Below are 121,896 nucleotides of genomic sequence, written 5' to 3'. Positions count from 1 at the left end.
TCAGGTGCAGAACATGAGAGGCCACCTAGTAGCATGACTATCTGACACAAACCATGATCCATATCCAATCACAGCCCACCAATTGGACATTTGCCGAGTCCCTCATTACATCCTTGCCATGTCACATATTCTTGAGCTGAGCCCTACCATGCTCTATCGTAACCATGCCAAGGAATACATGCCACCCACTCTCTTGTCCATGAGAAGAGCTGACATTTACAACATATTTAATAGGCTGCTTTTAGGCCCTATTGGCAAAAGCTACAAACTGCTTGGGCTGGCGGAGCAGATGGAGCACACAGCAGCCTCTCAGTGAGACATTCTGAGTTCTTCTCATCCCGAGTACTCAGTGATGTAACGCTGCTTTCTTTATAGAAGGAACATCAAAGTTGCAAAGAGAGAGAGCCACCTCGGCACAATCTCATCTGGCGTCTCGGGTCCTTTCATCTCTCCCACAGCATCTGATGCTTTCAGGGAATTAGCTGCCATGCCAGGAGGGACATCCATTTCTTAGAGAAGCGCAGATGGAAAATATCTCTTTAAACTCGTGCCAAAACTTTATAGCAAACAAGCAAAGAGTAAATGCACCGGGGGGTGGTGGGGTATCTGCCTGATCTGACTCGAACCACAATAACATAACATGCTGATAAATAAAAGGCTTCCTAGGCTCAGCATTTTGGGCTGAAATTCACCCCATATGCACTGGGATTGCTACATGCCATGGATGTCACTGCTTACAGATGAAGGGTGGCATTATGCAGTAGTGATGTTTTTATATTAGTGGAGAGAAAGCAAATTATAACATTATTAGCCTTATACAATATAGAGTGGAACCCAGATTTTGTTTCCCGGGGGATGGTGTCAAAATTAGGGATGCACCAAATCCACTATTTTCAGATTTGGGCAAACCACGAATCCATCATAAAGGATTTGGCCGAATACCGAACCGATTTAAGTATGTACATTATGTATGTTCAACTTCTGTGTTTATGTAACAAAAAGTCAAGTGATTTTCAGGATTCTGATTCGGTTTGAGCAGGAGCAGAGATTTGGCCGAATCCTGCTGAAAAAGGTCAAATCCCGTAAATGCCAAGAAAATGTAATAATCTGTTAGGTACTGTACCACTTGCCTGTATGGCATCAATTCTAAAAAATGGAAAATCCAGGTACATATAATCAGGGTTCTACTGTATTCTGCAATTGTTTCCCCCCAAGGGACCCCTCTGATACTGGGAGGCTGTAGGGCCAATACCCCCTCTCCCCCGCTAATAGGATCTAGGCCAGAGAAATGGCGCACAGGACACAAATGCAGCTGCTTGAAGAAAGGAAGAGATGTTATTGGTTATTTCTTAAAGGGGGAGCTGCATATAAAGTTGGTTATCCCTTTGATCCAATGACTAAACTGGCACCAAAAAAGGATAAAAATCTAGTGAAGGCCATTCTAACTAGCTGGGCGTAGAGATGCGTATGGGCCCTGGTGTAAACTGGGCCCCCCTCTGTAGCGGTTGGCAGGCAGCAAAGCTCTAATTTGTTAGAAAAGGCAGTATTGGAAGATCCCATTGAAGAGCATCCCTCACACAGTGGCACCCCCAGTGCCCGATATTTACGCCAAGGAGGGTCAGTTATGAATGCATGTGGAAGGGTAAGTTATGGATGCACAGGACACATGGTAATTATAGGGTTCCCTGTGTGTGGCTACACTGCGCATTGTTTTAAAGCTACCGACTAGCACTACATGGGAATCTGCTTGTAAGCAAGTCTTGTTCCCCCTGCTTTCTCCCACTATGAAAGCCCTGCTTTCAACGATATTGCACTGGTTTACTGAATGTGGTTATGAAAATGTGGGTGCAAGTGGCTTGGTTGAACCAAGAAATCATATATATTTAACACCTATTTTGGAGCGGACCAAGTCAAACCACAAGAGTGATCACAGGGCAGAGCAGGCAGTAGCCAAGGAGGGAGCCGGATGGGCTCCTGTTTCTAAAGCTCACAGAGCCAAGTGTCACATGTACTGGGACAAGCAACACAACACTAGACTGCACCCTGAGATTTCCTGAAATTGAGTGGCTGCTTGTTTCAGTCGCCTTTATCTGAATGCATGTAGCGACATCTTGTGGGCATTTAGGGGTTTGCAGCAAAACGCTGGTCGCCACACAATTGTACGTGCGTATCTGTAAACGGGATGTTCACCTTCAAACAAATGTCTGAAAGTAAACAGCTGACATTTTTCTAACTGATGTTGGGGTTTTTTTTTGTTTTTAAATGAATCATAGCCAAGACATTTAGCTCTATAGCTCCTCTTGGCCGGCCCTGAAGTAATCTCTGATTCCCACCCAGCTGAGGGGGTCACTGACCCCCTGCTTGCACCAGTGGATCCTTCCAGCAGGACGAAGTAGTAGGGGCTATGTCACAAGGGCAGCTTCCTGTTACAGCCAATAAGGACACGGGAAAGCAAAGGTTTGGAAATCTTCCAACTGCATCTCATTGCCGCGGCTTTACTAACTGGGAATAATGGGGAGGGAAAGGAAAAAAAACACCCACAGAAATTACATTTAAATTAGATTTATTAAAAAATAACATTCTGTGACATTGCATTTAGGGGCCGATTTATCAAAACTAGAAAATTCTTCTTTTTTTCTTAGCAAATTTTATGGGTGAGATCATGTTTTTTTTTTAGGTATGTACAGGTAACGCCCACCCCCATTCCCAAATATTTCGTTTAACAGCCTGCAATTAAAATGGATTTCACTGGGATTTTGTAACATACATAAAGGAGAAGTAACACAGCAAATGTAGGGGGTAAAATAGTTATAAAATATATAAACCATAAATAAATAAACCATTTGTTGGTTGCAAATACTCGGTAGAACCGCCTGTAGCTGGGGGGGGGTATATACCAGCACTGTACGCTTGTCTCCATGGTATCTGGGTTGGTCACATGACACTTGTTCACCTCAATGTTCAAAGGAGGCCACAGATTCTCAGATGGATGGAGACCAGGGTTGTGCCTGAGAGTGGAACACTCAATGCCAGTTGCTTGGGTATTGTTGCCAGTGTGTGAGTCCGAGTGTGCGCTGGCGCAAGCATTGATACAAGACTGGGTCGTTAAAGGATAATTGATGAGAGTGCTATTCTAAGCACTTATGCAATTTTCATTCATTAAATTAAATTCATTTTTTTTTATTATTACGAGATATTAAGGGTTAAAAGTACTGTTAATATGAAAGCATTTTGTTACAACAGCGCCACCTGCTGGTCACTTTCCGAACATGAAGCAGTTGATGGAATTTGCCGAAGAAACAATGAGGGCGGGGCTGATGTTCTTTTAGTTAGGAAAGACATAAGAAAAGTTATCTGAGGTTTCTAATGTCTTCCCTAACCAGATGAACATCAGCCCCGCCCTCTTTCTTCTCCAGTTCAGCAACATCTTTAATTACTTCATGTTGGGAAAGTGACCAGCAGGTGGCGCTGTTATAACACAATGTATTCATATTAACAGCACTTTTAACCCTTATTATTTTGGAATTCAAGAAAAATAAATGATTGTAAATTACAAAAGTGTTTAGAACGGCACTCTCATCAATTTTTACAACTTATTTAAAAAAAACCACCAGTCATCTGAATCAGTGGCGAGTGTTTTTTAGGTGTTTCTCTAATGGCAGATTTGCACTGTGCTTAAAAGACAACAAAAGCCTGAATATGGCTAGAAATGCTGTATTTTATATACTGAACTTACTGTACAAGCCCAGAGGTTTAGGAACCCTACAGCAGTAATAATCTAGGCCTTCAAGTTGTCCCCCAGCTCCCCATCTTAAAAGAGAAGGAAAGGTAAAAACTAAGTAAGCTTTATCAGAAAGGTCTATGTAAATACAGCCATAAGCACTCACAGTAACGCTGCACTGAGTCCTCTGTCAAAAGAAATACAGGATTCTTCTTCTCTTTTAGGGCTCCTTCAGGTTTGGGGCATCAGTCTGCTCAGTTCTCTCCTATCCCTCCCTTCTTCTGCTCCCCCCTCCCATAAGAATACATAAGAACTCACTCCCCCCTCCCTTAGGAATGTGTGATCTGAGCTTCCAACAACTATAACTGCAGCACGAAGCTACCAAGACCAAGCTAAAACGGTATATTCTGGCAATTGCCCTGGTTTAAGCCATATATTGTAGCATTACAATATAACACATTTATATTCTGTATATACAGTATAGTGTGACATTTATATTCTATATATACAGTATAGTGTGCCATTTATATTCTATATATACAGTATATAGTGCCATTTATATTCTATATATACAGTATAGTGTGCCATTTATATTCTATATATACAGTATATTGTGCCATTTATATTCTATATATACAGTATATTCTGCCATTTATATTCTATATATACAGTATAGTGTGCCATTTATATTCTATATATACAGTATAGTGTGCCATTTATATTCTATATATACAGTATATAGTGCCATTTATATTCTATATATACAGTATAGTGTGCCATTTATATTCTATATATACAGTATAGTGTGCCATTTATATTCTATATATACAGTATAGTGTGCCATTTATATTCTATATATACAGTATATAGTGCCATTTATATTCTGTATATACAGTATAGTGTGCCATTTATATTCTGTATATACAGTATATTGTGCCATTTATATTCTGTATATACAGTATAGTGTGCCATTTATATTCTATATATACAGTATAGTGTGCCATTTATATTCTATATATACAGTATAGTGTGCCATTTATATTCTATATATACAGTATAGTGTGCCATTTATATTCTGTATATACAGTATAGTGTGCCATTTATATTCTGTATATACAGTATAGTGTGCCATTTATATTCTGTATATACAGTATAGTGTGCCATTTATATTCTGTATATACAGTATAGTGTGCCATTTATATTGTATATATACAGGATAGTGTGCCATTTATATTCTATATATACAGTATAGTGTGCTATTTATATTCTATATATACAGTATAGAGTGAGTTAGTGGCTACTGGGGGCATCTTTGGGGGCACAGATCTTCCAAGGGCTGTGGGGGCCTTGGGCATTTCTATCCTACTTCTTTGTTAAGCTTTAGTTTTCCTTTAAGTATGTTGTTAAATAAAAAAGTTAAAAATCCCAATTAAGTCCATTTTACTTCCAGGCTGTAACACAACAATATGTGGAAGCATCAAAGGTGGGGGGAATATTAATGCATTTGCCTTGAGGGTGAAGGAGGCAGCATTTTTTTTCTGTAAATTGCACAGTGTTCCCATAGACTGACGGAAAGATTTCCCAGTCAAACACACACCGCAAAACCGAGCAAATTCATTGGTGTAAAGAATCAAGAAAAATTGATAGCTATCTACAAAAAATATTAATCTGAAGATCAATTTTTTATGATAAGTTTGCCCTTTAGTTTAAATTTCACACTTCATATGCAGCTTAGGGAGCAGCACAGAGCACAATTTAATGGCAGAAGAGAACCAGTCGTTGCATTGAGCATGCCCATTAATGGAAAACTATACCCTAAAACAATGTAGGTCTCTATACAAATATACTGAATAAACAAGCTCATATGCAAAGCCCTGAATTATCTAAATAAACCATTTTCATATAAATATACTTTTTTAGTAGTATGTGCGCCCCCTTGGATTCACAGTGCACACAAACAAGCCAAGGCACACATACATGCTAGGCCCCATCAGCCAATGAATGGGCAGAGTTCTGCCTTTTACTTCCACACTACTTCCTGTTACAGTTAGAGCTGCATTACTTCCTGTCAGCTGATCTCTGAGGGAACACACAGTCCATCACTAAATGGCGGCTCAAGGGAAAGGATGTAAAAGGGCAATATTTACTGATATATATATTCCAGTTTGGCGAGATTCTTTAATAGGCCACTTAACATAATATAAACTGTCTGTTGGTAAAGTATTCATTCTGGGGGTATAGTTTAAAAACTTGCACAGCTGACTTGAGCCACCTTTTAAGCCCCTACTGCCCCTCCTGGCAAGCAGTTCCATGCAACTATAACCCTTTAAGAAAAGTAGTGCTTCCTTCTCTTCTGAGGACTGCCTTCCTGTCCCTAATTCAGAATACATATTACTAACTGGGGCTGCAGAACACGTCCCTTCTCTGGGCACTGCAATACAGCAATCTCTCAGCCAGAAAACTCTGCGCTGCCTGCCCTTCCTTGGCCGCCGCTCTGTTCTGCACTACAGTTGCTTATATCCCCTTTTGGCTTCTGTTTCCCACTTAGATCAGTAGGTGACAGTAAATATATCTTGGCTGCTGTTTGGCTGGAAATCACTCCGCAATGTTGGCTCTTGGCTTTTCCAGCAGTTAGCCACTAGATGGCAGCACCAGCACTCAGTGCAATTCATCATGCGAGGATGAGTTTGGCGGCTGGCTGCTGATATCTCAGATGCCGGATTGTGCCTCCCATAAAAAAGCATCATCTCTTAATAGCTGAGACAGTCTCTGGTTGTAGGGACGGTAAAAATTCCTAAGAAGCTGTTTGGTTTGAGGGTACATGGGCCCGAGGCTGCAGTCTTCAGGGCGACGGCTGTTGGACGCTGGACTTTGTGTTATTGTGGCCTCCTGCTCTTCCCTCAAGGGCTCTGAAACATAATTGTATTCCAGAGTTAGTGCAGGTCAGTGCCCAATGCAGACTGATAGGCCTTGTCTGGACCAACAGGCCTTGGCATTTTAAGCCCCTGCACAGACCAAAGCATCAGTCTATGGCAGCCAACAGCAGTCCCTATGGAATTTGGCAGAGTTTGCAGAATGTCTGTCTAGGTCTGCAGTTGGCTCCAGCTGTAGCTGAACTACGCTCAAAGGGGCGGATCATGGTCAAACGCAGGTCAGGAAATTTCCAAACAGCTAGATACCAACAGCTTATAGTGAATAGGGCGGTCAGTCATAGCACAGCAGGGTTCAAATGGCCCTTTGTACTATTCAACTAAATGTTAGCAAATAGGGACAGCAAAGGCTACAGAGTGCTCTCATAGGTCGCCTTATGGTATTAAAGGGTTAATTTGTGCCTGTGCTCAGTGCACACACCCTACTGGCTAGATAAAACAGACTGCATGGTTTCCAGAGTAACTGTGCAAGAAGGGGGATATTTAGCCAGATTCTCCCTCCCAGTGTAACAAATTTCTCATAAATTATTTAGCTTAGAGCTTGGAGGGGAGGGAAGGTTTCATTATACATTGCACATAACTCACCTACAGCCACTCACTTGGGGGATCATTCCCTACGCAGAGGCGTGGCCTATATCATTGTGACTTGGCTGATAAACCCATGCATTAACTGATGGGGACAATCAAAGGAAATAGCTTTCTGATTTGACTATAACCCTGATTATCTTGCCTGTATAAAGCATTAGTGTATATCATTTTAATTGGGCTAAACCACAGTCCAGCTCATTTACTAACACCGGGCAAATGTGCATTTGCTCTTTGTTAGAAAATAAACCACATTGTCACTGTTGCCCTGGAAGTTGGAAGTTACAGTTGGCCACAGTTCCGCTACTCTCTGTTCCTTTATCAATGGGAGGCAGTTAGTATTCACTATTTGATAAATACTCCTTGGAAAACCACATAGAATGAGCAGAGAGTGGCGGAATTATATTCTGCAGAAAGCTCTAATTGCACTTTTTGATAAATATGAAGGGCGCTTTTAGACACCAGTAGCTAATAAATAGCATCAATACGGATAAGTCCACTTTAGTGGGACTGCATTTGTAGTTGGGAAAGTAAAAGAAACTTCTTTTGCATTTCATGCAGGTTTTTCACTGGTTTTGGCGCAGCAGCTGTGCCGGCAGCCCAGGGGTGGCGATACCCATCTTCTCCAATAAGAAAAGTCAGAAAAAAGGCGGATGTGGATTCTTCCCACAGCTGTAAGTACAGCCACAAAGTGACCGGGGGAAGAGTGCTGAGAATGTACAGCGGCTTCCAACTTATCATTAACCCCCTGCCTGCTGGCAATGTCACCCCAGTGAATAAGCTGCACAAAAAATAAAATAGCTTTAAAAGGGTTAAATGCAACCCCAGCGGCAGAGCACAAGCTCATGTGTTTTAAAACCACTACAGAAAAAATAAAGTATCCTGCAAAATGGCTTATGTAAAATTGATGAGAGTGCTATTCTAAGCACTTTTGTATTTTACATTTATTATTATTTTTTGAATTCTAAGTTATTAAGCGTTAAAAGTAGTCGAGGAAGTAGTCAGGAGAAAGGAAGAGGGTGGGGCTGATGTTCTTCTGGTTAGGAAAGATGTGAGAAAAGTTATATGAGGTTTCTAATGTCTTTCCTAACCAGAAGAACATCAGCCCCGCCCTCTTTCTTTCTCCTGACTACTTCCTCGACCACTTCATGTTGGGAAAGTGACCAGCAGGTGGCGCAGTTGTAACAAAATACATTCATATTAACAGTACTTTTAACCCTTAATATCATGGAATTAAAAAAACATAATGAATGTAAATTGTAAACGTACTTAGAATAGCACTCTCATCAATTTTACTTATTTTAAAGGTTTACTTATGATATAATAACTGACACGCCTGCGCCCCCAAATAGACACATAGCCCAATCTGCACATACCCAGTTCCAGGAAGCTGAAGACCCGCCTCATGCTGTGCAAGACCCTAAGGGAGTAATCTTCCAGTCTAAGAACGAGGAACTGTTCCATGTTGTAGAGTGAGAGCCAGTCCCACAAGAACACCACGTAGAGCCCCACTTGTAGCCTCACCTGCACAGAATACAGCACAGCAAACACATCAGTTACTGATTGGCCGGACCTATACATTGCATTTCCCTGTAGCAACAATACCCCTTTGCCTTTTCATTCATCACAGCCTATCTGTCTGATTAAGGGCCACGTGGGGCCGAGTCCATGCTTCGAACAGCCCTTCCACGTGCATGCATCAGGAGCCACGGTGCTGAAATGCATACTCACTCGTTTTGGTGCAAAAAATACAGTGGCTCTGGCTGCAGGCACACCAGAAAGCTGATTGGAGCGTAGGGGCTTAAGGTGGCCATACACCAAGTGAGTGGACCATCTCTCTATATGCCCACCTATGGGGCTATTGGGCTAATTCGATTGTTTGGCCCTAGGGCCAATGAAAAGGCAGAGGGGTATTGTTGCTGCAGGGAAATGCAGTTTCTACTTTCACTTGATGTGACTGCACTTTTCAGTAATAGGGTTTCTACCTCCCTCTGTGTACAGTAACAGTACCCTTATGATGCTTGCTAATGGCAAATCCCCTCCAAAGATACTCTAGTAATAGTCTCTCAGTACTTTTGTAGGGCTCCTTAGGTAATGCACTGTTAGCCCCCTGGATGAGCCCCAATGAGTGCAATCCCATAAGGAAGGGCTGTACTTCTTCCTGCGTTCCCCTGCGACTGAAACCATGAAGGATCAACCACAGGGGGAAGCAGAAGAAGCACCTTTGTAAGACCCTTAAGCCTTCATACTGCATATTTGCTTTAATGGTATTAATGAATGCCTTCACTTATTATTGTAATGCTCTCTAATGGTGATCTTACAGGGGTTGTTCACATTTAAATTCAATTTTAGTATGATGCCGACATTGATATTCTATAGCGTTTTAAAAGTAAACCATCCCTTTAATATTTCCTTTACCACTTTCACTTTCATATAAACTCGTGCTTCCCAGCCTGCCCCCCCCCCCCCCCCCAGCACAGAATGCATTTCTGCCCCTCCAGTAAGGTCCTCCTCTCACTTTTCTTAGCATAAGAAGCACTTTATCTAAGCCATGCCAGCTGGATTTTTTAGACATGTCCCTGAATTTTCAAGTGATTTGGTCACCCTATTCTGAGAAGTGCAGAAGGTTTGTATGCCAGTTACCAGTCTCTGTTTTGTACGTACGGGCAGGAGGTTGTTTAACGTGGTGTTGTAGGCGCAAGAACGCAGAGTAGACATCTGCAGGCAGCTCTCGAACATCTGTAGGGACTCATTCACCTTGTCGTGGAACTCCTCTACTGACTTGTTGGCAATGGCAAAGTACAAGTAGTCAGAGTAGAGCCTGGGGGAAATGAGTGATACAATGTGAGTAAGGCCAAGGATAAGAACACACATAGATGCTCACTGGTTCCCTCAGGGACTGTGCACTACTCTTTGGTTCAGGGTCACACAAAATTAACTGGGGATTATAATATGACTGTAGTATCATGGTTATTTTAGAACTTTACATGAAAATCACAGAGGGACAAGGAGTTGGAAAGGAGATTTAAAAGCCCTAAAATGTCTCCAGTATTACCCTGCTGGGCCTGCCTATCTCAACAGGGAAAAACTCACGGGGAAATGCAGCAGGGGGTATCTCTGGAGTCACACTTGCTACTTGCTCTGGGAATGCTGCCCAACCTGGACATCAACCAGACAGGTGACACCCAACAGAATGATCCTGGGTGGTACAAGCAATATCAGAGAGCCTTCTTGCTCGGCTGGGTGCTGGGACATTATACTAACTAGTGCTCTCCGTGGCACCTCCATTTCACCAAGTCACATTCTATGTTTATCATGTTGAGTGTGTCGTCTACGAAAACCTTGTCTGCCTGTATCTAAGGTTGGCACCTATAGAGAACCTCCCCTACCTCCTGTTTCTCTTGCCAGCCATTAGCTTGGCAACCTGGCAAGGGAAGCAAGAGGTAGAGTATGTTCTCTGTATGAGCCAATGGGAGACATGGGCAGCCATCCTCAAACGGCCGATATTATAGAGAAAGGTTTGTTGGAGGAATAACATCCCATAAATAAAAATGGCTTCCAGAAAATGCCAACTTGTATCTATTCACGATAACCTCAAATGTCTCTTGTTGCCGAAAGGCCCCGCCCATTACCCCTTACCTTTCCACCGGGTCCCGGAGCATGACAATAAATTTGGCATTAGGCTGAAAGGCATGGATGAAGTCCTGGGTCAGGTGTGGGGGCTCTGTGTTGGTCGTGTTATCATAGACGTACATCCAAGAGTTGTTGTCCCACATGGTGGATGCACTGGCTTCTCCTAGCACAAACCGGCAAAAGACTTTACTTTGTGGAAGCCCAGCAGTGGACATTATTCCATATAAATGCACCTTTACATACCCGATAACAGATATTATGAATGGAGTCGGTATATTGAATATTAGGGAATAAAAGCAGATGCATTCCCTAATTGGAGCAAGGTTGGATTTAATGGGCAACTCCACCCAAACACAACTTAAGCTTTTTGAAAAGTAAACATAATTTTAAGGAACTTTGCAATATACATCAATTAAAAATTATGCAGCCATTTCATGATGTTTAATGTAATAATATTGTTTGGAACAGTTCCCTAAGCCCCGCCCCCTGTTCCCCTGCTGATCTGGCTGGCTACTTTGAGACTCTAATAAAATGTATCAGTAGTCAACTGTCCTCAGCCTGCCTTCAGCCTGCATCCTCCCAATCCCACAATTCCCTGCACAGGTGATATCAATAAGGAAAGGACATCACAGTGCAATGCATTGTGGGTTATGTTGTTCCTGCATGCTGCCTGTAAGCTGTGGAGAAGTTGTTACAATATGTAATGTTTTAGTCCCTCCTCCCCTGCCAGGATTTCAAATGATGCAGAAAGAGAATTGTTTTGCAGCTGGATTTCAGCATATACAAATTATATTTATTTATACTTTGTGAAGGAACAGATTACAGTGATAGGGATATTAGGGGTTTCTGTGTTGTGTGGGGGCTCTTTAACAAATTTTTGGTTTGGAAGTCCCCCTTTGGGTTGGGAGTTCCCCTTTAAATAATTCAGTTGATTGCGGATCCCCACTGCTGGGCTAATTACCTATAATTAGAGGGACGGTAACGGCATCTTCTCTGTCTTTGGCTTCATTGTGCAGAGCCTGGATCTCTTGTGCAGCCAAGTCAAATAAATCCAGGTAATCGTCCACTGGGAAGGGGCTCTGCAGCGCCTCTTTCAGCCTTATGATTCCTTTATAAGATAAGAGCATAAATATGGGATTTTAGCACAATCAGTGCTTCGTTCTTTTTTGGTAAATACTAAGAGACGGGTTCTGATACCCCCAGCTGAGCACCAATGCCATAATAACATCGTGAATATTGACTGTTTGTTGGCAAGGCAGATTCATTGCTTTATCCCTGTCCCAAAGGAACGACATTTCATACACTGAAAGATATTTATCCCTATATTCCAACCTCCAGACAACATTCCACTGTTTGTTGGATAGAGGAAGAAAGAGGCAGAGCTTGGCCATTCACCCTGGCAGTGGCCAAGGCACTTGTTAGTGGCTCTATATTTATAGGAGAGAATGTTCCATTGATTCCTATGGAATGTTTTCCCAAAATAATAATGCAGCATTCACTCCATCCCTGAACTGCTCCAATTATGTCTGGATAAACATGGGCCAGTGCAATGCGGGAATATAAAAGGGCAATTCTGCACCCGCAGCGTGGGAGACTGGAAACACTGCTACTCAACATTCCACAGTTAATGGGGAGATTAACCCCCCACACTGAATGGTCACAACCAAGTTCAGAGAGCCGGGTACCCACAGCTCCTAAATGGACTGGGTTATATATAAAAGACTCCACCCCTTTGGCTCCTATAAATAAATGTCTGGCTCCTAAAAATATATGTCTGGATCTCAGGTTTTTCATACATTATGCTGCCCCTGGTCATAATAATATGGGATATTTATAGGATAAATAGGGGACATGGGCCCAGTTACTGAGCTAGCATTTCAGCCAACTCACTAGCTAGCATTTCATTGACTCACTACAAAGCATGGAGTTTAATGGCACATCGATAGTGATATCAAGCTAGATGTGAAACTTCAGTGTATTTGTGCCAAATGGCTGCTGTACAACAGCCCCTTTGATAATAATGCTGTAGCCCCTCTGATCTACACGTCTTCAACACATTATATCAGGAGCAACTGCACTGCTGCACCACCACAGTAAAATGTAGGTACAGGTACGGGACCCCTTATCCAGAAACCTGTTATCCAGAAAGTTCCGAATTACGGAAAGGCCATCTCCCATAGACTCCATTATAAGCAAATAATTCTACTTTTTAAAACTGATTCCCTTTTTCTCTGTAATAATAAAACAGTACCTTGTACTTGATCCCAACTAAGATATAATTACCCCTTATTGGGGCAGAACAGTCCTATTGGGTTTATTTCATGGTTAAATGATTCCCTTTTCTCTGTAATAATAAAACAGTACCTGTACTTGATCCCAACTAAGATATAATTACCCCTTATTGGGGGCAGAACAGTCCTATTGGGTTTATTTCATGGTTAAATGATTCCCTTTTCTCTGTAATAATAAAACAGTACCTGTACTTGATCCCAACTAAGATATAATTACCCCTTATTGGGGGCAGAACAGCCCTATTGGGTTTATTTAATGGTTAAATGATTCCCTTTTTCTCTGTAATAATAAAACAGTACCTTGTACTTGATCCCAACTAAGATATAATTACCCCTTATTGGGGGCAGAACAGTCCTATTGGGTTTATTTAATGGTTAAATGATTCCCTTTTCTCTGTAATAATAAAACAGTACCTGTACTTGATCCCAACTAAGATATAATTACCCCTTATTGGGGGCAGAACAGTCCTATTGGGTTTATTTAATGGTTAAATGATTCCCTTTTCTCTGTAATAATAAAACAGTACCTGTACTTGATCCCAACTAAGATATAATTACCCCTTATTGGGGGCAGAACAGTCCTATTGGGTTTATTTAATGGTTAAATGATTCCCTTTTCTCTGTAATAATAAAACAGTACCTGTACTTGATCCCAACTAAGATATAATTACCCCTTATTGGGGGCAGAACAGTCCTATTGGGTTTATTTAATGGTTAAATGATTCCCTTTTCTCTGTAATAATAAAACAGTACCTGTACTTGATCCCAACTAAGATACAATTAATCCTTATTGGAGGCCTATAGGGTTTATTCAATATTTTAATGATTTTTAGCATACCTGTACAGGTTTGAGGGGCTAAGTTGTTACTATGCTATTGCTGCTGATGCAGTCTGCCTTGCTGTTCTCCATCTCTGCACAAACTGCAAACCACTAGCATCAGCCAAATATATATATATATACAAGTTACAGTTACACCAACAGCCAATCCTGATCTTACCAGCCCCTGTATTACAGTCACCAGTGGGCTGGGGTACACACAAAACAAACAAAAACAAAAAAAACAAAAGTCCAAATATTCTTACTAGATTCACCAATCTGCCTCTAGGTGGCGAGTGGAGTGGAAATGATCAGGATAAAAAACACTCCAACATTCTCAGAAAACGGCACTGCTGAAAAGGCAATGAAACCCTAACAGGAATTTAGCCTCTGCAGCCTCTTTAGGGTAGAATCTATTTTCTGGGCAAAACCAGTAATAAAACGACTGCTTTGTATTCAGAATATTTTTTTTTTTTTTTCAACGATAGTTGACAGTATTTACAATAAGGTAAATAATTAATTCCAACTGAATGGCTGGGTAAAAAAACTGGCCCCCAGATTTTATGTGAGCCTTTAAAAAAAAGGATCAAGTAAACTGCTTTAAAGTCAAACTACACCTCGCAACAGTGCTATCAATCAAGGAACAGTAACACCAAAAATGTATATAGCTTTTAAGCAACTAAAATATAATGTCCTGTTGCCCTGCACTGGTAAAGGTTGTGTGTTTGCTACCGAAAGAGACTGCTATAGTTTATATAAATTACCCTGCTGTGTAGCCATGGGGGCAGCCATTTAAGTTGGAAAAAAGTACAGGTTCCATAGCAGATAAGCTCTGTAGAATACAATGGTGTTTTATCTGCTATGTGCCTGTGCCTTTCTCTTTTGAATGGTTGTTCCCTGGATACACAGCAGCTTATTTATATAAACTGTAATAGTCTTTCTGAGGCAAACACACCAGTTGTACCAGTGTAGGGCAACAGTGCATTACACTGTAATTCATTTTATACACTTTTGTTTTTTGGTGTTACTGTTCCTTTAAATGAGAGTTGTTGGGAAAATACAACGCAAAGGATTCCATCCCTGTAGTCTGACAGCAAGGTGGATTCTGGGAATTGTTGGCCAGTGCCATATTGAGTGATTTAGGCTGCCCACGCCTAAACAACACATACATGTTGATATAGATTAGGTTTATTTATGAAAATGTATAGAAAATGCTCTGCTGTGCGTATGAGCTGTAATTTCACAAATTCAATCCATGTGTATTCTGAATATGCTTCTCTGGAACCCCTATAAAATCCCTTCCCATGCTGCTTTCTGCTCCAGCCAATAAAAGCCCCATATGAGTGTGTCCCAGAGCAAATCTCACAGCTTTATAGGAGCAGTAAAGCCTTTAGTAAGAGTCTGAGGGATGCTTTTGGCTGTTGCCGAGAGGTCCACCACCTGTGTTTGTGGCCCTTTACTTAGCCAAAGAGGGAGCCTCTGTATAACCCGACAGGGCTTTCTAAATGCATTCTGTGTTGTACTCTTCATGAGAATGTGACACAACAGGATTAACACACAATCCCCTTTCCTCCGTCTCATTACCTGCTTCTCTGGGGGAAATTCACAAAACAAATGTTATTTTAGTGTGACACCATCCAATCGCACTAATGAAAGCACAATTATGATTAGTTGTTGCAGTTGAAAGGGTTATTATATTATTTTTTTTACAACCCCGCCACCCAACAAGAGGCTGCTCGGAGGTGCTGGGAATTGTAGCTGTACTCTGGAGAAGCGCAGGTTAAGCATTCCTGGCCTATAAGGTAGTGTGGTGTAAATTAGACCCAGAGCAGTAAGCCCGAGTGAGCAATCAGCAATTTAAACAAGCATGTTATAGTAACGAACGCTGATCTTTAATTGGTTGCTATGGGTTACATTAGAACTGTCCAACTGGAGGCCAGATGCTCGTCTCCATCATGCTTAAGCTCTCCATAGAACTCTTTGTATAATAATAATAATAACAACACAGTAAATTGGGCCACCATGGTGGGCCCCATACAAGGGCCTATACATTCTACAACATTACTACATAAGCCCTAAGGATATCTCTTATTATTAGTAAAGACATGACTGGGCACATACCAAATCTTTTCCTCGTCCACCACTGCGGTTCTTTGTTGGCCGAGAATCGAACACTGGGATGGAGGCGCATACGGTTGTACAAATCAGTGGTGCCGCATTTGGGCTGCCCAATGATGTAGAAATAGGGGAGGCAGCGCAACCGGTAGCGAGAGTCTCCTCTAACCTGTAGCCTCTTCCAGAAGCTCTGGCGCATCTCTTCGAAGACAGCGCGGAAGCGTTTGGCATACAGGACATATGCATTGCCGCTGTACGGGTCTTTCTTTCCCTCATATTTCTGATGCCAGCAGGGGCTTTGGCTGATGGAGAGGAACTTTTGTGGAATCACAGCAAATAGCTAGGGACAGTGAAAAAATACATTACTATAAAGATATATATACAGGTATGGGATCCCAGAAACCCGTTATCCAGAAAGCTCCGAATTACGGAAAGCCTGTCTCCCATAGACTCCTTTATAATCAAATTATTCATCATTTTAAAACTGATTTCCTTTTTCTCTGTAATAATAAAACAGTACCTGTACTTGATCCCAACTAAGATATAATTACCCCTTATTGGGGCAGAACAGCCCTATTGGGTTTATTTAATGGTTAAATGATTCCCTTTTCTCTGTAATAATAAAACAGTACCTGTACTTGATCCCAACTAAGATATAATTACCCCTTATTGGGGCAGAACAGCCCTATTGGGTTTATTTCATGGTTAAATGATTCCCTTTTCTCTGTAATAATAAAACAGTACCTGTACTTGATCCCAACTAAGATATAATTACCCCTTATTGGGGCAGAACAGCCCTATTGGGTTTATTTAATGGTTAAATGATTCCCTTTTCTCTGTAATAATAAAACAGTACCTGTACTTGATCCCAACTAAGATATAATTACCCCTTATTGGGGCAGAACAGCCCTATTGGGTTTATTTAATGGTTAAATGATTCCCTTTTCTCTGTAATAATAAAACAGTACCTGTACTTGATCCCAACTAAGATATAATTACCCCTTATTGGGGGCAGAACAGCCCTATTGGGTTTATTTCATGGTTAAATGATTCCCTTTTCTCTGTAATAATAAAACAGTACCTGTACTTGATCCCAACTAAGATATAATTACCCCTTATTGGGGGCAGAACAGCCCTATTGGGTTTATTTCATGGTTAAATGATTCCCTTTTCTCTGTAATAATAAAACAGTACCTGTACTTGATCCCAACTAAGATATAATTACCCCTTATTGGGGGCAGAACAGCCCTATTGGGTTTATTTAATGGTTAAATGATTCCCTTTTCTCTGTAATAATAAAACAGTACCTGTACTTGATCCCAACTAAGATATAATTAATCCTTATTAGATGCAAAAAAATCCTATTGGGTTTAATTAAGGTTTTATTGATTTTTTAGTTGACTTAAGGTATGGAGATCCAAATTATGGAAAGACCCCTTATCTGGAATACCCTTGGTCCCGAGCATTCTGGATAATGGGTCCTATACCTGGTGTACCAGCCGAAACGTCAGTCTCTTTTATTTTGCTTTAATAAATATTTTTGTTTGCTATAAGTCCTGTGTGGAGTGGCCCGTGTTTTCTACTATTATCTATACATAAGTTAACCTACCTGTTGGGACTCAGGTCCAGAGCATTCTGGGTAACAGGTCCCATATATGTATACATGTTACATGTAAAATATGTAAGACTGTTAAAAGTCACTCTGTGACCATATATAAAAAGATTGGTGCAGAACCAGCGCTGTACCTCATTTGTATTGTTACTGCAGCATGAAATATCCCAAGATTAAAGGGGATTGTGGTGACTAGTGATGGGCGACTAAGTCCCGTTTTGAAAAAGTCATGAAATATATTGACGTCAAAAAAAAGAATGTAAATTGAGAAAGTACTTAGCATAGCACTCTCATCAATGTTACATTCATATAAAAGGTTTACTTATCCTTTAAAGGTTTATTTATCCTTTTACTTACATTTCACACTTCTGGGTTGCACTGAAGACTATGGGAAGTTGTGAATCTCCCCAAAACTGGACCATGAAAAAAGTTAAAGCGACATTACCTTTTGGATTTTAAAAACTATAATAAGTATGTCCACTGGAGGGCACAATTTCCAGAAGTCTTTGATTTTGGTGCCCATGTCAGATCACATGGTGCCTAGAGGGTACCAATTAGGAACTCCTTGCTTTATAATATGGATATTATGTTAAAATAATATCCAATTGCTGCTACATATTAGGGATCTGTTATTTAGCGCACCACATAATTATCCAATTGGCAAATTCACTTCATTATTGTGGCACACCGTTGGAGTTACTCACGTGTGGTTCGTACTGCTTCAGCTCCTCAATCTCAGGGATCCTGCGATCAGTTAATTGAACCACTGAATTTTCTGAAAGTGCAATGTGCTTCTGTCTCCTGTCTTCTGACTGGTTGTAATTGGAGGCATAGTCTTTTGAATGAGAAGGGAATGGCTGGAAGAGATGGTCTTGCTTGCCTCCAGAGAGCACGTATGATGCCACCACCAAGGCTGTGATCACCAAAGCAAACACTAAGCTGCATAGTATTCTCCTGCCAAGGCCTTTGCGGAAACCTAGGCTGGAGCCCAGTAATATTGTCATTCCTAAGAAAGGCACAGGTTGCCCTCTGACCAAATTGGGGTAGGATGGTCCCCCTTCAACATCAGGCTTAAGATGGCTGTAGATCTACTCTGGAATCCAAGTCAAAACAAATACCATCTTACAGATTCCAAAAGCCCATATATTGGTGCCGACATAAACGAACATTAAGTTAAGTTGAATTAACGAATGGATCACGTGAGGCAATCATCTGTTCCTAGGCATTCTGTGTCGACCAATTACAAACAGTCTCCACATTTTCGTGCCACTTTAACAGGCTGGTGTGTGTTGCTAGATGGGGGATGCTAATGTGTAAGGCCAGATATATTGTTACAGGATTTCTTAGAGCTGATAAGGTGCCATTTCTACTTATAAAGAAAGGGAGGTTAATAATTAAATGCATTATACTGTATAAGCCTTGGGGGGGGGGGGGGGCGGATCTCATTTTCAGGTCCTGACCCCTGAGGTCCATGACTTTTCAAGGCGCACAATTGCTTTAAATTGGCTGCAATCAGACCTTCTGGCAACATGACATCTAGCCCACAACATGCAACTAGTCTGTCAGTCAGGCACAAGCGGATTGGCCCAGGCAGCCCCTGCCCACAACACTCCTCCTGATTGCATCATAAAGGTCAGCCGGTGACGAGGATGTGAAATCTGTGTTACTGAATTACGTGAGAATTTCAGCTGTTAAAGAACCATGTACTGAGCGCAAACACCACTTAATGTCCTGGTGTGAACGGGTTCAGTTGCACTATGTTGCACACTGCAGCACTACCCAACTGGGATGTGAATTAAAGGGGAACTACGACCAAACACAAATTAAGCTTTTTGAAAAGTAAACAAATTTCAAGCAACTTTGCGATACACATTACTTAAAAAATATGCTGCCTTTTCATGATTTTAATGTAATATGGTTTGGAACAGTTCCCTAAGCCCCGCCCCCTGTTCCCCTGCTGATCTGGCTGGCTACTTTGAGACTCAGATAAAATGTAACACTAGTCACCTGTCCCCAGCCTGCCTTCAGCCTGCATCCTCCCAATCCCACAATTCCCTGCACATGTAATGTCAGTAAGGAAAGGGACATCACAGTGCAATGCATTGTGGGTTATGTAGTTCCTGCATGCTGTCTGTAAGCTGTGGGGAAGTTGTTACAATTTGTAACATCAGTGTTTTAGTCCCTCCTTCCCTTGATAGGATTTCAAATGATGCAGAAAGAGAAGAACTGTTTTGCAGCTGGATTTCAGCATATAAAATGGTATTTATTTATACTTTGTGAAGGAACAGATTACAGTGATAGGTATAATAGGGGTTTCTGTGTTGTGTGGGGCTCTTTAACGAATTTTATATTGTAAGAAGCAATGTCACTGTATTAAAAGGGATAACGAAGACCCGCCCCAAAGAGCTATAGGCATTATATTAAGCACAAACTAATAATACATAAATGTATTTTAGTAAAACACCTACCTGTCCCAGTCCCTCAGTAATGGCAGCCCCTCATTTAAATCAGCTGAAATATTTCAAAATAAGTGATATTTTCTAGGTAAGTGGTAAAACAGCCCCGATAATGGAGTTGCTTCAGTTCTGCAGCTTTTAATGTTTCTGTGAATAAAATGACAGTTAAGAGAAGCAACTGGATTTCCATTCCTTTCACTAGCAGATATTTAACTTGCAAAATTCTCCCGTGAGAATAAGCATAGAATCATCTGAATACATTTTGGAAGGCAGAATGTTTATATAAATATCCAGATATCCCCATACAGAGTTATGCTGACAACTGGGCTGCTAAAAAGCTGACACAGGAAAACTCCAAACTGAGGCAATATGTTGTGGCCACTGACCCCAAGAGTTTCTATATGGGATATGGTCAGGCATGTTATTATCTCAGTTCCCAGAATAAACAGACTGACAGTAAGCCTCAGCAGTGAACTCCAAATATCAGAGCATATTGTTATGTTTATACCAACAACTGTCTTTTCCAGAATTCCAGCATGTTTGCCTTAGGGCCGTGAGGGCTCTGGTACACGGGGAGATTAGTCGCCCGCGGCAAAACTCCCTGCTCGCGGGCGACTAATCTCCCCGAGTTGCCTTCCCTCTGCCATCCCACCGGCGAACATGTAAGTCGCCGGCGGGATGGCAGACGCGGCGGCGCGATTTCGGGAAATCGCCGAAAAAGACTCGCGAGTCTTTTTCGGCGATTTGCGCGAAATCGCGCCGCCGCGTCTGCCATCCCGCCGGCGACTTACATGTTCGCCGGTGGGATGGCAGAGGGAAGGCAACTCGGGGAGATTAGTCGCCCGCGAGCAGGGAGTTTTGCCGCGGGCGACTAATCTCCCCGTGTACCAGAGCCCTGACACACGGAGAGATTAGTTGAGCCGCAACAAATCTCCGTTATCGCGGGCGACTAATCTCCCCGAAATGCCATCCCAATGGCTAGAATGTAAATCGCCGGTGGGATGGCATACACAGTGCCGCGATTTGCTGAAGTCCCCTTGGGAGGAAACTTTGGTGACTTCAGCAAATCGAGGCGCCGCGTATGCCATCCTACCGGCGATTTACATTCTAGCCAGTGGGGTGGCACTGCGGGGAGATTAGTCGCCCGCGATAACCGAGATTTGTTGCAGCGCAACTAATCTCCCTGTCTGTCATGGCCCTTAAAGGGGAAGGAAAGGCTAAGTCACTTGGGGGTGCCAAAATGTTAGGCACCCCCAAGTGACTTAGATCGCTTACCTTGTACCCCAGGCTGGTGCCCCTGTTAGGAGAAAAAAGCACCAGCCCAGGGTACTTGTAGTGAGCGCTTCCTCCTTCCTTTTTCTTCTGCCGGCAAAATCCGTCGGCCGGCGCATGCGCAGTAGAGTGAAAAGCCGACTTTGTTGTTTAAGTTCGGCTTTTCACTCTACTGTGCATACGCGCGCAAGCGAAAAGGAAGGAGGAAGCGATCACTGCTACCCCGGGCTGGTGCTGTTCTCTCCGTACAGGGGCACCAGCCCGGGGTAAAAGGTAAGCGATCTAAGTCACTTGGGGATGCCTAACATTTTGGCACCCCCAAGTGACTTAGCCTTTCCTTCCCCTTTAAGTTACTTATACATTTGCGATATTGTCAAAGGATGGGATCATAATTGACGCTATGCAAGCCACTGGATTGAAGGCCACATAAATGCGCAGATCCGGTCCTTGATCCAACAGAATAATCAAACCTTGCCAATAGACATCTGGGCAATTTTCGGCTATATATCGAGTAGGCCAGACAGGGGCCAATAAGCTGCCAAATTTTTTTGCTACATACTTCAGATAATATAAAAATGGGCCAATTTAGGTCACACCTCTGGTCAGCCACTCCCACTTATACATTCAAAAGCCACCCCACTTACTGGTAAACTACTACCCATTTTGGGGACCACAACTACATACTGTCTTGTCTTAATGGGGACTGCAGGGACTAGAAAAACCAACAATACTGTGGGTTCTGGCAAATGCCAGAGGGGCTGCTGTAAGATGCCATAGACAGTCACTATTTATTGGGCCTGTGGGGGGCTGTTTGGGCCTCTATGTATTTGACATGCCAGGGACTATTTTGAATCTTGGTCTGGACCTGATACCAGCCCAATAATTGCCCACTGAATCCTGGGAGCATGGGTTTATGGTAAGCAGAGAAAAGAAATACCTTCCTACACTCCATCTCATCTTTACATCCTCCTACTACCGTAGTTAAAAGTATTGCACACATATTTGTGAGTTTTACAAGTATCTCTTTCAAATAAATCAGTTTAGCTATAGTTACCCTTTAAAGCAGTTGTCTGAATGGATGGGAAAATGTCAGATTGATGAAAAAAACCACGAAGAAAGTCAATTGAGGGCTTGTTCCTGCAGGGCTGGGATATAAAAATAACCAGACATAGCTCCAACCAGGTGAAGGAAAATAATCCTAGTGCCCTAACAAGAAATGCCTTTGATAGCCAAAGAGCCAGGGCGCTATGGAATTTGTTCATATAGGAAAGAGTTATGACAAATTCACTAATGGAATTTTACTTGCTTGGAAACCGGGGCCAAAATAAATAGACTGTACAGAAATCCTCCGACACCACCCATTGCAATGTGTTCTGGTCATTTCTTTAATGGCTGCAGATTTTAGTGTTTGTGTCATGTTGTGAGTCATTAATAAATGTACTTGGTTACATAACAAGAAGAACTGAATGGTGACCAAAGAAAAACACCTCGAGTCTGGCCATGAGGAAGACAATCAACACCTCAAAGCAAAACCAAATTGTCTATTGGCAAGTATTGAGTTCACATGCAAACAAAAACCCATACCTTCCCTACAGGTGGATATTCAGACCTCTGCTACTTCTACTACTTCTTTAAAACTGCCCATACACATACATCCACTCTTTCGACAATGTCTCATAACGAGCAGATATGTGCCCAATAAAGCCACCCATATGGTGATTCAAACCACGCTGATCTGTCAGGAGAGAACTGCATCAATATCTTTTGGCCAGATATCCGTCAGGCAAGCTATCAGAGGGGGGACCTATAAAATATTCCAATAAGATGACTACTTGGTCTGGAAGGAAGAGTCTTGTCGAGTGCAGGATACTTTCACATTTATGGTACAACTTCTTGTGAGATATATATGATACTCTTGCCATTCTATTTTTTCTCTAATTTTCATTTTGGTTATGCTACTACACTGCTTGGGCTGGCAAAGTCAAACTGGGTGCCTTGGGCCATTAATATTAAATGAGAACAAAAGGTATGACTAAAAACCTAACTTCCCTGAAGAGGTATTGTTGCAAGAGGAAGGGGGTGGTGTCACAGTTGTGGTGATATTGCAGGGGCTTGTGACATTGGGGCAGGGCTTTGACATGGTGATCAGCTGATTGCCACATCAATCAAGTAGAGTCCTGTCTGGATCTCTCTATTTGGAAAAATGGGAAGACAGTTTTGACCCAGAGAGCCCCTCCAAAAACCAGACTGTCCGGGTCAAAATCAGACAAGTGGAAATCCTATGAAGAGGGTCAGACCAGCAAACACTGCTTTAGAAAGTCACAACCTATCAATGGTCAAAGTACTGCTATTCCATTTCCAGCTGTCTGATGATTGTGTAAAGTCAGAAGTAGGTGGGTTTGGCGCTGGTATATAAATAGTCGCAGCTTGCCTGACAGGGATGGGTTTAGGTTAGGTAAAGGGATTTAGGTTGGGTGCGGAATGTCGACCCACACATCACTATTAAAGATGCTTACCTCCTCCATCACAAGCCAACATGCACAGTCGAAGCCAAGACCGAATCAGCTGCATCTGCTCATGCTTAGTGTTGATGATCTCTTACAAGAGGGGTAAAATAGTACAAATGGTAAAATGGCCAACCCCACTGCACTACTTTGCTTCTTTTCTGCTCATAATAAAAATAGGGCAGTAATGAGGGGTAAAATGGTGCAGTTGAGGAGGGGGGGTGGAGGCTTCTCCAGGGCTAGTAACTTTTATTTATGCCTTTCATTCTTCTTGAAACCATTAGGTTGAGTCCTACGTACATTTCAGAAATATAGTGACTAGCCGATATAGCAGAAGCCTTTGAAGCTTTGAAAACACATACCAGACGACATCTTGCTTCAATTTTATGTTGATCAATAAAAAGGTAATAAAAAGATACCACCTTTCTGTGACCTACCCGCTATATGTGTATGATGAAATGCCTGAGTGGATGTCTGTCTAACCCACTTCTATCATTTCTATTATAAGCCCTTTGTCTATCCATTAGTTGGGAAGAATTTCATGGCTGGATAGAGTCCCTACAAAACTGCAGGGGACCTGTCACCCTAAGAAATAATTCCAAATCCTTTTCTATCTTGTGAGTTGAGCAAAATAAACTTTACTTACGCTATTTAAACTATTTAATTTTTCCCCCTTCAGTCATTTTGTGTACACTATTATTAAGGCAAGCTTTGTATCAGCCCAAAATCTTATACATTTGTCATCTACGTGATATCTAAAAAGTGCTAAATGGAAAGTTAAAAGTAATTGTAATTAAAAATCTGAGCTGTCAATCCGCAGGCATAGAGGTGGGGCAGGCAATATATGATTGACAGCTCAGATTTTTAAAAATATTTATAACAGGTATGGATGATTTAATTAAAAAATAATTTGGTTTTCATGTTTAATTATTAAAGGACTTTTATTATATGTGTCGGTGACAGGCCCCCTTTGTCTTCTACAACATTTCTAACAGAAACTGGAGCTGACCTACACTGCCAGCAAGAAACTTACCAGAATGAATGTTGACATTAGCTATTAAGCTTGCTTATTACGCTTATAACAACTTAGGCGCATCACATGAGCACTACGTTATTTTTGGCAGTAACAGATTTGAAGTGTTAATGGGTGGTGAATTATAGGCCATTTAGCTAATGTCACATTTGTGGACATTCCAACATCAGAGAAAACGCCCAAATCATCTTGATTCCACCAGTGCCTGCAGTCAGTGATATGAATGGCATAGCAGCCCCATGCTACCTAACTGCCCAGCCTCATCAGCTCCCCTCTTACCTTAATGAAGGGTCTGGACAATCTAGAAACTGGACTAGGGAGGTCAGGAGAAGCATTCCTATGGGGGCAGAAAAGAGAGTCCATAGTGCTCCTGAGTATGGTTCCTGAGGACATATTGAGAAGCTGTCTGGCACCCCTGATGCGATGTGCCAGACAGCTTATCTCTCCTCAAGCCAAAAGCTTGTATCACTGATGGTTCTTTCCAAGCTCCTTTGCCTCCTGTTATCTCTATTGTCCAACCTTGGTTACTGCAGAATGTCTTAAGTGGCAGCACCGTGGTGGTTCACTGGTGGTCCCTAAGATCACCAATGCAATGAAAACATTACATACACCAAAGCAATTTTCATAAATATACTTGAAAAGTACTGTGCATTTCATGTCCCTGCCTCTGTTTGCTTTGTTCATCTTCTTATTCAGACCTTTGCACCTCCAGACAAGGCACAGCTGCCCAACAGTAACCTGATAATCCACTGTCTGCTTTTCAGACAACCTTCATGCTAGGTAGCAATGAGGTGCAACAGGAAGAACTCACTCTGTATCTGACCCTAAATTGCAAAACCTTAACCCGCACCTGACCCTAACCCACAAAATGTTGCCATTGTTGGACTCACACCCAACCCATACTACGCTACTGTTGTGTGAACCTTACGTTCAAAGACATGGAAACTTCGGGAGCAGAGGAAGACCCACAATGGTCACCCAGATTTCAACGCTAACCCACTTGACCTAAAGATAAATCTGCGAGAATGGTGGGTTGCAAATCAACCCACACATTACTACTAGCCAGTCTTGCTGGGGACAATTCCATTTCTTCATAAGGGTAAGTGATGACTGGCAGCTCCGCACCATTTTGTCACCAATCATTTTCTGCAGACAAGCTAAAATTCTGACAAAGTTCTCGGCAAAACATTGCGCTATGCCATGACAGGAATGTGCTCCTTTCACAAAAGGAAATAGACGCAACCACATGAAAACTTGGAAACTTAATTCCCCATACAAGCACAAGTCACAGTAAGATTCTCAATGTTAAAGAGCCAGCAAACTGAAAAGCAAAGTCTGAAGTATTCCTAGGTAAGGCAAGCCTATTCCGATGCAGGTATAGATACAGGTCAGCAGGCTGGGTTGTGGGTCTTATCCATATTTCTTAACGTATATTATTTTACCTATATTGTCTATATTTTACTCCTTGAAACATATTTAAACCCTTGCCTGCTTCTGATGATGTCACTTCCAGTTTGCAGCAACAGCACTTCCTGTTTAATTGTGTTCAGTGGGTTGTGGATGGGGTTGTGGATGAAGCCGTTGCAGGTCAGGTTGGGTAGAGGGTCAAAGAAAGTGAAAATGCGGGTTGTGGGTCTGGGTCAAGGGTTGCAGGCCGTGGGTCCAGGTCTCAAAAATTGGTTCCACACAGGACTCTAGCTGGAGGACTTTAGGCCAATGGAATATGAGGTTTTTGTATTGCTTCCCATTATTATCTATAAGAAGTGCTCGGCTTACATGCAGGATGGCTGCTGGCTTCTACACAAAGTTGAATTGTGGTTTTTGGTTTACATTGATCTACTACAGTTGCACTTTATAACCACTGCCTGAAACTGCCAGACTTCCCCTTGGGTTATGAGATCAACTACTGAAAATGTACATGGGTCTGAGTCACGTGAGACATACGCTGAATATTTTCCACTGGTTGCAATAAGAAAATGATCTTCTTCTCAGTACGAGGCACATTACAAGGCTCACACACCCACCCTTTAATTTGCTTCACTCAAGGGAAAACTTGAGTCACAAATTATTAAAGGGAGCCCCGATCAATAACTCTATTTCTGATTTGTACTGCTACAGTGCCTCCTTTATTACTGCACCTAATGGAAAACCTATCGACTTCCCTTTCCTCCACCTCCAACAGAACAGATGGACTCACTGACAATCATCTGGCACCAAGGTGTCGGCCAACTGGGCTCCCAAAGCCAATGCAACTAATGTAGGCCAGGTATTATAAACTGAAGGAGATACAACTATTCTGTGTTGGCTGTGCGCATCTTTAGAAAAAAAACTGGTAGGTGGGTCCAAAAACAGTAATAAATGTGTTTTCGCTGCGCTCTACGGGTTCTTGAACATTTTTTGTCCAGGGACCTAAACTGATTTGTGTAATCGTCTCTGTGACCCAATAATTGATGTAGAATTGAGCACTGCATTTATATATAAAGCTATGTGACCTGTTATCCAGAATACTTGGGACCGGGGGTTTTCTGGCTAAGGGATCTTTCCATAATTTGGATCTTCATACCTTTAGTCTGCTAAAAAAATCATTTAAACATTAAAGGGGTTGTTTAAAGTGCTATTCTGAGACAATTTACAATTGGTCTTATATTTTTATTATTTGCGGTTTTTGAATTATTTAGCTTTTTGTTGAGCAGCTCTCCAGTTTGGAATTTGGACAGCTATCTTGTTGCTAGAGTCCAATATAAACTAGCAACCAGGCAATGGTTTAAACGAGAGACAGAAATATGAATAGAGGAGGGCCTGAATAAAAAGAAAAATAATAAAAAGTAACAATAACAATAAAATTGTAAGTTCACAGAGCAATGCTTTTTTTGGCTGCCGGGGTCTGTGACCCCCATTTGAAAGCTGCAAAGAGGCAAATAATTCAGAATCTATACAAAATAAAAAATGAAGACCAACTGCAAAGTTGCTAAGAATAGGACACTTTTATAACATACTAAATAAAAAGGAATTTCAAAGAACTGTGAGTGTATAGTAACCCGGTTCTACAAACAAGAGAAACATAAGGATTAGCATTATCTGCTAGTGACTTTAGGAGGCTAAAATTGGCCAATACTCTCCAATATGCGGCCGGTGGGACGTATGGACAGATACCGTACTAGCAGCAATAAGCATTGTTCCAATCTGATCGGCGATTACATTTTCATACACGTGTAGGGACCCATAGGGTTAACATGCCCCTATGGCTTTAAACCCTACCACTTCCTAGTTTATGCTGTTACTGGGCAAAGACCCATGAATCTAGTTTGTCCTTTGCACTTATGCCTTATTGGTTATTTGGCTGACCACACCCTTTGCAGTCTCATATAGTGTTTAGCAAAGGGGTGTGTCTTCCTCTTTGGCTGCATCTGTTGTCTCAGGTGGAAGTTCCTCTGAACCTGGGATCACAGGGCCTCAGTAAAGCCAGCCTACCCTAGGGAAACCATCTTATCTCTATAGAAGTCGGGGAACAGGGACCCAGTGAATGAGGGATAGCAAGCCTAGAAGAACACCTTAATAGCACTTTCTAGGAAAGTGACATAGGTAGCTATAGATAGTAAGAGCAGTTTCTGGCTCCAACCAGGAGGTTAGCTGGAAGTACCCTTCCATACAGGCACTGTTGCCTTAGCATAGAACCAAGGTTAAGACGCAGGATACAGGCTAGTACTTAAACCCTGATCCATAGTCGGCTGTAGGGATCCTTAAAGCTAAAGGTATTCAACCTGAGGTATCTACCCAGACTGCCCTCCAGAGTGGTGCCGTGCTGACAGGTTTCTTACCCTGCCCAGACAAGATGTGGGATAAACCGGTGGACATCCCCTCTTTCTATCCTCAGAGTGTTACTGCTATTTCCTCTGTGTGAGTATTGATTTCCCTGCACTACTACTAATTGTCTTGGACAATACAGTTGGTTTTCAAGAGCTCCTGGCATCCATTCTATCATTTACTTAAGCTTTGCACTACACAGTGGCAGTGGGAGGTGTAGTTCTACAACACCCTCCATACGCACCTTCCAATTAGCAAAGGCCCATCCTGTGACACCGAGTCGCACGTACCCCATGCTCTATTCACTAGCTGGACACATTTGACTTATACAGCCAAACAGGGGTTACACACGTTTGATCATCTCTAATCTGACAAACTTGCAGGATAATCGCCTGAAATGGCCCCCAGACCTGTCGAATGTATCCGGATGGCCGGGCAGTATCGAGGGCATGTATGGCTAGCTTTAGCCCAACAGGAGAAACTTCCATACTGGGCAGTTCATTTATGTATGTATGGTATCCCAGTCATTCCTTTGGTCAGTGTATAGGCACATTCTGGCATCAGATACAATGCGGTAGGGCACAGTAGCATTCTGCCTTTCTATACAATCCTGTGTTGCTGTGAGTGAGAGTGAAATTGGCGCTGGCGCTGTGCCTACAGCTGCCATGTAACATCAATATATAGATACACATGAATGGCACAGGCACACCATACTACATAATAGAAACTTCTGGTATACTGATAGGGCACAAGATCAGCCCCTGTACATTCTTATACTCACCCACCAACTTGCACACACAGCAAACAGCTGCATTAAGCTCCTTTTATTGTCCCTGGGAATACTGATCAGCTGGGCAACTAAAGTCCCGGTCTCCCCTCCTCCGAGCAGCTGTGAAGTTGCCCACCCTGATCCCAGCAGCATCCCGCTCACACTGTGCAGCCCCCCTGTGCAGCCCCCCATGTACAACTCACAGCCTGACTTACCTGAAAATAGAGGGGTTCCCCTCATCCCGAATCATGCATGAGCCTGCACCTCCAAAGCCTGCGTTCCAACAAATAAATGAGCGGCTCCCCCGCTGCGCCAGCATCAATGGGATGTGCCAGCATCTGCCCGGCTACACTGGGGATGCTTATACCAGAGCCTGGGATGAGCAGGCCCCGCCCCAACGCGCGTCACTGCTGCCACTCACCCTGAGGCCGTAATGTGTAGAGTAGCGGCGACCTCCCCTATACATTTCACTAATGCTTGCGCGCCCAATGTAGGCGCAAGGAAAATGTGTTGTTTTGTGAAGAAAGCGTTTCTGTCACATATACTTTCTTCAGTAAAAAATACTTCTGTTTTCAAACCCTACTAGGCATAAAGAGACAACAGTCATTGCATCTATTGCTGTCATGGTACCCTCTGCATGTAGTTTGTATGTTTTCCCTATTCATGTGGGGACTTCAGTTACCTCACACATAATCACAAAACCTTCAGGCAGGCTAACTATTAAGCACTAAGCCAAACTTAGGGGATAATTGCATATTATGCAACACAAACCCTAGTGCGTGTGAATGTGACAGGGACCTTAGATTGTAAGCAGTGGCATTCCTACACCATGTGGGGCCCCATTTTAAGAAATCTTTGTAGGGGCCCAATGCACGACGGGAGCACCACCAGCCCATCCTGTTGTGCAATTGACCGCTGCTTATGTACCTCTTCCCTGCCCATTCCTCACATCCCAACTCCCTGCTCGCTAGCTCTTAGGTAGGAGAGTGGGTGGGAGAGGGGTTCACTAGAGTGACCCCCCCTCTAAGCTCCGCTGGGACAGATGGGAATGAGGTGAAATCTCCATATAGCTCTGTACCTATAGTCTAAAATATATACTCCATTCAATTTATAGAGGATTATCCAGTGGCTCTTAACCATTTCTGACCAAGGCCTCACATAGGTAACATAGTCAGCACTCAGAACTCGCCCACTGGAAGCATCAGAACGAAAATGGCAAATAAAGTGACATTTCTTGACAAACATTACATTTTCTTCTCAGGACAAGTAGCTAAAATAACCACAATGCAATGTTTTATGGTAGGAAAATGGAAAAAAAATCGTTTAACCCTTTACAAATTCAGGCTCTATGGCTTGGGCTGAGGAGATTTTATATTTCTGGTTTCGACTGTGTGTATGGCAGTAAATATGTGGCACAAATAGATCAGAAGGTCTTGGACCGGGTGAGGGTGGTTAAATCAGGGTTACTCGCGAATAATCTACGTGAGCTGATGTCTGCATAACTCAGAGACCCGGAGCCAAAAGGATCAGCAAATGATCCACTCGGCCGACATTGTGTTGAATGGGCACCTGTTTGTCATGACTGTTGCTCCCAAACTATGCCACTTTGTATGGAACGCACTAACATATAATAGTGGTAGTTGTAAGCAACAAAGGGCGCACTAAAGCCAGATTTTGGTTTGAGATTTGAGGGATTGTTTACTTGTGTCCGAGGCATTGCTGCTGTCTGTATCCAGTGTCGGACTGGGACCCCAGGGGCCCCCCAGAAAACCATAGACCCTAGGCCCACTCTCCAAACTATATTTCCTCCTTTCCTCACTCAACCTCTTTATTCTCCTAGTCTCTATTATTTACATGCTAGCATCTATCCTTCCATCTAGTTATCCTTTTTCTTCCCATTCAGAAATAGCAAATGACCTTGAAGTAGGCCAAATGGTCAGGAGCAAAAGGGCCCACTGACCCCTGGGCCCACCGGGAGTTTTCCTGGTATCCTGGTGGTCCAGCCCGACACTGTCTGTATCTGGACTTGGAGCACAATCAGACATTGTGTAGACACTGTAGATTCTGGCAAATGCCTGAGGGGCTGCTGTAAGATAGCATAGACAGTCACTATTTATTGGGCCTATAGGGGTCTGTTTGGGCCTAAGTGTACTTGTAATGCCAGGGCCTATTTTGAATTGCAGGTCAGGCTTGGTCAGGCACAATGCAGGAGGTCAGAATGATGTGCAAGTTAGAAGGTGGGTGAGGGAACTCCTACAACCAACCCATATTGGCCCCTCATATATACAGTGCTGCAGGGTGAAAAGCAAGGTGCAAGGTAGAAAAGTTCAAAATAGTCTCATTTCAGGTACTCAGAGGCACAAACAACCCCATACAGGTCCAACAAATAGCGACTGTCTATAGCATCTTACAGCATTTGCCGGAATGTATAGATTGCCACCCTGTGCTGCCCTTTGTAAATGAGTTTTTGAATAACTTATTGCATAATTTGGGTATTTCTTAATACTTTGTATGTATCCAAACCAAACACTGATGTCAGCCTTCTAAAGTATATTTCTGAAAGATTTTTAGTTTTGCCAAATTACCTCACGGCTGTGTCCCAATCAAGATCTGAACACAGCATGTATGTACTGAGAATGGAGAATGGAGAACATTTGAGAGCCTTTCCAGCAATTTACAATGGTGGTGATTCATTTTAAGGCAGAAGAAACTATAAGGGAGTGGCAGACTGGCTAAAAGCAATAGGAGTATAAAACATTGGACAAATAATGGGAACAATATATCCCATTTCTGCCTTGAGGCAAAATCAGTACTGAATGTGTCCCCATGAGAGAGAACTGGTGCACGGGATCTGCTGCACCCAGAAGTAACCCGAGAACACTTTTTGTTCACATATAATGTAAATTATCAACAACTGGATTTTGTTTGGTACTGAGCCAAAGTGCGTCTTTCAGCATTTAGCTGTACTTAGTCTAAAAGTGGCTAAACTAATAACTAAAGGGACAAATTGGTCAATTGGGTTCCTGCATGTGGGCAAAGTTTCACTATCTTTAAATCCCCCAGCTTGCTTAGGCAGGAATATTTCGCCTTGATATTGCCAACCTTTTTGCCACTGATTTATCAAGCGACGAGGTGCCTTGCCTTGAACAACATTCGGAATAATTAAATGTCCCCCTTGAGTCGTTTTTACAGAGCAAGGAACTGATTACCAGTGTAGAGATAGATAGCGTCATTATAAAATGGGATCTTTTCCCATATTAGAGTGTGTGGGGGTTGTAGTATTCCCTGCTGTGTATAATAAGGCTATTACTATACACTCCAGAGAACTGTGTGTACAGCAACATGAGGCTGCAGTCCATTTGTAACCAAATATAACTCTGGCAAAGCCTGTAATAAAGGAAGACTAAAACTGATAAGTGTTTGCCACTACTGAATTGAATTTCCAGGGTCAATACTAAAGAAAAGAGGGGCCACTAGAGCTGCAGGGCGGTTGGGTCCTGATCTGAAAATGAAAGTACATAAATCACGGGTCTGCACCGTTTTAGTTGTTAAATTGCAGAGTATACAAACTTAAATATGTCCTTTTTATGTATCTTCCTTTCTTTAAAGGCCTCATGTAATGCTGGTGATACCTTGTCTTCCCCAACATAGCTTTCCCCTAATACCTTTTACAAATTACATATATACATTACATAGTCACAATATATACTTTTTATTCTTACCCTTATGCTTTTCACTCTGAGGGGCACCTCAAATGCTACAAGCCCAGGGCAAATATAATTTCTGTCTTACACTGAATTTGGTATAATACATCTCCAATAAACTTTGTTTATTTTGTTTGACGGTGACCCCCCCATTCCCAAGTCCACAGATATGTTTAATATTCATCATCATCAAAATGCCTGACCTGAGAGTAATTGTTTATGAATGATTTAAGAAAAAATAAATCATTTGTAGTCTTGTATGGTCAGACCCTTGTATTTATATTAAAAGCGGATCAGAGGCTGGTAATCTGCTTAGAGAAGCTGTGTGCAACATTCACTTACATGTGATCTCATCATCTGGGTTGCTTATATTATGTCACATTGGCTAAAGAAACACATAAATAAATACAGCTTCTGGGAAGGAATTGTTATTGTTGGATAGCAGTTATAGGATAATTGTAATTATATTTTATCCATTTCATATATAGATTATACATCAATGCCATCTATGATCCCTTCCACAGAGACACCAACACTAGGGCCAGTTTTATCAGAAGCCAGATTACCGCCTGTGTATTTATGGGCTGTGGGAAGAAACCAAAGTAACCTGAGGAAATCTACCCAGGCAGATGGACACTATATAAACTGTGCAGAATATTGGTAAAAAATTAAACCAAGGACCCAAGTTGTGCAGTGTAGTTTAGTGCCATGCTTTTATGGTAACTGTGGAGACTGTGGCTGTGGGATAGCAGGTATAGTAGGGAGAGATGGTGCCTATAGTAGCAGTGGGGGGGATAATAGCGTCTGGGAAGGAACTGTGCTGTGGGATAGCAGGTATAGTAGTGAGAGATGGTGCCTATAGTAGCAGTGGGGATAATAGCCTCTGGGAAGGGACTGTGGGATAGCAGGTATAGCAGGGAGAGATGGTGCCTATAGTAGCAGTGGGGATAATAGCCTCTGGGAAGGGACCGTGGGATAGCAGGTTTAGTAGGGAGAGATGTTGCCTATAGTAGCAGTGGGATAATAGCCTCTGGGAAGAGACTGTGGCTGTGGGATAGCAAGTATAGTAGGGAGAGATGGTGCCTATAGTAGCAGCGGGTTAATAGCCTCTGGGAAGGGACTGTGGCTGTGGGATAGCAGGTATAGCAGGGAGAGATGTTGCCTATAGTAGCAGTGGGATAATAGCCTCTGGGAAGAGACTGTGGCTGTGGGATAGCAAGTATAGTAGGGAGAGATGGTGCCTATAGTAGCAGCGGGTTAATAGCCTCTGGGAAGGGACTGTGGCTGTGGGATAGCAAGTATAGTAGGGAGAGATGGTGCCTATAGTAGCAGTGGGTTAATAGCCTCTGGGAAGGGACTGTGGCATAGCAGGTATAGTAGAGAGAGATGGTGCCTATAGTAGCAGTGGGGGCATAATAGCCTCTGGGTAGGGACTGGGGCTGTGGGGTAGCAGGTATAGCAGGGAGAGATAGTGCCTGTAGTAGCAGTGGGATAATAGCCTCTGGGAAAGGAATGTGGCTGTGGGATAGCAGGTATAGTAGGGAGAGATGGTGCCTATAGTAGCAGTGGGGGGATAATAGCCTCTGGGTAGGGACTGGGGCTGTGGGATAGCAGGTATAGTAGGGAGAGATGGTGCCTATAGTAGCAGTGGGGGATAATAGCCTCTGGGAAGGGACTGGGGCTGTGGGATAGCAGGTATAGTAGGGAGAGGTGGTGCCTATAGTAGCAGTGGGGACATAATAGCCTCTGGGAAGGGACTGTGGCTGTGAGATATAATAATTTAGTTTTGTGATCTAGAAAAGTTTACAAAGCCCTTGGCCAGGTGAAGGCCAATTAAAACCTCTTCAAGCCTGCAAGCCTTCAGCCGTACATCTCTGATATAGAAAAAAATGATCTCTGATATATTTAGTGGCTAAGAAAGAGTCTGTTACAACTAGATGGAACATAAATGATAATATAAAACCATTCTTCTTCTGCTGGCCTTTTTTCCCTCTGAAGAAATGAATTCTCACAAAAGCCTTAGTACATAAATTGCTTTACTGCATCATTGCCTTTCCTTTATAATGGAAGGTCAGGATAGCCTCACCCCCAAACTGTGGAACACTCTCAGCTGTTAAAGAACATATTAACCAGCAGGAAGACCATTTCTTACCCCATGTGTTTAGTTAACAATGCTAAGTGTATAGCATGGGCTATTAACCATATGGCTCACATCCCAGCCCAAACTGGTGTCAATCTCCAATTCCAATTGGCTTTAAAATATTTCAAGAGCAACTACATTTTCAAGGTCCCCTCATTTGGTGAGGTTGCCAAACAAGCAGATCTTTCACTGATATGCCCACTTTGAGATGGATGATATTAAATCGATCCAGAAGTGGAACTATAGAGGAAGCAGACTCTTCCTCTATAGGTATAAGAAGTTACCCCCTGTCCAGCCGCTCTCTTACCTACTCAGCAGGAGCGGTCAGGGTGTGGGGTGTTAGGTGCGTCCAGGGCCCTCTGAAGATTTTCCTGTAGGGGGCAGTGTTACACTACTGGATTCATCTGATCGTTTATCCCAAGACACAAATGATCGAATCACATTGACATCAGAAAGAGTATTACATCAATACATTGCATTCCTCGTCCCAATGAGATTTTTAAACTTGCCTGATCGACATCTGCCTGATTTTTGGCCCGTCACATAGGCCCATATGAGCAGATAAACTGCCAACTCGGACCCTCGTCAGCTTTTACCGGCCTGTGTATGGCCACTTTTACATGTCATGGGAAGCAACAAATTTGCGTCACTTTCAGATAATATATTCCCCACCCAAGAACAAAAACTCATTCTCCTATTCTGAGGAACTCAATGGAACCGTACATTCAAGCACAAAAACATTTTTTTCATGTAAATGAACATTAATAAGATTCCAGCCACAGAATGAAAACAAACGATGTGTCCTGCATATCACCCAGAATCACCAGGCACTGCTCATTGAATCTCTTTGCAGGGACTTGCCCCGTGTGACGGGAAACTGACACTGGCATTTAAATCCCTTAAGAAGCTGTCATTTCCCTTACTGACAGATTCTCTCATTCACTCTCACATGTAAAGAGACTGTGGAATTTGGAAGGAGACAGAACCTCCCCCTTAGTGATTATACTCATTCACCTCCCACCCTTGCAGATGCTCTTCTCTTCTGTAAAAAAGACACTGGCCCCAGGTACTTCCATGCAGAGTGCCCCACTGCTATCTTTTCTGTACTCCCAGGTATCCCGTTCACTACCCTGGGTGGGTAAGTTCTGATGCATCCAGCCATACTGGGGCCTGGGCATCAATATATGTTATCTCCAGGAAATTAAATTGCCTTTTATGCCTATACCAAGGCCTATGCATATATAAAGGAACACTGTCATGGGAAAACATGTTGTTTTCAAAACCCATCAGTTAATAGAGGTTCCCCAGCAGAATCCTGCATTGTAATCTGTTTTTTAAAAACACTAAAAGATTTTTTTATATTTAATTTTGAAATTTCACATGGGGCTAGCCATATTCATCATTTCCCAGGGTGCCACGGTCATGTGCTATTGTGATACTAATATCTACAGTTAGTATTATTGGTTGTATATATATATAGTTTATGTATGTGAGTGTATAGATTGGTTAGTATAGGTTGTGTGCTGGGTTTACTCGGATGGGTTGAACTTGATGGACAATGGTCTTTTTTCAACCCTATGTAACTATGTAACTATGTGACCTGTGCTCTGATAAACTTCAGTCACACTTTACTGCTGAGCTGCAAGTTGGAGTGATACCCCCCCCCCCTCTCCCAGTAGCCGATCAGCAGAACAATGGGAAGGGAGCAAAATAGCAGCTCCCAGTAGGTATCAGAATAGCACTCAATAGTAAGAAATCCAAGTCTGGCTTGGGACTCCTCCAGTTACATGGGAGTAGGAGAAACAATAGGTTAGCTGAAAGCAGTTCTAATGTGTAGCGCTGGCTCCTTTTGAAAGCTCAGACTCAGGCACAATGCACTGAGATGGCGCCTACACACCAATATTACAGCTAAAAATACATTTGTTGGTTCAAGAATAACATTTTAAATGTTAGAGTGAATTATGTGCTATGTAAAAAGGTATTTAAAAATAAAAAGTACAATAATTAAACACATTATTCAGTGAGAAACACAACCATTTATTGGCTCAGAATTTAAATACAAAATTCAAAAAACAAAAAACAAAACATACTATACAAAATGGTAGGTACATCCCATGCTACCTGGCACCCTCTCTCCTTCCAAACGCGTTTCGCACACTAAGTGCTTCATCAGAGGAAGTGAAATATAAAAAATAAAAAGTACCCCATAAAAATCATGACAGTATCCCTTTTAAGCATAAGGGAAAGGGGAGCGATATGGCTATAAGGTAACTTGTATGTAAAGTAAAAAAGAATGTGAGTGAAGAAAAGAAAGAAAATATAGTGTAGGGACCCATAGGGTTAATGTGCCCCTATGGTGTTAAACACTACCTTTCCTTTTCTTCCTTGTCACTAGGCAGGATGAATGTATCTAGTTGGTATTTACATATACCTGATTATTGGCCCAAGGCTAGACCACACGTTAATATAGTGATAGGAAAGGGGTGGATCTTCCTTCTTGGGTTACAGCAACTGTTCTGTGTGGGTGTTCCTTGAAGCCTGGGATCCACACCGGCCCAGAAGTGTTAAGGGGACAAGTACCCTTAGTGAAGTCGGGGACAGGGACCCCGTGAACGAGTTAAAGCTAGAACAGGTTTAATAACATCATAGCACTTTCTAGGAAAGTGAGTCAGACAGCTTCTATCTAGAAAGAGCAACTTCCTTGCTCCATCCAGGAGAAGAGAGTAAAGGAGTAGTCTCCTAACAGGCTTACTTGCCTTAGATTGGGGACACAGAAGTGCCAGGGACATTGGCCTGCAATTATCCCTGCCCAACGTCTTGAAGAGAAGGGATAAACCGGTGAGCTTGCCCCTGTACGTGCTCAGTTTGTAAGACTATGAGGAAGCTTCCTGCTGATTGGCTCAGGTTACAGATTCCCAAGAGGGGAGTGAGTTCTTAGCATTCTTGAGGTAAGGGGGAGCAGGAGAGGAGAGAGCTGCATGCCTCTAGCAAAGAAAACAAAGAGACAACAAATACTGTTTCTTTTGACAGAGAACTCAGTGCAGCGTTTCTGGCTGTATTTACATAGACCTTTCTGATAAAGCTTACTTAGTTTTTACCTTTCCTTCTCCTTTAACACCAATTTTACTGCTGAATCCTGTTATACCTCATCTGAGAGTGAGCATTGATTTCCCTGCATTGCCATCATTTGTCTTGGACAAATAAACAGTTTTCTTTTTTTGCAAGAGCTCCTGGCGTGCCCCTATTATTGCACTTTTCACTACACAGTGGCAGTGGGAGGTATAGTTCTGCAACATCCTCCATAAGCACCTTCTATATAGTGAAGGCCCATCCTGCTGACTCAGAGTCGCATGTACCCCATGCTCTATTCACTAGCTGGATGTATTTGACTTTACAATAGTTTGGACAGTGGACCTGTAGTCCAGGTTTATCTGTGTCACCCCTATCTGATACAGGGCAGGGAAGCAATGTTAGCAATATTTTATCAACACTATACATGACACTATTATGATAATTTTTATTATTAAAAAGGAATAAAGATACCAGGGATAGGAAGAATCCTAGGACTGGAAAAAGAATGAAATATATTAACTTATGGAAACAGGGAAAAGTGACCATACCATAATATAAATCAGTTATCAGCTGCACATTACAATACAATTTGTTTTTCACATGTAAGTAAAATGTATTTATTTTTCTTAGCCAGCATATGCCATGTGTTGGGTTGGTCAGTCGTTGATGATACTACAGTATATACCATCTATTTACTATATACATTATCTATGCACTTTATACGCTATCTATTCACTATATACACTATCTATGCACTATATACACTATCTATGCACTATATACACTCTCTATGTACTATATACACTATCTATTCACTATATACACTATCTATGCACTATATGCACTATCTATGTACTATATACACTATCTATGCACTATATACACTATCTATGCACTATATACACTATCTATGCACTATATACACTATTAAAACAAACGATAATGCTCTGCATCCTGTTTTCAGCATTTGCTTGAATTATTATTTCAAAGGAGCCTTAGAGAGGAGCTGAGTCACCTTCCTGTTAGCAAGTTGCATGTTATTTACTTAGAGGCACTCTATACGCTATCTATGCACTATATACGCTATCTATGCACTATATACACTATCTATGCACTATATTACATTTTACATTAACATTTATTTATAAAGCGCCAACATATTCCGCAGCGCTGTACAATATGTGGGTTACATACATTGGACATACAGAGTAACATATAAAGCAATCAGTAACCGATACAAGAGGTGAAGAGAGCCCTGCCCAAAAGAGCTTACGCTATCTATGCACTATATATTCTATATATGCACTATATACACTATCTATGCACTATATACGCTATATATGCACTATATACACTACCTATGCACTATATTCACTCTCTATGCACTCTTTACGCAATCTATGCACTATATACGCTATCTATGCACTATATACACTATCTATGCACTATATACGCTATCTATGCACTATATACTTTATCTATGCACTATATACGCTCTCTATGCACTCTATATGCTCTCTATGCACTATATATGCTCTCTATGCACTATATACGCTATCTATGCACTATATACGCTCTCTATGCACTATATACACTATCTATGCACTATATACACTATCTATGCACTATATACGCTATCTATGCACTATATGCACTATGAAAACAAACCATACTGCTCTGCATCCTGTCTTCAGCATTTGCTTGAATTATTATTTCAAAGGAGCCTTAGAGAGGAGCTGAGTCACCTTCCTGTTAGCAAGTTGCAATTCATGTTGCATGAATTTAAACTAGAAATTACAGAGAATTTGTATTATGAAATATGTTTTTTTTCCCAGAGGGACACCAGAGTTGTGTGGGACTTGGACTCCCATCTCAGCAAACCCATTTTATGGCCAATAGTTCACTGACACAAGAAATCTTCCCCAAAGAGATGCCCAATGTGGGCAAAAACTGAGGTAAGCATGGCATTGCCAAGCGACATTGAACACTGTAGCTTTAAGGTTTACTGTGAGTAGAACCAGGAGCCCTAGCCCAAACCATGGGAAACAACCCCAGAGCATTACTCCTCCTCAGCCAAACGTTACAGTTGGCTCTATGCATTCAGTCAGGCAGTGTTCTCCTGGCATCTGCCTAAACCCAAACTTCCAGAAGGAAAAGTGAGATTCCTCAGTCCAGAGAAAGTGTTTACACTGCTCCAGGGGTGGTGACTTTACATCTCTCCAGCTGATACACAGGGGGCTAGGGCTGACGTTAGGGGGCTTTCTGTGCAGCTGCTCCCCCATAACAGCTCTGTGCTCCAACAAATAATAGTTTGGGCAGTGAGTGTTCCAACTGAGGACGTCATCTAAGACTGAGTATCTGGATTCTTTTGGCAATTTAGTTTATATCATACTAAACAAAAGGAAATATTTTGGCAGCCCAAATGAATGAGAGTGGAACAGCTGCCTAAAGAAATCATTATTTTACATGTAAGTTTATTTACTTCTGATTGGCTCAGTCAGTGCCATTTCTCAATGATACAAAGCTGGCCAGATGCTAGATTGCCAATGAGCAGCTCTTCCTCTGACTTTGACTCTCCCATTGGTGGGCCCAGATTGTGCTGATCCAATCATTTGGCATGGAATTAACAATGGGATCACATAAGGGGCTCAGTGTAGAACCAGGGTGCCGGATGCTGTCTTCTGACAACAATGATTTTCCTTCCTACCTGATCAAAATTTGAATAGGCCCTGAGCTATAAATAAAGATATAAATAAGGACGGGGTCGGACTGGGGTGTGTGAGGCCCAGTGGGGGTGCTACCCCAGGAGCCCGCACACTTCCTCTGGGGTCTCTGCTGCCCGCCCATTCACCTATCACCAGCCCCTGACCCCCCGCACATCTTATACTTACTTTGCCGAATCAAGGGAGGGCAGCAGGGAGCACCGGGTGAGGGCAGGCATGGATCAGGTCTTGATTGGAGGGGCCCACTGAGTTTTTTTCTGAAAATGGATCTAAATTTATATCTCCTGCTAAAAATTGTTTAGCCTCTGTGACCTCCAATAAGGATTATTTATATCTTAGTTGGGATCAAGTACAAGGTATTGTTTTATTATAACAAAGAAACAGAAAAATAATTTTAAAAATTAGAATTATTTGTTTAAAATAGACCTTTTTGTATTTTAGAGCTTTCTGAATAATGGGTTTCCAGATAACATATCCCATACCTGCTTCTGTTATCACTCTGCGGTGCTCAACGCAAAGTCCCCCGAGTTTTCTGCTACCAGGAGCACTGGCCAGGGGTATCAGGTAAGTCATTACAATCACTGCGGGGGGGAATAACATTTGGCATAAAAAAAAAAAAGACAATTTGACTCCTCCATCTCCCACAAATGCGGTGGGAAGAAGTGTAACATGAAAGTACTGAATTCAGAATTATAAAACTGATTTCCTTTTTCTCTGTAATAATAAAACAGTACCTGTACTTGATCCCAACTAAGATATAATTACCCCTTATTGGGGGCAGAACAGCCCTATTGGGTTTATTTAATGGTTAAATGATTCCCTTTTCTCTGTAATAATAAAACAGTACCTGTACTTGATCCCAACTAAGATATAATTACCCCTTATTGGGGGCAGAACAGCCCTATTGGGTTTATTTCATGGTTAAATGATTCCCTTTTCTCTGTAATAATAAAACAGTACCTGTACTTGATCCCAACTAAGATATAATTACCCCTTATTGGGGGCAGAACAGCCCTATTGGGTTTATTTCATGGTTAAATGATTCCCTTTTCTCTGTAATAATAAAACAGTACCTGTACTTGATCCCAACTAAGATATAATTACCCCTTATTGGGGCAGAACAGCCCTATTGGGTTTATTTCATGGTTAAATGATTCCCTTTTCTCTGTAATAATAAAACAGTACCTGTACTTGATCCCAACTAAGATATAATTACCCCTTATTGGGGCAGAACAGCCCTATTGGGTTTATTTCATGGTTAAATGATTCCCTTTTCTCTGTAATAATAAAACAGTACCTGTACTTGATCCCAACTAAGATATAATTAATCCTTATTGGGTGCAAAACAATCCTATTGGTTTAATTAATGGTTTATTGATTTTTTAGTAGACTATGGAGATCCACATTATGGAAAGACCCCTTATCCGGATTACCCTTGGTCCCGAGCATTCTGGATAACGGGTCCTATACCTGTACTTTTAATCCTTAATATCTTGGCATTAAAAAAAAGTAAATATGTAAAAGGCTAATGCCGGCTCAGCCGGTTGTAGAAACACAGGCTGAGAAAAAATAATGTAAACAGCAAAAGGGCTTAGAACAGCACTCATCAATTTTAGAGCAACCTATTTTAAACGTTTACTTATCCTTTAATTGTGGACTCCAAAGATTCTTTTGTGAGCAGAGTGCTGGGAAGCTCATATAAAAGGTGACATGTTCCAGATTTGCAGCGCAACTTGTCCACAGATTAGAGGGAACCCGCAGGTTGTCTGATGTAACCGGAGACTGACGTTAGATGTCAAAATATATTACGTTTAGTCAAGATACGAGCAAAATTAAAAAGTGCAACTTTATAAAGAAATTACCAAAATGTAACTGTGCATGAACTATAAAGTCTTTAATCCTTGGAAAGTGTATTATTTTCTTCATGGGGCAAGGTTTTTCATTTGAGGGTTATTCATTCATGTTTTAACTTTCCATTACATTTTTGCTGTTTTAAGGCTGACCACTAGATGGCAGTGCAAGTAAATATTTATTTCACTCTACTGATGCAACAAATACTAATGGGTAAAAGTCATTGTAGGAATTCATGGCAGCCTGGCAATAACTAAGGACAGAAACATCCAGGGTAACTTTACCTAGAAATCCATCCATACTCACAGCGGTGGATCAAAATAAAACATAAAATATAGGATATCAGGGATTAATTTTCTGTAACCATCACAGCCCGGTTCTCTGGCTGGCTGCATACATAGGGCTTGCCGTTTCAGGCTGTTGGGGTAGCCATTTAGGGCAGTGGAGAGACCATTTAGGGCAGTGGAGAGACCAGGAACAAATAACACAATAATACACAGGTGTTCCAGACCTGACTCTCCTCAGGAGTTTTACAAAATCTTCCTCCTCAGCTATTGCTTCAAACTCTACTTCCTGCTTCCCCTCCCCCAGGCGGTGACATTACTCACAGCCCAAATACTAGTACTTCAGGCCCATTACACACAGCTAGAGACCTGCTGTTTTTCCAGACCCTCACCCAGCCCGTACTCACATACCCTAAGCCTGACCCGCTCCCACTTACCAGCCTTTTTATCCCTATGCAAGCCCACCCAACCCCTCCCACAGTAAGCGCCACACTGACTGCAAGCGACGTCACACGTTACATTGCAAGAAATAGTTTTTGATATATATATATATTTTTGAGTTATGCCCTAAATGGCCACCCCACTGCAGCAGGTTGGATACCCAGGGGTTACCTGCACGGTGGGGGCATCAATTGTGGGTTTCCGCTAGTACCCACAGGTATCTGACCCAATGCAGGACTCTATACGCAGCCTCTGTTAGTTTCCTCATATGCTGGGTCTCATAGAGTATTCTGGGAAATATCTACCTTCCCTCCAGAGTTTTCCAGACACTGTGTCAGTCATTATTTAGATTGACTGAGTTTTACATCATATTCTCATTAATCTCCTATGTAATTTACAGAGTTACAGTCCGCTCTTCCAATCCGGCACAAGGAGCAGAGAGCAGCATGAAGAGGCGCAGTCGAGCCTTGTCCTTACTACCTGCCTTGGGTCTGGAGAGCAGCCATTCTACACAGACTCAGCGCAGAGTGCAAAACAATGACCATTTGAAGCCTTTTTTTTTGTAATTTGCACACTGTGTAAATTTATATAAAATATGATATATAGCATGAAATGATATAAGATGTAACACTACTGCACCCCTTGTGGCGTCTGTTCCCCAATATAAGACTAGAAATGAAATGTTGTATTTTTAATATTGAACTTACTGTAGCAGCAGTGGTGTTCAGCAGCAGTGTAACAGTAATGCTCGCTTTCACAGTTTTACACAGACACTCGCCATTTTAGATATTGTTAGGCCACTTGAGTGTCAGTGGCACTGCACATACTCAGTGAGCTCTGGGCTGCTAAAATAGCTAAGCTTAGGTGTTGTAACAAATCAAGCAGAAAATGAGGTTCATCTAACATAGAAGCTAATGCTGAAAGGCCAATTGTTAGGCACCCCCAGTTATTGTATTCACTTATTCCCCTAATTCCCCTGGCCGCTGCTCCTGTTGGGAGAAAACTGCACCAGCCCAGGGTATATGCAAGCTAGCAATCCTCTTCCTTCTGTCTTCTTTCTTCAGAATCCCGTGGCCAACACATGCGCAGCTGAGCGAAAAAAATGGCTTTCTGTAAAGTCGGCTTTTCCCTCAACTGCACGAAGATGGAAGAAAGAAGGGATGCTCGCCCGCATACACCCCAGCCATTGCAGTTTTCTCCTAACAGGAGCACCGGCCGGGGGTTTCAGGTAAGCAATTAAAGTCACTGGGGGCAGTTTCAGAGGCACAGATCTTCCCTGCTAAAGGGCTGTGGTAGCATGGGCCTAAAAAAGAAGCCCAAAGCACAATGTGTATTATTTCAAGTCTGCTCCTTTTTAAAGGAACACTGTCACAGGAAAACGTGTTTTTTTCCAAACCCATCAGTTAATAGAGCTTCTCTAGCAGAATCCTGCATTGTAATCTGTTTTTCACAAACACAAACCGATTTTTCTATATTTAATTTTGAAATATCACATGAGGCTACCCATATTCTTCATTTCGCAGGGTGCCACAGCCATGTGACCTGTGCTCTGATAAACTTCAGTCACACTTTACTGCTGAGCTGCAAGTTGGAGTGATATCGGCCCCCCCCTCCCAGCAGCTGATCAGCAGAACAATGGGAAGGGAGCAAGATAGCAGCTCCCGGTAGGTATCAGAATAGCACTCAATAGTAAGAAATCCAAGTCCGGCTTGGGACTCTACAATTTACATAGGAGTTACAAACACACATCTTGCACACACATCTTGAATAGAGTGGGCACCAAGCGCACCCATCCTGCCCCTTTGTTTAATCAAGCGCCTTTGTTAAACTGGGGGCAGGAGACTTGTATGCAAATAATCCCACAGTAATGTGGGGCATTTACTAATTCTCAAAATTTTGGGTTTGGTTTTTGATGCCAAAAATGTGATGTTTGTGGAAATGCGTTCAGTCATGGTTTGAAAAAACATAAAACCACGAAACTCCGTATGTTAATAAATGCCGCACATGGTGCTCAAACATCAAGCACCAAAAGTGACTCCATCCCAACCAGTGGCGTAACTATATACGGCATATATTCAGCACACCACGCAGGGGCCCAGGCAGTAGGGGGGCCCAGACCGCAGAGTTTGCTGTAGCTTTGTCCCCCCTCCCCGGCCCCTCTCTTACCTTAAATATAGTGGCGAGGTCGGCACCGTGGCATGGTGTGGCATGGTTGGGCCGGGGAAGGAGGGACTGGTCGTGTTGGGCCCTCCATCCCTGCAGTGGCGCTACCTCCATTCTATAAATGTTAGCTGCAACTTTTCTGCAATTCACCAATACACTCAGTGTTTAGTGCGCTTTGGTGCATTGCGCACGCTTGTTACAGATACAGCTTTTCTGATGCTAGAGTTCTAAGAAAAAATATTGCATTATGAGCATGGTGATTTATGTATAGATAGGTAGTGATCTAAAGAGTTGTTTAACATACACAGAGCATGGTGCTAATCATATTTTTTGAATGCGATTTACAGTGTTTTACCCAAATCTCCAGCGTCACTGCAGCCTTATAGTAAGTTGCATGCATCGCAATAGCACAAGATGCATTATAGCTGCTTTCCAGTTCCTGTGAATAACACAACAGTTGCTGATAACATTTGCAGAATAGGGATGGTGTTACTTCCAGCGAAACAATGCGCATATGATTTGCAGGGTCTTTGCTTAAGATTGATGCTATTGACCCAACCCCATACTGAAGCCCTGAAACTGCCACCATATTCAGTGTGGCAGTAATTCCAATGTTCCCTAGTGTCAGTTTATGAAGGTGCGTACTATTCATCAGAGCGGGGGGGTTTGGCTCTTTAGCTCTTGCCTCAAGTACTCGCAGGAACTAGGAGCATGTACTAATGATTAGTAAATATAACAAATCTGATTATTATGTTATACAAATAGAATATTAGAGATAAAAGAGTTTAATATAAATTTCTAGCTTATAGGCTAACAGTTAGTAGATTCCAGAGGCAGTGGTCCCCGGCTGCTCAATTTCATGTCATAATGGATATGAGAGCAGCACTATTGTCCATGTGTTTATATACAGTACAGGTATGGGACCCTTTATCCAGAATGCTTGGGACCTGGGGTTTTCCGATTAAGAGTTCTTTCCGTAATTCGGATCTCGTACCTTAAAAAAATATTTAAACAGTAATTAAACTCAATAAGATTGTTTTGGCTCCAATAAGGATTAACTATATCTTAGTTGGGATAAAGTACAGGTACTGTTTTATTATTAAAGAGAAAAGGGAATCATTTAACCATTAAATAAACCCAATAGGGCTGTTCTGCCCCCAATAAGGGGTAATTATATCTTAGTTGGGATCAAGTACAGGTACTGTTTTATTATTACAGAGAAAAGGGAATCATTTAAACATGAAATAAACCCAATAGGGCTGTTCTGCCCCCAATAAGGGGTAATTATATCTTAGTTGGGATCAAGTACAGGTACTGTTTTATTATTACAGAGAAAAGGGAATCATTTAACCATTAAATAAACCCAATAGGGCTGTTCTGCCCCCAATAAGGGGTAATTATATCTTAGTTGGGATCAAGTACAGGTACTGTTTTATTATTACAGAGAAAAGGGAATCATTTAACCATTAAATAAACCCAATAGGGCTGTTCTTCCCCCAATAAGGGGTAATTATATCTTAGTTGGGATCAAGTACAGGTACTGTTTTATTATTACAGAGAAAAGGGAATCATTTAACCATTAAATAAACCCAATAGGGCTGTTCTGCCCCCAATAAGGGGTAATTATATCTTAGTTGGGATCAAGTACAGGTACTGTTTTATTATTACAGAGAAAAGGGAATCATTTAACCATTAAATAAACCCAATAGGGCTGTTCTTCCCCCAATAAGGGGTAATTATATCTTAGTTGGGATCAAGTACAGGTACTGTTTTATTATTACAGAGAAAAGGGAATCATTTAACCATTAAATAAACCCAATAGGGCTGTTCTGCCCCCAATAAGGGGTAATTATATCTTAGTTGGGATCAAGTAAAGGTACTGTTTTATTATTACAGAGAATAAGAAAAAATAAAAATTCACATTTTTAAAAATGTGAATTGTTTTATTAAAATGGAGTCTATGAAAGATGGCCTTTAATTAGTCTGTAATTTGGAACTTTCTGGATAATGGGTTTCCAGATAAGGGGTCCGATACCTGTACTATAGATATATAGATATAGATAGATGATAGATAGATAGATAGATAGATAGATAGATAGATAGAAAAATACATATTTACTCATTATTTTACTATGATGAGTTGTGTTTTTTCTATAGCATTTATTTTGTGAAAAATATTAAATTCTTATATTATAATGTGTAAATATTTTTTTTCACTACTCAGCTAATTCAGAAATTGTTAGCTAAAGAGCTGATGGTTAGTAAGTTTCACAGTGGGTGGTCCTGGAACGCAGGCTGTCAAGGCAAGCATTGATGTCATGGCAACCACTAATGTCATAATGGCCCAAGAAACAAGTGATGTCATAATGCTCAAGAAGCAAGTATAGCTTCAGTGCCACACTGTTAGTGTCATTGCTGGTTAGCTACAGATCAGACGCGCTTTCAGCAGTCAGTCAGTGCTAACAAGTGAACTAACTTTTATTTTATCAACTAATCAGTGAGTATAACGCTTTATGTAGAAAATAGGTTTCCTTATCTGAGATGTCTTGACTCTAATATTGTTTGTATATAGATAGGAACATACTCACTGACAACTGAATTAAATGTACAAAAATAAATGATTTACAGCTTCTCCAGTGCCAAAGGACTAAAATGCACATACATTAGGGGGTCTGTCTGTATATCGATAGAAACCTTGTCTATATTATCTGCTAACAATCCTAAACATTTGGACAAGTAAATTACAATTTAGTAAAAACATCTAAATCTTATTCTTCTTTTTATTGTATTTATTTGATAAGGATTATTACATATAAATATTATGTTGTGGCAATCATTTTTGTGAGATTTGATGGGTAAAAGAATGTAAGATTAATTTCTAGTGTATAGACTGATTGTTAGAACATCGTGGGTGGTCCTAGGACACCTGTTGTCATGGCGACCACTGATGTCACAATGGCTTTAGAAGCAAGTGATGTCATAATGCCCAAGAAGCAAGTATAGCTTCAGTGCAACACTGTAAGTGTCATTGGTGGTTAGCTACAGATCAGACGCGCTTTCAGCAGTCAGTCAGTGCTAACAAGTGAACTAACTTTTATTTTATCAACTAATCAGTGAGTATAACGCTTTATGTAGAAAATAGATTTCCTTATCTGAGATGTCTTGACTCTAATATTTAAATCCATACAAATTTTATTTATCAGATATTTACTAGCACCAATATTTAGGCAGCAGATAGATATCTAGATAGACAGACAGACAGACAGATAGATAGATAGATAGATAGAAGCATTTGGGGAAAAATAGTGATTTTAAATATGTAATTAAAACAACATTTTCAAACATTTTAAACAGGTTCTTTTCCAATGGTTTGTTTTCTTGTTATTTATTCATTTTGAGAATAGTAAATACAAATATTGTGCTGTGAGACTTAACTTAGTGAGGTTTGACTGATAAATAAGTTTAATATACATTTCTAGCTATAGACTGATTGGCAGTGAATTCTGGGGGCCTCCGGCAACTTGATGTACAAGTGATGCCATAATGCCCTGAGAAAACCCAGCAGATACACTGGTGTCTGTGTGTGTATATAGATAGGAACATACTCACTGACAACTGAAGCAAATGTACAGAAATAAAATAAATGATTTACAGCTTCTCCAGTGCCAAAGGACTAAAATGCACATACATTAGGGGGTCTGTCTGTATAGCGATAGAAACCTTGTCTCTTTTATCTGCTAACAATCCTAAACATTTTGACAAGTAAATTACAATTTAGTAAAAACATCTAAATCTTATTCTTCTTTTTATTGTATTTATTTTATAAGGATTATTACATACAAATATTATGTTGTGGCAATCATTTTTGTGAGATTTGATGGGTAAAAGAATGTAAGATTAATTTCTAGTGTATAGACTGATTGTTAGAACATCGTGGGTGGTCCTAGGACACATGTTGTCATGGCGACCACTGATGTCACAATGCCCCTAGAAGCAAGTGATGTCACAATGGCCCAAGAAGCAAGTATAGCTTCAGTGCCACACTTATGGTTTCATTGCTAATTAGTTACTGATCAGACGCGCTTGCAGCAGTCAGTCAGTGTTAATAAGTGAACTACACCTTTTGCTTATTAACTAAGCTGTAAGTATAGGGTTTTCTTTTCTAAACCTAGGTACTCAAAAGAGTAATTTCTTACTTCAAAAAAGAAGTTGGTAAATATGTAATTAAAAGTACAGGTATAATAATAATAATGATAATAATATATCCTTATTATTTTTATTATTTTATTCAGTTGGGTTGATCCAGCACTTTGTATGAGGACAACATATGGACTATAATACTGTGTGTTTGGATATAGATAGATATCTATTCTATAGGTCTTGATTGGGGTGTTTTTAAAAATGCAATTCAAATTAACCAAACAGGTGTGGTTTACTGACGCTTTTCGGACGTTCGTGGATTAGTAAATGTGCCCCTTTGTGTAATAGAAGTTTCTCTATTTCTCATATATAATTAGGCTTAACTGCGGCACAATTAAACTCTAATTAATTATTCTACATTTTTATATCCTAGAATCAACAACAATGTTTAGAAGAATTAGACGAGCATTACTTAGCGTGTGCTCTTGTCGGAGGAAGGTAAGGCTGCTAAACCCTTTCTCAGTGAATATGAGCATGACATGAGTAACGTTGGAACTTGACCCGCCCTTCTCCCAACCAACAACCCCCTTTTACCTCTTTACTTACCATCCCCAATAAACACACAGACACCAATTCTTGGGATAAAAATGGCCGCAGAAAATTTATTAACAACAAGTGAAGTTTTAATTTAAAACATAACATAAATAACAAATGTGAAACAACATCTCAAACATAACACAAATGTTTGTATAACAAACAAACCAACTTTTAAATAGCCAAACACTGTAACAATCCAATAACTGCGCAGCGCAACTGGCGCTGCCAGCTGCCCTTCTGGCCCGGAACCAACTACCCAACAAAACTTACCTCCTAATCCACTTTCTTACCCCTGAGGTTCCAAGCATGCCAGCCCCACTTAACTATAAAACTCCCCTCCTAACCCAACCATTGCTTTCCCCCAACTTAATCACCCCGCCAACGACACTCCGCTACCTCCACCTCTATAGGGAGGGAGGGTGGGCGTTCTACTCTGCTGACTAAAATGGAGTGAGAAGCTGGAACAGTTACCCGCATTTTATACCCCTTACGAACTAACCAATCACCTGTAACTGGGAGTGGCTAAGTCTGTCCAACGCGTCTGTCATGCCCCTGCTTCCCTACGTTTTACTACGGGTCATTGGGCTACTGGAATAAGTTATGGCTGAATGGCTTACTATCAAAATATTCTATAAACATTTACTATAGATTGTGGGAAATATAAAACAAAGATATCACCCGGCTAGGTTCTCATTTTTATTGTATTTTTATATCTAATTTAAATGGGTTGTTTACCTTTGAGGTAGATATGGTGTGATATTACGAGACAATTTGTAATTGGTATTTATTTATTTTTATTATTTGTATTTTTTTAATTATAGCAATTTTTGCTCAGTGACTCTCCAGTTTGAAATTTCTGCTGTTATCTGGTTGCTAAGTTTAGACTACCTTAGCAACCAGGAAGCGTTTTGAATGAGAGACTGGTATATAAATAGGAGAGGACCTGAATATAAAAATTAGTAATAAAAAGTAACAGTAACAATATAGCCTCACAGAGAATGTGACCATTCTATAACATACTAACAACTTAAGGCTGAACCACCCCTGTAATTGGCCGTAAATACAAAACGTTAATATGAATGGAGAAGGGCCTGCATTTTCATTTTGATAACAATATGAAGATTTCACATTTTATTCTAAAAGCTTCATTTGTTTGTATCCTCACAGCAAAAAGGAAGCGTTGAAATAGTTCAACCTTTGCAGCTTCCAAAAATATCCGATGTTCCAGAGGAGAAACCCGAGAAACTTCCAGGTGCCGTTTTTAATAGAAATCTCTTTTATTTTGCCATTTATTGTAAATAAGTTATAATTAATAATCCTTATTGGAAGCAAACAATCCTACTGGGTTTGTTTAATGTTTAAATGATTTTTAGTAGAATTAATGTATGAAGAGCCAAATCATGGAAAGACCCCTTACCTGGAAAACCCCAGGTCCCCAGCATTCTGGATAACAGGTCCCATACCTGTATTTTAAATGTCATTTGTTTACAGACTTTAGTAGGTCTTTAAGAACAATATTTGATACCAGTGGCTTTATACAGTTACCAGTCATACCTCTGGCTTAATATATGATAATATATTACTTTCTGAGTAACCTTATCTACTAACAGGATCTGTGCCATCAATTGTTGTTTTTTATACAAATGATAACAGAGTGATTAAATAATATTCTTTCATTTCTGCAGATGATCAGATCTATGCAGCTGATCCAGAGTTAGGGAATGGAAACACCGTAAGCCTACAGGAGCCTAAGGATTCTGAAAAGAAGATGGAGATCAAGTTTTTCATTTCTTCTAGTGTAAGTTTTTGATATAAATTTGCCATATTCTGAGAGCTGTGAAATAGGTATCTACAATAGATGTCACACTCCCATCATACCATACTGACACCAGTGTTTCCAACCACAATGATATTATCACAGGCACTCAAAATGTGCAAAAATATAAATGCATGATTCTGGAATTTGTGTAAAACCTGGGCAAAATAGAAGTAGACCAGTGCCAACAATTGTTGAAGGGTTCATGGCTCCTCTAGTTGTTTTATTATCTGAATGAGAAAGCAGATTCTTGATAAGGAGCTAAATTCTACAGGTGGCTATATGCCTTCAGATCCACTCGCTTGGCGATGTCGCCAAGCGAGCGGATCTTCTTCCGATATCCCCCACCTACGGGTAGGCAATATCGGGAGAATCCAGGGTAATTCGATCGTTTGGCCCTGGGGCCAATCGATCGAATTATAACGACGGGTATAGGAGAAGTCCGATCGGGGGTCGCATCAAGGAGCCGATGCAGTCCCTGATCCGACTAAATTTTTTAACCTGCCCGATTGATATCTGTCGATTTCAGGCCAGATATCGGTCGGGCAGGCCCGCCGTTGGTGCCCCTACATGGGCCAATTAGCTGACGAATCCGTCTAAGGGACCAATATCAGCAGCTAGAATTGGTCTGTGTATGGCCACCTTAAGTCTGGGGTTATAGAAGGTGACTAGTCACTTATGCACCATGATACAACTCACAGTGGATTTGGATGTATTTGTGCAGCAAATGAGTCGAGTCATTTTCATGAGCTTTTTTCTTTCATGTAGGACTCCGAAAGTAGCAGTGAACCTACTCCTAACGTGTCTCAAGAAGCAGACAATGAAGAATCTGGAAATGGGGAAAAAGATGAAAAAGTAGAATATGAGGAAACAGACAACGAAGAAGAAGAGAGTGAGGAAACAGAAAGTGATACTTTAGAAAGTGAGGAAACCGTGTATTATACTGCAGAAAATGAAGAAATGGAAAGGGATGAAATGCAGTATTGTACAGCAGAGAATGAGGAAATAGAAAGTGATAGTTCAGAAAGTGAGGAAACAGACAATGAAAAAGAAACAGATAGTGAGGAAACAGACAATGAGAAAGAAACAGATAGTGAGGAAGAAGAAAGTGAAACACTAGAAAACGAGGAAGAAGAAGAAAGTGAAGAATCACAAGAATCACAAAATGAGAAAACAGCCAGTGAAAAAGTGGAAAATGAGGAAAAAGAAACAAGTAAAACAGAGAGTGACCGAGCAGGTATGAAATTATATTTATCAAACAATAGGCAATGTAAGAGAGAACAAATTAGGGAAGGTTCAAATTCCGCCAGGCTCAGATTTTAATGAATATTTCTTTAGTTTGTGTATTGGCTTAAAATGAAAATGTGATCATTTTGCAATTATTGATGATCTCATAATATATTAATGAATAAATGAGCTGCCTTCCCATATGGAGCACAGATCCAGGGATCATTACTGGTAGAAAGATTCACCGAGGACAGTTGAATTCATTATTCTACATTTTTATATCCTAGAATCAACTAAAATGTTTCGAAGAATTCGACGAGGATTGACCAACGCGTTCTCGTGTCGGAGGAAGGTAAGGCTGCTAAACCCTTTCCAAGTGAATATGAGCAGGAAAAAGTTATGGCTGAATGGGGCAGCTTACTATCAAAAATATCCCATAAACACTTATTATAAAACAAAGATATCACCCTGCTAGGTTCTAATTTTCATTGTTTTTTTTATATCTAATTTAAAGGGGTTATTTACCTTTGAGCTAACTATTAGTATGATGTAGACATGGTGTGATATTCTGAGACAATTTGTAATTGGTATTTATTTATTTTATTTATTTGTATTTTTTTAATTATGTCAATTTTTGCTCAGCAACTCTCCAGTTTGGAATTTCTGCTATCTAGTTGCTAAGTTTAGACTACCTTAGCAACCAGGGAGCATTTTGAATGAGAGACTGGTATATAAATAGGAGAGGTCCTAAATATAAATATCTGTAATAAAAAGTAACAGTAACAATATAGCCTCGCAGAGAATGTGACCATTCTATAACATACTAACAGTCAACTTAAGGCTGAACCACCCCTGTAATTGGCCGTAAATACAAAACGTTAATATGAATGGAGAAGGAACTGCATTTTCATTTTTATAATAATATGAAGATTTCACATTTTATTCTAAAAGCTTTATTTGTTTGTATCTTCACAGCAGAAAGGAAGCGTTGAAATTGTTCAACCTTTGCAGCTTCCAGAGGAGAAACCGGAGGAACTTCCAGGTGCCATTTTTATAGAAATCTCTTTTATTTTGCCATTTATCGTAAATAAGTTATAATTAATAATCCTTATTGGAAACAAACAAGTTAAGGGGTTGACCTATCAAAGTCCAAATTTCAATTTTTATTTTATTATCATGATTTTATTCGATCGAGTTTGCTAACTCATGCTGGGTTTGAGGCCCAAATGCCTTTCGTTATTTTTCCCGAACAAGCTAATGTTAAATACAAACCATGTATAGCACATGTAGCGTTCATTCTTTCCCATCACTTTATGGGGGTTGTACGCCTTTGAGTTAACTTAGAGTATGATAGAGAGTAATATTCTGAGACAATTTGCAATTGGTCTTCATTTTTTATTATTTGTATTTTCTTTAATAATTCCGTTTTTGTTCGGCAACTCCCCAGTTTGTAATTTCAGCAGTTATCTGGTTGCTAGGGTTCAAATTACCTTAGAAACCATGGGGTGATTAGAATGAGAGACTGATATATTTCTAAGACATAAATAGAAACTGTAACTTAGAAATAGAAAACTGTAGCCTCACAGAGCAATAGCTACCGGGGTCAGTGACCCCCATTTAAAAGTTGGAAAGAGTTAGAAGAAAAAGGCACATTCAAAAACAAAAAAATAAAAAATGTAGACCAAACGAAAAGATGCTTAGAATTGGCCATTCTGTGTCGCCCTTATAACAGCTTTAGAAAAATGCTTCCAATTTGTACTTGTTTCACTACTTACCTTCTCTGCTTATTGGGCCCGTGTTACCTAGAATTATTTTTAAAGAGAACAAGCCATACTAATAGTGATCATGTGATTCTTTTCAGGCTCTCAGACAGTTGAAGATGCAGTAAATGATTCAGATAGCTACGTGTCAAGTTATGTAAAGAGTTATAGTTCAGAAAGTGTAAGTATAATAAAAATGTCAGGTAAAATAGAAGTCATTGAGGGACTCAGTACAGTAAAGTGAATATAACATTACATTCCAACAGTTCTAATTCAGAGCTAAAGTATTCAGTCCTATATATATCATACTAAATATAAAGGCAAGTGCATTGTGCCTTTAAAAATATCACTGCACTAGGGATACTTAAGGGGGCCACACGTGGGAAGATTCACTCGTTTGGTGAGGTCTCCAAAAGAGCAGATCTTCTCCCAATATGCCCACCTAAAGGTGGGCAAAATCAGGCCCATTACAACCACGGGCATAGGCGCTATCAGATCGGGAACCCGATCCGGTGAAAAATCAAACCTGCCCAATGGAGATCTGGCCAATTGCAGGCCAGATATCGGTTGGGTAGGCCCGTCGGGGGTACCCCTACATGGGCAGATAAGCTGCCAAATCGGTTTGAAGGACCAGAAGCTGAAATCTGCCCTATCACTTACTGTTAATAAAGTACAATACACAGCTGTGTTGGTAGCTGCACCTGGAGGTACTGATACAGGATCACCATGTTTTATATCCTAACAAACTTTCATTTCAGATATTTTTTATTACAAATCACAGATCCCACTCATAAAAACATGCTCACTACAAAATGCTTAATGGAATCACCATAAACCATTCCCACTAACGGTGTCCCATTTTCTTCCTTAGTCCATGGCATCATGGGAGGCAGTACTGCAAAGGTATGGAACTGTTCCTAGATTTTATGTTACAAGTTATTTAACAAATATAGATGAATAGTATCCCTCACTTAGTTAGATTTTCATAATTGCAGCAGTTGAAGGAGCTGAATGCAGAGTTTAACCCTTTCTTGATTTGCTTTCAGACCCAGGTTGACAGCAGTTTGGGAGTATGATATCAAGCGTATAATAGGCTATGGAAATTTTAATTTAACAACGGTAAGTCGCTCAGTCTGCACATAAGATTAAGACATATGTGATCATATTTATGGTAACTGTTTTCATTCTGTCTCTTATCATTCCAGATATTCAAGGCAGTACACAAACCTACAAACACAACTGTCGCTATCAAAGCTATGAGAAAGGATACATTAAGACCCCATGTAATTGAATGGTGAGTTCTGGGAAACTGAATATATTTACCTCCTTAGAGTAGAGGTGGTCACACATGTGCCAACTTTACTGTGAGCCAACCAACTGCTATATGGGCCACGTGGCTGTAGAACATGACTAAATGTAATGATCCATTCAGTTGACAGGTAGAAGCTCATCATTTCTATATCTTGATTTTTCAGGATAAAACAAGAGAGGGAAATCCTTGAAGCAGTAAAAAGGGTCGAATACCACCCGTTCTGTGTTGGCCTATTTGCAGCATTTCAGTCTGAGTTTCACCTTTGTTTGGCAATGGACTATTGTCCCGTAGGCGACTTAAGGCAATTTGTAAGAAGATGTTCCATGTCACGAAAGAGATCGGCGTAAGTAGTATTTAACTTTCATGGAGCTTTTCATGGGTACGTTTTTGGCAGTAACACAGTTATGGCCCGGTGCAATCCTTTTACAATGAGACTAACATTTTAGGAAAAACTAGGGATTGAGATTGTAGAGCCACTAAATAAGATTTGTGTTGTACATCTAGATTAATAGAGCGAATATTTTATTTTTAAAACAAGCAAAAGCTGATTGAAGTCTTTATGGGTTTTCTTTTGCAGATTTTATGCAGCTTGTATCATCTCAGGTTTGGAGTTTCTGCACTTCAGGGGCATTATGCATCGGTGAGTGTTAACAAAATGCCATTGTCCTTGTACCACATAGGATTCTGTGTGATGTGGGGATTTAGCACTGTGAGCCCCACATTTTGTTTCCTATTGGGAAATGCTATCTAGTCCTGCTATTGCTTCACTGGGGCGTTTTTAGATAAAAAAAAATTATCTAAAATTGAAGAGGGCAGCCTTGGGGGGCTGTGTTAGCAAATCCAGGCCTACTTCTCTTTCTTGCCAAAGCCACCCTTCCTAGCTAACCTAGCTGAGCTATTAGAGGATCTAACCATAAATTGCCTTTCCTGACTAGGCCTGGAATACACAAGCACCTGCTACTATGGGTCTCCTATCCCTTCTATATAGGTTCCTAGGTCTCCTTCTCTATTCCAGAAACTTCCTAGGGAATTCATATACATGGCCAGTGTTGCTATGGAGTTGCATTCTTCAAATATCGTTCTTTTGCACTGATTTCATTTTTTTTTCATTATTGCAGAGATATAAAGCCAGAAAATATATTAATGGACTGGGATGGATACGTGAAGATATCTGATTATGGGGTCGCTGCCAGATGTAAGTAGTAGCAGATTTGTTTCATAGGGACAAGCCCGTAGCTTAAGGTGGCCATACACGGACCGATTTTTTACAAACGACCGATTCCCGAACGATCCGATGGAATCGTTAAGTTATCGTATAGTTGGTGGTGTACGAACGATCGTCGGCCCACTAAACGAGCCGACATTATCGTCCCCAAAATCGATCGGCCAGGTTTAAAAATTTTGGTCGTTTAACGATAAAATCTGCCAGTTGGTGTGAGTGTCAGACATTTGTCTTTCAACGATTGTTCTCTGCGCATGTCACGATTGCCAGCAGCGGAAGTCAACGACATTCGATCGTACGTAGATGTACGTAGATGTACGATCGTACGTATTTTACGATAATGATGCGACGAAATCTTTCCCGAATTATCGTTGCCCGTGGATGGCATATCGTATGGGAACTCGATCGCCATACGATCGTTTGTCGATATAATCGTTCATCGCACAACGAGCGAAATCGCCTCGTGTATGGCCACCTTTAGTCCTGGACCTACCTGCAGAACAGTAGTTGTATGTAGGGGAAAGATACAGGGAAATGTTTGCACTAGAAAAATGGCTTTTTCCCTGAAAGATACAACCATGAGGGGGTGCCAAGATGTAAGGCCCCCCCAGTGATTGTAGTCACCTGATCCCCCGGGCCTGTGCCCCTGTCAGCAGAAAACTGCCCTGGCTCAGAGTACCTGTGCGCAAGTGATCCTCTTCCTCCTGTCTTCTTTATTTGCGATCCCGGGGCCGAAGCGCGCACAGTACTGTGAAAAAGCCGTGTTTTGTTAAAGTTCGGTGTTTCACTCTACTGCGTGTACCCAAGCGCCGCAAAGACAGAACGACGAAGAGGAAACACTCGCTCGCAGCTACCCCGGGCTGGTGAGGTTTTCTCCTAACAGGAGCACCAGCCTGCAGTATGAAGTGAGCAATTACAGTCACTGGGGCGCCTAACATTTTGACACCCCCCCCCAGTAATTCCTTTCCTTCTCCTTTAACATTCCATTTACTGCTGTATTTAGCTAACTATTCGGGTTTTAAGGTGACAGTGCACCTAATCATGCCCCAGATTATGTCATATCATTAGGGCAATTACTAACACTACAATAACCCCACTAGCTACTTCAAAAAAGATTTTAGGAATGTTAAGGCAGATGGCATGGAAGGTTGTGATCAGCCTGTGTAAAACAATGGCTACATAATCAAGAATAAAATGATTATGAATAGATGTTAAACAGCTACAATAGACATTAGAATGGAATGAGGCCATCAATGGATGTGTTCTACTGATACAACTATGATTTCCAGCTAACTTTTAGCTTTGTTTTTATTTCAGTTACAAGCTGGGATCCCTTTGCTGCGAACATATGTGGAACCCTTTGGTATATGGCCCCTGATCTATTCGGACCAAAGAGCTACACAAAAATCGTGGACTTTTGGTCATTAGGAGTGATGATTTACGAAATGCGTCTCGGCAAGGTAAGTGCCTATTTACAGACTTAACAAGGGAGTTGCAGCTACATTTGTATGAAAAACAGCACTGTACATAGAGCAGTAACAAGAAAGGAACTGGCATGGACATGACGGTTGTTTATATCCTGTACATGTCCCATTAACCGTTATGATTAATGGAAAATTGATGTTTACTACTTAGTATCAGCCTACAGTTATAACTGCAAAATGTATCTTTTAAAGATTTACTACACACTGGTCAGATAGGGTTAGTACATATGTATACGTATTCCATCCCTATTGTAATTATCTATTCCATTGGTCCATTCTAAGCCGTGCACTCATTTGTCACATGCGTACACAATTCGGTATTCTTGGATCTATCCCTTTTGCTATACACAGAATTCTAAGGGGCAGATCTATCAGTTTTAGAGTTTAGACATTAATACAAAAAACTCACCCACGCTCAATTCATTTCTGTGGGATTTCTAGACGCATATTTATCAAAAAATCCCAAAACAGACGATAGTACAGCAGAATAGAAATTGTACAGCCAGATTCGTACAATAGTATCTATAAGTATTTTGGCTTGTTGTTTTTCCCATGCTAAACAAATCTAATTCCTCTTCTTCAGCGTCCATTCACAGGGGGATCTATACGAAGAACAGTTATTAACATCAGGACTACTGAGCCCAAATATCCGAAAAAACTTGGGGCGCCTTCCACCGAGATAATAAAAAGTGTAAGTTATCAGCATGATTTTGATATTTTACTATTATCCAGTTTATTCAGAAATAGTCACTTCTCAGTCTTATAGTTCTCATTCCCATTGCCACTTTGGCCAACATTTATGTTTGCTGCTTGCATTAGATAACTTGAATGTTAATCAAACTTTTTTTGGAAATCAGTGTGGAAAGTGCAGAAAATGGCTATTGTTTTATAGTTAAAAACTGTTTTCACAGAGACCTGAAAGTGACATAACCTTGTTCCAGACAAATCCAACACTTGTACATAATTGCCATTTGGCTCATTTAGTCGAATCATTCAAATAATGATTAACTCTTAACAATGCTCCAGGTGATCATAATCTGGTTGGATCTACCTTATAAGCAACATCAGAATTAGTCAATGTTTTTTCAAAACCTAGCATATTGACCGTGCCAATGGCAAAATAGAGGTATTTGGCCATGTAGGCCACATCAATATAAGTAAGCAATAAGTAACATTAACAGATGATAGCACATAACAGCTGTTATCACAGGGTCCTTTATTAGCCGTAGCTTAATCATTTTTATCTTCAAGTATCTGACTGATCTATACACTTATGTGTGTGTGACTCTATGTATTTATATTTATAGCTCCTGATGAAAGATCCACAAAAACGACTAGGAAACAATGAAAATCAGCTTAATGATTTAAAAGGAATGGCTTTCTTTAAGGTATGTTCCTATTTAGACAGAAAATCTTTTGTTAATGATTTGACTGTAAAACAGCAGTGTTTACATTGTCAGAGTGTTAGACTTCTGTGGTATAATTAATTCTTGTAATAAAAGATATTTATATTGTTGTAATATTTATACAGGGATTTTTGGGGGTAAGCCTAAAAAAAACCATAAAAATATACTCTATACAGTAGAAAATATCAGTACAGATATCAAGCTTAGTTAAAGGGGTGGTTTACCTTCAGGTTAACTTTTAGTATGTTATAAAATGGCCTATTCTTTGCAATTGGTCTTTTTATAGACTTTATAGACTCTTTCCAGCTTTTAAAACTGGGTCACTGACCGAACAGCAAAAAAAACTATTACTTTGTGAACGCTACAATTTTATAGCTATTGCAACTTTTTAGTACTTATCTTCCTCTTTAGGCCCTCCTCTTTTCATATTCCTTTTGAAGAACTTTGCAACTTTGCGTCCTTAATAATAATTTTACTCTTTCTCTTTTTTGTAGGGCTTAGACTTTAGAGCCCTTCATCAAAAACAAATAAAGCCACCGTTCATTCCAAGACAGAATCCACTGAGATGCTTTAGGATAATGTGTCGGCCGTGTAACAAGATCAGAAGAATGTCAGATGGAGGATTTCATTCTACTGTTGCGCAACACATTTTCCAAGAGATATTTGCAGAGTTTAATTGTCCTGTCAACCTTAAGTTCACACAACCAGAAGAAAACGATGAACAACCAAAAGTGGATAAGGATGGATGGATACTATAAAAGAGGAATCGTGTTAGGAGTTATACGGAATTAGTAATAGATAGTAATCAAGTTGGTATCGCTCTAACCTATCACTGGCATGTTTTGTTTAAAACCCTCCATTACCCCCCTCAGCCTATTGTTACCTATATTCCGAGGCACGTGTAGCTCTCCATGTGCCTCAGTATCAATGGGCTGTGGGTGGCGGTGCAATGCGGCACAATGATCAGGCACTGGTAGAAAATGTTCTCCAGCCTTTCCTTGCATTGCAATAACCCCCTCATCTGAGCCTAAAGATGAAACACCAAAAGGGGGTGGGTGTGTGGGCGGGGGAGGGTTTTAAACAAAAAAAACCTCTGGTGATAGATGTAAGTGATACTGACATCATGTCTATCTATGAAAAAAAACGTGTTTTGGATCCTTGGGTGAAGATTTTTTACAGAAGATGGAGCTGATGCCTTGAGTGTATGGACAAAGTCAATCGGCTTCTTGAATGGGTAAGTTTTTATTTCTACCATATTTTATGTGTACGGGTATGAGATCCTGTATCTGGAAAGCAGAAATTTCCAAATTCCATGAACGCCATCTGCCATGAAGTTCACTTTCAGCAAATAATTCTGATTTTTAGAAATGATTTCCTTTTTATCTGTAAAAATGAAACAGTGCCTTGTACTTAATGGTAACATTAACATACAGGGTCCATTTGATTGCAGTTAAAATTGTGTGAACATTTTGCCAACACAGAGTATGGGAGTCACATTGCGGGAAAGGATTCACAATCATAAATCCGCTATTAGGGAGGTCATCAACGACCTACCCATTCTAAAAAAAATTTGGCACTTCAAAAACACAGCTTCCTACAGTTCAGATACATGGCCATTGGCTAACTAGCAGGCAGTAGTGCTTGGTACAGACATTACATTTAGTTTTTTGGCAGTGATCAGAACATTTAACCCATTTAATCCTTTGCTCTTTGAACTATGACTGATCATATTACTTGCGCTGAATAGTAAAATGTTTTACAGGTATTTTCATCTAACATTATAATCTATTACTGGCACACGTGGACTGATGAAAGATATTAACCCAACTGTCAAAGAACCAAATACATTGCCATATCAAGCACGGATATATTTTTGAATAATTTGTTTTTTATTCCTTAACAGAGCCAAAAAGAAGAGCTTGTATTGATGCCATGGGATGAAGACCTGCAGATCCAGGAGGATGAATCCCCAGTTAAAAAAACACTGAAATCGGACTGTATGGAGCACTGAGGGCCTCTCCCCACTGCTCCATATAGGAGTCTAAGGGGCTGATTTACTAATCCACTAATCCGAATGAGAAAAATTCGGATTGGAAAACAAACATTTTGCGATTTTTTCGTCGCCGTTACGACTTTCCCATAAATTGTCGCGACTTTTTCGTAACCGGTACGACTTGCGCGAATTGTCGTGACTTTTTCATAGCCATAACAAATTTTGTGAATTGTCGCGACTTTTTCATTGCCATTATAACTTTCGTGAATTGTCGCGACTTTTTCATTGCCATTACGACTTTCGCGAATTGTGGCAACTTTCGTATTGAGAGCTCGAAAAAGTCGCAAAGTACCGATCATTACGAAAAAAACGCATTTGGACGCTTTTCGGACGTTCGTGGATTAGTAAATGTGCCCCTAAGTGTCCGCGCAAGCGTGCTTGCGGCTGGGGGGGAGGTCTGTTTGCACAAGTTGCCCCAGGGACTGGTCCGATTGCCATCTTGGAGTCAGGAAGGAAATTTTTCCCCTCTGCGGCAAATTAGAGAGGCTTCAGATGGGGTTTTTTGCCTTCCTCTCGATCAACTGGCAGTTAGGCAGGTCAAGCACGGTTATATTTTTGAATAATTTGTTTTGTTTTTTTTTATTCCTTAACAGAGCCAACAAGAAGAGCTTGTATTGATGCCATGGGATGAAGACCTACAGATCCAGGAGGATGAATCTCCAGCTCAAAAATCTGTCAAATTATTCACTATTAATAAATATTATATTTGTCATAAATAATGTTAATATATCTCTGATCATTTTATGACATTTAAAAATTTAAATTAGCTTGTTAAAAGTTACACCATTTATTGTTACATATAGTCAAAATAATAATTAAAAAAATCCCTAGGCAAACCCATTCTCTCAGCAGTGCATGGGGACATCTTCATGCAGAGAACTGCTGGGGACATGGTGTGAAGGGACAGATGAAACCATTAATCCCCCCCCCTTGCCGTTAGCATTACGGTTAGAAATAAGCTCCAATGCCCTGTGATTAACAAACGTAAATTTCCAGGATTCTTTGAAGTCTGGCTTGGTGCTGTAGGAAAGTTTTTGAAAGGGTAATAAGGGACAGGATACTCGTATACCTTGCAAATGATAATACTATGAGTTTGTGCCAGAACAGTTTTATGTGCACTAGATCTTGCCAGACAAATTTAATTGCCTTCCATGGGGAGGTGAGAAGGAACCTAGGCGCTAGAATGACAGTGGATATGATCTACTTAGATTTTGCTAAAAGCATTTGATCCAATATCACACAGGTTACTGATGAAATGAAGGAATATTGGCTTGGAACATAATATTCGTACTTGAATAGAGGACTGACTAAGGATAGATTACACAGAGTCGTGGTATACGGAACATTTTTTCATTGAACCAGTGTTAGTAGATTACTGCAGGGGCCTGTGACCTGTCTTTTTAACCACCTTGGCATTGTACTGTCTCTATTTGAGCTGATACTATAAAGTTCCATGTAGAATGTTTCTACTTTGTAGAGCAATTTGACTACATAAGTGTTTATAAATGCAAGGCTATAACATAAATTGTAGTTATACACTAAATGGTAGTGGGTTGGGGACCTTGAAAAGCATTTGGGGATTTTTGTTAATAACAAGTTGTGTCTAACAGTGGAGGCCAAAAATCCAAAATGATGCAGCCCTCACACAGTCCCCACCATACAGATGAAAGTTATAAGTCTCAATGCATTTCAAACCCTGTTTTGTTTATAGTGCATTGGTTTCAGCCTCACCAGTTTTCCCCATCAGCCACATATAGTTCAACCATCAGTGAATGTCATATTATACATTGCTCTTTGTCTCACACTGATTTTTGTGGACAATATTTTTTCTAGTGAGTTGCCTATACATAAAATACATTATTTTTACTTATATTGTTGTACAATTAGCAGCTGTCTTTATACATCCAGCAGTTCCCATTTCTATCCACATAAAGAACCCTCAAGTAAATCTCCAGGAATAAAAGGGAACACTTATTATATACCTGGGCTAATTACATCACTAAGGGGACCAATAAACTACTAAAAACAATGTCTTTTTGTTGGTTAGATTCTCTGGGCTGACTTACTGACCAGCCTATTCATTCAGTTTTCCCCCCCAAAATGCCAATTTTTAATATTCTTGCTTTAGGCTTGGGCCAGAAGAGCTCTACATTAAAGTTCTCAAAGCAATTTTCCCCTTCATATAGCAGACAAGTAACTTTCCTACTGCAGTTTGGAACAGGAACCAGGGAAACAAAATGGCACAGATAAGTTTCCAAATATAAATTTATGCAGGGGGCTGGGAGGCAATGTTACCCTTTACTTATAAAAATATTCAAAAGTCCTCTGTCAAAGAGCATGAACCACTCAGGTTGGGGCGGAGGAGCATGAAAAGTTGTGCCGACATTACCCAGCATGCAACTATTATTCTTGTGCTTTAAGCAAGACCAACCCCTCTAGCCTAATGGTGCATCAGTCTAGCCATGCAATGTTTTTTCTGCCTGATACAGAAGGAAAAGCTGCACATTCATATTATAAGAACTTCTACAGAATTAGTCCCCAGTACTAAAAGAAGGTGCTAATTCATTACCATGTAGTATAATTATTTGTTGCATGTTGTCCAGAGGGGGCCCATATGGTTAGTGTTTCAGTCTGGCCTAAATAAAAAAACAAAAACAAAGTGGTAACAGATAGTACTCGTCATTTTCAATCTGTTTTACTAAAAAATAAAGCAGAAAAAAAAACAAAAACACAAGTTATTAATGATAAATCCACCCCCTTAGTGTGAGCCATAGAGAAAAGGGGGAAAAAATGACACAATGAGCCATGGCTTTACTGCAATCCCAAGGAATACAGAGGTCCTTTTATTAGAATGATAAAAAGCCAGAAAGCGATCCAGGGATGGCTCTTCTCATTGCAGGGATAACGCTTGAGACTTACATCCTATAGAAGACATCACAAACCTAAGCCAGCACAGGAATGGTGTTATAGCGACTTTACCCCTTTGCCTGCCAATATGCCTACTTTATTAAGGCTACATTACAGAGTGCCAGGCAATGGCGATTCTACACTTATGGGTTATACCCAAATCAGTGCTAAGGCAGCTTGCCAGTCAGGCCAGCAGAGGGTTAACCTTAAACTTACAGTTGAGGGCATGTGGATTACAGCACAGCAAAATGGAGCAAAGATGGAGTTAGGTGCCATTTTCAGCCTCTGCAACTACTGCAATAACATTCTGATGTTTCAAAAAGCCACAGCATAGGGAATTAGAGAATTCATCTTTATTTCTTTTCATCATTACAAAGCAATAAATGTAGTTTATCTTATATTAAGCTAAATATTAAATAAAGTCCTGTTAATTTAAATGCACTAAGACCTGCACCACATATAAAACTATACACTAATTCAGGGCAGGGGGCGACCCATGACTCAGACTGAACTATTCTGCCCCCTCTGCACTACATACAGACAATCATGCTTGCTAAATGCATCAGGGCCAGTGACTTTGCAGGGCTTTTGGGCACAGACAAAGCCAGTGACACTGTTGCATCTGCAGCGGTGACTGCGCTACTGTACAGGAGTTTGCACCGAAGCATCAGGGAAGCACAGCTCAGGCTGATCTTCCAGTGACCTTTAGTTCCAGTACAACCAATTCCAGGAAGCCCCAGAATAGTCTCAGTAACAACACACCATCCAATCAGAGACATGAGTGACGGAACGTGCAACATAAGACGACATGACACCAAGGGAGTGACTGGCTGCTTAGAAAGACAGCAGGGTTTTGTGGATGATTTCAGTGCATTCTCTAATCTCGTCTTCCTTGATGGTTAGAGGAGGAGCCAGTCGGATTATATCGCCGTGGGTGGGTTTGGCCAAAAGCCCGTTGTCACGTAGCCGGAGGCACACCTTCCATGCGTCACAGTCTGAAAAATAGATATAAACCAATGTAAAGCGCAATCAAGACTCAGATATTCCAGCTCTATAAACCCTAGCATGCTTTACCCAATGATTGAGAGTTCTAGTTCAGCAATATTTCACTTAAATATCAAGTCAGACAATGGACTGCATAGGGCAAATCTCCCCATATGTCTCCGATGTCCGTTACAGAACACTGTACCTTTGCTTTCCTTTATGACAATGGCGTTCAGTAGGCCTTTCCCTCTTACAGCCGTCACTATGTCAGATGGAGTCTTCATCAGCTCTGCTCTCAGCAGCTCTCCCATTGCGGTTGCATTTTCTGCCAGCTTCTCCTCTTCAATGACCTGGAACCAAAAGGGTACTAATAATTTTGCAAGTAAATATTTAGCTATAAAGAGGTCATTTACGTTTAAGTTAAACTTTTTGTAGGTTATAAAATGGCCAGTTCTTAGAAACTTGGTCTCTCATTTTGCATACTTTGCACACTGACATTAGCAACCAGCCATAAAAATATATTTTATTACTTATCTTTCTATTCAGGCCCTCTCCTATTCATAATCCAGTCTCTCATCCTAACCACTGCCTGGTTGCTAGGGTAATTTAGACCCTAACAACCAGATAGGTGCTGAAATTCCAAACTGGAGAGTTAAAGAGGTTAAATCAAAAAACTACCTATAATAGAAAATGAAGACCAACTGCAAATTGTCTCAGAATATTGCTCTCTGCATCATACTAAACGTTAATTTTAACCCTTTTAAACTGCAGTCATGTTATTGTATAAAAAAGATCCTTTGGACCTCGATCCAGTTAAAAGAATTCTTGATTATTAAAGGAGCTGTGTGTACAGTACCTAGGGCTCCCATGGGCAGTTTAGACATGTCCCAGAAGCAAAGGCTTTACTGTCCCACTTTGTATTGGTCATGTGTGCTACATAGCCAATCAGTCCTACCCAAACACAATAAGTGCAGCTGTAAAGTGGAATAGCCAGGCACACTTAGAATTTAAAGCAAAGTCCCAGAGATGCTACTCGCATTATGGAATGGAATGTACCTCTAGAGAAGCCATTGCCACGCGACACGCCAGAGGATTTCCACCGTAGGTAGATCCGTGTTCTCCCGGTTTTATGGTCAGCATGACTTCATCATCACACAGAACAGCAGACACCTTAACGTGAACATGAAAGATGTGTATGGGTTATTGTGCAACTGGGAAGTGCTGGATTGGTAGTTAAAAGAAAATAGTCAGGGTATTATCAAACCAGCAGTAACATGAGGAGATTAAATACTCACTGGGTAAACTCCTCCAGACAGGGCCTTCCCAAGTATCACAATATCTGGGCGGACATTTTCATGGTCCACTGCTAGCATCTTGCCTGTTCTAGCCAGGCCCGTTTGTACTTCATCAGCAATGAATAGCACCTGCAAAAGCACAAGGCAAAGGCTTAACCCCAAATACCTGTACAGTTGCACATCCAAAATCCTAACCTAAATCTGCTTATCTCTTATGCAGCATAATCCTTAGGAGAACTAAAGTAGGGTAGAAATGTTATACATTATATTTACCATCCCAAGGCACCCACAGCCCTTTAGCAGGGAAGATCTGTGCCTTCAAAGATGCCCCAGTAGCGCCCCAGTAGCCCCCCCATCTTTTCTGCCAATTCCCTGCACATACTCTGTGCTGCTGTCACTTACCCGAGCTTAGGGACTCACTCACACTATACTGTGTTTATAGAACATAAAAATTACAATGTAAGGCTGATAAGTAAATAAATAAATCACTACATAGCTGCTCAGAAACTAGTGCAATTAGCACCAGAATATAATAATCAGCCCTGGAGCATCAGCTTATATTACAGACCATTCAAAACATTAATAACCCCCTACAGATATGGCCTAAAGCGTTTCATGCTTACCCAGCACTTAATCATAGGGCATATGATTAAGTGCTGTGTAAGCATGAAACACGTTAGGCCATATCTGTAGGGGTTATCAATGTTTTTAATGGATTGAAATAAAATGGTTAACTTTTCAGCAGCTTTTTGAAACTTGTTCTTAGTTGCTATATCCCTCCGTGATCACTAGGGGGGTGTTCTCCATGTGCCACATATAGTGTTTACTTTTCAGAGTACTTCTCTTTTTTGAAATTCCTTGTTTGGAGATTTTATATTACAGACCAGCCTCATTTTCTGCTGGATAATTTGCAATGACCCCTAAGGTTAGCATCCCAGACACTGACACTTTCCCCCAAGATGGGAAGCTCCAGTGACATGTTTGAAGCCCTGGATCATTGCTGCTATTGAGATGCCGAAACTTAAGCTGCCCATACACGGGCAGATCCGCTCGCTTGGCAATGTCGCCAAGCGAGTGGCTCTTTACCCAATATCCCCACCTACGGGTGGGCGATATCGGGGAACCTGTAGGCGAATTCAATCGTTTGGCCCTGGGGTCGAATTCTAACGGCGGCAATGGGGCAGTCGGTTCGGGACCACATCAACGAGCCGATGTGGTCCCCGATCCGACTGAATTTTCTAACCTGGCCGATCGATATCTGACCTGAAATTGCCCAGATATCAGTCAGGCAGGCTTCTCGTTTCTGCCCCTACATGGGCCGATAAGCTGCCGAATCGATCCAAGGGACTGATATCGGCAGCTACAATCGGCCCGTGTATGGGGACCTTTAGGGCTGGTGCAGCAAGTACAGTATATAAGATGGCATTTTTAGCTATAATCTTTTTTGGGTTTAGTTCTCCTTTAAAGGAGACAAAAAAAAAAAAATGTGCCAGTGCATTACACTCATAGAAGAAAAAAATTGTGTTTTGGAACAATTTACTGAATGTCTCCAAATGCCCATCTGTTCCATTTCCTGCTGCCTTCTTTCCCAGGCTGTGCAGAGGAGCCAGCAGCACTCAGCACTGTAGGATAGGAACCAATCAGCAGCTATGCTGACCTGATAGGGGACTGAAGCCTGTCTTTCCATGTGTGACTGCAGGCATGTGATTGCCTACTCCCCTACTACTGTGCATCTGCCCAGGACCATTAGGACATGCCCACCCCTCGTTTGAAAAGCAGACAGGGACCCAATAGATCAATAGAATTTTTAGCCCACAGGGAAACCAGCACCATTTATTCATTATTGCCTAAAAGACTGGAGGTTTACATTATGCCATGCATCTCCTTCCCTAAGCAGAATATCACTAATAAAAACGGACCCCCAAACAGTGTGCTGGATAATTAGCACTGAACATGTAGTTATTAAACTCCAGTGGAAAGTTAAGATTTAATTTTATTTCTGCCCCCCGATAAAAGGAAAACATGTTCCTTTTTACTCACTACTTCCACTTTAATTTGCCTTCAAAGTGAGCCAGTGCTTCCTTCACAGGAATGAATGTAAGGGTGAAGCCACACGGAGCTACTAGTAGCAGCTACTTGTCATGGCTACTGAAATAGACAATGCTGATTATTTACTGATAATTGTCTGAACGTGTGTTTTAGCAGAGGCAATTCCCAGTATTGTCTATGGCAGGGGATTTTCTGTAGTTTAGTAGCTGTGAAAAAGTAGCTGCTACTAGTAACTCCGTGTTTTTACACTATAATACGCATGGGTTTTCTCTATAGAAACTCACATTGTGTGCAGTGCACAGTTGCCGCACCCCTGTCAGGTAGCCATCGTCTGGAACAATCACGCCGGCCTCCCCCTGAATTGGCTCAACCATGAAAGCAGCAACATTGGGGTCTTGTAACGCTCGCTGTAAGAGATCAGTTTGTTACATTCTGCAGAGTTTATAGGCAGACAAAACCAGCTACATTACTGGTACCAAGCTTGCTTCGGGTTCTACACTGGGTGCTCTTCTGGGGCTTTTGGCTTAATTTATATTATATATTCACACACGCATGAAGTGTTATTGTAGGCTGTATAACATGTGGCTTATTTGCATGCTTCAAAGTGTCCTGAATACAATCTGTATTACAGGTATGGGACCCGTTATCCAGAATGCTTGGGACCCGGGGTTTTCCAGATAAGGGATCTTTCCGTAATTTGGATCTCCAACTTAATTCTGCTAAAAATCATTTAAACATGAAATAAACCCAATAGGGCTGTTCTGCCCCCAATAAGGGGTAATTATATCTTAGTTGGGATCAAGTACAGGTACTGTTTTATTATTACAGAGAAAAAGGGAAGTCATTTTTAAAAATTAGACTCCATTATAAGCAAATAATTCTATGGGAGATGGCCTCTCCATAATGTGAAACTTTCTGGATAAGGGATTCAGCTGCTTGTGGTGGGAATGCTATATACAAGAACTGATTGCTTTAATAAATTTCATTTCTAAGGTCAGAAAAATGCTGAATCTGTCTGCTCTGTCATTTCTCTCAAATACTTAATGAAATCAAGGCTAAAAGGATAAGTAAACCTTTAGAATAGCACATTCACTAAAACACTTGAAATTTAAATTTAAGGAAAGACATGAAAAAGTTCTGGAGGTTTATGATGTTTTTTGCTCTCTCCTAACAGTAAGTTTATCCCTTAATATCTTGGCATCTTTTTGAAAGTTTTTTGAAACTCAGCTTTCTGATAGCAATTACATTTGCAAATCAAATTTTTACCTCAAGAGCAGGAAGGTCATTGTAAGGAATAATTTTAAACCCTGGCATGAATGGTCCAAAACCCTCGTAGCTAGATGGGTCTGTAGAGCTGGATATTGCAGACATTGTCCTCCCCCAAAAGTTTCCGGCTATAAAAAAAAAAAGTAAGTTTGGTTAGGAAGGTATAGGCATTTCTAGCAAAGAGGGAAATATGACAGCAGAACTGGGGTGAACTAAGCTTTGTAATACAAATGAAGCTGAAATAGCTGAATTTGGCCATTTAGAACCTTAATTTTAAAAATACTAAAGCTGTGAGTGGAAGTGTATATATGGAGGGTATTTACAGGTGCATGACATTCCCACGCCAGGCATGACTTACCTGCAAAGATAATCTGGGCCTTGTACTTGGGGATCCCTTTCACGGTGTAGGCCCACTTTCTGGCCAGCTTGCATGCTGTTTCTCCACCTTCAACACCTTAAAGCATATGAAGTTATCCATTAGCTTGTGTATTTAACTTGCAATATAGGCTGCAAAAGGGCCAGCATAAAGCCATAGTTTCATCACCTTACTGTAAGGCAGACAATGCACTGAGACAGAGGCTATTAACAGCTCACAGAAACAGCTTATGAGTGGACATAGCCACATAAGGGGAAAAATCAGTTTAGCCACTGCCTAACATCTGATAGGAAGGGGACCATGCTAGCCAATGCTACAGCCCCCCATATTTTGGCAAGCAACCTACTTTGCCACTCCAACCCCCCCCCCCCTTTACACAGTTTCCCTGTATCTCAATTTTTATCCAAGCCCTTGATAAGAAATAAAAATGAACAAATAGGTAAAGTTGGGCAGAGCAGGGAGCTTATTTAAGGAGTTACTAGGGAAGTAAACAGAAGAAAATCTAGCTCTTAAGCCACAGTTGGATTGTGCGTATGGTTCAGATCAGTAAGATTTCACACCACTGCATAGATGGCAAAAACCTACTGAATTCCCATACTGGCCAAATGACCAGCTGTACTAGCTAGCCACAGTTTATGAGTATTATACTTATTGGCAATTCAGGTCCTTATGCTGCATATGTAGCAGAGCTCAGCCACTAACAGATTCCTGCTTATCGGAGGGAGGGGTGTCACTAGATTGCTAGCGTAGAGAATGTTAAGGTGCCCTGACACAAATATTTGTATCTTAAAAGGGTACATCTTTTGTTTATAATTTAGCCCACACAAGATTTCAGATAGGGATAAACACATTCAAATTAACATCACTGTTAACTGTAACATGCCATTTGTGTTTGAATGCTCCAGCTGGCACTTCTAGGAACACTACTGCTTGTGGCTGACTTATTGTTTACCAAAATCTAGATTTTTGTTTTTAAATTCAGCTAAATCCTCTGCAAAAGACAAAACCAAAACTCTAATTTGAATATTGAAATAGCACAAAAAAATGTATCAAGGAAAGAAATGCCATGTTCAGAGATGTAAAGGCATGTGACTAAAGAGTGGTTCACCTATAACTTCACTTTTATCCATTGCCAATTGTCTCAGAATAGCAATTCATACTAAAATCCAATTTAAGGTGTACTACCCCTTAGGTCCAGAATTAGTTTGGTTCAAGATATAGAATGTCTGAAGCGTTAAAATTAAAAGGATAAAAAGTGCAGAGATTGAGAAATCTTGAACCAAATCCTGGATTTGGTGCACACCTAATGTAGAATTAATAGCTGTGCCGTACCGGTGTTCATGGGCAGCACTTTGTTGTAGCCGAAGAGCTTTGTAACATATTCCTCATATTCGCCCAGCACGTCATTGTAGAAAGCTCTGGAAGTGAGAGTGAGTTTGTCCGCCTGGGCTTTCAGTGCATTGAGGATCTTTGGATGGCAGTGCCCCTGATTCACAGCACTGTAGGCACTGAGGAAATCAAAATACCGCCTGCTTCGACATCCCAAACATACACGCCTTAAAGAATAAAAGGGGAAGAGTCAAATTCATTTCATAAACCTGGGTTATATCTGCAATAGGCTTGTACGAAGGATGGTTCAGTTCAGAACCCTAGTTCAACTATATTTTTGTCCACTATTTGGCATATTTTGGGGGTTCCATATGATTTATTACCTTAGTAACCTCTGCAAAAGACATGCCCCAATTTACTCTGCTGTAAGGAGAGAGTTTGGGGATCCAACAAATAAAAACAAACCTTTTCCTCTTTCAAGTGCTACAGGCAGAGGGTGGTAGTTGTGCGCTCCGTATTTGGATTCCCGTTCAAACACACATTCCGATGATAAAGCTTCATCCGCTGGTTTCTCTGTGGCAGCAGTTGTGGCAGAGCTCATAGACACTTTCACATTGCCATAGAAAACACCCAGGGTGCGTCTCTGGATCAGTTTGGAAAGCATTCTGGATACGTGGGGGAAGAATCTGTACCTCCTGGGGGAGAGCAAAACATACAGAATATGGTGAGGATACATCACTAGTGAATGTTAAAAAGCCAATAAGGAGTTAATTAGAATTTACATAAAAGAGTGGCCAGGACATGGGGTGGGATACAAATATGGCGGACAGCAAGGTCACCCATGTAAGCTTACAGGCAAGAGGATACAGATTCCCAGACTATCACATGTGAAACCTGTCACCCCATGCCATTCTGTGCCAAATAACATTCAGCCATTCATGGCAAATTGGCCCCTGGCCTGGGGTTTTTCTCAGCAGGCACCACAGTCCCTTGCCCCAGGACACCACAGCTATAAGCTCATATCAAGGGACCCCTGCTGAATAGAAAGCCACAGTAACAGTGGCAGCCCACGCAGGGTTCCAGTGGTTTGGCCCTGTTGGATAAGTGGGTTTAGCTCTACTTTAACCTGTTGAAAGTCTAGCGGGTATTGCAAGTTAAATTTTAGTAAGATATGCAATCAGTCTTCCTTTTTTTGAATTAGCTTTTTGATCAGCACCCTTCAGTCTGGAATTTTAGCCACTACCTGGTTGCTTGGATCCAATTGAACCTAGCAACCAGGCAGGGGTTTCAGTAACAAACTGGAAATTAAAAAGGAGAGGGCTTGAAAGTAAAGTATAAAAAAAAAAAACAATCAAGTGTTGCTCCGTGAGACTAGAATTTGGTTGCTGGGGGGTCAGTGGCTAACATACGCTTGAATGAGGCAGAAGAGGAAGGCAAATCATTCAAACCTATTTTTAAGAAAGTTTTGACATTATGAAAGGTTTATAACCCATTTGAGCCACCCATGAACCCAAAAATCACAGCATACAGATTTCCTGTAGAGTTTGTTTTATGCACTCGAAAGAGGATATTTATTAAGCCCAGAGTATAACAGCACAAAATATCCCCCCTTCCCCCTTGTTTGGCCAGAGAGGAGAAAGCATGCAGAAGTGCTGGCAGATCACCTGAATACAGAATGTGAAGCACGTTGCCAAACTGCCTGAATGGGGTGGGTGCCAAATTATCCATTAGCAATGCCAATAGATGGCACGTCCCACTGATCAGCTCATTACGGAGCACAAGTACGTGCCAGTGCACCCATGCAGTCGTGTCACACACTCTTGTGCAGCTGAGCCCTTACATGCAACATTTAAACAGCTAACAGCCATTCCTTGCAATGATGCCCATTACTGAATAGGCTCATTATAGAATCATTTCTACATTTGAGAAAGACCTTTTCCCTAAAAGAAAATTTTAGTACCATAAATGATACTCCCAGTCCATTCTCACCTCCCAGGAATAGGCCATGACAGTTGCATAGGCCTTTGCTTTCCCCTAGTGATCCTAGAACTAATCAGCCCACAGGGCCAATCCATCAGATCTGGTTTCTTTACTCCATCTTGTTCATATCATTTAATACTAGAGGGGTTTTGAATCCGTTGTAAAAGATGTTTCTTTGCCGTTGAACAGCTTTTCTGATTAGTCATTGAGCTTCTTAACTACGGATAAGCGCGTTTCAGAGCAAACTAAAAGGTGGCCATACACCTTTAGATCAGCTCGCTCGGCGATGTTGCCAAGGGAGCGGATCTTCTCCATGGGGCCAAACAATCGAATTAGAATGACGGGTATAGGCAAAGTTGGCTCTGGGGCCGCATCAATGAGCCAATGTGGTCCCCAATCCAACTAAATTTTTTAACCTGCCCGATCGATATCTGGCCGATTTCAGGCCAGATATAGGTCGGGCAGGCCCATCAGTGCCCATACAAGGGCCGATTAGCTGCCGAAACAGTCTAAGGGACTGATATTGGCAGCTAGAATTGGCCTGTGTATGGGGATCTTTATACAGGTACAGCCTATACAACAGTTTCACTTATATAAGCATGGGGAGGGGGAATCTCATTTTCAGGTCCTGACCCCTAGGTTTAGAATCTCTAGGGTAACTAGGTGAAAGAACATGACCCGGTTACAGACAGACAAATTCTGCCTATTGCAAAAGGTTCCAGTTAGCTGCCAAACGAATGACTTTCCAAAGTGCACAATTGCTCTAAATTGGCTGCAATCAGACCTTCTGACAACATGACATCTAGCCCACGACATGCAACTAGTCTGTCAGTCAGGCACAAGCGGATTGGCTCAGGCAGCCCCTGCCCACAACACTCCTCCTGATTGCATCATTAAGGTCAGATGGTGAAAGTAATGAGGATGTGAAATCGGTTACTGAATTACGTGAGAATTTCAGCTGTTAAAGAACCATGTACGGAGCACAAACACCACTTAATGTCCTGGTGTGAACGGGTTCAGATGCACTATGTTGCACACTGCAGCACTACCCAACTGGGATGTGAATTAAAGGGGAACTACGACCAAACACAAATTAAGCTTTTTGAAAAGTAAACAAATGTCAAGCAACTTTGCGATACACATTACTTAATGCAGCCTTATGATTTTTAATGTAATATGGTTTGGAACAGTTCCCTAAGCCCCACCCCCTGTTCCCCTGCTGATCTGGCTGGCTACTTTGAGACTTAAAATGTAACACTAGTCAACTGTCCCCAACCTGCCTTCAGCCTGCATCCTCCATATCCTACAATTCCCTGCACATGTGATCTCAATAAGGAAAGAAACATCATAGAACAATGCATTGTGGGTTATGTAGTTCCTGCATGCTGCCCGTAAGCCGTGGAGAAGTTACAATTTGTAACATCAGTGTTTTAGTCCCAACTCCCCTGCCAGGATTTCAAATGAAAAAGAATTTTGCAGCTGGATTTCAGCATATAAAAATGGTATTTATTCATACTTTTTGAAGGAACAGATTACAGTGATAGGGATGTTAGGGGTTTGTGTTGTGTGGGGCTCTTTAATTGTGGTTCAGAAGCCAGAGTTCCCATTACTTTTATAGTTGCTATGTGGCTAAGTTCATATTCGCCTTGTGTTTACATTGCAGTGCTGCAGTCTGCTACAAAGATGAAGTCTACAAGCCAATAGCCTGGGCTTCCAGATGTCGAAGCCCAAGTGAATACGTGTGCAGTTGGCCACAACTACAGCACTCACACCCCTGCCCCCCCCCCCAGCTTCAGCCAAAGGGAGTCACTCCACATGCAGCCTGCCCATAGCAGTGCCGCCCATTATACCATGCTGGCACCTTGGAACAGGACCAGTTGGAAAGATTTAGGTTTTTAGTTATTTGCCTCTTGCAAAAGTGCCCTGTAAGCAGAGGAATGAAATGCTGCACAAAGCCAAATAACAGTGAAGGATACAGAGAAATGTGAGAATACAGGATACAGAGAATGTGACTTGTGCCCTACTTTACCCCAGAATCAAGAATGGAAAGTTACAATAAGTAGGAGTGACTGCTCTGTGGCAATGGGTCACATGAACAGCTTTAGAGCTGCAGGCACTTACCTTAAGGTCCCCATACACTGGGCCGCTGCTGCTGATATGGGTCCCTTAGATTGGCAGCTAATTGGCCTGTGTATGGGCACTACCGACGGGGCTACCCGACCTGAAATCGGCCAGGTTAAAAAAATCTAGTCGGATCGGGGACCACATCGGATCGTTGATGCGGTCCCTGGACAGACTTTGCCTATACTCGTCGTTATAATTTGATCGTTTGGCCCAAGGGTCAAACGATCGAATTAGCTTGATTCTCCCGATATCGCCCACCCGTAGGTGGGGGATATCGGGAGAAGATCTGCTCACTTGACAACATCGCCAAGCGAGCAGGTCTTAAGGTGTATGGGCACCTTAAGAGACCGTTCAGATCTGGACAGATTCAAAATAGGCCCTGGCATTTCAAGTACACAGAGACCCAAACAGCCCCCTAAAGGCCCAATAAATAGTGACTGCCTATGGCATCTTACAGCAGCCCCTCTGGCATTCCAAGTACACAGAGGCCCAAACAGCCCCCCCAGCCCAATAAATAGTGACTGTCTATGGAATCTTACAGCAGCCCCTCTGGCATTCCAAGTACACAGAGGCCCAAACAGCCCCCCCAGCCCAATAAATAGTGACTGTCTATGGCATCTTACAGCAGCCCCTGTGGCATTCGCCAGAACCCACAGATTGCTGGTACGGGTCTGAGCCTGTTCACATTGCACAGATAAAGGCTGGAACACTATGCAGAGTGTTGGCACATACAGTTACAGGCCACAGCGAAGGGAATCTCTCCCATCTCCAACCAATTACTGAGAGTTACAGTTTAACACAGCAGATACACGTGTTTCTGATCCTTTGGGCGATTCCAATATACAGAGCAGCAGAGCAGGTCACGTCAGGTGAAACTCTGACACCAATTTGCAGCCATTCTCTTATCAGAAGGCAGAGGTCAGTCTGCCCCAGGCCCAGTCTGCCCTGTAGTACCCCAAGCATACACTCACTGTGCCAAACTGCAACTCACTTTCATTCAAACACTGCCAGCCAAGCACTGGCCCTCATCCCACTGACAGGGCAGGGGAACGTGTAATAAAGTTAACAGCCAGCCTGCCCTAAATGCAATATAATAGACACCAAATATATTTAAAACTATTAATAGGCCCTGGCACCAAGCACATATCTGGCCCAAACTAGGCATAAATGTACCAGGCAGCCACAGGCTTAATTATAAGCCCCAGCAATACATGTCCTATAGCAAGAAACAGCTACAGGACACTTTCAGTATACCCAGCCTGTACTTGCTGAACTATAAAAGCCCAGCATTCTTTACATAGTAAAAAAAAGAAAAAGCTGGTAGGGGATGCTGGGATATGGAGTTCAATAAACGTAAGAATGTCTGGCTTCCCCGGTTTGTGCAATGAGGTCTCAAGCCTTCCCGCAATGCCCCCCCTCCCCACCTCATTCTCTCAGTACAGAGTAAGAGCAGACAGATTTCACCCCAACAAAGCCAACATGTTGGGAGCTACTAACCAGAGATACCCAGGGCCCCCTCCCCGCACCTGCCCACACTGTACCTGCAGAGCCCGCTGGCTGTCACGCCTCCCCAAAAACCTGATGCAACTAAGCCTGCGGCCTCCCCCAGCCCAGCTATACATAGGCCGGCCCGCCGTGACGTGCCCCCGACATTAGCGCGCTGATTGGCTGAACCAGCACACCCCCCACCAATCCGATGCGTCTCCTTTCACCCGCCCTCCTGGCTGTGGGGATGAGGCAGCTCTAGTGACTGTCCGGCGTCTATAAATATTCACTTGCACGTATTCATTAGTCAGGCCGGGCGTCTGGGGGCACGGTGGGATATTTGGCGCTATCTTTGCGCTCAATACTAGTCAGGCCTAGTGCTGCAAGCGCAGTTGGTATAAATGCTAGCTGTTTAAGCCTAAATTAATGGGATAATTACATTATGCTGGGAAAGGTGAATGCAAGCAGTAAAGAGCCCCCACCAGCCCAATAAATAGTGAGTGTCTATGGCACCTTACAGCAGCCCCTCTGGCATTTGCCTGAACCCACAGATTGCCAGTCCGGGCCTGATTTTCAGTACACAGAGGCCCAAACAGTCCCCCATAGGCCCAATAAATAGTGAGTGTCTATGGCACCTTACAGCAGCCCCTCTGGCATTTGCCTGAACCCACAGATTGCCAGTCTGGGCCTGATTTTCAGTACACAGAGGCCAAACAGCCCCCTATAGGCCCAATAAATAGTGAGTGACTATGGCACCTTACAGCAGCCCCTCTGGCATTTGCCAGAACCCACAGATTGCCAGTCTGGGCCTGGGTTTCATCTAGTGATGTGTGAGCAGGCCCACAACCCATGGGAGAAGTGGATTTTCCTTCAGGTCAGGCAGGTTGAGGCTGCCGAGGGCATATCCTTGGCAAATGTGGGTCAAACGCTGAGGTGACATCATTATGCTCAGCTTCCGCCTCCGGGTGTTTCTATACTATATTTATATACTATATATACTTGTGCTGGCACCGCCCTGCCCCTTTAGTGCCGTCACATATAAGTGGATTTGGCGTGGGTATATAATAGTATAGTATACTATTATAGAATATTAAATGCCGGCCTTTTGGTGGGGTAATAGGAGGTGTTGTCACATGGGGGTGGGGAAATGGGCAGGATAATTCTTATAAGGGAAAATCCAGCAGCGGAGAGGGTCAGGAAAGGGTAGGATTTATAGGGTATAACCAGTTTACTTGAAATTACATTGCTGGTAAGTTTATAATTCTGGCCCCAGCCCTAGCTGGTGATTTACTGGCTGGGCCAGTCATATATCACCAGTCTGGTAACTCTATGTGCCACATAGATCTCCAATGCAAGCTAGGAGCAGAGACAGCAATCCAGCACATTTATAATGTGTACTTTTTAGCAACACCCCAGCCACACCCTGGTACACCCCCTGACCACAGCCTGATTGCACTTTCAGCTGCACAACTATTTTTCTAGTGGAATTTGGGTGCTTTTCAGTGCAGAGGGATAATTTTAATTCATGTGAAAATTATAAATGAGGCTGACTTGTCTGTTACTATTGGTGACCAGGTGGGGGGGCGGGGTCACTCCTAAAGAATCAAGTAGAATGAGCTAAACGGTCATAAACAAGTGGTTTAAAAGGCCACCAATCCTGCGGCCTTCTCAGGGTATGCCAGGGGATGTATTGAGGCACGGGCAAAGGATCAGACATTACTAGTAGAGCAAATCCCTTTTTTAGATACATGATTCAGGACACACATACTTCTACCCATGAGTTGCCAGTTAAAGAGATAATCCATCTGTGATAAAGGGGAAGATACTTTTGAAAAGGACTGGGTCTGGTTCTGAGTCATTCCTTAGCTGTCTCCCTGTCAGAAGAGTGCTTAAGAAACTGCTCTCTTGGGGAGAGATTTGGTACTTATAAGCACTCAGCAAGACTCAGCAAGCACTTGTTTCTATAGCAAGACTCGGAAAGCACAGAGGAAGTTGTGTATTTCTGAGAAATGTGCCTATAGGAAAGAACTCAGAAACTTAAGACGCTCCTAGCCACAGATCAGATGTGTTAATTTAACAGACTCCCAAAACGGGAGCCTTCTATATGCTTCCTAAAATACACAAAGAAGGTAACCCTGGATGGCCTATAGTATCTGGGATTGGCACTCTGATGGAGGGCATATCAGGCTGGGATGAGCAGATCTTGAAACCTGTTGTAAGGGGTACAACAAGCTATTTACAAGATACAATGGATCTGCTAAACAAACTTGCAGGTATAGGACCACTCCAAGAGGGCACCATGTTGGCAATAATGAATGTGGAATCACTTTATACAAACATTCCTTTTCCAAAGAATTTCTGGAAAAGAAGGGTCTACCATCCCATGCAGTTATACAAGTATTTGGCCAAGAAACATATCTAAAGAAGATGGAAACCAGTATGGGTACACGCTTTTCATTCCAGTATGCCAATCTTTTAATGACTAAACTAAAAGAGGACTTTCTCTCCACCTGTAACACCAAGCCTTTGACGTACCTCCGTTGCATAGATGAAATATTCTTAATCTGGACAGGCACAGAACAAGAACTCATTCAGTTTAACAAACAATTTCATGACTTTCATCCAACTATCAATTTGAAACTGAACTACTCCCCTACTCATATTTACTTTCTTGATACAACCATTCTGGGAAAATAGTAGACAAACCACCATATATCGAAAGCCAACAGGCAAACCATAATATCTAATGTATGATAGCTTTCACCCTGACCACACTAAATGCTCCATCATCTACAGCCAGGCTCTACGATATTATCATATATGTTCTGACACTGCTGAAAGGGATCACCACCTAAAAACACTCAAAGCAGGCTTCATTAACAGGGGCTACAACCCAAGGATTGTGGATCAATACATCCATACAGCCACCAGGATACCCAGAAGTCTACTTCTATAATACAAACATAAAACAGGAATAAATTGGGTTACTCTCTAGTAGTCACATACAATCCCCAACTAAATACCCTCAGAATAGCCAAGAATCTACAGTGTAAACTTCATAAGGATGAGAGGCTCCAAAACATATTCCCAGACCCACCACTTCTAGCATTCAGGCAGCCCCTAAACCTAAAAAGACTAATAACAAGAAGTGCCTTAATACAACCGAACAAAAATGGAACATATTTGTGTGGCAAAAAACAATGTAAAATCTGCCCACACACCTTGAATTCAGACAAAATACGGATTCCAGACACATTAGAGGAACACAGCATCCATGGCCAGTACAACTGTTCTTCCAATGTGGTGTACGTAATACAGTGCACTAGATACCCAACAGGAGGACTGTATATAGAAGATACTGGACAATCTTGGTCCTTAAGGGTAACTTTAAAACAGAGAATGAAAGGAAGGTATGGAAGTACAAATTAATGAAAGCTTTCAACTCTCTGGAGAAGGGACTGAACCTGGGCCTTGTATTTATGGCAAATTATGTAGATTAAGAACTGCCTGCACCAAGCCAGAAATACAAACTGGAGAGACCTAGGACCAATTAATCACATGGAATTCCTTTCACTTTACACTTCAGTAACTTACCCTAATTTATATCAAGCCACTTTGATCCAAATGGGACTTGTACGTTGGATGTAATATTGTTTACCTAAAATAATAAAGAACCCCTCAGAGACCAGAGCTGGGTGGAAGATAATGGCCGCAGCTTATTTATGAAATCTCACAAAAATAAACACAAAATGAACCAAGCACGCCAGAATAATAACTCTTCCAGCTGCCTTATTTTAAATCTTTTGACTCCACCTTATTGCCAGGCCAGGAGCATATCAAATTTGTTTCAACTTTCCCATTAATTTTAAAACAACATAAACACCTTCAAGCTGCGACAATAATATATATATATATATATATATATATATATATATATATATATATATATATATATATATATATTTATATACAACTACTGAATTACAATGATTACAAAGTAAACCCTAACATGGGGTGGGTGGATGGGAACGTCTTGAGACCGTTCCTGATGAAAGGTGAGCCTGTGCCCATGAGTTTGCCTGATCTGATCTATGAGCTGAATGTTGTATATCAGAGAGAACCACAGCTTCATTGTGTTCTGAAAGTTTGCTATGGTTATCTTAGTTAGCCAATAAAGGTAACACCTTTATAGCACTTTTGTTATTTTTTATTTCAAAAGGGTTACCCTGTAACATTGAGAAATAGCCCATAGACATAGTAATTACAAATTGGTAAAATTTACCTTTCTGTGTGTGAACCTTAGATTGTAAGCTCCATTGGGGCAGGGATTCATGTGAATATAGTCTAAAACATATCCATGGTACATACCAGACATATCTGATAGTGATGTTTTCATTTGGATTTTAACCACAAGATGTCAGGGTTGCTTTGTTTATAAAACAGGGTATGACAAAAAGGGTATGACAGTGAATAGTTCTAGTCCAACTAGAACACTATATTTATTCTGCAGAAAGCTTTATTATACCTGAGTAAAAAGCCCCAGAAGCTTCTTCTGTTTGTTTAAGATAGCAGATGCCATTTTAGCTTGATCTCAAATTCTGATGGGAGGGGGAGCAGTAGAAGGGAGGGGGAGAGGGAGAGAGAAGCAAACTAAGCAGACTTTTGCCTGTGCCCCGAAGGATTTTTTTGAGAGAAGGAAGTCTGACACTGAGGAACATGTGTGCACAAAAGAAGAAAATAAATCCTGTGTTTCTTTAGATAGAGGACTCTATCTAAAGTATCTGTGAGTGCTTATGGCTGTATTTACATAGACCTTTCTGATAAAGCTTACTTACTTTTTACTATCTTTCTCCTTTGAGTATTAACCAGCTCAGACACCAAAGTTTGTTTTTTTCTTATTTGCTATACCTCTTTTGGCTCTCTTTTGCTTTTTCTCTTGGCACTACTGAATCCTCAAAGCTTCTGAACTTTTAAAAAATTGCCCGTAACTTAGGGATCTGCCAGCTGATAGCTGTGGATAAACAATACTTTTGTAAAACTGTGGTTTTAAAAGATTTCCATCTAATGATCAGTTTCTTAGCAACATAGATGATTTGATGGAAGATTTATGGAGCAGTTTTAGTTAATGTGTCCCAATAGTACATTCTTAGGTGCCTTCTGTTCTTTTGGTGAAGAATGCAGGGGGGTCTTCTTTGCCTCAATTGTTCCTCTAACAACTATTGGGAATATGCTGGAAGTAAAGTTCAACAAGGAATTGGACTGGGAATGCTACATCTTATGTTTTTGGCTTCTGTACCAAGCCAAGACCTTTTTCAATGAGGATCTGTGCTTCACAAGGTGTCCCCAGTAGTTCCTCGTATTTTGTTCTGCTGATTCACAGCTGCTATTAGTTACTGGGCTGCTATTAGTTACTGGGCTGCTATTAGTTACTGAGCTGCTATTAGTTACTGAGCTGCTATTAGTTACTGAGCTGCTATTAGTTACTGGGCTGCTATTAGTTACTGGGTTGCTATTAGTTACTGGGCTGCTATTAGTTACTGGGGTGCTATTAGTTACTGGGCTGCTATTAGTTACTGAGCTGCTATTAGTTACTGAGCTGGTGTTTCCTCTTAGGGAATGAATGGGAATTTGGTTTTATTTTGAGAGGGCAGAAAAGTTCCTTTAAAACAGAAAATGAAGGTAAAAAACATTACTATATAGTGCAAAAGAACCCCACACAATTATTTACAACTATAAATAAAGAGTAAGCTATTTCAAGAGGTTTGGGAATATGTTCCATAGAAAAATTCTTATCATCATTCATCACGGTATGACAACATCTGGGACACAGTTGGCCAAACAGAACAGTGAATAGAATGATAAATAGATGGCAGAACTCTCTATGGTCTTTTTAGGGTACAGTGCAGCTTTACTTGCTTGTCCCCAATAGACAAATCTATGGGGCACATTTACTAATCCACGAATGTCCGAAAGCGTCCGAATGCGTTTTTTTCGTAATGATCGGTATTTTTGCGATTTTTTTTTTGTCGCTGTCGCAATTGTTTCATATTTTGCGCGACTTTTTAGTCGCCGTTACGACTTTCTCGTATATTTTCCGTGACGTTTTCGTCGCCGTCACGAAAAATTCGGATTGTTTTTTCCGCCATTTATTATAGCGCAATACGAAAAAATCGTGACGGTGACGAAATAATTGCGCAAAATACGATAAAGTCGCGAAAAAAATCGCAACATTTTCGTTTCCAATCCGTTTTTTTCCCATTCGGATTCGAGGATTAGACTTACTTGTATGGTCTGCTGTGAATCCAAAATCATCGATCTTCACGTACCCATCCCTGGCCAGTAATAGCTTTTCTGACTTTATATGTCTGCAAAAATGCAAAAATAAATATTGTGTTTAGGAAACAGGAAAAAAATTGAATTATCACATATTGGGCCACAATGTTATTTTATGGTTTATCACATAAAAATCTTTTCTCCTAATTCAGGTCCAGTTTTTTCCTATAGACCCAAATAGAGTTTTCATGTGATAAACTGATGAAGTTTTTCCTCTTTGAACTGGATTTGTGGGAAAATATGGAATTGAATTAGGAGATAAGCTTTTCTCTTCAAATCGCATCTGGCCCATTAGAAGATATAGCTATATAGAATTAGCTGTAATTATATATATAATATATAAAACATTTTATATATATAATATATGTAATATATAATACATAAGTATACTTAATAATAATATAATAAACACACACACACATATATATATATATATATATATATATATTATACAATCATATTTAATTCACAACAGCATTTATTTAATAAAGTACTGAACCCTGTATATAGTTTAGATCATCTGCTTCAGAGTGTTGGTTAATCATAAGACCGGTGAGCAATTTCTCCGAAGGTGGGGTAGGTAGGAGGCCCGCTTATGCACGGGCTGAAATTTTCATCTGAAAACTCCCTGGTGAAGCAATAGCAGGGTTATTGCTGGTCAGTTTCTGACCATGAAGTAGTCAATTAAGTTGTCCGGAGAAAGAAAGAGGGCGGGGCTGATGTTCTGGTTAGAAAAAAGCCTCAGATTTGTTTGTCATATCTTTTCTAACCAGAACATCACCCTGGCCCTCTTTCTTCTCAAAAACATCCTTGACTAATTCATGTTTGGAATGTGACGAGCAGGTGGCGCTGTTGTAAAAAATGCATATTAAGATGAACATATATTCTAATATCTTAGAATGAAAAAAAAATAATTAATGCATGTAAATTGCAAAAGTGCTTAGAATAGCACTCTCATCAATTTTACCTTCACTTTAATGCTAAAAGCCCAACTAAATGGTGTTACTGCTTACCGGTGAATAATGCGATGCTCATGCAGAAACTCTAACGTAACACAAGCAGCATAAAATCTGCAACGAGAAAAATAAAGACATTAGTATCAGTTCTTGTTTTTTCCCCTAAATTTATGCAGGTTGTGGCTTTCTAATTCCCAATTATTAAATTTTTTTATGCAGCACATATACACGGCTCTCTTTCGTGGGATGGGGCCTTTCCTTATATACTTCTGTAAATCCCCTCCGGGACAATAGTACATTGCAAAACAAAGGTGACGATCAGACTGGAATGCAGCAAATAGGCCAACACAGAAAGGGTTTTTCCTTCCTTTTCTCTAATTCGAGAATAGACTTTTCTTGGTTAATTGGACCCTTAATAAATTTGCCCCTAAATCTGCTGGAAACTCACCGTGCCATAACTCCCTCTGCCCTGTACATGCTGCCGGTCATACTCCCAGGCAAGTGTCAGTCTGAAAGGAAAAAAGTGTTAAACCCTGAATATAGCCATCTACCCATCTATCTATCTATCTATCTATCTATCTATCTATCTATCTATCATCTATCATACATACATACATCTAGGAGGCAACTCCCAACAGTAGGGCTAGCTCAAAATAACACCAAAATAATATACTTTTTATGCAAGAGAAATCAAGAGGTTACTGTCATCTTTAAAGCTACTAAATGACTACAAGAACATTTTTCCTCTAAAGCAGGGATCCTCAAACTATGGCCTGCAGGCCAGATACGGCCCCCCAAGGTCATTTACCCGGCCCCCACTGCGTCCTGGCTACTACCTATTGGCCTCAGCGCAGTCCTCGGCCCCAGCATGTCACGTCACCGTGTCCCACCGGCAGGCCCGGATTTGTGGAAAGGCCACAAAGGCGACGGACAGGGCGCGGCCTTGGGGTGCCCGGCTTACAAATCCAGCCCTGCCCACCGGCCAACGCTAATGACGTGTCCAGTTTCAGGACTGACTAAACAGAACGCAGAGGGGGAGATTTATCAATCCACGAACGCTCTGAATGCGTCCAAATTAGTTTTTTTCGTAATGCTCGTTATTTTTGCGACAGTTTCGTCGCCGACGCGACTTTTTCGTATCTTGCGCAAATTTTTTGCCGCCGCCGCAATAAATTCATATTGTCGCCGAGTACAAAAGTTTCAGATTCATGCAAGCTTCGGTATGGTGACTTTCCTTGGGCCAGGTTGGAGCTGCAGAGTGCCATTGAGCCCTATGGGAGACTTTCCTTGGGCCGGGTTGGAGCTGCAGAGTGCCATTGAGCCCTATGGGAGACTTTCCTTGGGCCGGGTTGGAGCTGCAGAGTGCCATTGAGCCCTATGGGAGACTTTCCTTGGGCCGGGTTGGAGCTGCAGAGTGCCATTGAGCCCTATGGGAGACTTTCCTTGGGCCGGGTTGGAGCTGCAGAGTGCCATTGAGCCCTATGGGAGACTTTCCTTGGGCCGGGTTGGAGCTGCAGAGTGCCATTGAGCCCTATGGGAGACTTTCCTTGGGTCAGGTTGGAGCTGCAGAGTGCCATTGAGCCCTATGGGAGACTTTCCTTGGGCCGGGTTGGAGCTGCAGAGTGCCATTGAGCCCTATGGGAGACTTTCCTTGGGCCGGGTTGGAGCTGCAGAGTGCCATTGAGCCCTATGGGAGACTTTCCTTGGGCCGGGTTGGAGCTGCAGAGTGCCATTGAGCCCTATGGGAGACTTTCCTTGGGCCGGGTTGGAGCTGCAGAGTGCCATTGAGCCCTATGGGAGACTTTCCTTGGGCCGGGTTGGAGCTGCAGAGTGCCATTGAGCCCTATGGGAGACTTTCCTTGGGCCGGGTTGGAGCTGCAGGGTGCCATTGAGCCCTATGGGAGACTTTCCTTGGGCCAGGTTGGAGCTGCAGAGTGCCATTGAGCCCTATGGGAGACTTTCCTTGGGCCGGGTTGGAGCTGCAGAGTGCCATTGAGCCCTATGGGAGACTTTCCTTGGGACAGGTTGGAGCTGCAGAGTGCCATTGAGCCCTATGGGAGACTTTCCTTGGGCCGGGTTGGAGCTGCAGGGTGCCATTGAGCCCTATGGGAGACTTTCCTTGGGCCGGGTTGGAGCTGCAGAGTGCCATTGAGCCCTATGAGAGACTTTCCTTGGGCCAGGTTGGAGCTGCAGAGTGCCATTGAGCCCTATGGGAGACTTTCCTTGGGCCGGGTTGAAGCTGCAAAGTGCCATTGAGCCCTATGGGAGACTTTCCTTGGGCCGGGTTGGAGCTGCAGAGTGCCATTGAGCCCTATGGGAGACTTTCCTTGGGCCGGGTTGAAGCTGCAGAGTGCCATTGAGCCCTATGGGAGACTTTCCTTGGGCCGGGTTGGAGCTGCAGAGTGCCATTGAGCCCTATGGGAGACTTTCCTTGGGCCAGGTTGGAGCTGCAGAGTGCCATTGAGCCCTATGGGAGACTTTCCTTGGGCCGGGTTGGAGCTGCAGAGTGCCATTGAGCCCTATGGGAGACTTTCCTTGGGCCGGGTTGGAGCTGCAGAGTGCCATTGAGCCCTATGGGAGACTTTCCTTGGGCCGGGTTGGAGCTGCAGAGTGCCATTGAGCCCTATGGGAGACTTTCCTTGGGCCAGGTTGGAGCTGCAGAGTGCCATTGAGCCCTATGGGAGACTTTCCTTGGGCCGGGTTGGAGCTGCAGAGTGCCATTGAGCCCTATGGGAGACTTTCCTTGGGCCAGGTTGGAGCTGCAGAGTGCCATTGAGCCCTATGGGAGACTTTCCTTGGGCCGGGTTGGAGCTGCAGGGTGCCATTGAGCCCTATGGGAGACTTTCCTTGGGCCGGGTTGGAGCTGCAGAGTGCCATTGAGCCCTATGGGAGACTTTCCTTGGGGCAGGTTGGAGCTGCAGAGTGCCATTGAGCCCTATGGGAGACTTTCCTTGGGCCGGGTTGGAGCTGCAGAGTGCCATTGAGCCCTATGGGAGACTTTCCTTGGGCCGGGTTGGAGCTGCAGAGTGCCATTGAGCCCTATGGGAGACTTTCCTTGGGCCGTGTTGGAGCTGCAGAGTGCCATTGAGCCCTATGGGAGACTTTCCTTGGGCCAGGTTGGAGCTGCAGAGTGCCATTGAGCCCTATGGGAGACTTTCCTTGGGACAGGTTGGAGCTGCAGAGTGCCATTGAGCCCTATGGGAGACTTTCCTTGGGCCGGGTTGGAGCTGCAGAGTGCCATTGAGCCCTATGGGAGACTTTCCTTGGGCCGGGTTGGAGCTGCAGAGTGCCATTGAGCCCTATGGGAGACTTTCCTTGGGCCAGGTTGGAGCTGCAGAGTGCCATTGAGCCCTATGGGAGACTTTCCTTGGGCCAGGTTGGAGCTGCAGAGTGCCATTGAGCCCTATGGGAGACTTTCCTTGGGCGGGGTTGGAGCTGCAGAGTGCCATTGAGCCCTATGGGAGACTTTCCTTGGGCCAGGTTGGAGCTGCAGAGTGCCATTGAGCCCTATGGGAGACTTTCCTTGGGCCGGGTTGGAGCTGCAGAGTGCCATTGAGCCCTATGGGAGACTTTCCTTGGGCCAGGTTGGAGCTGCAGAGTGCCATTGAGCCCTATGGGAGACTTTCCTTGGGCCGGGTTGGAGCTGCAGAGTGCCATTGAGCCCTATGGGAGACTTTCCTTGGGCCGGGTTGGAGCTGCAGAGTGCCATTGAGCCCTATGGGAGACTTTCCTTGGGCCGGGTTGGAGCTGCAGAGTGCCATTGAGCCCTATGGGAGACTTTCCTTGGGCGGGGTTGGAGCTGCAGAGTGCCATTGAGCCCTATGGGAGACTTTCCTTGGGCCGGGTTGGAGCTGCAGAGTGCCATTGAGCCCTATGGGAGACTTTCCTTGGGCCAGGTTGGAGCTGCAGAGTGCCATTGAGCCCTATGGGAGACTTTCCTTGGGCCGGGTTGGAGCTGCAGAGTGCCATTGAGCCCTATGGGAGACTTTCCTTGGGCCAGGTTGGAGCTGCAGAGTGCCATTGAGCCCTATGGGAGACTTTCCTTGGGCCGGGTTGGAGCTGCAGAGTGCCATTGAGCCCTATGGGTAATGGGTGTCTGTTTTTTTTTTGTGTGCCCTATTGAGTGCATTTGTTTTTTGAGGACTAACTATAGTCCGGCCCCCCAATAATCTGAGGGACCATGAACTGGCCCCCTGTTTGAAAAGTTTGAGGACCCCTAAAGGAAATTTTATAGTTTAGCAGCACTGAGAGAAAATTGTTTCAAACTCAGTAAAACTCTATACAAAGTTACGAATATAAAATCTAAAAATACCCAAACGTCAGTTTTGGGAAGCAATCCAACGGAGGCTAGAAGAGAAAATGGGACACCATTAGTGGGAATGGTTTATGGCAGATTCAGGTCAGTGATTCCATAAAGTGTTTTATATTTAGTGAACTTGTTTTTATTTTAATAATGTCCAGTTATGGAAATCTTATACTGGCAGAGTCCTATGTGCACCATTGTACCAACATGAACTACAGCTACCAACGCAACTATGCCTTGCACTGTATTATTGTATGGGGATATTGTACTGTATGGGGATATTGTAGGTAGGGCATCTTCCATACACTCCATTTCAATCAAATAATTCAAATTCAATGATTTCCCTTTTCTCTGTAATGATAAAACAGTACCTTGCACTCAATTCCAATTAAGATATAATTATATAATTAATCCTAAGTGGAGGCAAAACAATCCTATTGGGTTAATTTAATGTTAAAATAATTTTTAGTTAAGGTATAGAAAGCCAAATTACAGAAAGATCCCTTATCTGCAAACCCCCGGTCCTGAGCATTCTGGATAACAGGTCCCGTACCTTTACTGATCAGTAATATCCCATTTCCTGAACTAAATGTATGTGGCACAACAATGCTATGTAATACCTATGTGACTATGGGTTCTTGTAACCATTTATTTGGAAAGTACCTGCATTGTATTAGAGACTGGGATTCTTATTATACTTTTCATTGGCTGTATACCTACTTGCATCTGAATATGTCTCTATCATCAGGGCTTGTTCTCTTTAAAAATAAATAAAGGTAACATGGGCCCTATAAGCAGAAAGGGTAAGTAGTATAACAGGCGCAAATGTCATCACATTTTTCTGAATCTGTGTTAAGCCAAGAAATAACATTTTCTGGGACATTTTTCCTAAGCTGGGCAAAAGCACCACATTTTAGTGAATAGAAAAGCAGTAGAGCTAATATTGCTGTACCACTGATACACACAATTACAGCAGGGTCTGTTTTATCAGAACACTGATTTCTTGCTTATATGTATTTGACTGAGGGGGGAAACCCACACAGACTTGGGGGCAGATTTATTAAAGAAAACAAATACACAAAGTCACCGGAGAACCCGGCAAGTAAAAGCGAGTTTCTATGGATGACAATGGGAATTGTCTCAAGTAACTTCATTTTAATTTTTTCCAATTTAGAAACATCTTTGTGATTTTTAACCTTCTTGAGAATGTATGGAACAATGTCATTTTTGTTTGTGTGAGGCTTTTTTTTCCTTCACTATTTTCAGTTTTATCCCTTAATTAAGCTAGTGATCAGAAAAAAAACTTGATCAAGGAAAAAAACGCTTGCTTTGTCACATTTTTGTGAATTAAAAAATTAGTTAATGAATCTCCCTGTGAAGAAATCTATGCAAGTCTAGGGCATCAATACCATTATCATCTTTTGCTAGGAAACAATAGGATCAATGTATAGATAGTTATTAAAGGAACAGTAACACCAAAAAATGAAAGTGTATAAAAGTAACTAAAATATAATGTGCTGCTGCCCTGCACTGGTAAAAGTTGTGTGTTTACTTCAGAAAGTCTGCTGTAATTTATATAAATAAGCTGCTATGTAGCCATGGAGGCAGCCATTCAAAGGAGATAAGGCACATAGCAGATAACAGATAAAACACTATTGTATTCTACAGAATTTATCTGTTATCTGCTATGTAACCTGTGCCTTTTCTCCTTTTTTCCAGCTTGAATGGCTGCCCCCTTGGCTACACAGCAGCTTATTATATAAATTATAGTAGTGTTACTGTAGCAAACACACCAGTTTTACCAGTGCAGGGCAACAGTGCATTATATTTTTATTAAGCTCTTTCATTTTTTAGTGTTACTATTCCTTTAATTGTCACTTTAAGCCTAAACAAAAAGATAAATCATTCAAAATCCACAAATAATACAAAATTAAGACCAATTGCATGTTGTCTCAGAATAACACTCTCTACTAGTGATGCGCAGGCTGGCCAAAAACCCGCAGGACCTGCAGGACTTGTGGGTCGGGTGGGTTTGGTCCAACACTCGCATAATATTGACGGGTCGGGCTGAGCTCTCACTTCCGCCCTCCCTGCCCACAACCTTACTGTTTTTGACTTCTGCCTTCGGAAGCCTCTATCGTGTCTGCCCCGCTCCTTCGCTATGTCAGAGAGGTGCATTGGGCATTACCAGGTTGGGTTGGAAGGCAGTGGGTTAGGGTCAGGTGCGAGTCAAAACGAAGGTCGACCCTAACATTGCTATTCTACCACATACATACTAAGCTCATTTAGGTGAATGTCCCCTTTAGTTAGCCAAAATGATTACTCAAGTGGTATCTAGGATAATGTACCCCCAAATGAGAATGATAAAATATATATGTCCTCCCCTGATGCGTTCAGTTTTGGTCTCCAGTGCTCAAACGGGACATTACTGAGTTAGAGAGGGTCCAGAGAAGGGCAACTAAGCTGGTAAAGGGTATGGAAAGTCTCAGTTATGAAGAAAGGCTGGCCAAGTTGGGTCTGTTTACAGTGGAGAAGAGGCGCTTAAGAGGTGACATGATAACTATGTATAAATATATATAGGGATCATATAATAACCTTTCTAATGTTTTATTTACCAGTAGGTCCTTCCAACGGACACGAGGGTACCCACTTCGTTTAGAAGAAGGGAGGTTCCATTTAAACATTCGGAAAGGATTTTTTACAGTGAGAGCTGTGAAGTTCTGGAATTCCCTCCCCGAATCAGTCGTGCTGGCTGATACATTATATAACTTTAAGAAGGGGCTGGATGGATTCTTAGCAAGTGAGGGAATACAGGGTTATGGGAGATAGCTCTTAGTACAAGTTGATCCAGGGACTGGTCCGATTGCCATCTTGGAGTCAGGAAGGAATTTTTTCCCCTCTGCGGCAAATTAGAGAGGCTTCAGATGGGGTTTTTTGCCTTCCTCTGGATCAACTAGTAGTTAGGCAGGTTATATATAGGCATTATGGTTGAACTTGATGGACATATGTCTTTTTTCAACCCAACTTACTATGTAAAACTTACTATGTACTATGTAAAACACTATGTTTCACATATGCGTTCAGGGGAGGACGTCAGACAGGGGCCCCCGCAGGGGGGGGGGGTTTAGGGGTGCATTGCCCTGGTGGGTCCTGCACCCCCCAGTCTGACCCTGATTTCACCCACATAAATCATCCATAATCATATTGATTGCTGCCTGGCCATCTGTGGCAAATAGATTGGCATTAGCTAATTTTGTAACCATAGTAGGGGAAAATTGGGGAAAATGGTTGCAGTCTGGATTTTAACCACAAGATGACAGGGTTGCTCTGTTTATAACAACAGACGGTATGGCAACCCTGTAAAATTGGCCCCTGAAACACAGAATTGCCTATCATTTAAATGGTGCTTGGATCTATCCATCAATCTGTATAAAGCATGCCCTCAAAATCCTTCCTTGGTTGGTTTTTAAACATTCCATTTATGTTCCGTCTCTTGGTAACAAATATGGGTATTAGCAGACTGCTCAGTCAGAATAAGATGGTGCAGCCTGCCCCTCCCATTACTTCTCTCCCACAGAAAGGGGGCAGCTAAGAGTTAGCTCCCTGCTGCTATACTTACCCTTTACTTTTCTATTAATCTAACCGGAAAGTATATGTACATTAGATTTGTTCCTCTCTTATGTCAGGGCCAGCTCAGCTCCTGTTGGGTTTGTAGTCAGAACCAGGGAGCAAGCAAATGTTTAGGCAAACTAACAGTCCGAAATGCAGTATCAGAAGGGTTAAATCGTATCAAGGTCGATTTCCAGGCACCGGTTGGTTCAGGCAGCAAACAGCAAAATCAGGATCAGGCAAAAGGGTCAGAAACCAGAATGACATTCCAAGAAAGTAATTTAGAGAATTTTTTGTACTGAAACGCATGATGATGTCACACAGTGCCGCAGCGACGTAGCATTGCAGCCATGGGCACCGCCATCTTGGAGCACTACTAACACTATATAACTTGTCACATGTTTAAGTAGTTCCGTGCTGCACAGCAACTGTACAGTAATAGACTGCTAACTAGCCCAGGGTTCCTAGTATTTATAAATGTAAAGTTATGTACTTTGGATGAAAAATATGGAGGCTACATTTACCCTTAAATGGTGAAGTAGAGAGCTCTATGGGTACGTGAGGATAATAACTGCTGTACAAGCACTGTCTGTCAGTAGTGGCAAGGCCAGCAAGCTATTAAAAGGTGTATATGTTTGGGGAAGGAGCTTAAAATTACAATGTGCCGTTTTGGAAGCTTCTGGAAGACTCATTTGGGGGTTGAATCCAACCCTTGTTTTCATGGGAATTTACTGAGCATTTGAGGCCAACTAATTTATACCTACAGAAACAGTAATTTGGTAATATTCAATAGCTAGTCATTATTTCTGACAATTGCACTTAATTGAAACTAATAATTGAGACTTGAATACTGATTTAAAAAGGGGAAAATGTGCCATGGACTGGCTGCAGCTCTCTACCAACCCCCTGCTCGAGGCTCCCACCCATATACAGAGCAGCCTTGCACCCTTGCACCCTTACACAAGCCACCCTTGCACCCTTACACATGCCACCCTTGCAACCTTACACAAGCCACCATTGCACCCTTACACAGAGCACCCTTACACATGCCACCCTTGCACCCTTACACAGAGCACCCTTACACATGCCACCCTTGCACCCTTACACATGCCACCCTTGCACCCTTACACAAGCCACCCTTACACAGAGCTCCCTTACACATGCCACCCTTGCGCCCTTACACAAGCCACCCTTGCACTCTTACACAGAGCACCCTTGGACCCTTACACAAGGTACTCTTTCACCTTTACACAAGGTACCCTTGCACCCTTACACAAGGTACCCTTTCACCTTTACACAAGGCTATCTTGCACCCTTACACAAGACACCCTTACACAGAGCACCCTTGCACCCATACGCAAGGTACCCTTGCACTCTTACACATGGCACCCTTGCACCCTTACACAGGGCACCCTTGCACCCTTACACAGGACATGCTTGCACCCTTACACAGGGCACCCTTGCACCGTTACATAGGGCATGCTTGCACCCTTACACAGGATACCCTTACACAGGGCACCCTTGCACCCTTACACAGGACATGCTTGCACCCTTACACAGGGCACCCTTGCACCGTTACATAGGGCATGCTTGCACCCTTACACAGGATACCCTTACACAGGGCACCCTTGCACCCTTTCACAGGGCACCCTTGCACCCTTACACAGGGCACCCTTGCACCCTTACACAGGGCACCCTTGCACCCTTACACAGGACATGCTTGCACCCTTACACAGGGCACCCTTGCACCGTTACATAGGGCATGCTTGCACCCTTACACAGGATACCCTTACACAGGGCACCCTTGCACCCTTTCACAGGGCACCCTTGCACCCTTACACAGGGAATGCTTGCATCCTTACACAGGACACCCTTAAACAGGGCACCCATACACAGGGCACCCTTACACAAGGCACCCTTACACGGGGCACCTTGCACCCTTACACAGGGAACCCTTACACACTATTTCTCTCCAGATTTAGAGAGCGCTGCCAAGTCCCAGCCACTTTGTTAATCCCAATGAATTAAGGGCAGATTTATCAAAATGTGAGTTTAGAGATTAATACATAAGAACTTACCCACATTCTATTCATTCCTATGGGATTTTGAGAAACATTTATCAGTGGGTGAAAGTTCACCATTTGATATTTTTATGTATTAAGCTCTTAATTCACATTTCAATAAATCTGCTCCTCAGTTGTTCCTGCCTCTGCCAAATTCAGTTCCGGCTGAATGGGGAGCCTTGGGCTCACTGGTTTCACATTTTTTCCCTACTGGGAATTTATTTTTCTACTGAAAGGTATCACCTCCACTCAAAAACATAATGACATAAAATGTAATTCTGCTCAGCTCTCCAATGTACATCAATAAACCATTCGTGATTTTAAAGTAATTTGTAATTGTAATTGCTATAGAGGCAGCATCTGTCTGGCTGCAATGTATAACCCTTAACAGAAAACTATACCCCCTAACAATGTAGGTCTCTATAAAAATATATAGCATAAACCAGCTCATGTGTAAAGGCCTGCTTCATCTAAATAAACCATTTAGATGAATTGCCATTTTAAGAATTAAGGGCCGCCCCCTGGGATCATAGGATTCACAGTGCACACAAACAAGCCAAGGCACACATACATGCTAGGCCCCATCAGCCAATGAATGGGCAGAGTTCTGTATAACATTTTGTCACCCCCCCACCCCCCCAGTGATTGTACCTTTCCTTCTCCTTTAAAGAGATACTGACAAGTGAAATGAAACTGTTTTTTAGATATAACATAACATTGTATTTGCATTTTATTTATTATTTTGCCACACAAGTACTTCCTGATGCTTTTACATTCCCTATCTGATCCCCCATGTTCCCCTATGAGGGGGCGGCCATATTTGTGCAGCAGGAGTCCGTTAGCATTAGAAGCTGTAACTAACAGGTTGAGAAGGGACAGTCAGGTTGGCAAAACAGTCAGGTTTAGGGACTTCAAGTAACAGTTACTTACAAAAGCAAACCTATTGGTGAAAAATTATTAACAGAACCTATAGGTAACTTTTTATGTACATTGATATTTTGAAAAGCAAAACATGAAATAAACCCAATAGGGCTGTTCTGCCCCCAATAAGGGGTAATTATATCTTAGTTGGGATCAAGTACATGTACTGTTTTATTATTACAGAGAAAAGGGAATCATTTAACCATGAAATAAACCCAATTGGGCTGTTCTGCCCCCAATAAGGGGTAATTATATCTTAGTTGGGATCAAGTACAGGTACTGTTTTATTATTACAGAGAAAAGGGAATCATTTAACCATGAAATAAACCCAATTGGGCTGTTCTGCCCCCAATAAGGGGTAATTATATCTTAGTTGGGATCAAGTACAGGTACTGTTTTATTAATACAGAGAAAAGGGAATCATTTAACCATTAAATAAACCCAATAGGATTGTTCTGCCCCCAATAAGGGGTAATTATATCTTAGTTGGGATCAAGTACAGGTACTGTTTTATTAATACAGAGAAAAGGGAATCATTTAACCATTAAATAAACCCAATAGGATTGTTCTGCCCCCAATAAGGGGTAATTATATCTTAGTTGGGATCAAGTACAGGTACTGTTTTATTAATACAGAGAAAAGGGAATCATTTAACCATTAAATAAACCCAATAGGACTGTTCTGCCCCCAATAAGGGGTAATTATATCTTAGTTGGGATCAAGTACAGGTACTGTTTTATTATTACAGAGAAAAGGGAATCACTTAACCATTAAATAAACCCAATAGGGCTGTTCTGCCCCCAATAAGGGGTAATTATATCTTAGTTGGGATCAAGTACAGGTACTGTTTTATTATTACAGAGAAAAGGGAATCATTTAACCATGAAATAAACCCAATAGGACTGTTCTGCCCCAATAAGGGGTAATTATATCTTAGTTGGGATCAAGTACAGGTACTGTTTTATTATTACAGAGAAAAGGGAATCATTTAACCATTAAATAAACCCAATAGGATTGTTCTGCCTCCATAAGGGGTAATTATATCTTAGTTGGGATCAAGTACAGGTACGGTTTTATTATTACAGAGAAAAGGGAAATAATTTTTAAAAATTTGAATTATGTCATTAAAATAAAGTCTATGGGAGAAGGGCTTCCCATAACTCAAAGCTTTTTGGATAAGGGGTTTCCGGAAAACAGATTCCAAACCTGTATTTGCCTTTCTATTTTTAATTTTCTGTTTCGATGCATTCATCACTTTGTAATATTATTATTTATTACATGTTTCTGTTCGCTCCCTGGCCTGTTCTTCATCCAGTATCTTATTTAAGCCAATGGCTGGTTTCTCAGGTCTGAAGGGCCCTTCAATTGCAAGCTTCCAAGATTGCATAGAAATCAAAATGAAAATTGAGTGTAAATTGTCTTAGAATAGTGTTGTTGAAGTGGTGTTAATGGGTTTGTCCATTAAGTTGCTGGGTTTTCAAAGATATTTTTCAGAATGACATTCATTTGATGTTTGTGTCCTTCAGGAATCCAAGTGTTTTTGATATTTTTGCAGTTATCCCATGGCCCAATCTTGGTGCACTGGATGTGTAGGAAATACATACGTGATACATAAATTCAAAAACACGACGAAAAAAAAAGGTTAAGACTTTATTCATGACACTTATGAAAATAAAAACCCCTTTTCTAAGAAGTGCCTGTGTTTTGAGTTTATGTATAGTCAATATGGTGGCCTTCAGGTACCTCCCTACAGTGCACGCCTGCCCTTATTTAGAATCATTCTTCGGTGTGCCATCCTAATACCTGTGCACTGGAAATCAACAGATAAACTGTCTTTTGCAAGGCAACGGAGGGTTAACATGTATGGAAAAAAGACCGGTATCACATTTGGAGCCCTTACTGCTCTGATCCAATCTCCCGGCACATTGATGATATTATCTATACAGTCAGTGTTGTTCCTTGCACTCAGAGAAAGCCACCATTGCCACTAGGGGGCACTGTATGCCAAGCAACAAAATATAAAATGAACAGTAACTACATCAGTTCACTCTTTAGCCGTGTGAAGGAATATTTATATATGGATGGATATCTTTATTTATATAGCACTACCTACATATACAATAATATACTATAAGTAGCCGTAGTCACCTAATTCTGGACTACATTACCCACGAGAGGCATATATTCAACACTAATTTTTCTTTGTGGTGCTCATCTTGACGCTTATTCATGCCACTCTGATTTACCTACCGCCTAGCTAACCTTTTATTTAAGCCTTGAATATTAACCTTAGTTTTTTGGTAAAGCTTTGAGATGCACAATATGTATGGAGGTTTGGGAAGAGTCTGTAGTTGTATGGTTAGGGTATAATGGGGAAGATTGTGCAGCTATATATTTACCTCCATTTCAGCTCTAAAGATAGACATAAGGGATTGAATGGGGATCCATACAAATCCTAGCCTCAACCCTTTTGCATGTGTGATAAATGGCCTCTCTACTTCTACCCCCCACCTGTGCATATGTGCATGGTAAAGGGGTTGTTCACCTTAAAATTATGATGTAAAGAGTGATATTCTGAGACATTTTGTGATTGGTCTTCATTTTTATAATTTGTGGTTTTTTTTTAATTATTTAGTATCATATTCAGCTCTCCAGTTTGGAATTTTAGCACCTTTCTGGTTGTTAGGGACTAAATTACACTGGCAACCAGGCAGTGGTTTGAATGAGAGACTGGAATCTGAATAGGAACGTGGAATAGGAATAGGGGCCCGAATAGAAAGGTAAGTAATGAGTAGTAAAAATAACAGTAGTTTTTTGGCTGCCGGGGTCAGTGACCCAAATTTGAAAGCTGGAAAGAGAAGAAGGCAAATAATTAAAAAAATATATACAAAATAAAATTGATATGTTGATTATCGTTTGCCTATAGAATTCAAGAACTGTGAGCAAATAGCATCGGGTGAATTCAATTAAGCATTAAGGTATGGGTGAGCATAGAACATTTTCTGTGCACGCCACAAGTTGTTGTGAGCGCCGGAATCATAATTTGTGTCTATGTGCTAAGGCTTACAGCTTAGGGTGAAGACACACAGAGCTACTTAGTAACGGCTACTAAACGCCAGAAAGTACCTGCCATAGACAATACTGAGAATTGCCTCTGCTAAAACACACGTAGAGACAGCATTGTCTATTTCTGTAGCCGTGACAAGTAGCTGCTACTAGTAGCTCTGTGTGTCTTCCCCCTTAGACTGCTGAATATTGACTATTTCCACCAGTTATTATGCTCATACCCCCATCAAGAGTTTCTTTCTTCTGACATCAGAGATAATGTGGGTGCAATGAAACGGTATAGTGACTGTAGGATGCAATATATCTGTGTTTATAGGACCAGCTTAGTCTTTGCAATCAACATTTTCCCGTGATGTGTCTTCTGCTGTAGGAAAGGTGACAGCCAAGCACTCTATTTTATTATGTGAGCGTCTCGGAGGGAAGCAGAACCTGTTAGTGTCACATTCACTGGCAGAGCTGAAGGACTATCGATGAATGGCTGTTGTGCTTCTTGTTACAGGGCTGCTGAGTAATAGCTGATGTACGGCCAGAAATATCAGTTTAGTGACTTTAGTGTCATTTACCGACTGCTGACCCAAGAGATTTTATCTCAGTTTATTTACAAATATGGCTGCTGTTGCATCACACACACTAGGGATTGGCTGGTTATGAACTGAATGCTAGAAAGGTTCCCTCCCACCTAAAGAAATAGAAGCGTAGGGTATGTTGGGAGGACTTTAGGTAAACAAGAATAACTTTTTTTTACCTGTTAAAAGGGAAGGGAATATATGTCAGGTGAGATTCGTCACATGGTAGTCATGAAGAATGTAAGACATCTATATTGTTATTGTTTTTAAAAGAATATATTGCTTTGTCCTCTGTGGAGCCTCAAAGACAGTTCAATGTAAACATGAAACTGGGTAAAATGGACAGACTGTGCCAAATAAGAAATATTTCTAATATAGTAAGTTAGGCACAAATCTATCCCATCTATAAAGGCTGGAGTGGACAGATGTCTAACATAATGACCAGAAAACTACTTCCTGCTTTCAGCTCTCTAAGCTCTTAGTCAGTCAGTGACTTTAGGGGGAGCCACATGGGACATAACTGTTCAGTTAGGTTGTGAGCATGCAGGTCAGATTCAAATGCAAACTAACAGTTATGTCCCATATGGCTTGCCATCAAGTCAGTGATTGGTTACTGAATGCTATCAGCTTAGAGAGCTGTAAAGCAGGAAGTAGTGTTCTGGCCATTATGTTAGACATCTGCCCGCTCCAGCCTTTATAGATTACATTTTTGCCTAACTAACTATATTGAAAACATTTTTATTTTGCGTAGTCTATTGTTATTATCAAAAGTCAGAACCACCTGGGCAGGGAAAAGAAAGAGACAGATACTGCTGTAGTTATAATTATTAATTATTATAGGTTTTAAATCACAGAAAGTTGCTAATATTAGCCAACAATTAGTTTCATCAGCCACAAAAACAGACGGGGGAAGGAAACTTAAATCTATGGAACAGATTAGCAAACCCAAGGTCCAAAATTTATTTCACAACGGGTGCCATGAATCCTTGTACAGCTGAGTTCAGACATTTTAATCACTGTGCCAAAGTGAGTTAGAAGCAATCGTGTTTCAACTTAAGGATGGGGATTTTGGCACCAATAACAACCCACTTCTTCAGCGGCGGCTAAACGGACTCGCGCCTGCTTTGCATATCGTCCCGTCGTATAATAAAAAATGAAATGCAATTACCGTATCCGCGATCCACTGTAAATCAGTCTTAAGGGTAATTCTCAAGCACACACACATCATTCTTGCTTTAATCCCTGAGTTATCCTCAAGAGCATGAAAAGTACATTGATTTTGTCTGTTTGTGTTTATTTTGTGAAGCCTTCAAGAAACGTTTCCAGAATGAGACAATGAGATTGCAAACGTGAAGCAGGAATTATATCCAGATTGCCGAAAAGGATAGTGTTACCAAACGGCTATTTTGCTCTTGAATTGTGCCCCTCTACCTTCCCACACAGAGTCCCATTACCACTCATTTGCCCGAGTATCTATCCGAGTAGTTAATATTTAAATTAGGAGGGGGCAAAATCCCAATACAGATATGGGAGCCCTTATCCGGAAACCTGTTATCCAGAAAGCTCTGAATTACGGAAAGCCTGTCTCCCATAGACTCCATTTTAATCAAATAATTTAGAATTTTAAAACTGATTTCCTTTTCTCTGTAATAATAAACAGTACCTGTACTTGATCCCAACTAAGATATAATTACCCCTTATTGGGGGCAGAACAGTCCTATTGGGTTTATTTAATAGTTAAATGATTCCCTTTTCTCTGTAATAATAAAACAGTACCTGTACTTGATCCCAACTAAGATATAATTACCCCTTATTGGGGGCAGAACAGCCCTATTGGGTTTATTTAATGGTTAAATGATTCCCTTTTCTCTGTAATAATAAAACAGTACCTGTACTTGATCCCAACTAAGATATAATTACCCCTTATTGGGGGCAGAACAGCCCTATTGGGTTTATTTAATGGTTAAATGATTCCCCTTTCTCTGTGATAATAAAACAGTACCTGTACTTGATCCCAACTAAGATATAATTACCCCTTATTGGGGGCAGAACAGCCCTATTGGGTTTATTTCATGGTTAAATGATTCCCTTTTCTCTGTAATAATAAAACAGAACTTGTACTTGATCCCAACTAAGATATAATTACCCCTTATTGGGGGCAGAACAGTCCTATTGGGTTTATTTAATGGTTAAATGATTCCCTTTTCTCTGTAATAATAAAACAGTACCTGTACTTGATCCCAACTAAGATATAATTACCCCTTATTGGGGGCAGAACAGTCCTATTGGGTTTATTTAATGGTTAAATGATTCCCTTTTCTCTGTAATAATAAAACAGTACCTGTACTTGATCCCAACTAAGTTATAAAATATCCTTATTGGACACAAAACAATCCTATTGGGTTTAATTAATGTTTTTTGATTTTTTTAGTAGACTTAAGGTATGGAGATCCAAATTACGGAAAGACCCCTTATCCGCAATACCCTTGGTCCCGAGCATTCTGGATAATGGGTCCTATACCTGTATAAGTATTGGCATTGTCCTGTTTACTTTACATAACAACTCATGTCAACTTGCCTGGATTTCCCAGAGCCACCCTGGCACCCTCCCCTGGTCACTCACAATAACAGCCCAGTCACCCAACTTGCCCAAACCCTTTGCTTACCCTGCCAACAAGGTGCAAACTATAAACTGGAGGAAAGTTTGGACTGAAGTTTTGGTGACTAAGATAGACCAAAGGGATTCAGGTAACAAATTCCTTAGAACAAATCCCATTTACATGGGTTATCCTATAGGCTAAAGCTTAACCACTGGGGTGTCTAAGATTAAATGTACCTTGTTCTTTTGGCTTTACTAGCCACATATGCTGCCATTGTGCTTTAAAGGAAAACTATACCTCCAAACAATGTAGGTCTCTATAAAAATATATAGCATAAACCAGCTCATATGTAAAGCCCTGCTGCAACTAAATAAACCATTTTCATAAAAATATACTTTTTTAGTACAGGTATGGGACCTATTATCCAGAATGCTCAGGACCTGGGGTTTTCCGGATAAGGGATCTTTATGTAATTTGGATCTCCATACCTTAAGTCTGCTAAAAAACATTTAAATATTGAATAAACCCAATTGGATAGTTTTGCCTCCAATAAGGATTACTTATATTTTAGTTGGGATCAAGTACAGGTACTGTTTTATTATTACAGAGAAAAGGGAATCATTTAACCATTAAATAAACCCAATAGGACTGTTCTGCCCCCAATAAGGGGTAATTATATCTTAGTTGGGATCAAGTACAGGTACTGTTTTATTATTACAGAGAAAAGGGAATCATTTAACCATTAAATAAACCCAATAGGGCTGTTCTGTCCCCAATAAGGGGTAATTATATCTTAGTTGGGATCAAGTACAGGTACTGTTTTATTATTACAAAGAAAAGGGAATTATTTAACCATGAAATGAACCCAATAGGGCTGTTCTGCCCCCAATAAGGGGTAATTATATCTTAGTTGGGATCAAGTACAGGTACTGTTTTATTATTACAGAGAAAAGGGAATCATTTAACCATTAAATAAACCCAATAGGGCTGTTCTGCCCCAATAAGGGGTAATTATATCTTAGTTGGGATCAAGTACAGGTACTGTTTTATTATTACAGAGAAAAGGGAATCATTTAACCATGAAATAAACCCAATAGGGCTGTTCTGCCCCCAATAAGGGGTAATTATATCTGAGTTGGGATCAAGTACAGGTACTGTTTTATTATTACAGAGAAAAGGAAATCATTTAAACATTTATTAAACCAAATAGGATTGTTTTACCTCCCATAAGGATTAATTAGATCTTAGTTGGGACCAAGTACAAAGTACTATCTTTCTATTACAGAGAAAAGGAAATAAAAAGTTGAATTATGTGATTAAAATGGAGTCTATGGCATGGTTTGGACCTGCCCCATAATTAGCAGGTACTGGGTAAAAGTTACCAGATACATAACAATGACCCTAGCCCTTCCTCCTCTATGCCAACCTGAAATATGCTTATTAGGGCTCATTGACGAGCTCATACCTACCAATTATGCTAGAATCATGTTACGATCATTGCTGTATTATGCAAAGAAAATGATAATTATGAAATGGATGGCCCCCCTACCGCCAAAAAAAACTGGATGGATAGATCTGGTAAATAAAACGCTTCCCCTAATTAAACTCACATATGAAGCCAGAGGTCAACCGATCAAGTTTGATAAAGTTTGGGGTGGATGGCTAGAAACACATCTGATAAGATTACCATGATGAAGGTTAAATGATCTGCATGTATGCAAATAAGTGTAAACAGTAAATATGCAATGGAAAACTCAACTGTGACTGTAACCCCCCTTCCCTCCCCTTCCTTCTTTCCTTCTGTATCCCCTCCCTGTTTAATATGCAAAAACAATAAAAAACGTTTCTTTTAAAAAAAATGGAGTCTATGGGAGATGGCCTTCGCGTAATTCAAAGCTTTCTGGATAATAGATACCACACCTGTATAAAGATTTGCATTTAGTGTAAGTATATACATATTATATGACCTCGGAGGGAAGCAGAACCTGTTAGTGTCACATTCACTGGCAGAGCTGAAGGACTATCGATGAATGGCTGTTGTGCTTCTTGTTACAGGGCTGCTGAGTAATAGCTGATGTACGGCCAGAAATATCAGTTTAGTGACTTTAGTGTCATTTACCGACTGCTGACCCAAGAGATTTTATCTCAGTTTATTTACAAATATGGCTGCTGTTGCATCACACACACTAGGGATTGGCTGGTTATGAACTGAATGCTAGAAAGGTTCCCTCCCACCTAAAGAAATAGAAGCGTAGGGTATGTTGGGAGGACTTTAGGTAAACAAGAATAACTTTTTTTTACCTGTTAAAAGGGAAGGGAATATATGTCAGGTGAGATTCGTCACATGGTAGTCATGAAGAATGTAAGACATCTATATTGTTATTGTTTTTAAAAGAATATATTGCTTTGTCCTCTGTGGAGCCTCAAAGACAGTTCAATGTAAACATGAAACTGGGTAAAATGGACAGACTGTGCCAAATAAGAAATATTTCTAATATAGTAAGTTAGGCACAAATCTATCCCATCTATAAAGGCTGGAGTGGACAGATGTCTAACATAATGACCAGAAAACTACTTCCTGCTTTCAGCTCTCTAAGCTCTTAGTCAGTCAGTGACTTTAGGGGGAGCCACATGGGACATAACTGTTCAGTTAGGTTGTGAGCATGCAGGTCAGATTCAAATGCAAACTAACAGTTATGTCCCATATGGCTTGCCATCAAGTCAGTGATTGGTTACTGAATGCTATCAGCTTAGAGAGCTGTAAAGCAGGAAGTAGTGTTCTGGCCATTATGTTAGACATCTGCCCGCTCCAGCCTTTATAGATTACATTTTTGCCTAACTAACTATATTGAAAACATTTTTATTTTGCGTAGTCTATTGTTATTATCAAAAGTCAGAACCACCTGGGCAGGGAAAAGAAAGAGACAGATACTGCTGTAGTTATAATTATTAATTATTATAGGTTTTAAATCACAGAAAGTTGCTAATATTAGCCAACAATTAGTTTCATCAGCCACAAAAACAGACGGGGGAAGGAAACTTAAATCTATGGAACAGATTAGCAAACCCAAGGTCCAAAATTTATTTCACAACGGGTGCCATGAATCCTTGTACAGCTGAGTTCAGACATTTTAATCACTGTGCCAAAGTGAGTTAGAAGCAATCGTGTTTCAACTTAAGGATGGGGATTTTGGCACCAATAACAACCCACTTCTTCAGCGGCGGCTAAACGGACTCGCGCCTGCTTTGCATATCGTCCCGTCGTATAATAAAAAATGAAATGCAATTACCGTATCCGCGATCCACTGTAAATCAGTCTTAAGGGTAATTCTCAAGCACACACACATCATTCTTGCTTTAATCCCTGAGTTATCCTCAAGAGCATGAAAAGTACATTGATTTTGTCTGTTTGTGTTTATTTTGTGAAGCCTTCAAGAAACGTTTCCAGAATGAGACAATGAGATTGCAAACGTGAAGCAGGAATTATATCCAGATTGCCGAAAAGGATAGTGTTACCAAACGGCTATTTTGCTCTTGAATTGTGCCCCTCTACCTTCCCACACAGAGTCCCATTACCACTCATTTGCCCGAGTATCTATCCGAGTAGTTAATATTTAAATTAGGAGGGGGCAAAATCCCAATACAGATATGGGAGCCCTTATCCGGAAACCTGTTATCCAGAAAGCTCTGAATTACGGAAAGCCTGTCTCCCATAGACTCCATTTTAATCAAATAATTTAGAATTTTAAAACTGATTTCCTTTTCTCTGTAATAATAAACAGTACCTGTACTTGATCCCAACTAAGATATAATTACCCCTTATTGGGGGCAGAACAGTCCTATTGGGTTTATTTAATAGTTAAATGATTCCCTTTTCTCTGTAATAATAAAACAGTACCTGTACTTGATCCCAACTAAGATATAATTACCCCTTATTGGGGGCAGAACAGCCCTATTGGGTTTATTTAATGGTTAAATGATTCCCTTTTCTCTGTAATAATAAAACAGTACCTGTACTTGATCCCAACTAAGATATAATTACCCCTTATTGGGGGCAGAACAGCCCTATTGGGTTTATTTAATGGTTAAATGATTCCCCTTTCTCTGTGATAATAAAACAGTACCTGTACTTGATCCCAACTAAGATATAATTACCCCTTATTGGGGGCAGAACAGCCCTATTGGGTTTATTTCATGGTTAAATGATTCCCTTTTCTCTGTAATAATAAAACAGAACTTGTACTTGATCCCAACTAAGATATAATTACCCCTTATTGGGGGCAGAACAGTCCTATTGGGTTTATTTAATGGTTAAATGATTCCCTTTTCTCTGTAATAATAAAACAGTACCTGTACTTGATCCCAACTAAGATATAATTACCCCTTATTGGGGGCAGAACAGTCCTATTGGGTTTATTTAATGGTTAAATGATTCCCTTTTCTCTGTAATAATAAAACAGTACCTGTACTTGATCCCAACTAAGTTATAAAATATCCTTATTGGACACAAAACAATCCTATTGGGTTTAATTAATGTTTTTTGATTTTTTTAGTAGACTTAAGGTATGGAGATCCAAATTACGGAAAGACCCCTTATCCGCAATACCCTTGGTCCCGAGCATTCTGGATAATGGGTCCTATACCTGTATAAGTATTGGCATTGTCCTGTTTACTTTACATAACAACTCATGTCAACTTGCCTGGATTTCCCAGAGCCACCCTGGCACCCTCCCCTGGTCACTCACAATAACAGCCCAGTCACCCAACTTGCCCAAACCCTTTGCTTACCCTGCCAACAAGGTGCAAACTATAAACTGGAGGAAAGTTTGGACTGAAGTTTTGGTGACTAAGATAGACCAAAGGGATTCAGGTAACAAATTCCTTAGAACAAATCCCATTTACATGGGTTATCCTATAGGCTAAAGCTTAACCACTGGGGTGTCTAAGATTAAATGTACCTTGTTCTTTTGGCTTTACTAGCCACATATGCTGCCATTGTGCTTTAAAGGAAAACTATACCTCCAAACAATGTAGGTCTCTATAAAAATATATAGCATAAACCAGCTCATATGTAAAGCCCTGCTGCAACTAAATAAACCATTTTCATAAAAATATACTTTTTTAGTACAGGTATGGGACCTATTATCCAGAATGCTCAGGACCTGGGGTTTTCCGGATAAGGGATCTTTATGTAATTTGGATCTCCATACCTTAAGTCTGCTAAAAAACATTTAAATATTGAATAAACCCAATTGGATAGTTTTGCCTCCAATAAGGATTACTTATATTTTAGTTGGGATCAAGTACAGGTACTGTTTTATTATTACAGAGAAAAGGGAATCATTTAACCATTAAATAAACCCAATAGGACTGTTCTGCCCCCAATAAGGGGTAATTATATCTTAGTTGGGATCAAGTACAGGTACTGTTTTATTATTACAGAGAAAAGGGAATCATTTAACCATTAAATAAACCCAATAGGGCTGTTCTGTCCCCAATAAGGGGTAATTATATCTTAGTTGGGATCAAGTACAGGTACTGTTTTATTATTACAAAGAAAAGGGAATTATTTAACCATGAAATGAACCCAATAGGGCTGTTCTGCCCCCAATAAGGGGTAATTATATCTTAGTTGGGATCAAGTACAGGTACTGTTTTATTATTACAGAGAAAAGGGAATCATTTAACCATTAAATAAACCCAATAGGGCTGTTCTGCCCCAATAAGGGGTAATTATATCTTAGTTGGGATCAAGTACAGGTACTGTTTTATTATTACAGAGAAAAGGGAATCATTTAACCATGAAATAAACCCAATAGGGCTGTTCTGCCCCCAATAAGGGGTAATTATATCTGAGTTGGGATCAAGTACAGGTACTGTTTTATTATTACAGAGAAAAGGAAATCATTTAAACATTTATTAAACCAAATAGGATTGTTTTACCTCCCATAAGGATTAATTAGATCTTAGTTGGGACCAAGTACAAAGTACTATCTTTCTATTACAGAGAAAAGGAAATAAAAAGTTGAATTATGTGATTAAAATGGAGTCTATGGCATGGTTTGGACCTGCCCCATAATTAGCAGGTACTGGGTAAAAGTTACCAGATACATAACAATGACCCTAGCCCTTCCTCCTCTATGCCAACCTGAAATATGCTTATTAGGGCTCATTGACGAGCTCATACCTACCAATTATGCTAGAATCATGTTACGATCATTGCTGTATTATGCAAAGAAAATGATAATTATGAAATGGATGGCCCCCCTACCGCCAAAAAAAACTGGATGGATAGATCTGGTAAATAAAACGCTTCCCCTAATTAAACTCACATATGAAGCCAGAGGTCAACCGATCAAGTTTGATAAAGTTTGGGGTGGATGGCTAGAAACACATCTGATAAGATTACCATGATGAAGGTTAAATGATCTGCATGTATGCAAATAAGTGTAAACAGTAAATATGCAATGGAAAACTCAACTGTGACTGTAACCCCCCTTCCCTCCCCTTCCTTCTTTCCTTCTGTATCCCCTCCCTGTTTAATATGCAAAAACAATAAAAAACGTTTCTTTTAAAAAAAATGGAGTCTATGGGAGATGGCCTTCGCGTAATTCAAAGCTTTCTGGATAATAGATACCACACCTGTATAAAGATTTGCATTTAGTGTAAGTATATACATATTATATGACCTATTAAAGAATCTCACCAAACTGGAATATATAGATCAGTAAATTTTGCCCTTTTATGCCTTTTCCCTTGAGGCGCCATTTAGTGATGGGCTGTGTGCTCCCTCAGAGATCAGCTGACAGTAAAAGACAGAACTCTGCCCATTAATTGGCTGATGGGGCCTAGCATGTATGTGTGCCTTGGCTTGTTTGTGTGCACTGTGAATCCTTTGATCCCAGGGGGCAGCCCTTAATTCTTAAAATTGCAGTTTTCTATTTAGGATTACCCAATAGCACATACTACTAAAAAAGTATATTTTTATGAAAATGGTTTATTTAGATGAACCAGAGTTTTACATATGAGCTGGTTTATGCTACATATTTTGCTTGGGAGTATAGTTTTCATTTAAGTAATTTTTGGGTGCAGTTCCCCTTTAGTTCATCTAAAACCTGAAGACTGGAGTTTCTGAAAGCGTCAGTGGATAATGCACATCACTCAATGCCAGTTTATATTGTTGAGAGGCACAGGGAATGTTATTAATGGTGCAGCTTCATACTATGTATATATATAGGGAAAGATCCGAACTGCTAAGATTGCTCTACTCAATCCATTGATCCAGAGTGAGGGAAATGGGTATAGAGAGATTCCCCAGGCGACGTTCTGCCTTACATTTTGTAATTTTCCTCTCTATCATTTAGCTTTTCATAGAAATGCAGGCGAGGGTATAAAACTGAATGAAATGACATCAGATAGGAGGTAATACATTCTTACAGAGAATCCATAAAACGTTAAGTTTTCAATTAAATTTATGCTGGAAATTCCTTTAAATGGCTCATATACCTTCTCCCCCAGCATCCCTTGTGTTGCATTGCATATATTTTCCCCTGGCGCTTCTAAAAGGGACCATACAGCTACATTATAGATATAGATAACACAGCTTCTCCTACAGTACCCTACAGTGCTCTCAATAACCCAATAACAGTTTTTTTGCAGCATAAAAGTAAATGAAATTCAAAGCTGATAAACTGCTGTAGGAAAGGGGCCCCGGAATAGAACGAGGCAGGAGTTAGGGCACGGGGCCATGATAAGGTTAGGAATAGGCCCGGGAGTAAGAGTTTGAGGTTTGAGGCATTATGGGAAATGTAGTCCAGAAGGAGTGGGGGAAGAGGAAGAGCAAACGGAGGAAAAGGGGAGGAGCGCAGAAGGGAGAATCCATTTTGATAATAGCAGCTCCCACCCTCCCTCCCTTAGTAACATAGTCGCAGCGGGTGTGCACAAAAATAAAGTTGATCCGGGCGGAAGGTTAGGCCTGAGGATAGGGATTACAGCCATAGGGAGGTGGTAAATGGGGCTGTGTTGGCTAGAGAAAGGGGGTCTCTAACCTCAGGGAACGGTTTACGGTGGGGGCAGATACAGCTCCCGCAAAGCAGCCTTCAGCGGCTTATTGTTAAGTTATTTGCTAAGTTATGTTATTTAATGACATTAATATGTTATTGTTAAATTAATTTGATGCTGTTTTAAATAAACGGGCTGCGGCCTTTTCTATCCAAAAAGTTGTCGGGTGAGTGTTATTGGGAGGAGCGAAAGGAGGTAAGCAGAAGGGTGAGGGGTTGGAATGAGGGCACAGAATTGACGCTGCCCTTATCAAGTGACTGCTGCCGCATCAGTTGCATTGAGTGCAGAATTGTGCAACACAACCAGACTCCCCCCAACCATTTCCAACCAGTCCACTAACTGCACAGACCTGTTTGCCACCTCCTGAACTGTATCTGGGTGCCCAGTGTCGGACTGGGGAGTGCAGGGCCCAATACATTACCGAACAGATTCATTTTTTTCTAATCACGATGGAAAGCTTCACTTCGTATTAAATCCCAATGTGCCACTTATACTTTAAAACATGAAAACACCTTCTTAGTGTATTAAGTGCTCAGGGGAGAGACCAAGTTCGGCTCACAGGGCACTTAGCAACAGACTGAAGCCCCAGCTGTACACTTGCCTTTATACAGGAATGGCGTTTCCCTGGCTCAGTACAAAGCTGCCACCTCCCTGTCACACAGTACAAAGCCACGGATTCAGCCCACAGGCCTGACAGCTGCAAGAGGCCGTGCTGAGGACATGGCCCTTTTATTCCTATACAAATCTGAGAATTCACTAGCTGAAAGGCATTGGCACAAAGTACAACCATTTTTTTTACTTCCTATTCTAACTCACAGAAACACATTAAAGCTATTTGTTGGCTCATAGTTCACACAGGGTTTATTATGGCGAAAATAGACTTTCACCAAACTGACTTTCTGAAAAAATAAAGCTAAGCTTAGCTTGAATATGTGATATATCATACAACAGATACTCACAAAGTTGTATGATTTGACTACATTGATGGATGAATTTTATGGATCTTAAAGGCAGTGAAATAGCGGCGTGGCCCTTAGTTAGGTGGTTGTGTCCCTGACACGGGGACATATTGAACTGCTATGTTTGAAACCTCCCCAAACTAAGCAAGATGAGAATGTCTCTCTCTTCCCTCTTTGCTTTTCTTTTTACCTTTTCTAGCCTCTTTCTTATACTTTGGGATTCTGTTTTTCTTGTTTTTGAAATTTAATATTGGACTAGACATATTGTTAGTTTTCCAGGTGCCCTTAGCCATGTGACTTGTGCTCTGATAAACTTTACACTTTACTGCTGAGCTGAAAGTTGAAGTGATATCCACCCCCCCTCACCCCCAGCAGCCGATCAGCAGAACAATGGGAAGGGAGCAAGATAACAGCTCCCAGTAGATATCAGAATAGCACTCAATAGTAAGAAATCCAAGTCCGGCTTGGGACTCCTCCAGTTACATGGGAGTAGGAGAAACAATAGGTTAGCTAAAAGCAGTTCTAATGTGTGGCGCTGGCTCCTTCTGAAAGCTCAGACTCAGGCACAATGCACTGAGATGGCCCTATGGACCTACACACCAATATTACAGCTACAAATACATTTGTTGGTTCAAGAAAATTTAGTGAATTATTTACAATGTAAAGAGTATAATTTAGAAATAAAAAGTACCCCTTAAATATCATGACAGAATCCCTTTAGGATACTTATATCACACTTATGTACAGGATTGTAGGAGTCATATTGAAGGTGTTTCTATAAACAACTGAACTACAACTCCCTGAATATATATATATAAACAGCTGGCAGAATATTTACAATAAACCTCCCTTTCTACACAATATACACACGTCTTTTGAGCTAGGAAATCCTCTAAGCAGGCGGCCATGTCTGAAGCTGGGAGGGGCAAGAAGTGACCTACAAATAAGTGCAGGTGTGGGGCTCAACCAAAGAGCAGGATCTCCATGTAGCATCAGGACACGGGATGAACGATGAAATAAATTCAGTGTTTAAGCTGATAGAGAAGCACCCACATCCCAGCAGATAAGCTGCAAATACAACAAGCCCATCTTTACATAGGAGATCTATTTAATACCGAGGCAGACCTACAGCGGGGAAAGCCTTCATGCTTGGTTTCCCTACAGGCAGCTCAGAGCGCTCCATCTGCCCCAGCGAGCAGCTCTCAGCCACTTGCCTCCCTCTTCCATTACAGTTTTATCTTCTTCATGAGTTTTCTTCCCCTTCCTGGGGATTTAGAGCATCTGGAAATTGCTGAGATTGCAGCGGCATGTAGCCCTCTATTAACCCTTCTCCCTTATCTCAAGGCATTTCTTCACTTTATTGCTTTCTTTAAACTGAGGAGGAGATGTCAGTCTCCACGGGCCAAAAGAAATGGGAGCATTTTGATGGAAAAATGTTGATTCTCTCTGAGTGAATAACTCAAAAAAAAAAATCACACTGTAAAGATCAGCATGAAATAGACTGCTAATAGGTCTGTACAGTAGTGATGCAGGGGTTAGCTCTAGACCCGGGTGGGTTCAGGCTGACCAATTGCCCCTAGAGTAGAGTAAAACACCCAGTAAAATGCCCACCAAGGCCGGGGCCAATATTACATATTTACCAACAATGTAGTTGTAGGTAAGAATGTAATGTCCTCAAATGTAGCCCCTGACCCACTCACGTAAGTGCTCTACCTTTTTCCTTCTCCAATCTCCCCTTGATCCACTCTCTAGCTGTCCGTTTCATTGTAGTTCCGCCCGCTTAAACCCCCATCCCCATCCCGTTTTTTTATGATGAACATTTTTTATCCAGAAACCCATTATCCAGAAAGGTCATCTCCCATAGACTCCATTTTAATCAAATAATTCACATTTTTAAATATGAATTCCTTTTTCTCTGTAATAATAAAACAGTACCTTGTACTTGATCCCAACTAAGATATAATTACCCCTTATTGGAGGCAGAACAGCCCTATTGGGTTTATTTAATGGTTAAATGATTCCCTTTTCTCTGTAATAATAAAACAGTACCTTGTACTTGATCCCAACTAAGATATAATTACCCCTTATTGGGGGCAGAACAGGCCTATTGGGTTTATTTAATGGTTAAATGATTCCCTTTTCTCTGTAATAATAAAACAGTACCTGTACTTGATCCCAACTAAGATATAATTACCCCTTATTGGGGGCAAAACAGTCCTATTGGGTTTATTTCATGGTTAAATGATTCCCTTTTCTCTGTAATAATAAAACAGTACCTGTACTTGATCCCAACTAAGATATAATTACCCCTTATTGGGGGCAGAACAGCCCTATTGGGTTTATTTAATGGTTAAATGATTCCCTTTTCTCTGTAATAATAAAACAGTACCTGTACTTGATCCCAACTAAGATATAATTACCCCTTATTGGGGGAAGAACAGTCCTATTGGGTTTATTTCATGGTTAAATGATTCCCTTTTCTCTGTAATAATAAAACAGTACCTGTACTTGATCCCAACTAAGATATAATTAATCCTTATTGGAGCCAAAACAATCCTATTGGGTTTAATTACTGTTAATAAATAATTTTTTCATTAGACTTAAGGTAGGAGATCCGAATTACGGAAAGACCCCTTATGCAGGTCTCGAGCATTCTGGATAACAGGTCCCATACCTGCACTAAAAAAGTATATTTTTTTGAAGATGATTTATTTAAATAAAGAAGGGTTTTTACTGTAAATATATTGCATTTATACTGTATATATACTGTATTTTTATAGACACCTACATTGTTTGGGGGTATAGTTTTTTTTTTTTTAGTGCTGCTACTCTTTTATCTTCAGCTTTCCATACTGGGGAATGGAGCATATGTTAGTGATATGGTATAATAGCCCTGCAGATACATTACTGTACAGAATAAGCTACATATCTGTGCCCACTGACTGTTTCTGATAAGTACTAAGCTCTCCATCTCGTAAGACTGAAGACGGATCATATATAAAATCCTTTTCTCTGGGTGAATGAGATGTCAGTTTCTCTACCCAAGGTCGGAAGAAGGCCAATGTGAGTGTTCCTTTTGGGGCCTGTCTCTCTCTCTCTGCCCACTCATTTCTGTGCTTGTTATGGCATCAGCACATCATTTTCTCTAATAATTAGCCTGCAAATTGCAGCCATTGCCTTCCCTTACTTACTCAAGAGGGGCTGAAATTTACTGCAAATGGACAAAGTCCTTTGTTCTTGTGTAGAATGTTTATTCACAGAAGAAAAAAGGCAGAAAAAGTTTCAAAGGCAATTACATATTCTTTAATGACTGAAAATAATAAAACATTATTATTGTAATAACAACATTATTATTTCAAATACTCTTTAGGCAACATACAATGTCATTCTTGCTAATTCAATGCTACTTTGGTGCTACAGTTTGGGGAAAGCTCTTTCCTAATTCAGCACAATAACTCCCCCAGGCACAAAGTGAGGTGTGTTGAGATTGGGGTTGCCACCTTTATTAGAATTTCTATACCAGCTGGGGCTGGGGGTGGGCATATAAGGGGGCAGCTGTGACCTTAGGGGACAGAGTCATGAAAGAGGGAAGGGTCATATCATCGGGTTGGGGATTTGGTATGGGTGCTAGGAGGGGAGTGTTGAGATGAGATTGAAACAGCTTGAATGGCACAGAGCCAGGGTCGGACTGGGCCACCGGGACACCGGGAAAAATCCCGGTGGGCCCCGGCCCTAGTGGGCCCCAGCGGCCCAGTCCGACCTTTGCCGGCGCTCCCCGCTACTGACTGTTCCTCCCCGACGCGTTCATTTTATATGCGCTCGGGGAGGACGTCAGGCGGGGGCCCTTCGGGGGGGTTAGGGGGGCCCTTGGGGGGGTTAGGGGACGCGGCTGGGGCACCTGCAGGGCCCCTGGGGCGGGAGCCCCGGTGGGCCCTGCACCCCCCAGTCCGACCCTGCACAGAGCCCTGACTCCAAGCCAACTGAACAACTGTTGGATAAATTGTAACACTGACTTAAAGGAGAAGGAAAGCCTAAGTCACTTGTGGGTGCCAAAATGTTAGGCACCCCCAAGTGACTTTAATCGCTTACCTTGTACCCCGGGCTGGTGCCCCTGTTAAGAGAGAACAGCACCAGTGCAGGGTAGCTGCGAGCGCTTCCTTCTTCCGCGTTGGCGCATTAGACTGATTCGGCAGCTAATCGGCCCATGTATGGGCACTACCGATGGGCCTGCGGACCGATATCTGGCCTCAAATCGGGCAGATATCGATCGCACAGGTTAAAAAATTTCGTTGATGGTTCGTTGATGCGGTCCCCAAACCGACTTTGCCTATACCCATCGTTATAATTTGCCTGGATTCTCCTGATATCGCCCACCCTTAGGTGAGGGATATTGGAAGATCCACTCGCTTGGCGACATCGCCAAGCAAGCCTATCACAAGGTGTATGGCCACCTTAAGAGTCAGACCTGATCCCCAACATTCCAACCCAAGCAAATCCTACCAACAATGTTCCGCCATCTACTTAAAAGCCTTTTCAAAACAGTAAAAGCTGCAATAGCAGCAAAGATAGAGCCAACTTCATACTAAAGTCAAAATTTTAAACAATGTTTTTTCAGATGTAAGGGTAACTATACCCCTCCTTAATCACTAATATAAAACCTTTATTTCAATCCTCACTGGACCAATGAAGGGCAGTTGCAATCAAGAACACATAACATCAATGAAAGAGTACAGTAAGAGTACTGAATTAACTTTGTTTGCTTCCCCTTTAAAGACTTGTACTTTATTATATGGGCCATGGAGCAGAGCTGTTTGCAATGGACATGGGCTATAAAGTTGCTAAACTTTGCAGCATCGCCCAAACAAAAGCGCTACTCAGCAGTAAAGTGAGCAGGGGGAACTGCCACGGCAGGTTTTGCAGATGTAAAAGCTGCAGAGTCAAACGGCTCCACTAACCAAGAGCTTCATTTTATTTCCTACACATCCATCTTCCATTAAAGCTTCCAGCACGTAACTGTCTTTGCAAACATGCTGGGATCAGCCTGCTTTCCTCTAAGGCTAATGAATAATAAACGCCCCGTTAATTAATGCGCCACAGCTACTGTAAATTTGGCTTTATTGTTTGACTGGGTGAATATGCAACATAATCTCTTATTTGATGAGTGTTTTGAAAGTATTTTACTGGTTTAAAGGGGACAAAAACATTTAGACATAGGGCTATACTGAGCCCAAAAAATAGATGCACCACCGGCAGCGGGGCGCCAATTTGTTGGGAGATTGTGTTACATAAGGCAGGCAGGGAGATGCATTTGTCTCAGAAAAGCTTATATTCTGGGTACATAAATGAGTATTAGTGTGAACGCAGACATAATGTCTCTGGAGGGTCATATGAAAGCACATGTTGATGTGTCTGGCAGGGATTCAGCCAGGACGACGGCAGTTGTGTGTGAGATGCTTGTTAGAAACACAATATCCAGCAGGATTAAACGGGGATCGTAACTTCAGGTGCCTCGTACGACGCATTCTCCCTCGCCCCTTGGCACCGTTTAATTGCAGCCTTTAGAACTGCAGTCTGCTCGGTAACAAATGTTGCCTTCACGTTTAATGGGTCCTCTGTTGTTTCAGAACTGTGGTCCTTTAGATTATTTGCATTTGTGTTCTCTGCACCTTAAGGACTATAAATTATTTTTAAAAGAATCAGAACATTGCTGACTTTTAGAAACAGTCCAGAGCAGGGATGGCCTTATAGAGGCATTGTAGCCCTCCATGGGATTCAGTGGTGTAACTATAGAGAAAGCAGGCTCTGGTCACGGTGGGGCCCGGGGGACAGGGGGGTCAGCTTCCTCTATTGAGCTAAGAAGTCCCCTTACCTACTCATTGGGCTCTCTTACCTACTCATTGGGAGTTGCAGGGGAGGGGGGGCACAGGGCGGGCAGGCCCATGGAAAAAGGAGCAGGTAGGTGCGCGCTGGGCCCTCTGGAGAATTTTTCTGTGGGGAGAACCCGGCGTGTAGTTGTTGCACCTCTGAAGGGATTTTTGTAGCCCTTTGGAGCTCAATAGTCTTCTATGCCATGGTTATTTTCCCTTGTAATCTAGAAAAACAACCAACCATCATAATAATCCAGTCCATGAACAAGTTATATGTCAGATTATGGTCCATTTCATGTACACTCAGGATAGGACACTGTCCTATGAAAGGAAAGTGTCAGGACCTGCCTGTACCAGAACTCAGGACTCTATGTTAGGCAGGTTCAGCATTACCGCACTGAGCCACTGGAGACCTTGGGCATCCAGCCCTGTACATTCTGTTAACCCCTCTTCTTTGCTTCTGTGTTTATATTCTCCTTCTCCTCCCTTAATTAGCCCAGGTGGTTCCAATCGGTCAATTAACGGGCTTTATAAGCCTGTCACAAGCAACCCCTGGTTGCTTGATCATTGAGCCTTTTATGTTCCAGTGACCTTACCTACTTGTTCCAGTCCCTGTTCCTGCCTGACTCCTGCCCGCATACCTGCCTGACTCCGTTACCTTTCCCTGTTCTACGACTCCTGTTCCTTACCTCTGTTGATCTCCCGGTTTTGACCTCGGCCTGATTATTGGACTCTCCCTGCCTTCAGCCTGCCTTTGACCACTGCCCGTTATTCCGGACCCTCCTTGTTTGCTGCCAGTCCTGACCCTCTGCCTGTTTTACGGATTTGTTTCGTCTTCTGCCTGCCTCTGACCACTGGCCTGTTGTAAGGACTTCCATATTGTTATTACTCTATTTTCATTAATAAATCATGTTTCAGCAGCATAACTTGTTTCCTGGCTATCCACAAGTGAAGTACCCCCTGTACCCATATTACACAGCATATAAGCTCCTACCTGCCAGCCACCCACCTGTGGCTGCGCCTGACAGGAAAGGTCCTGTCTACTAGAATTAGTGACTGTACTGGTGCATATTTTCTGGTACCTTTCCTACTGGTAACTAATTCATGGTTGGTGGAAAACAATAACCATTAGGAGCTGCCTACCAGAATGCCAGAACTAGAGCAGAGCGGCCTAGAAGCATAACTAGAAGTTTCCAGATCCCAGAGCACATTTTTTAGGTTTTCATCTTCCAAACCTTTGTTTTTGCAAACTTATTTTGTAATTGGTAGTCTGTCAGAAGCTGACCAGGACCAACAGTTGATGGGCTCAGACATTTTGGGGGTTTTATTTTGCATTAAAAATAAAATTATAGGAAACATTTTAATTTTGAGTCACTTCCCGGTGAAAGCAGGGTCGGGCTGGGAAAAAACCCGGTGGGCCCCTGCAGGGGACGTGGTCGGCGGGGCACCTTGGTTGACGTGGGGCCCCTGGGGTGGCAGCCCCAGTTGGTCCTGCACTCCCCAGTCCGACCCTGGGTGAGAGCATTGCCTATCTGCTTTGCCCACTGGCAGAGATAGCAGGGGACAATTAGTAATGCAATAAAGTATACAGGTTTGGACTGGGAGTCAAAATAGTTCCGGGCATTTAAAGTACACAGGGGCCCAAACAGCCCCCCCACCAGCCTAATAAATAGTGACTGTCTATGGAATCTTACAGCAGCCCCTCTGGCATTTGCCTGAACCCACAGATTGCCAGTCTGGGCCGATAGTATATGTTGGTGCGCAACTGCCATTGACTGGAATACATTTTTGTACTTCCCAAATACATACAATCATTGGTAACGTTTTTTTTTAATATATGTGCAGCAAGCATTGTCATCATGGTGTTTTACAATACTAAATAAATATTGCAATTGTGGCTTGCAAAGGGCATCTTAGGATACCCCAGAGCATCAGCAATCACCCATATCAGACTAATATAAACACTAGAACAAATACATGGCCCCTGCTAATTGGTGATAGATCTACTGTTGGGGTACAAGCGGGGGGAAGTTAGCAGTTTCCAGAAAACGATTAAAACTCTGCAGACTGGGGAGAGGCTAATGATGCTGGGTAATGAATCTGACGATACCGCAGGATCACGGAAGCCATCAATAATTGCTTTAATCTGAAGGGCACACATCAGTTTTGGGAAGCAGTGAGGGTCTCTAGCAGCAATAGAAATTAAAACAACATTTCATTAACTTACTGCGTGATCACATTTGTTTTCTACTGTGAGCTATCTAATTAAGGAGAAATAACGATGAGACTCTCATCCCTTTGCCGGGTGATTTATCTTTTTTTCGTTAAGAGAAGAATAAAATTCGGGATTTACATAAAATGATGACTTTTCTTTTCCAATTAACCCTTTTTGCCAGATTTAAGATAGTTTGGGAAAAAAATGTGCTGCTAGACAATGTTTAGTTTCCTTTGCATGGCATTAAAGTCGGAAACTCTTCGGTAGGATTCTTTGCTAGCAATGTAGAGTTTATGTTGATTGCAGAGAAAGGGTTGCCATCCCCTAAAAAAAAGCTATGACAATAAAGAACATAGACATGAAAATACATACAGAAGCATATAACAATAAGAAACTGGATCAACATCTTAAAGAAGGGTGGGTAGGTGGGAGACTTTTTTTGTCTTAAACTGAACATGAAGTAATAGCAGGAACAGGGTGATAAATTGGCTAGTAACCAATAACACCCCCAGCTCACTGGCCAGAAGCCATGTCGTCCCCCCCCCCCACTGCAGGTGGTTGTTGGGCAGACTTGCCATCACAGCAGCAGGTTTCACCATCCTTGGAAACCTTTTTTAAAAAATATATATTTGTAGTTATATTATATAATGATGCGATACAGAGAAAGTTATTCGGCTGTTGGACTAAATATGACCCATAATCCTTTTGGCGACCAAACCTCTAGTTAGACAGACTTTATTCAGTAGGTTGATATGAAGGCCCGAGATGTGAACTGAAGATCTCATGGGACTTAGAACAATAACTGCCACTAAATAAAATCTTTTTGCACACATTTAGGTTGAACAAGTAAGGCTTTAGCATCAATCAATGATCATGTTTGTCTTTTATTTCAAGGTTGGGTGAGCCAGTAATGACTTCTGTGCATGAGAAACACATATTCATTATTGGGTTTAGATGTTAATTCTCCAGCTCCAAATCCCGACATTGCACAGATGCTCCCTGCAGCCCCTTTAGATGCTAATTATGGCACCTAAAATACCAACTATATCCAAAGCAACCTAAAGCTGCTGAAAAGCAGAAAGAAAATGGCTAGTGCAAATTGGTATAAATGAAATGTCGAAAATCCCACATACAGTATTGGCTTTTGATAGTATCAGACTGGCAATGTGTGAATTCTGGCAAATGCTAGAGAGGCTACTGTATGATACCATAGACAGTCACTATTTATTAAACTGGTGGGGGGCCTATGTACTGGAAATGCCAGGGCCTATTTTGAATTCCAGTCCAGGCCTAGTATCAGACTTCCCTTTTAAGGGCTTGGGTATTTATTAACATAATTCAAAGGAATCATCTTGGAAAATGGCACAATCAGGTCTGATAATAAGCAGACAGGTCTTATCTATAGGGTGTTCAACATTGGAATTATTAAATCCATTACTGCCAGTCATTTTTCAATTCAGTATGGAATGGTGTTATGTATACTGAGAAGGTGGTAATGGCCTTATTAACAGATGTACGTTAGATGATTAAGTCCTTCTAAATAAGGGAGTTCCCTGTCCCATAGACTTTATCCAATGGTATAGAGAGAGACTAATGACTGCTTTCTAAGGGCAACAAAGCCTTTAGCTGGTGATGTGGGGGAACT

The 121,896-nt window shown here is 41.4% G+C and overlaps 3 protein-coding genes and 1 long non-coding RNA gene across 4 annotated transcripts; 2 read left to right on the top strand and 2 right to left on the bottom strand.

The window, feature by feature from the left end:
• Nucleotides 1–5,894: 5,894 nt before the first annotated feature.
• chst15 (carbohydrate (N-acetylgalactosamine 4-sulfate 6-O) sulfotransferase 15) lies at nucleotides 5,895–18,973 on the bottom strand. The gene is made up of 7 exons (XM_031906284.1): nucleotides 18,409–18,973; nucleotides 16,099–16,432; nucleotides 11,831–11,977; nucleotides 10,876–11,032; nucleotides 9,901–10,057; nucleotides 8,613–8,760; nucleotides 5,895–6,630 (listed from the first exon to the last, which is right to left on the bottom strand). Exons 1-7 carry the CDS (start codon nucleotides 18,706–18,708, stop codon nucleotides 6,431–6,433), a joined length of 1,443 nt encoding a protein of 480 aa, XP_031762144.1. The 5' UTR covers nucleotides 18,709–18,973; the 3' UTR covers nucleotides 5,895–6,430.
• An 18,935-nt stretch (nucleotides 18,974–37,908) lies between these two features.
• On the top strand, nucleotides 37,909–45,320 carry LOC108648045. Its single transcript, XR_004223529.1, has 5 exons — nucleotides 37,909–38,224; nucleotides 40,294–40,413; nucleotides 41,623–41,745; nucleotides 44,158–44,985; nucleotides 45,281–45,320. It is a non-coding gene; the product is annotated as an uncharacterized LOC108648045 (long non-coding RNA).
• Nucleotides 45,321–45,386: 66 nt separating this feature from the next.
• LOC101733213 (RAC-alpha serine/threonine-protein kinase) lies at nucleotides 45,387–62,980 on the top strand. Its single transcript, XM_004916466.4, has 18 exons — nucleotides 45,387–45,421; nucleotides 50,494–50,558; nucleotides 51,825–51,909; nucleotides 52,343–52,455; nucleotides 53,242–53,710; nucleotides 53,988–54,052; nucleotides 54,676–54,742; nucleotides 55,562–55,641; nucleotides 56,332–56,363; nucleotides 56,507–56,579; nucleotides 56,666–56,754; nucleotides 56,936–57,115; nucleotides 57,350–57,412; nucleotides 57,891–57,967; nucleotides 59,312–59,454; nucleotides 60,062–60,169; nucleotides 60,786–60,866; nucleotides 61,379–62,980. Exons 2-18 carry the CDS (start codon nucleotides 50,505–50,507, stop codon nucleotides 61,640–61,642), a joined length of 2,043 nt encoding a protein of 680 aa, XP_004916523.3. The 5' UTR covers nucleotides 45,387–45,421; nucleotides 50,494–50,504; the 3' UTR covers nucleotides 61,643–62,980.
• Nucleotides 62,981–66,177: 3,197 nt separating this feature from the next.
• Nucleotides 66,178–78,804, bottom strand: oat (ornithine aminotransferase). Its single transcript, NM_001016936.2, is given in 11 exon segments — nucleotides 66,178–66,839; nucleotides 67,034–67,178; nucleotides 67,885–67,998; nucleotides 68,124–68,252; nucleotides 70,457–70,579; nucleotides 71,439–71,566; nucleotides 71,797–71,892; nucleotides 73,147–73,346; nucleotides 73,349–73,370; nucleotides 73,609–73,838; nucleotides 78,789–78,804. Coding segments are annotated over 10 exon segments (1,317 nt in total). The 5' UTR covers nucleotides 73,808–73,838; nucleotides 78,789–78,804; the 3' UTR covers nucleotides 66,178–66,678.
• Nucleotides 78,805–121,896: the final 43,092 nt, after the last annotated feature.

The sequence above is a fragment of the Xenopus tropicalis genome, chromosome 7 (genome assembly GCF_000004195.4).
Source record: "Xenopus tropicalis strain Nigerian chromosome 7, UCB_Xtro_10.0, whole genome shotgun sequence".
In the NCBI taxonomy this organism is placed as follows: Eukaryota; Metazoa; Chordata; class Amphibia; order Anura; family Pipidae; genus Xenopus; species Xenopus tropicalis.
Note: the sequence above shows the minus strand (reverse complement) of the source record. Positions and strands in the feature narration are given on the sequence as shown.

Excerpts from the sequence above, each read along its gene's own strand:
- chst15 (XM_031906284.1), bottom strand. The coding sequence starts at position 18,708 with ATGACAATATTACTGGGCTCCAGCCTAGGTTTCCGCAAAGGCCTTGGC. Across the intron at positions 11,978-16,098 it reads GTGGACGAGGAAAAGATTTG|GAATCATAAGGCTGAAAGAG; the intron begins GTATGTGCCCAG and ends TATCTTATAAAG. Across the intron at positions 11,033-11,830 it reads TACCGTCCCTCTAATTATAG|GAGAAGCCAGTGCATCCACC; the intron begins GTAATTAGCCCA and ends GGTTTGTGCTAG.
- LOC101733213 (XM_004916466.4), top strand. The coding sequence starts at position 50,505 with ATGTTTAGAAGAATTAGACGAGCATTACTTAGCGTGTGCTCTTGTCGG. Across the intron at positions 51,910-52,342 it reads GAAACCCGAGAAACTTCCAG|ATGATCAGATCTATGCAGCT; the intron begins GTGCCGTTTTTA and ends TCATTTCTGCAG. Across the intron at positions 57,413-57,890 it reads TTCAGGGGCATTATGCATCG|AGATATAAAGCCAGAAAATA; the intron begins GTGAGTGTTAAC and ends TCATTATTGCAG.